The 144179-nt window shown below is 44.9% G+C and overlaps 2 protein-coding genes, 1 long non-coding RNA gene and 1 other non-coding gene across 5 annotated transcripts; 2 read left to right on the forward strand and 2 right to left on the reverse strand.

Moving 5' to 3' along the window:
* Positions 1 to 29136: 29136 nt before the first annotated feature.
* On the reverse strand, positions 29137 to 107806 carry LOC145714110 (rhox homeobox family member 2B-like). 2 transcript variants are annotated; one of them, XM_081793244.1, is made up of 7 exons: positions 107307 to 107806; positions 106693 to 107146; positions 104472 to 104517; positions 98928 to 100765; positions 51946 to 52004; positions 50664 to 50751; positions 29137 to 38811 (listed from the first exon to the last, which is right to left on the reverse strand). In XM_081793244.1, the coding sequence occupies exons 1-4, from the start codon at positions 107449 to 107451 to the stop codon at positions 100397 to 100399; spliced, it is 1014 nt and encodes a 337-aa protein (XP_081649370.1). In that variant the 5' UTR covers positions 107452 to 107806; the 3' UTR covers positions 29137 to 38811; positions 50664 to 50751; positions 51946 to 52004; positions 98928 to 100396. The 2 variants fall into 2 exon arrangements, with proteins under 2 accessions (XP_081649370.1, XP_081649369.1); XM_081793243.1 differs by having other exon boundaries at positions 51946 to 52007.
* Positions 49318 to 49421, reverse strand: LOC145714726 (U6 spliceosomal RNA). Its single transcript, XR_014136943.1, has one exon. It is a non-coding gene; the product is annotated as a U6 spliceosomal RNA (small nuclear RNA).
* LOC145714112 (uncharacterized) lies at positions 99735 to 106699 on the forward strand. The gene is made up of 3 exons (XR_014136788.1): positions 99735 to 99848; positions 104489 to 104560; positions 106295 to 106699. It is a non-coding gene; the product is annotated as an uncharacterized LOC145714112 (long non-coding RNA).
* A 23632-nt stretch (positions 107807 to 131438) lies between the features above and the next one.
* LOC145714111 (rhox homeobox family member 1-like) lies at positions 131439 to 141627 on the forward strand. Its single transcript, XM_081793245.1, has 3 exons — positions 131439 to 132759; positions 137506 to 137551; positions 141377 to 141627. Exons 1-3 carry the CDS (start codon positions 132308 to 132310, stop codon positions 141491 to 141493), a joined length of 615 nt encoding a protein of 204 aa, XP_081649371.1. The 5' UTR covers positions 131439 to 132307; the 3' UTR covers positions 141494 to 141627.
* Positions 141628 to 144179: the final 2552 nt, after the last annotated feature.

A 144179-nucleotide genomic window follows, 5' to 3' on the forward strand; every position in this document is an offset into this window, starting at 1 on the left:
TTATTATGTTGGGGTATGTTCCCTCTAAACCTATTTTGTTGAGGGCTTTTATCATGCTGTTCTTTGTCCAATGCTTTTTCTGAATCTATTAAAATGATCATATTGTTATATTCCTTTCTCTTGTTAATGCATTGTGTTCATTGGTTTGCAAATTTTGAAACACCTTTGCATCCCTGAAATAAATCCCACTTGATCATGGTGAATGACTTTTTTTAAATGTATTGTTGGATTTAGTTTGCTAGTATTTTGTTGAGGATTTTTGCATCTGTGTTCATGAGAGATATTGGCCTGTCATTTTTTTTCTTTTTTCTTTTCTTTTTTTTTTTTTTTTAAGACAGCGAGAGCACGTGAAGAGGGAGAGGGACAGAGGGAGAAAGAGAATCTCGAGGAGGTTCCATGCTGAGTGTGGAGCCTGATACAAGGCTTGATCCCAGGACCCTGGGATCATGACTTGAGCTGATGTCAGGAGTCAGATGCACAACCAACTGAGCCACCCCGGAGCCTCTGTAGTTTTCTTTTTTTGTAGTGTCTTTATCCGATTTTGTATCAGAGTAATGCTGGCCTCAGAATGAGTTTGGAAGCTTTCCTTCCTTTTCTTTTTTTTGGAATAGTTTGAGAAGAAGAGGGGTTAACTCTTCTTTAAATGTTTGGTAGAATTCACGTCTGAAGCCATCAGGTCCTGGACTTTATTGGGAGATTTGTTTGTTTGTTTGTTTGTTTACTGGGAGTTTTTGAGTATTGAGTATTCAGTTTCATTACTCGTGATCAGTGTGTTCAGATTTTCTTTTTTTAATGTTTATTTGAGAGAGAGAGAGAGAGAGAGAGAGCGAGCACGTGCGAGCAGGGGAGGGGCAGAGGGAGGGAGACAGAAAATCCCAAGCAGGCTAGTGTGGAGCCCAACAGGGGCCTCAATCCCACAAACCATGAGATCGTGACCTGAGCTGAAATCAAGAGTTGGATGCTTAACTGACTGCACCACTCAGGTGCCCCAATCTGTTCAGATTTTCTACTCCTGATTCAGTTTTGGAAGGTTATGTTTCTAAGAATTTATCCGTTTCTTCTAGGATGTTCAATTTGTTGGCATAAAATTTGTCATAATATTCTTATAATCCTTTGTATTTCTGTGATACTGGTTATTTCTCCTTCTTCATTTCTGAATTTGAGTTCCCCTCCCCCCTCTTTTAATGAGCCTGGCTAAAGGTTTATAAATTCTGTTGATTTTTCCAAAGAACTAGCTCCTGGTTTCATTGATCTGTTCTATTGTGTGTTTTTGTTTTTTTGTTTTTTTGTTTTTTTATAGTTTCTATAAGATTTATTTCTGCTATAATCTTTTTTTGGTTTTTTTTTTTGTTTTTTTAATATATGAAATTTATTGTCAAATTGGTTTCCATACAACACCCAGTGCTCATCCCAAAAGGTGCCCTCTTCAATACCCATCACCCACTCTCCCCTCCCTCCCACCCCCCATCAACCCTCAGTTTGTTCTCAGTTTTTAAGAGTCTCTTATGCTTTGGCTCTCTCCCACTCTAACCTCTTTTTTTTTCCTTCCCCTCCCCCATGGGTTTCTGTTAAGTTTCTCAGGATCCACCTAAGGGTGAAACCATATGGTATCTGTCTTTCTCTGTATGGCTTATTTCACTTAGCATCACACTCTCCAGTTCCATCCACATTGCTACAAAGGGCCATATTTCATTCTTTCTCATTGCCACGTAGTACTCCGTTGTGTATATAAACCACAATTTCTTTATCCATTCATCAGTTGATGGACATTTAGGCTCTTTCCATAATTTGGCTATTGTTGAGAGTGCTGCTGTAAACATTGGGGTACAAGTGCCCCTATGCATCGGTACTCCTGTATCCCTTGGGTAAATTCCTAGCAGTGCTACTGCTGGGTCATAGGGTAGGTCTATTTTTAATTTTTGAGGAACCTGCACATTGTTTTCCAGAGTGGCTGCACCAGTTTGCATTCCCACCAACAGTGTAAGAGGGTTCCCATTTCTCCACATCCTCTCCGGCATCTATAGTCTCCTGATTTGTTCATTTTGGCCACTCTGACTGGCGTGAGGTGATATCTGAGTGTGGTTTTGATTTGTATTTCCCTGATGAGGAGCGACGTTGAGCATATTCTCATGTGCCTGTTGGCCATCTGGATGTCTTCTTTAGAGAAGTGTCTATTCATGTTTTCTGCCCATTTCTTCACTGGGTTATTTGTTTCGGGTGTGGAGTTTGGTGAGCTCTTTATAGATTTTGGATACTAGCCCTTTGTCCAATATGTCATTTGCAAATATCTTTTCCCATTCCGTTGGTTGCCTTTTAGTTTTGTTGATTGTTTCCTTTGCAGTGCAGAAGCTTTTTATCTTCATGAGGTCCCAATAGTTCATTTTTGCTTTTAATTCCCTTGCCTTTGGGGATGTGTCAAGTAAGAAATTGCTGGGGCTGAGGTCAGAGAGGTCTTTTCCTGCTTTCTCCTCTAGGGTTTTGATGGTTTCCTGTCTCACATTCAGGTCCTTTATCCATTTTAACTTTATTTTTGTGAATGGTGTAAGAATGTGGTCTAGTTTCAACCTTCTACATGTTGCTGTCCAGTTCTCCTAGCACCATTTGTTAAAGAGACTGTCTTTTTTCCATTGGATATTCTTTCCTGCTTTGTCAAAGATTAGTGGCCATACGTTTGTGGGTCTAGTTCTGGGGTTTCTGTTCTATTCCATTGGTCTATATGTCTGTTTTTGTGCCAATACCATGCTGTCTTGATGATTACAGCTTTGTAGTAGAGGCTAAAGTGTGGGATTGTGATGCCTCCTGCTTTGGTCTTCTTCAAAATCACTTTGGCTATTCGGGGCCTTTTGTGGTTCCATATGAATTTTAGGATTGCTTGTTCTAGCTTCGAGAAGAATGCTGGTGCAATTAGATTGGGATTGAATTGAATGTGTAGATAGCTTTGGGTAGTATTGACATTTTAACAGTATTTATTCTTCCAACCCATGGGCACGGAATGTTTTTCCATTTCTTTATATCTTCTTCAATTTCCTTCATAAGCTTTCTATAGTTTTCAGCATACAGATCTTTTACATCTTTGGTTAGATTTATTCCTAGGTATTTTATGCTTCTTGGTGCAATTGTGAATGGGATCAATTTCTTTATTTGTCTTTCTGTTGCTTTATTATTAGTGTATAAGAATGCAACTGATTTCTGTACATTGATTTTGTATCCTGCAACTTTGCTAAATTCATGTATCAGTTCCAGCAGACTTTTGGTGGAGTCTGTCGGATTTTCCATGTATAATACCATGTCATCTGCAAAAAGTGAAAGCTTAACTTCATCTTGGCCAATTTTGATGCCTTTGATTTCCTTTTGTTGTCTGATTGCTGATGCTGGAACTTCCAACACTATTAAACAACAGCGGTGAGAGTGGACATCCCTGTCGTGTTCCTGATCTCAGGGAAAAAGCTCTCAGTTTTTCCCCATTGAGGATGTTGTTAGCTGTGGGCTTTTCATAAATGGCTTTTATGATGTTTAAGTATGTTCCTTCTATCCCGACTTTCTCAAGGGCTTTTATTAAGAAAGGTTGCTGAATTTTGTCAAATGCCTTTTCTGCATCGATTGACAGGATCATATGGTCCTTCTCTTTTCTTTTATTAATGTGATGTATCACGTTGATTGATTTGCGAATGTTGAACCAGCCCTGCATCCCAGGAATGAATCCCACTTGATCATGGTGAATAATTCTTTTTATATGCTGTTGAATTCAATTTGCTAGTATCTTATTGAGAATTTTTGCATCCATATTCATCAGGGATATTGGCCTGTAGTTCTCTTTTTTTACTGGGTCTCTGTCTGGTTTAGGAATCAAAGTAATGCTGGCTTCATAGAATGAGTCTGGAAGTTTTCCTTCCCTTTCTATTTTTTGGAATAGCTTGAGAAGGATAGGTTTTATCTCTGCTTTAAACATCTGGTAGAACTCCCCTGGGAAGCCATCTGGTCCTGGTCTCTTATTTGTTGGGAGATTTTTGATGACTGATTTAATTTCTTCACTGGTTATGGGTCTGTTCAAGCTTTCTATTTCCTCCTGATTGAGTTTTGGAAGTGTGTGGGTGTTTAGGAATTTGTCCATTTCTTCCAGGTTGTCCAGTTTGTTGGCATATAATTTTTCATAGTATTCCCTGATAATTGCTTGTATTTCTGAGGGATTGGTTGTAATAATTCCATTTTCGTTCATGGTTTTATCTATTTGGGTCATCTCCCTTTTCTTTTTGAGAAGCCTGGCTAGAGGTTTATCAATTTTGTTTATTTTTTGAAAAAAACAACTCTTGGTTTCATTGATCTGCTGTACAGTTTTTTTAGATTTTATATTGTTTATTTCTGCTCTGATCTTTATTATTTCTCTTCTTCTGCTGGGTTTAGGCTGCCTTTGCTGTTCTGCTTCTATTTCCTTTAGGTGTGCTGTTAGATTTTGTATTTGGGATTTTTCTTGTTTCTTGAGATAGGCCTGGATTGCAATGTATTTTCCTCTCAGGACTGCCTTCACTGCAACCCAAAGCATTTGGATTGTTGTACTTTCATTTTCATTTGTTTCCATATATTTTTAAATTTCTTCTCTAATTGCCTGGTTGACCCATTCATTCTTTAGTAGGGTGTTCTTTAACCTCCATGCTTTTGGAGGTTTTCCAGACTTTTTCCTGTGGTTGATTTCAAGCTTCATAGCACTGTGGTCTGAAAGTATGCATGGTATGATCTCAATTCTTGTATAATTACGAAGGGCTGTTTTGTGACCCAGTATGTGATCTATCTTGGAGAATGTTCCATGTGCACTCGAGAAGAAAGTATATTCTGTTGCTTTGGGATGCAGAGGTCTAAATGTGTCTGTCAAGTCCATCTGATCCAATGTATCATTCAGGGCCCTTATGCTGAATGTTTCTTTATTGACCATGTGTCTAGATGATCTATCCATTGTTGTAAGTGGAGTATTAAAGTCCCCTTTAATTACCACGTTATTATCAATAAGGTTGCTTATGTTTGTGATTAATTGTTTTATATATTTGGGGGCTCCCGTATTCGGCGCATAGACATTTATAATTGTTAGCTCTTCCTGATGTATAGATCCTGTAATTATTATATAATGCCCTTCTTCATCTCTTGTTACAGCCTTTAATTTAAAGTCTTGTTTGTCTGATATAAGTATGGCTACTCCAGCTTTCTTTTGACTTCCAGTAGCATGATAAATAGTTCTCCATCCCCTCTCTTTCAATCTGAAGGTGCCCTCAGGTCCAAAATGAGTCTCTTGTAGACAGCAAATAGATGGGTCTTGTTTTTTTATCCATTATGATACCCTATGTCTTTTGGTTGGTGCGTTTAGTCCATTTACATTCAGTGTTATTATAGAAAGATATGGGTTTAGAGTCATTGTGATGTCTGTAGGTTTCATGCTTGTAGTGATGTCTCTGGTACCTTGTCTCACAGGATCCCCCTTAGGATATCTTGTAGGGTTGGTTTAGTGGTGATGAATTCCTTCAGTTTTTGTTTGGGAAGACCTTTATCTCTCCTATTCTAAATGACAGATTTGCTGCATAAAGGATTCTCAGTTGCATATTTTTTCTGTTCATCACATTGAAGATTTCCTGCCATTCCTTTCTTGCCTGCCACGTTTCAGTAGAGAGATCCGTCACGAGTCTTATCGGTCTCCCTTTATATGTTAGAGCACGTTTATCCCTAGCTGCTTTCAGAATTTTCTCTTTATCCTTATATTTTGCCAGTTTCACTATGATATGTAATGCAGAAGATTGATTCAAGGTACGTCTGAAGGGAGTTCTCTGTGCCTCTTAGATTTCAGTGCATTTTTCCTTCCCCAGATCAGGGAAGTTCTCAGCTATGATTTCTTCAAGTACACCTTCAGCACCTTTCCCTCTCTCTTCCTCGTCTGGAATCCCAATTATGCGTATGTTATTACGTTTAATTGTGTCACTTAGTTCTCTAATTCTCCCCTCATACTCCTGGATTTTTTTTATCTCCTTCTCAGCTTCCTCTTTTTCCATAATTTTATCTTCTAGTTCACCTATTCTTTCGTCTGCCTCTTCAATCCAAGCTGTGGTCACCTCCATTTGATTTTATAGCTCATTTATAGCATTTTTTAGCTCCTCCTGGCTGTTTCTTAGTCCCTTGATCTCTGTAGCAATAGATTCTCTGCTGTCCTCTATACTGTTTTCAAGCCCAGCGATTAATTTTATGACTATTATTTTAAATTCACTTTGTTATATTGTTTAAATCGTTTTTGATCAGTTTGTTAGCTGTCGCTACTTCCTGGAGTTTCTTTTGAGGGGAATTCTTCCCTTTCGTCATTTTGGATAGTCCCTGGAGTGGTGCGGAACTGCGGGGCACTTCCCCTGTGCTGTGGTGTATAACTGGAGTTGGTGGGCGGGGCCGCAGTCAGACCTGATGTCTGCCCCCAGCCCACCGCTGGGGCCACAGTCAGACTGGTGTGTGCCTTCTCTTCCCCTCTCCTAGGGGCGGGATTCACTGTGGGGTGGTGTGGCCCATCTGGGCTACTTGCACACTGCCAGGTTTGTGGTGCTGGGCATCTGGCGTATTAGCTGGGGTAGATCGGCAAGGTGCACAGGGGCGGGAGGGGCAGGCTCGGCTCGCTTTTCTTTCGGTGATCCGCTTTGGGAGGAGCCCCTCTTCCCTGGGCTTCTTGTCTACACTTGGCTCTGGAGAATCCGTTCTGCTAGTCTTCTGGCGGTTTTCTGGGATATTTAGGCAGGTGTGGGTGGAATCTAAGTGATCAACAGGACACGGTGAGCCCAGCGTCCTCCTATGCCGCCGTCCGCTACTTGGCTTCTTCAGAGGGTGGTGTTTGCCTGGCCCCTGCAGGTCGCAAGTGTAGAGGAGCCACCGGGCTGGGAGGGAAGGAGAGACAGCGCCTGACCTCCCCAAGGTTTCGTCTTCAATCTGCTATAATATTTATTATATCCTTCCTTCTGCTGGCTTTAGGCTTCAGGCTTGATTGTTGTTCTTTTTCTAGCTCCTTTAGGTGTAAAGTTCAGTTGTTTATTTGAGATTTTTCTTGCATCTTAAGGTAGGCCTGTATCGCTAAAATAATCTTAGATACAGCCTTTGCTGTATCCCAAAGATGTGTTGTGTTTTCATTTTCACTGTGTTTTCATTTTCATTTGTGTCCATGTATTTTTTTTTATTTCCCTTTTGATTTCTTGGTTGACCCATTCATTGTTTAGTAGCTTGGTATTTAGTCTCCATGTATTTGTGTTCTTTCCAAATTTTTTCTTGTGATTGATGTTTAGTTTTATAATGTGGTTAGAAAAGGGGCATGATATGATTTCAGTCTTTTTGACTTTATTGAGACTTGTGTTGTGGCCTAACATATGATCTCTTCTAAAGAATGTTCTGTGTACACTTGAAAAGAATATGTATTCTGGGGCACCTGGGTGGCTCAGTTGGTTAAGCGTCCGACTTCGGCTCAGGTCATGATCTCGTAGTCTGTGAGTTTGAGCCCCATGTCGGGCTCCGTGCTGAAAGCTCAGAGCCTGGAGCCTGCTTCAGATTCTTGTTTCCCCCCCTCTCTCTCTGCCCCTCCCATGCTCATGCTCTGTCTCTCTCTGTCTCAAAAATAAATAAAAACATTAAAAAATTTTAAAAGAAAAGAATATGTATTCTGTTTGGGGATGGAATGTTCTGAATATATCTGTTAGGTCCACCTGATCCATCTGTCTGTCAAAGCCACTGTTTTTTCCTTGTTGATTTTCTGTCTGGATGATCTATCCATTGATGTTAGTGGGGTGTTAACGCCCCCTACTATTACTATATTATTGTCAATTTCTTCCTTTGTGTCTGTTAATAGTAATTCAGGTAGTATAGTATTCACTATTAGGTGCTTCCATGTTGAGTGCATAAATATTTACAGTTGTAATATCCCCTTGTTGGATTATTACCTTTATCATTATGTAGTGTCCTTCTTTGTGTCTTGCTAGTCTTTTTTTTTTAAGTAATCTCTTCCCAATGTGGGGCTCAAACTTATGACCCTAAGATCAAGAGTTGCACACTCTACCGACTAAGCCAGGCGCTCCAGACAAAATAGACTTTTTTTAAGTTTATTTATTTTGATAGAGAGTGAGCAAGCTGGGGAGGGGCACTTAAAAAAATTTTTTTTTTGATGTTTATTTTTTTGAGAGAGACAGAGACAGAATGCAAGTGGGTTAGGGGCAGAGAGAGAGGGAGACACAGAATCCAAAGCAGGCTCCAGGCTCCAAGCTGTCAGCACAGAGCCCGACGCAGGGCTTAAACTCATGAGCTGTGAGATCATGACCTGAGCTGGAGTCGGACACTCAACCGACTGAGCCACCCAGGTGGTGGAGGGGCACTTTTTAAAAAATAGACTTTAAAATGATAACTAACAGGGGCCCTGGCTGGCTCAGTCCATAGGCCATGTGACTCTTGATCTCGGGGTGATGAGTTCAAGCCCCATGTTGGGCATATAGATCACTAAAAATAAAAAATAAATAAAATAAAACAATAAAGTCTGTTTTGCCTGGTAGAATTATTGCTATCCCAGCTTTCTTTTCGCTTCCATTTTCATGATACAGGTTTTTCCATCCCTTCACTTTCAGTGTGGATGCCTTTAGTTCTGACGTGAGTATCTTGTAGGCAGCATTGAAAGTATAAATCTTACATGTTGCTTTCAGTTTGAATAGCAGTTTGTAAACTCCAAGGCTTTATGCAAACCTAAGTGATTATTATATTATTATGAAGATGGTAGACCCTTGAACAAAATTTTTTCAGTGTTTGCTTTTAAAAATTTTTTTAAGTTTATTTATTTTGAAAGAGAGCGGGAGCATGTGCATACAAGTGGGGGAGGGGCAGAGGGAAGGAGAGACAGAATCCCGAGCAGGCTCCGCACCATCAGCACAGAGCCTGACGAACTGTGAGATCATGACCTGAGCCGAGATCAAGAGTCGGACGCTTAACTAAATGCACCAGCCAGCCCCCCCTCCCCCCCGTTTGCTTTTAGTGGTTCTTGGACAATCAGTGTCATTACTGAAAATTTTTAATTCCATATTTTTAATATTGTATGGTTCATATTTTATCACTTTTCTGATTGTTACAACCATCTTCTTTCAGTTCAGCTTTGATGAACACACACCAGTAGAGATGAAGAGCCGAAGAAAAGCACCACTTCTGTTTCTACTTCAAAAGGTACATATTTTTGTAGTATGAGCCAAATGCAGGAGACATGGGGCTTTTATTTGGCTCTTTTTTTATGTTTATTTATTTTTGAGAGAGAGAGAGAGAGAGAGAGAGAGCATGCAAGCAGGGGAAGGGCAGAGAGAGGGGGGGCAGAGGATCTGAAGTAGGCTCTGCATGCTGACAGCAAAGAGCCTGATGTGGGGCTCGTACTCACAAATGTGAAATCATGACCTGAGCCGGTCAGACACTGACCCAGCTGAGCCACCCAGGTGCCACCAAAAGTTATTTTAAAAATACTGCAGAGCTTTTTTTATTAAGAAGTTGAAAAACAATGTTCATGAGTTGTTGAACAATAGACTTTACCTTTACTCAAATTGCTTGTCCTCTGTTCTTTTTCAGTATTTCAAATACAATAAAACTGACACTCAGAAATCTTGTTTAGAAGTTAATTTTGTGGGGCACTTGCATGGTTCAATCAGTTGAACATATCTGACACTTAGTTTTGGCTCAGGTCATGATCTTCGTGGGTTGAGCCCCACATCACGCTCCGCTCTGACATGTAGAGTCTGCTTGGTATTCTCTCTCTCCCTCTCTCTCTGCCCCTCCCCTGCTTGCTCTGTCTCCCTCAAAATAAATAAACTTTAAAAAAAGTTAATTTTGTATATTAAAATGTTTTTTTAAGTCTATTTACTTTGAGAGAGAGTGGGTGAGGGGCAGAGAGAGAGAGAGAGGGAGAGAGAGAATCCCAAGCAAGCTCTGTGCTCAGCACCGTCTGCAGAGCCCAACGTGGAGTTCTATCCCATGAACAAAATCTGAACCAAAATCAGGAGTCAGACGTTTAACTGACTGAGCCACCCAGGTGCCCCAGAAGATAATTTTATATTTAAAAAAAATTTTTAAGTAATCTCTACAGCCACAATTTGTGGGGCTCAAACTCACAACCTGAGGTCAAGAGTTGCATGCTCCACTGACTGACCCAGCCAGGTGCCCTGAAGTTAATTTTATTATTGTATTTTATGTCAAAGAAGAAGAAGAGGAAGTCTAGTCATTCAAAAGAAAGGTCCAAGAAAAAGAAAAAGAAAAAATAATCTAAAAGAAAACGCAAGAAGTATTCTGACAGCGACAGTGACTCTGACTCTGAAACGGACTCCAGTGGTAAGAAGGCCGGCATCGCTCTGCAAGCCTGACTTCACGACTCATTCTACTTAGAATTTATTTCCGAAGAAGGTTCTTAAACGCAATAACGGCAGCCAAGAGTTGTGGAACGCTCGCTGCCTCCGTGCCAGGCACCCTGCCAAGCGCTCGGTGTTCGTTGTCACTGCTTGCCCCGCGCGGTAACTGTAGAATGTGTCCTAGAGCCGGGGACGCGGGGCCCAGAGCAGCTGGTAAGTGCGGCACTCAGGGTCGCACAGCTGGGATTCAAGCCTGAGCAGCGTGGCTCCCGACTGGCTGTGTGTGGCTGCACAAGGCGTGTGGCAGCGAACCGGGGCGAGGTTGGGCTGGGAGACGTGTGGCAGCGAGCAAGCCATAGGGCCGCGTTGGCCCCGAGGAGCGGCCCTTGTGTGTCATCCTCACGCTCGGTGGGCACCTCGGTGCCGTTTTCAAAAAGGCACATCATAGGGGTACCTGGGGGGCTCCGTCGGTTAAGCATCTGAGTTCAGCTCAGGTCATGATCTTGTGGTTCATGAGTTCAAGCCCCGCGTCGGGCTCTATGCTAATAGCTCAGAGCCCGGAGCCTGCTTCAGATTCTGTATCTCCTTCTCTCTTTGCCCCTCTTCTGCTCACACTCCATCTCTCTCTCTCTCTCTCTCTCTCTCTCAAAAATAAATAAACATTAAAAAAATTAAAAATAAATAAATAAAAAGGCACATCATAAAGGACCCTTTCGGGCCAGCAGCTGGTTTATGGAAGACACCCCCTGTGGGGTGGTGCCTCTCAAAAAGCCACCTTTTTGTGCCCTCTCCTGGCTGATGATTGACCAGAGGGTGCCACCTCTGGGGACACATGACATGAAGGTGTCTTTTCCTCTGATGTCACCTGGGTTTCCTGGCCCCCGTTGTCACTTTTCTTCCTCACTGCTGGAAGAGCGAACTTCCTTAGAGCACAAGTGTGAGCGTGTCTGTCCCCTACTTACAATCCTTCAGTGGCTCTCTGTGGCCTTCAGGGTAAAGTTTGGACCCTGCTGGCTCCCTGTCTAATCACACGTGCCCTGTCACTCTTGCAGCGTCCTCTGTAGCCTGAGACGTGCTTTCCGTCTCCTCAGTAGTCCGTGTTCTTTCTCTCGCTTCTGTTACTTGGTACAGAAGTCCATCTGCCTGTGATGCCAGTCTCTCCCTGCGTGCGGCGTGCCTTCCTCACTTCAAGAGCGGGCATGCAGTGCTTTTGTAATAAAACTGACTTTACTTATTTAAAAAAATTTTTTAATGTTTATTTTTGAGAGAGAGACAGAGAGACAGGCAGAGACAGAGCACAGGAGGGGCAGAGAGAGATGGAGACACAGAGTCTGTAGCAGGCTCTGGGCTCTGAGCCGTCAGCACAGAGCCCAACGGGGGGTTCGAACTCACGATCCATGAGATCATGACTTGAGCTGAAGTTGGAGGCTTAACTGACTGAGCCATCCAGGCACCCCTCTGATGTTTTTTAAACATAAATGTTTACTTATGTAATAAAACTGATTTTAGAACCAGCTTAAGAGCCCCCCTTTCCTGGTCATCCATTCCTTAATCACCCTCCCCAAGTCTGCCTGCTTTTGACACTTCTCTGTATGCCCAGAGTACCCCATGCTTCCCTGTATCATTCCAGATTCTATTTTTCTCTTTACCTCCGTCACCTCCATTAGACTGAGCTCCTAGAAAGTGTGCCCCCTGCCCTAAACACATGGGGTTTACCTCCCTTTTCATTATGAATATATTTCATTATGAATATATCCTTTTCATTTTGAGGATGATTAATACCATATACTTGCCACTCAGGTTTAACATCTGTTAGCATTTTTACGTATTTGTTTTAAATATGGGTTTTTTGCTGAGTTATCCAAGGTAAATTACAAATATCATACTTTGATGTTAAATATCTCTGCAGCTTTTATTTTTTTTTACATTTATTTATTTTTGAGACAGAGAGAGACAGAGCATGAACGGGGGAGGGTCAGAGGGAGACACAGAATCTGAAACAGGCTCCAGGCTCTGAGCTGTCAGCACAGGGCCCGACGTGGGGCTGGAACTCACGGACCGCGAGATCATGACCTGAGCCGAAGTCGGATGCTTAACTGACTGAGCCACCCAGGCGCCCCTCTGCAGCTCTTTAAAAAACATTTTTGGGGCACCTGGGTGGCTCAGTCGGTTGAGTGTCCGACTTTGGCTCAGGTCATGATCTCATGGTTCATGAGCCCTGCGTCAGGCTCTGTGCTGACAGCTCAGAGCCTGGAGCCTGGAGCCTGCTTTAGATTCTGTTTCCTCCCTATGTGCTCCCCTCCCCACCGCTCACACTCTGTCTCTTTCAAAAATAAACATAAAAATTTTTTTTAAAAAGACAGTTTGGGGCGCCTGGGTGGCTCAGTCAGTTGAGCATCCCAACTCTTTTTTTTAATTTACTTATAATTTACATCCAAGTCAGTTAGCATATAGTGCAATAATGATTCCAGGAGTAGAATCCAGTGATTCATCCCCTACATATAACACCAAGTGTTCATCCCAGTGAGTGTTCTCCTTAATACCCCTTGCCCATTTACCCATTTAGTCCATTCCCCCACCCACGACCCCTCCAGCAACCCTCAGTTTTTTCTTTATGTTTAAGAGTCTCTTGAGTTTTGTCCCCCTCCCTGTTTTTATACTGTTTTTGCTTCCCTTCCCTTATGTTCATCTGTTTTGTATCTTAAATTCCACATATGAGTGAAGTCATATGGTATTTGTCTTTCTCTGACTAATTTCGCTTAGCATAATACCCTCTAGTTCCATCCATGTTGTTGCAAATGGCAAGATTTCATTCTTTTTGATTGCCAAGTAATACTCCAGTCTGTGTGTGTGTGTGTGTGTGTGTGTGTGTGTGTGTGTACACACAGACACACACATCTTCTTTATCCATTCATCTGTCGATGGACATTTGGGTTCTTTCCATATTTTGGCTATTGTTGATAGTGCTGCTATAAACATGGGGGTGCATGCACCCCTTTGAAACAGCTGCCTGGATCCCTTGGATAAATACCTAGTAGTGCAATTGCTGGGTCATTGGGTAGTTCTAGTTTTAATTTTTTTGAGAAACCTCCATACTGTTTTACAGAGTGGCTGCACCAGTTTGCATTCCCACCAGCAATGCAACAGCATCCCTCTTTCTCCGCATCCTTGCCAACATCTGTCGTTGCCTGAGTTGTTAATGTTAGCCATCCTGACAGGTGTGAGGTGGTATCTCATTGCGGTTTTGATTTGTATTTGGCTATTCAGGGTCTTTTCTGGTTCCATACAAATTTTAGGATTGTTTGTTCTAGCTCTATGCTGGTGTTATTTTGATAGGGATTGCATTGAATACGTGGATTGCTTTGGGTAGTATCGATATTTTAACGATATTTGTTCTTCCAATCCAGGAGCATGGAATCTTTTTCCTTTTTTGTGTATCTTCTTCAGTTTCTTTCATGAGCTTTTTATAGTTTTCAGTGTATAGATTTTTCACCTCTTTGGTTAGGTTTATTCCTACGTATTTTACGGTTTTTGATGCAATTGTAAATGGGATCAATTCCTTGATTTCTCTTTTTACTGCTTCATTATTGGTGTATAGAAATGCAACCGATTTCTGTGCATTGATATTATATCCTGCAACTTTGCTGAATTCATGGATCAGCTCTAGCAGTTTTTTGGTAGAATCTTTTGGGTTTCCCATATTGATTATCATGCCATCTGTGAAGAGTGAAAGTTTGACTTCCTCCTGGCTGATTAGGATGCCTTTTATTTCTTTGTGTTGTCTGATTGCTGAGGCTAAGACTTCCAATACTATGTTGAATAACAGTGGTGAGAATGGACACCCCTGTCGTGTTCCTGGCCTTAGGAGGAAAGCTCTCAGTCTTTCCCCATTGAGAATGAAATTAATGGTGGGTCTTTCATATATGGCTTTTATGGTCTTGAGGTATGATCCTTCTATCCCTACTTTCTTGAGGGTCTTTATCAAGAAAGGATTCTGTATTTTGTCAAATGCTTTCTCTGCATCTATTGAGAGGATCATGTGGTTCTTATTCTTTCTTTTATTGATGTGGTGAATCACATTGATTTTTTTGCAGATATTGAACCAGCCCTGCATCCCAGGTATAACAATCCCACTTGTCGTGGTGAATAATTTTTTAATGTACTGTTGGATCCGGTTGGCTAGTATCTTGGTGAGAATTTTTGCATCCATGTTCATCAGGGCAATTGGTCTATAGTTTCCTTTTTGTGAGGTCTTTGTCTGGTTTTGGAATCAAGGTAATGCTGGCCTTGTAGAATGAGTTTGGAAGTTTTTCTTTCATTTCTATTCTTTGGAACAGCTTCAAAAGAATATGTGTTAACTCTTCTTTAAATGTTTAGTAGAATTCCCCTGGAAAGCCATCTGACCTTGGACTCTTGTTTTTTGGGAGATTTTTGATTACTAATTCACTTTCTTTACCGATTATGGATCTGTTCAAATTTTCTATTTCTTCCTGTTTCAGTTTTGGTAGTTTATATGTTTCTAGGAATTTGTCCATTTCTTCCAGATTGCCCATTTTATTGGCGTATAATAGCTCATAATATTCTCTTATCATTGTTTGTATTTCTGCTGTGTTGGTTGTGATCTCTCCCATTTCGTTCTTGATTTTATTTATTTGAGTCCTTTCCTTTTTCTTTTTGATCAAACTGGCTAGGGGTTTTATCAATTTTGTTAATTCTTTCAAAGAACCAGTTCCTGGTTTCATTGATCTGTTTTTTTTTTTTTTCTCGATAGAATTGATTTCTGCTCTAATTTTTATTATTTCCTGTCTTCTGCTAGTTTTGGGTTGTATTTGCTGTTCTTTTTCCAGGTCTTTTAGGTGTAAAGTTAGGTTGTGTGTTCAAGACTTTTTTTCCTTCTTTAGGAAGGCCTGGATTGCTATATACTTCCCTCTTATGACTGCCTTTGCTGCATCCCAGAGGTTTGGGGCTGTTGTGGTTTCATTTTCATTGGCTTCCATGTACTTTTTAATGTCCTCTTTAACTTCTTGGTTAGCCCATTCATTCTTTAGTAGGATGTTCTTTAATCTCCTTATTCGTTGTCTTTCCAGATTTTTTCTTGTGGTTGATACCAAGTTTCATTTGATTGCAAGTTTCATAGCGTTGTGGTCTGAAAATATTCACAGTATGATTTCAATCTTTTTGTACTTGTTGCGGGCTGATTTGTGTCCTAGCGTGTGATCTATTTTGGAGAATGTTCCATATGCACTCGAGAAGTTTGTGTATTCCGCTGCTTTAGTATGAAATGTTCAGAATGTATCTGTGAAGTACATCCGGTCCAGTGTGTTATTCAAAGCCATTGTGTTCTTGTTGATTTTCTGCTTAGATGATCTGTCTGTTACTCTAAGTGGGGTGTTGAAGTCCCCTACCATTATGGTATTATTATCAATGAGTTTCTTTATATTTGTGATTAATTGATTTATATATTTGGGTTCTGCCACATGGGAGGCATAAATGTTTACAATTGTTAGATCCTCTTGGTGGATAGACCCTTTATTTATGATATAATGCCCTTCTTCATCTCTTGTTACAGTCTTTATTTTACAATCTGGATTGTCTGATATAACTATGGCTACTCTGGTTTTCTTTTGGTGACCATTAGCATGATAGATGTTTTTCTATCCCCTTACTTAAAGTCTGAAGGTGTGTTTAGGTCTGAAATGAGTCTGTTGGGGCACTTGGGTGGCTCAGTCGGTTAAGTGACTTTGGTTCAGGTCATGATCTCACGGTTTGTGGGTTCGAGCCCTGCATTGGGCTCTGAGCGGACAGCTCAGAGCCTAGAGCCTGCTTCAGATTCAGTGTCTCCCTCTCTCTCTGCTCCCTCCCCCACTCATGCTGTCACTCCGTCTCTCAAAAATAAATGTAAAAAAATTAAAAATAAATAAAATGAATCTCTTGTGGGGGCACCTAGGTGGCTCAGTCGGTAGGGCATCCAACTTCAGCTCAGGTCATGATCTTGCTTTCTGTGTATTCAAGCCCCATGTGGGGCTGTGTGCTGACAGCTCAGAGCCTGGAGCCTGCTTCAGATTCTGTGTCTCCCTCTGTCTCTGCCCCTCCCCCACTCACACTCTGTCTTTCAAAAATAACTAAACATTAAAAAAATCAGTCTCTTGTAAGCACCATATAGATGGATCTTGTTTTCTTATTCATTCTGTTACTGTTTGTGTTTTATTGGAGTTTAGTCAATTGACATTTAGATAGAATCCTGAAAGATATGAATTCATTGCCATTATGTTGCATGTAGGGTTGGAGTTTCTGGTGGTGTTCTCTGGTCCTTTCTAGTCTTTTTTTCCTTTTGGTCTTTTTTTCTCTGTCTTTTCTCCCCTCTGAGAGTCCCCCTTAAAATTTCTTGCAGGGCTAGTTTAGTGGTCATGAACTCCTTTACTTTTTGTTTGGGAAACTCTTTCTCCTTTCTTCTATTTGGAATGACAGCTTTGCTGGATAAACTACTCTTGGCTACATATTTTTTCTGATTCAGCATGTTGAATATATCCTGTCCCTCCTTTCTGGCCTGCCAAGCTTCTGTGGATAGGTCTACTGTTAACCTGATCTGTCTTCCCTTATAGGTTAAGGACTTTTTTTCCTTTGATGTTTTCATAACTCTATCCTTGTCTGTGTATTTTGTGCATTTGACTATGATATGTCTTGTTGATGGTCGGTTTTTGTTGAATCTAATAGGAGTTCTCTGTGCTTCTTGGATTTTTGATGTCTGTATGTTCCCCAGGTTAGGAAAGTTTTCCACTGTGATTTGCTCACGTAAACTTTCTACCCCTTTTTCTCTCTTCATCTTCTGGGACTCTCATGATTTGGATGTTATTCCTTTTCAATAAGTCACTGAGTTTTCTAATTCTTGTGTTGTGCTTTTTTGCCTTAGTTTCCATCTCTTTTACTGTTTCATTCTCTATCATTTTGTCTTCTATATCACTGAGTCACTGCTCTGCTTCGTCCATCCTTGCTGCCATGGCATCCATTTGAGATTTGCATCTCGGTTATAGCATTGTTCATTTTGTTCTGACTAGATTTTACTTCTTTTATCTCCACAGAAGGGGATTGTATGCTTTTTTCAATCCCAGCTAGTATTCTTATTATCATGATCCTAAATTCTAGTTTAGACATCTTGCTTATATCTGTGTCGCTTAAGTCCCTGGCTGTCATTTCTTCCTGTTCTTTCTTTTGGGGTGAATTCCTTTGTTTTGTCATTTTGGAGAAAGAAAAAGAATTAATAAAATAGAATATTAAAATTAAAAAATTAAAACAACACCAAAAAGTCAAATAAAGGAAGCTGGATCCTAGGTGTTTTGGTCTTGTTGGAAGAAACTTGATAGAATAGAGAAAAAAGGGAAAAAAAGGAAAAGAAAAAAAGAAAATGTTTAAACCTTAAAAAGATGTATACAATAAAATAGAATAAAATGAAGTAAAACAGAATAAAAAAATTTACAAGAAATAAACAACACAGTAAAAAAATTTAAAAAATGTTAATGGAAAATAAAAATATTTTTTTCTCTTTCTGTACCCAAGAATGCGAAAAGAATAAGAAATGAAAAAAATAGATGGACCAACAAATGGAATGAAATCCGAATGAAATTACATCCATTTCTCTAGAAGTCTAACTATGAAGCACTTTATAGTTCCTACACTAAGCAGGAGGAGAGATGTGTGGTGAGGTTGGTTGGCGCAGTTGCGCGGTGCTTGGTGTAATAGCTCCGTTCTCCACTAGGTGGCACCGCATAACTTGCTGGGGTGGATTGGTGTGGTGCAGTGTATATGCATGTGCAGGAGAGGTGAAAATGGCATCACCCAGCTCCCCCGTCTGGTATTAGAAATCTGTGCTCTCACTGACCAGAAGTCAAGCACCCTTCTTTTGTCTCCTGCTTCTGTCCACTCCCCGCTTCCACACTGTCCATGTTGTCCAAGCCATCAGCCCGCCAGGCAGCACTTCCCTCCTGAATTATATCTCAGATGGGGCTGTGTTTCCAGACCCCTCACCTCAGAGAGCCCTACAACTTGGACCCACTCCGTCCCTCTGGGGGAGGGTCTCACCATGCAGTGGCCGGGTGCCAGCTGCCCCCCGGGAACGTTCGTGCGATTGTGTCTGGGTGCCGGCTTGCCCCAAGGAATGTTTGTGGGATCCCGAAACAGCAGAGGTTTAGAGATTATGGCAAAACACAACACACAGCCAGTGCCAGGTTTCACGGCCCCCTGGCATTTTTGTTCCAGTACCGGCAAACGTGGCTGTTCTCTGGGGTCCGCTGGGACCTTTGCCTGTGGGGAGGCTATAGGGCCTCTACCAAATGTCCTCCCAGCAGGGGAATTGCCTCTCCCTGTGTAGCCTGCTGACCCCTCAGACCTCACTGCCTGCAAGGTGATTCGCCCTTCCCACCAGAGCACCACCAGGTATTGAGCTGCGGAATTTCCGACACTGCTTTCCCCTGTTTATAGAGTCCTGGTGGTGTTGACACTCTCTCCTTTCTCCATTCTCCCTTGAAAGTTCCATCACTTGTGGGTGTTCCCACTCTCTTTCTCTCCAGCTACTTGTGTGGGGAGTGCTTTTCCTGTACTCTCCCCCCTTTCTCTGTCTTCTCTCTGCAAATACAGCTCCTTACCCTCCAGGGCTTCTCTCCCCCACCAGCTCACCTCTGCGCCATGTACCTGCCGAGTTCTGTGGCTCAAGTTATACAGATTGTTGTGTTAATCCTCAGGTCAATTTTCTAGGTGTGCAAAGTGGTTTGGTGCTGATCTAGCTGCATTTCAGGGATGAGAGAAGCTGAGAACTTTCATGCTCCTCTACCATCTCGACCCTTTTCCCAGTGTCCAACTCTTGATTTCAGTTTGGGTCATGATTTCACGGTCATGAGATTGAGCTTCGCATCGGGCTCTGTGCTGAGTGTGGAGCCTGCTTGGGATTCTCTCTCTCTCCCTCTGCCCCTCTCCCCTGCTCGCATGCTCTGTCTCTAAAATAATTTTTTTTAAATCATTTTCTTACTTAAACACAATACCATTATCTCACCCAATAGATTAGCCGTGGGTGTTCTGGGCTGCAGGGGCACCAGAAGAACCCCTCTCGATTTGGGCTCCAGAAGAAAAGCAGCATTATAGGGTGCATGTAAGATTATGACGGAAAGGTGACCCATGGCAACGGGGACATATTTCTGAGAATTAAAACCCTCTGATGTCGCCAGCGCTTGGCCCTCGTATTCTTGAACCAAACCTTCAGTCAGAGAGAAAAAAGGGATTGGTTTAGTATATTGAAAAATTACTGTCTTAATAGAAAAACACAACGTACCAATCTATATGCTATTGAGATTTTAAACCACAATGGGAGAAATTTCATTATTGCTAAAATATCTTCGGAAAGTTAATACTGCACTCCCTCTGTTCAGCTCACTCTTCGTGAGCATGGACTTTGTGCCAAGCTCTGGTCTAGGCTCATTGCTTTGCTTTTCTTCTCCCACTTTAAATGTTCTTTAATGATTTTCCAGGCCTTGGATGCAAGACTAGTGAATTGCATGGTGTCCTTGCTGTTATGCTTTGCCTGCTAACAGCATAAAGCAGTGTTATCGTCTTGACAGCAGACCATCAGCCATCCAGATGCTCTGCCCCCTCCTCGTTAGAGCTACCTGCTGATGGGCAGAGCTGAGCATGGTAAAAAGCAGGTCCTTTTGAAAGTCAGTCTGAGGGAGGGGCGCCTGGGCGGCTCAGTCGCGTCTGACTCTTGATTTCAGCTCGGGTCATGACCTCATAGTCATGAGATTGAGCCCTGTGTCAGGTTCTGCATGGAGCGTGGAGCCTGCTTGGGATATGTGTTGTCTGTCTGTCTGTCTCTCTCTCAAATAAAATAAAAGTGCCTTATTTGTAAAGCCCATCTTCAGTCTGAGGTAGCTAATCAGTAGGTGCACATTAGATTTTTAGAAGGTTTCTTTAAGGATGACTAAAGAGTCATCCTCTGAAACCTCATGAGAGTTAAAAAGGTGGTCTGGGATGGGGGCACCTGGGTGGCTCAGTCACTTGAGCATCTGACTTCAGCTCAGGTCGTGATCTCACAGTTCGTGAGTTCAAGCCCCATGTCGGGCTCTGTGCTGACAGCTCAGAGCCTGGAGCCTGCTTCGGATTCTTTCTCTCTCTCTCTCTCTCTCTCTCTCTTTCTTTGTCTCTTCTCTCTCAAAAATAAACGTTAAAAAAAAGGTGGTCTGGTAAGGAGGCTAAGGAAGCTTGTGGCTCCTCTAGCTGGAATATGAGACTTGCTGAAGCTCTGGACACTGTCTCGGTATTTTAGCCTTTAATGCTAAGCTGAACTAAGTTCAAATTCATTACAGCTCTATTTCTACCCTGTCAGCAGTTTGGAGGGAAAGCGGCATGCCATCAGCAATTCTGCATGTGCCAGTCTGCCCCCACCCTTCACCGTTCCTGGGTTCAGGACCCTGTCAACTGACCTGATTCTAGCCCCCGCTTTAGGATTCTGGGTGGAAGGTGGTGTTGCCCAGAGTGGTGGAGCACCCTGGGTCCTGCTGGCTCTTCTCCGTCACGAGGAGACCCCAGTTCCCATCACCAGTTCCTATGGCAGGAGAGTGGCGTTAGGCATTTTAGAATCAGGTCGACGGGTGGCACCCCCACGTTCACTGCAGAATTATTTACAGTTGCCAAGATACAGAAACAACCTAAGTGTCCATCAGTGGATGAATGGACCAAGAAAATGTCCTGTGTGTACACGTACACACACAATGGAGTATTATCCAGCCGTAAAAGAGAGTTAAACCTTGCTATTTGCGACAACATGGATGGACCTCAAGGACATTGTGCTAAATTAGAGAAAGACAAACATGGTATGATCTTACACGTGGAAGCTAACACACACACACACACACACACACACACACACACACACACAAAAGAAACCAAACTCAGAGAACAGACTGGCATTTGCCAGAGGTGGGGAGGGGGTGGGAGAAATGGGTGAAGGGGGTTAAAAGGTACAAACTTTTGGTTATAAAATAAGTCATGGGGATGTAATGTACAGCATGGTGACTATAGTTATTAACGATGCATTGCGGGGCGCCTGGGTGGCTCAGTTGGTTGAGCATCAGACTCTTGGTTTCGGCTCAGGTCATCATCTCATGGTCGTGAGATTGAGCCTCATATCAGGCTTCATGCTGAGCATGGAGCCTGCTTAAGATTCGCTCTCTCCTCCTCTTCCCCACTCGCACGCTCTCTCTAAAATAATAATTAAAAAGATAATACTACTTTGCATATTTGAAAGTTGCTAAGAGGGTAGACCTTCAAGCTGTCAGCACAAGAAAAAAATTTTTGTAACTGATGACAGATGTTAACTAGACTTAACTGTGATCATTTTGCAATGTATACAGATCACTATGTTGTACACGTGAAACTGTTATATGTTGATTATGTCTCAATAAAATTAATTTTAAAAACTGTCAGTTGACCTCACTGTCCATTCAGCACCCTGGTTAATGGAATTTACATTGTATTTAATCCTTTTGGAAGTCTCCCGACTATAAATTGTGACACTGTGGGTCTCCTCTCCCTGACTCCTCACTTTTGCTCTCAGATTCAGGATCTAGGATCCTTCCTCCGCATGAGTATATAATCTTAAGGCCAGTGTAATAGAGCTCATTTGGGGGAGATTCAAATGTACCAGTGGTCAAACCCATAAACAGCCAGAGCCCACAGCGGGCTGTCATCTGGGCCAATTTATCGCGTCTCTATTCCCAGTACTGGTTCGTAAAACGAGTCTCTTACGTTTGCAAAAGAGAAAGGGAAAAGCATACATTAAGAGTTTGAAAGTAGATGAGAACATTTTCTTCCCTTTTTCTTTCTTGTGGCTCTTCTTTCAGGACTCCATTAAGAGACCAGTATGTAAACCCAGTGAAAGCAAGTCAGCAACTTTTTTCGTTTTCTCTGAGTTTGCTTTGCCTGTTTGAGAAAGCAGAGAGGCCTGGCCTCCCAAGCCCTGGCCAGACTGGGGAGGCCAGCTGTGGCCTCACGTGGCCTGCTTTGTTGAGCTGCTTTTCAGACACCCCATCACTAGCTCTACAGCCTGTTTCCAACAGCGCACTCACACACGCTCTGCAGAAAAGCCGGCGATAAGCTCCTCCTGGTGTTCCCCCTACCAATACTTCTGTGATGCAACTTCCGGTTTTCTATCATCTCAAGCAGTCGCTTTTTGATCCCGTGACCTACAAGTCATCACCGCTTGGGAAAATGAAAAAGTATTTCAAATTAACACAGGTACAGATCTGCCCCACCCCCCAGCAAATTCCACAAAACCCACTTGTTCATAATTGTACTGCCGAAAGGGGAAAAAAATCCTTAGATGTTAGAAATTCTTTAAGAGAATATTCACTTCTGCCTTTGGTAGTTTCATAACATCGAACTTGTGTGGTATCTGCAACGTGTAGGTCAGAACTGCCATTTTCACCCTTTTTAGGTCAGCGGACGCTCATTCGTAGTTCCTTGTTTTGTTTTAGACAAATTTAGGGATGCCACTTCCTACGTTGCTTTACTGAATGCTCAAAAGCAACAATAGGAGGACTTGGACTTGAAGCTCTCTTCCTCCTTCAGTTTCAACATAACTAAGCAGACATTAGGCACTCCTGGCCTGTATTCTGTGAACGAATTACTCCCTTGCACCAGTGCCAACATACTTACAAAGATTACTCCTTTTAGTTCAGAGGTTCTGCTTGGTTTTAAACATTTTAAAGAATTGAGTACAATTGAACTCTTCTAACCCAGCTCCTCAGTGCATTAATGTAAATACTTCCGGGGCAGATGGAGTCCCAACATGACTACACAGGAGACAGAAATATTCCTTTATGGAGGGTTACCACCCATCCCAAAGGATTGCTGTTAGGAATTGAGCTTTGTTGCAAAAAAAGAAAAATACGTGCATGTATATAGTACAGGTGTGGGAAAAATGTTTTTTTTTTTTTTTTCCTCCAGGAACTCATGTTTCCACTGGTAATGGGCAGTTTCCATAAACTGGAATTTATCCCATTTTCTATCCCTTAAAGTCCCCAAATTCAAAACTTATATTCCAGTAATGGAAAAAAGCAATAGAAACAAACCAACATGAGAATGTCCAGGACAAAAGCCCTGAAGCACGTTTTAGAATGGCTGTCTGGCCCAAGTGCTTTTTTCAGATGGACTCACCTGCACCCTGGCTTCATTCACACCCATGCTTATTGCAAGCTCCTTTCTGAGAGGAGAAAATCACCAGTGTTTTGGTCTTCAGAGATGTGGATTAAATATACGGATGTTATTTCATGCTTGTTTTAAAATTTCTCTCCCCTTCATACCCCTCCCCCTCCCCCAGGACACTTTTCTGTAATACCCAGTTTGAGGCTGGCTTTAGGGGACAGTTTTGGGTCCCATGCAAAATTTAATGTGGAGTCAAGTAAATCCGTAATCAACATACATGTTTTAATGCAGTATTTAACATGAACAAGTTATTGCAAAAATAACTCATGACTTAAACATTATCAAAATTTATTTATTTACTTTTGAGAGGCCGAGAGAGAGCGTGAGCCAGGGAAGGGCAGAGAGAGAGGGAGACACAAAATCCGAAGCAGTCTCCAGGCTAAGCTGTCAGCACAGAGACCCACGTGGGGCTCCGCTGGCACCCGCCCCATGAGACCATGACCTGAGCTGAAGTCCGAGGCTTAACCGACTGAGCCACCCAGGTGCCCCGAAATTATCAAAATTTAAATATAGGTAGGACCTGATCCTGTACCTGCTCCACCGTGCATCGTCCACAGCTCTACTAAAACATTATTTAAAACTGGCTTCCTGCCAATGTTTCCCTACTTGGATTTAAATACTGCATGAAAATATTTACCTTCATGCCCAGTAGTCAGCTCCCACCCCGGAGTCTTGGGATGGGGGCCGGGGTGGCCTTGGGCCCGCTAGATGGCTTTTGGCCCTGAAGAAGGTTGAGGGGGGGGGGTCTCCGGAAGCTATCCAGAGGCAACCGAGCCCCTGGAGAACCAGGCATCTCCAGAAGCACGCCGTACACGGAAGGGACGCGTGCGAGTATTCCGTGCGGTGTAAAAGCTGCCAGGGAGGGGGTGTGGCCAGGAACGTGGTGTGGCAGGGGCGCTGCTGCCTGTCCCCGGGCTGCTGCTCCTCAGGGACCTCAGGAGGACAGCCCAGCTGCTGCTTCCTGGGCTCCGGGCCGCCGCCGCCTCCTCGTCCTTCCCACCCCGCCTCCACCCTGGCCCACTTTGGACCACATTTCCTCCTCTTCTCCCTCTACCTTCACTGAGATACAAGACTTCCTATCTGGAAAGGGGGAAAGGCAGAGAAGGTAGAGGGCGGGGAAGGGCCGCGACCGGAGCGCAGCGGCGGCGTCCCGTAACTCGCCTCTCCCAGGGGAAGATGTTAACGTCTGATGTTAGCCAAAGCACCTGTCTCGGCCCAGGCTCTCACCCCGTGGCTCTTCCCGGTCTCGCCCGAGTCCAGCTCGTGAGACCCGGCATCCCAGCTGTGGTGGGCGGGACCTGCCGGGGAGCACACGAGGCTGGGGCGTGGCCACGAGGTAGGCGGAGCGCTTGCCGGAAGCGTGCTGCGGGAGGGGGCGTGCCCGAGGGCTTTAACTCGCCCCTTACCCGGGGCATTACCCTGGGGCAGAGGCCTTGCTGGGCGGTGCCAGCCAGCCGGGGGGGGGGGGGGGCGGGGCTGGGGGCGGAGCACGAAACGTCCCACCAGCCCCCCGAGCCCTGGGAGAAGTGTGGCGAGAACGTCTCACCGCCGGGCTGTCGCTGCACCGAGGTCGGTGCAGGGCTGTCGCCCTAAGCTCCTCCGGGAGGAGGGACTCAGAGGGAGGGCTGGAGAAAGCGCGGGGCCCCTGGCAGCCCCAGCACGGAAGCGACGGTGGTCGCCCTCGCCGCGTGGGCTCTGAGCGCGCCTCTCCCCGCCGAGAAGTCGGTAGTTAATGGACGGGACTCTCTGGTTTGGCTCCCTTCGCACGCAGAGTCCACGAGCCGGGCTGGCGATTCAGACGAAACGATTAGCTGGGGGGGCTGCTTGCTTGCTCTGGGGTTTTGCAATAACGCGCTGAAAGCGGAGCCCTCTGAGTGCTCCATGCACCCTGCGGGAAACGCCACACACCCCTTGAGAAAGCCCAAGCACTCCAGGGTTTTAATAATAAACCCACGTCAGAGTGCAAGTGTCACCCCCTGCCCAGTGCCTAGTGCATTCAAGAGCGCTTCCAGTACAAGGGGCCCTTCCTTTGACTTTGGACACAGCTGTAGAGCACGCATCCTCTGCTGGGCTCCGCTCCCGTGGCGGCAGGGCGCCCTCCAACAGCGCAAGTGTGCCCTTTACTGGGCCTGTGTTGTAGACCAGAGAGTTTCTATTTTCCACCCCCCCTCACCCCTACCCCCCAACTACCTTCCTGAATTCTTGTTCCCCACTGAAAGGCGTGAGATAAGAGCCAGGCCAGATTGATGGCTTTATGGTTCTTTATGAGGTGTTTACAGGTCCCCTGGGACGTGTTAATATCCTGAATATTGAGAATAGCTTCTAACCAGTGGGTCTGTGCTTGACAACTGTAAGTGATTTATCCTGTTTTTACCTGCACAGCCACCATTATCATCATCCCCTTTTATTTATTTATTTTTTTTAATGTTTATTTATTTTTGAGACAGAGAGAGACACAGCATGAGCAGGGAAGGGGCAGAGAGAGAGGGAGACACAGAATGTGAAGCAGGCTCCAGGTTCTGAGCTGTCAGCACAGAGCCCGACGCGGGGCTTGAACTCACGAACTGTGAGATCATGACCTGAGAGAAGTCGGACGCTTAACCGACTGAGCCACCCAGGCACCCCACATCATCCCCTTTTAAAAAGAAATTTAGGGCTGCCTCACTCAGACAAGCCGTGCCATGTCTTGATGAATGAAGTGGCTCTGCTCATTAGACTTGAGGCCCTTCTTCCACTAGCCACTTGGAAGAAAAATAAGGGCAGGTAGAGAGAGGCTGAGCCCGCCTTGTCAGCAAACCTGCCTTTGAGAGAACAAGGGAATTTGATTAAACAGCTTCTTAGGTGCCTTTATCCTGGAGGTATCCATTAATCATTTTTTGTCATTAATTCATCCCATTTATAAATTCCTCAAATTTCTCATTCTCATTTTGTTTTGAGAGAGAGCAAGAGTGGTGGAGGGGGCAGAGAGAGAGAGAGAGAGAGAGGGAGACACTCTCCAGCAGGTTCCAGACCGGCAGCCATAGAGCCTGACACGGGGCTTGATCTCACGAACCACAAGATCATGACCTGAGCTGAAATCAAGAGTCGTGCGTTTAACAGACTGAGCCCCCCCCCCCCCCCCCGGACGTGCCCTAAATTTCTCCTTCTTACTGACACTGTAGTGCAGCTGTGGGGGAGAGGAGGTACCTGTGCTCGCATCTTTAATGTGCTCTTTGGAAGTTTGTCTTTGAGAATAGCAGCCACCTACATCACCGGCAGGAACACTTTCGGATTATTTCCAGCGGAACTTCACGGATTACCGTACCACACTGCTTTCTGTTTACTGTTTCAGCCACTTCCTAATTATTTACTCACGCAGGCCCATGAGAGGAGAGAGAGATGGTTATCCTCTGGTGGTGTGCAAGAGGGACAGGATGTTTTCTGGTGAAAATAAGGTCCCTCCTGCACCTCGTTGTACCTGTGACCTTCAGCCGATGAGCCTGTCCTGGCTGCCGAGTAAAAAGGGCGTGGGCCAGGCAGGGTGGGGCACGTCAGGACGTCCCGCCCGGCCACCGCGCTGTGGGTTCGCATGGTCTGGAGATGGCTTTCCACACCAGGGAAAGAGCCGCAAATTATGGAGGCAGATCGCTCAGCCCCGCTGTGGACTCCCTGTGTGACCTTGGGCAAGCTGGCTGGCCTCCCCGTGTGCCTCACTCGCCACATCTGTAGAATGGAACCTGCCCCCACCCGCATGTCGTGAAGTTTATTTTTGTTTTTTTCAAAATGTTTTATTTTTGAGAGAGAGGGAGAGAGAGAGAGAACGGGGGAGGGGCAGAGAGAGAGAGGGGGGGGCAGAAGATCCGAAGCACAAAGGCCGATGCGGGGTGTGAAGCCATGAACCCTGAGATCATGACCTGAGCCGAAGTCGGACGCTCAACCGACTGGGCCACCCAGGCGCCCCTGTGAAGTTTAGAGTAATAAAGGTAAGGCCCACGGTGAGCACTCAGCCAACATCAGCTTGGTCCTGGAGTCAAGGAGTCAGGAGGGGGGTCAGTCCGTACCAGGGGCAAACTGGAACCCGCAAGGATTCCCTTGAACCCATGAGGACAAAGTCAAAGCTGTGAAGACACTGCGGAACCTACGTCTGCCCCTCCCTGCCTCCAGCCTCCAGCCGGCGAGGAGGGGCGGGAGCTGGCGCCCTTTGCCGCGGGGCTGCACGCACACCGGGCGAGGAAGCAGGGGCGTCGGAGGAGATCTTGCGGCAGCTCAGGTCGCCCGGGGCCACTGCTGTCCCACGGCAACAAGGTGTGCCGGAGGGTGGGTGCCGCTGTGCGCGAGTGGCAGCAGCACCTGGTCTTGTGCCAGACTTCAGAGCGTGATGACTGTCCTCACTTCGCTTTCACCTCCTGGAACCTGCCCCAATTTTTCAAAATAGTTTTTGTTCTTTTTTACGTTTATTTATTTTACGTTTGTTTATTATTTATTTGTTTATTTTGAGAGAGAGACAGAGTGAGCCAGCACGAGCGGGGGAGGGGCAGAGAGGGAGGGAGAGTGAGAATCCCAAGCAGGCTCCGCACTATCAGCGCGGAGCCCGCCGCGGGGCTGAAACTCCTGGACCGCGAGACCTGGCCCCGAGCCGAGATCAAGAGACGGAGGCTTAACTGAGCCGCCCAGGCGTCCCCTGCCCCAATTTTCTGAGGCACTGGGAAGCTTTGCAGGTGGTAGCTTAGAAATCCTGCTGCTTTTATGGCGTAAGCTGTGCTCTGAGCATTTTCCAGAGGACGAGGTATCAGCGGCGGCTTCAGTTATCACAAAACGGCCGATTTCTACTTAAGAACCTTCAATGAAAAGCTATGCTTTTCTGTTTTGACCGGCAGTAAGCTGTATAACCAGATAGGCAAATAGCTCCACAGCCCACAGTTCACTTAAATTTATCATTTATCGGGGCGCCTGGGTGGCTCAGTCGGTTAAGCGTCCGACTTCGGCTCAGGTCATGATCTCACGGTCCGTGAGTTCGAACCCCATGTTGGGCTCCGCACTGACAGCTCCTTCGGATTTTGTATCTCCCTCCCTTGCTCACGCTCTCTCTCTCTCAAAAATAAATTTAAAAAAGAATTTATCTATCCTCTGGACACATTAAGTTATAAGCAGGAAATATTTAGCTACCTTAGTTTTACACCTAAAAACTTCCTTATGAAACTGATTACTCTCTTTGAAAGAATCGAAAACTCTGGCGTTATGTTGAAGAACTAATCTTCTTGTGGTGCCAATAATATTAGCTAATACTGATTTAGGACTTGCTATGTGCTAGGCACGAATTATGTTACATGTATTATCTCATTTAATCCAGCACCTCCAGGCGATCAGCCGTATGACGGCTTCCACTTAAAGATGAAGCAGTTGGAGCCTAGAAAGGTGGTGATTTGTGTAAAGACACACGGTAGTAAGTTCCAGAGCCAGGGTTCACACCCAGCCTACATACACCACGGCACTACATTCGTACAAAAATTCATACCGATCAATAAGGAGACGCCACTTCAGCAAAAGATGTACAAACAGGAATCTTTAATGCAGCATCTTTTATAAGAGCTTAACATTTGAAAAAGCTTATATGTCTATCTTAGGGACTGATTAAGTTAATGAAGGTACATCCATTCAATACAATAGTTATGCATCTGTTACGAATTACATTGCAAAGAAGTGTGCACAGTGTGAACCAATTTTAATAAATACGGCGCTTTTTTTTTTTTTTTTTACCAGGATACACATACATTAGAAAGTCTGGAAAATTATACAGCAAAAATACTCACAAGGATCATTTTGAAGTGGTAGGAACTCCAGGCAAATTAAAACATTAAGTTCTCCCAACTTCTCTTACGATAACCATACAATAAAAAATAGAATAAAATCTTTAAAAATCACACGACTGTCTTTTCACTGAGAGATACTGCGCTTCCCACTTGAGCTCCAGGCTGGAAATCAGCCCCAACGGCATTCAAGTGCTCTGTGACTTTGGACAAGTCACTTACCCTCTCTGGGCCTCTTGTTCTACGTAAATAATAATGAGAAGCTGGTTTCGTTTCAAAAGTTTCTTCCAGCTCTAACATTCTTTGACTTAGTCAATTTCATTCCTAGCGAAGTTCTTAAAAACAAAACCAAAACGGCACGTGGAGATTTAAATGTTGATAAAACGTCTCTTCACACCTTATGTTTTCTTTGGCATATGAAGTCATTCCCATTATTCCCTCCCCATCAGTCTTTCGAAAGGGGAAAGTTAATGCATTTCACCAAAAATGGGTCAAATCACTCTAGAAAAATAAGGGTCTTTTCCCAGAAAAACGATTTGGAACCTATACATTGACAGACAGACGCACACAGAAAAACCACGACATGCCCAAACAGCAGCCCCCCGCCCCCAATCCAAGCCAAAGAACAACAAAAGCAAACCGTCCAGGCACAACCCCGGCTGCCGGCCCGACTGCACACAACGTTGGCTTCTCCCCGTGCGCATGGCTGTTAACCGCGAGCCTGTCCCTCACGGACACGCCAGCACGCTAGTGTCACAGACAAGCGCGGGCACCGCCGCCCGGCAGAGGAGGGCGACGAGACTAGTCTGGGCGGTGGGATGAGGCAAGACTGGGCCGATGCGAAGCCTATGGCGGTGATGGGGGGTGAATCGGAGCTGCGGTTGGGTGCGGATGGAGGGGTGGGGGCTGCGGTTGGAGGGGCGTGGGGAGTCGAAGCCACGTGCAGCCTGGAGGGTGGGAAGGGCGGTCTGTGAGATGGGGGTGGAGCGTGCAGCTTGTGGGGTGCTGTCACCCCGACCTGCTCTCCCTGTGCGAACAGGGTCCTGGCACGGCCCGCGCCCCGACATCGCCTGCGCCCTCCTGCCCTCCTGCCCTCCACTCTGCTTAGGTAAGTGCTAGAATGCCCTTGGGCAGCCGTTTCCCCATGGCCTTGTAAACCTGCTTCCTTCTGGGAAACTGAAAAATCTGCCCTTAGAGGAAAAGGCGCCCTATTTCCTATTTTCCTTCCCAGCCAGGGAAGGGACAGTCTTTCAGCGGTCTGTTTTATGAAAACAGAAGGTATTTTTCAACAAATGTAAAATACTGAATATGCATCTTGCACATTCTCACCCCATCCCCCCACCCCCCAACACGCCTGGGGCCATCTCCCTGAGAGTCACTGGTCTGGAATCTTCTCACCTGCCAGCTCCACGCCCCCCCACCCCCCCACCCCCCACCCCTACTTTCCATCCCCTTAGCAAATACTTTCCTAGATGGTATATTCACCTAGGAACTGTAATTCTGAGGTCTCCTCCATTTCTGTCCCCTTGCTAGCTGTGTGGCAGCAGGTAAATCGCTGAAGTACTCTGAGCTAATAACATCAACCTCACAGAGCCCACTCATTTACTCCCGCATTCGACAGGTCAACTGAGCACCTCCTCCCGTCGGGCCCCGGGCTACGTGCTGGGAATACATCAGCGAACACGGCAGGTGCCTTCCTTACACTCATGAAATCTGCCACCCAACTGGGGATGCGGACAGTAAACTAATAAATCCACAGAGGGTGGTAAGTGTGTCCACGTAAGGAACACGGCACAAGGAGAGAGAATATAATAGATTCAGATTTAGGCTTGTGAGGTCAAGAAAGGCCACTCCGAGGGAGGGACATGAAAGCCGATCCTGAAGAGTAAGTATGAAATACGCCAGGAGCGAGGTTTTGGGCAAAGATCCTGAGGTGGGGAGGGTTCATATTTTCTAGAAGAGGCCATGTGGCTGGATAGCAGGAGTGAGGAGGAGACTCCACACGAGTCTGGAGAATCAACCAGGCGGCTCTTAATGCGGTACATTCTATGGATTTGAACCAATGTACAGGGACACGCAGCCATCATCGAGGTGTCACACAGGGTCGCTGCACTGCCCGAAAAATCCAGTGCTCCGGCTACTCCTCCTCCCCTGACCCGCAACCCTCGGCCACCACTGATCTTTTTCCCGTCTCCACAGCCTGGCCTTTTCCAGAATGTCCTATAGCTGGAAATCCTACAGCACGGAGCCTTTTCAGACTGGCCTTTTCACTCAGTGATAATGCATTTAAGGTTCTTCCATGTCTTCTCATGGTTTGGTAGCTCGTTTCTTTTTAATGCTAAATAATATTTCACCGTCTGGCCGTACCACAGCTTATTCACCCGTTCACCTGCTGAAGGACATCTTGGTTCCTTCCAGGTTTTGGCAATTCTGAACAAAGCATCACCGCGTTGGTCTGTTTTGAGGAAAGTTCACTTGTTGCCTTTTGGGACCCTCATGAGCAGAAACAACGGACTACATCATACGTGAAGCACCATCAGGAAACCAGAGGACAAATTACTGGAGACTCCTGAGTGTGCCTCAGAGTCATTCACAGAAGCCTTCGAAGATATTGTTAAGAAAAGCGACCTCCCTGCTTTTCTCCTAATACCAGAATATATGGCCTACCGGGGGAAGCATTTTCGTTCTGTTCTCAGTCCCCAGTCCCTAGAAATAAACGGCAGGTAAACGGTAAATGCCCCACAGGCATTTTTAAAATATATGAACGGATTTATGCTCTCCATGGTATTATTCTGTCTTTTCAAAAATAACATTCTTATTGAGGTACGATGCACATACCATGATGTTCACCCTGTTACGATGTACGATGCAGGGGTTTCTAGTCGATTCGCAAATTTGTGCATCGATCCTCACTACTTCCAGAACACTTTCTTCACCCCCAGGGGGAAATTCACAGCCCGCGGAGAGACGAAGTGGATAGCACAAAGCAAATGCACACAGTGCAACCGGGCCAGAGGCGAACCGGGGAGCTCGCGTCAGGAAGCTGAGCATGTCAGCTTGGTCAACCAGCAAGATGCAAACAGCCTCTGGCTTTATCAAAAGCTTCGAGTACAGAAACCCTAGGAGATGATATCAACGGCTAGAATTAAGTGAACACTGCGCCCCATCTGACTTCCACAATCAGACTGTGACAGTCTTTGATGGTGAAAAGCACGATCCTGTTTTCCAGTGTCTGCGTTATCTCATAACTGTACATGTCCCGAGAAATCTCTGATGCTCTGTTAAACATAGTGGTCACGCTGGCACTCGCTGTGGGGCTTAGTGGCCTAAGGAGGGAGAGCCTGTTGCAAAAAAGGAACTTCCTGTATCATCTGAAAGGGACAGATGGGAATTTCTGACCCTGGAAAGCCCACTGGTCACTCTGAGCGCAAGATGAAAGTTAATTCCTGACAGTGGCCTGCAAGACCCAATGCAGTCTGAGCCCTTCCCCTTCGCCACAGTTATGGCTTCGACTCCACCTACCTTCTCCCTTTTTACCTTCTTCACTCCGGCCACACTCCTCCCCCTGCTGTTCCTCAACTGTCGCGCCCAGCTGCGCATCAGGGCCTTTGCACGTGCTGCTCCCTCTGCCTGGAAGGCTCTTCCCTGAGATAGTCTCATGGCTCGCCTTTTGACCACCCTTCAGATCTTTGCTAAAATGCCATCTGCTTATTCAGGTGGTCTACAATCTAATGACACCACTCTTCCTTCCCTGCTTTATTTGTCCCTTTGCACTGCCCGAGACCCTAGTTTTTAGCTATTTTTCTTACTGCTTTTCTTCTAATACCAGAATATACTGTCCAGGAGGGGAAGGACTTTTTTTAAGTTCATTTATTGATTTATTTTTAACTCATCTCTACACCCAGTGCAGGGCTCGAACTCACGACCTCGAGATCAAGAGTCACGCACTCTTCAGACTGCACCTGCCAGGCCATGAGGGGAAGGACTTTTGTTCAATTCCTGGTCCCTGGTCCCTAGACACGTCAGATAAGCAGTACATACTCCATAAATATTTTTTGAATACATGAACGCATTTATGCTCTCTATGGCGTTACATTTTCCTTTAAAACAACATTTTTTAATTGATATAATTCATATACCACGATGTTCACCCTGTTAAAATGTACAATCCAGTGGTTTTTAGTATACTGTATCTGCAAATTGGTGCCTCAATCCTCACTATCTGATTCCAGAACATTTTCCTCACCCCGAAAAGAAACTTCATACCCATTAGCAATCACTCACCATTTCCCCTTTCCCCAGCCACTGGCAACCACTCATCTGCTTTCTGTCTATGGATTTCAATATTCTGGACATTCCTAACAAATGGGATCATAAAATATAAGGCCTATTCTGTGTGGCTTCTTTCCCTTAGCGTCATATTTTCAAGGTTCACCCACGTATCAGAACTTCAATTCTTGTTTATATTGACATATTTCACACATCATCTTAAAGTGCATAATTCAGTGGTTTTTAGTATACTCACAAGGCTGTGCCACTCATCAACGCTAATTTCAGAATGTTTCTTCATGCTCAGAAGAAATCCGACTTGTTAGCAATTACTCCCCATTCTTCCTACCCCCCAGGTCCATTATAATCCATAGTGTACAGGATTATGTGTACTCCCTTTCAGTATAGGAAGGAGCAGAGTGGTCCTCTTTTAAAGCCTCATTTCCCCCAAATATTCATTATTTAACCTAATGGATCACTGGAAGACCTTCCTCCAAAGACTCGTCTTTATTTGAACTGACTAGGAGTTCCTCTAATGCTTAAAAAAAAAAAAAAGAAAAAAAAAATCTCTTCTTGAGGGCACTGGCCAAAAACATTCACTGGAAAGTGTTTGGGGTGGGGGATGCCTAAGGCGAAAGGTAACCTTTGAGGGAAGTTTACCAGACTAACCACAAAGCTTAACAGAATCGGTTGGGCCACCACAGTCCACGGGAGCTTCGAGAAGTTCTGACATATTCCTGGGAATCTAGAAGGCCAAGTCCACGTTTAGGGCATTGTGCATGCTCAAGAAAGTGTGAGGAAGCCCTAACTTCCCAACCCTGGCTGACCTTGAGGCTAGTGAAGGTTACTACAGACTTGTAAACTGCCTGACTGAATGATGAAAGCCACACACACACTGAGCCTCTCGGAAATGACCGGAAGATTGATGCGTTCCAGGCACTGAAGGAAATCTCTGTCCACCATTAGCCGACCACTAACTAAGCTAAGCCTTCAGTGGCCATATACAAAAAATAGTCTCTGCAGAATTAATTCAGAGAAGTCCTAAATAAACGATAGCTACAACAGGCAGCGACAACGGAGCCTGCCAGGAGGGGAATCTGATTTCCAGAGTTGCCACATTATGATATTCACAATGTCCAGTTTTCAGTAAAATTTTACGAGGCACGTGAAGAATCTAGAACGTATGGCCCATGTATGGCGGGGGGGGGGGGGGGCGGGGGGCAATCAAGAGAACTGTCCCTAAGGAAGCACAGGCATGGGATTACTAGATAAAGACTTTTACCAGATATGTCCGTAGAGCTAAGGAAATAACGTCTAAAACGCAAAGGAAAGACTCGACTCGAACACGTAAAGTGCTTGCAACTCACCCACCTTCACAACGAGGAAAACAGAACCAGTGACTCTTTCTGGCTATGTCACAGAACTGAGCTCATGGGACAAACCACACCCCAAACCTGAAGGAGCCGGGGATTCTAGAAACCACAGGTTACCATGAATGCAACTCAGCAAACCCGAGGCAGTAACTTACATGGAAGCTTCCCTGACCTGCGGGGAGGGGGGGGGGGTGCTGAGCATGGACTGGCCTGAGAGAACTCCTGGCAGGGGGGCCATCTAAGGTAGCCCTTCCCTCCACCATCATGGTGTCTGCCTCTAGAATCCTCACCAGGTTTTCTTGGTAACGATCAGAGCAAAATTGCCTCCTGTTGGGCCAGGGAGAGGCGAGAGGTAACCATTTTGAAAGAAGCCAAGAGCCTTCTCCACAAGAAAGGCCTACCCAGCAAGGGAGAAGCCTCCCTGGACTTGGGGTGAGGGAAATCCCCAAACTTCAGGCCCCCTATAGCCTTTCTTCTTCACATAAGGTGGGGAAAAAAGCTGAGAAACACCGGAGAAGATCCCAGCCCAGGGGGACAGGTACACTGAACGACTGAGACCTAATCCCAGGATTACAGGATGCTTCTCAGTCCAGACCTGAGCAAACATCAACAGGGCTCCTGCCTAATAGCAGTGGATTACTGCTCAGAGAGCGCCAAGGCTCAGATTCTACTTAAGAAGGGTTGTCGAGGGAAACGAAAGATGCTGGGGGACAAAAAACAAAGACACTCGTGGAAACTGAATCCTCTGACATACAGGTACAGAAAAGAGTAAATAAAGCATATCTCCTAGCCAGATAAAAATAACTCTCATACGAACGGCCAACTTACTCCCTAACACCTGATAATTCATGACTGGCTTTCAACCACAACAAAAGTTACATGGCATGACACAAGGGAAGAAGAAACGATCTGAAGGGACAAAGTGGGTGTCAGAACCAGGTTCAGTCAGATACGGCAGAGATTGTGAAGTCATCAGATGGGAAATTAAAAAAGAAGTAGGATTCATATGCTAAGGGCTTTAATGGAAAAAGTGGACAACATGCAAGAACAGATAGTGTACATATAATAACGGAGAGACAGAAACCTTAAGAAAGAATATAAAGGAAATACTAGAAACAGAAAACACTATAGCAGAAATAGTCTACATCATCTGATGGACGCGTCAGGTGATCGGAAAGGGCTGGGGATAGAATCCGAGCACTTGAACATAGGTCAATAGAAACTTCCCAAACTGAGTTGTAAAGAGAAAAAATAATAAAAATTGGGACAGACTACCTATTAACTGTGAGGCAATCACCAAAATACAGCACATGTATAAGGAGACTGTCAAAAGCAGAAGAAAGAGAAAAAGCAACTATTTGACATAATAATGGCTGGGATTTTTCTAAAATCCGTGACAGATACCACAGCACAAATTGAGGAATCTCATAGAATGCCAAACAGAATAAATGCCAATACACACACATACACAGACAGGCACGCGTGCACTCACACACCTAGGCAGATCATATTCAAATTGCATAAAGCCAAGGAAAAGTCTCTTAAAAAGTCAGAGAAGAAAAACATCTTACCTAGAGGGGAACAAAGGTAAGAATTCTATCGGACTTGCTTCAAAAATCATGCAAGCAAGGAGGGTAGCATGAAATATTTAAAGGGTTGGGGAAAAAAACCCCCACCAACCAAGGAGTCTATATCCAGAAAAACCATCCTTCCGAAGTAAGGGAAAATAAAGACTTTGTTGGTGTAGTAGTCTGCTAGGGCCGCCAAAACAAAATACCACAAACTGGGGGCTTAAACAACAAAATTATTTTCTCTCAGTTCTGGAGACTGAAAGTCAAAGATCAAGGTGCTTTGATCAAGGTGCAAAGATCAGTGCTGCCTTTTCGGAGGCCTCTCCACTTGGCTTGGAGATGGCTGTCTTCTCAGGTGGCCTTACCTCTGTGTTAAGTGCCCATCCCTGGCGTCTCTTCCTTTTCTTACGAGGACGCCAGTCATACTGCAGCCGGGCTCCACCCTTATCACCACGGTGGACATTCATCACCTCTCTAAAGGCCCTGTCTCCAAATACAGTCATGCTGGGAGTCACGGCTTCACCATATCAACTTCGGAGGGGAACACAATTCAGTCCATAACGTTCAGGCTAACAGAACTGAGAGAACTGTCGTTGCGGGTAAGCGTTAAAAGCTGCTCTTCAGAGGGAAGGAACATGGTGTTGGTCAGAAATTTGGATCTACGTAAACGAAAGGAAAGGGGTCACAGAAGGAACACGTGAAGATCAAAATCGCGTATTTTATTTTTCTTAGTCTTACTTAATCTAATGGACGACTGTTCAAAGGAATACCGGCCACAACATACTGCGCGGTAATAGCAGGTAGGTTAGTGCAATAAATGTAGCAGTGTTAGTAAGGGATGGGGTGAGAGGCCGCGGAGTCCGTTACGCCCACGCTGCAGCGTCATCTGAAGGCGGACCTGGACTGGTTGGAGACTTACGTTGCGCAGTCCAGGTCTAGGGAAACCACCAAGAAGTTAAAGAGAAATATAACTGATACGCTGAGAGAGAAGAGAAAATGGAACAATAAAAAGTGCTCAATTAAAAGAGAGGGCAGAAACAGGAAGATTAAAAAGAACACAAAGAATAAGTGCAGCAGGTACAAAATTTTCACGAACATGGTGGATGTAAATCCAACCGTGTCAGTGATCACTTCAAAAGGGAGTGGTCTCTGCAAGAAGAGACCGTAAGGGTAGATGCAAACCAAGACCCGGCTATATGCTGTCCACAAGAAACCCAATTTAAATATAAAAACACATATGCATTAAAAGTGAAAGAGTTGGGAAAGGTGAACCGAGCCGGCACGAGTCAAAAGAAAGCTGGAGTAGCTACGTGAATTTCAGACAAAAAAAGGCACTGGAACAAGAAACTTAGCAGGGGTAAAGAGGGTATTACATAACAAGGGAGTCAATTCTCCAAGAAGACACAATAATCTCTGAAATATATGCACTTTACAACAAAGCGTCAAAATACAAGAGGCAAAAACTGATAAAAATGCAGAAATAGATAATCCACTATTAATGTGAGGGATTTCAACACTCCCTCTGTTAGTAGCTGACAGATCCAGTAGGCAGACAAGCAGCAAAGAGATAGTTCAGCTCAACAGAACCATCGATTGATGGATCTGACACGATTTTTAATTTTTCCCAGCTTTAATTATAATGGACAAATAATATTGTATATACTTAAAGTGTGCAATACGATTTGATATACGTAGACACTGTGAAACGATGATCACAATTAATTTTAACGCATCCGTCACCTCCCACAGTTACCTTTTCCGTGTGTAGCAAGAAGGCTTCGGATCTATTCTCTGGGCACCTGCGCCTTGCAGATTCGTTCTTCCCTCCTTCCAGACCCTAGGCGTCTGCCACCACCACGTTCCGCCAGATCTTCCAAGATGTTCCGCGAAGCAGCCAAGCCTGATCCCTCTCTTCGTATTTAGTGGAGCTAGAGGTACTGGGGCAGCGCTGTAGGTCTTGCGCCTGATATTTATTCAATCCAGAAACCTGGAGCAAACTGGGTCGCAATAATCGATACAGGTTCTATTCTGCGAACGTAGATCACGGCAAGCCGAAGGAAGAAGGTGCAGACTTCGAAATGAAATGTTTCACCATAAAGCTGCTTACAATGAAGGTCTTCCAGAAGACATCTGCACAATTTGCCACTTATCCAGGAAATATGTCCCCTCTAAATGCACAGAATCACTAAATATCTGAAACCTGAAAAAAAGAAAATTATACTCTCTTAGCGAATGTCAAGTATACAATACAGTATTATTAACTGCAGTCACCACACCAAACCTTACATCCCCAGAACTTCTTTATCTTTTGACCAACATCCCCTGATTTCCCCCACCCCCCCCCCCCCCGCCCCCGGCAACCACCATTCAACTGTTTCTGTGAGTTTGACTTAATTTTTTTACATTCTACATATGAATGAGATCATATAGTATTTGTCTTTCTCTGTCTGGCTTATTTCACTTAGCATAATGTCCTCCAGTTTTACCCATATTGTCACAGATGACAGCAGATATATATATCTCACATTATACATCTCTCACATCACATATATATATGTGTGTATATATGTATATATATGTGTATATATATATATATATATATATATATATATATATATGTCGGACGTCTGTAGATGGATGAATTCTCTTTATCTATTCATCCATCTACAGACGCTTAGGTTATTTCCATGTTATGACTACTGTGAATAATGCTGAAATGAACACAGAGTGCAGAGATCTCTTCCAAATACTGATTCCATTCCCTTCAGATTTATACCCAGAAGTGGGATTGTTAGATCATATAGTAGTTCAATTTCTGATTTTGGGGGGAACCTCCATACTGTTTTCCACAGGGGCTGCGCCAATTGACATCCCCACCCACAGTGCACGAGGGTGCCCTTTTCTCCACATCCTCACCGCCTGTTATCTCTCGTCTATTTGATAGTAGCCATCCCCATAGGTGTGAGGTTGTTGGAGAAAGGGAAATTTCCCCCTTCACCTCTGAGTTCTTTTGGCTGGTTGGCCGAATAATCAAAATGACACAAGATAGAGCAATCGGAGAAAACCGAATTTAATTATACACCTACGGAGAATCCACATAAACCTAAGAGATTCCAAAGATGGGCAAAATGACGTACGTACGTCATCCTGAACTAAGGAGAAAGGGGTAGGGGTCTGAGACTTCTAAGGGAAGGAAAGCCATTCACGGGAAAATGAAAAAAAATAAATGGGAAACAAATGTTTCCTGAGCCATAAAGACACGACAGGAAGCACAGAGGAATTTTAACAAACACTTTGCTAGGTCTCTCCCTATCTGCCACACCGACTTGGCATTACACCGTAATTACAGGGATGGCAGCTCTTTTCTTGGACGAAGTCCTCTATCTAAATTCTTTTAGGCAGTTCAAAAAGAGGTAAAAAGAAAAAGCTCCTGGGTCTTCTGTTCCTTAAAACTAATCAGCCTAAATTAACTCTCATGCCAGAGAGACACATTTTGGGGTGGCAAATTTTGCTCCCCTAGAAGGTGGGATCTCATTGTGATTTCGATTTGCATTTCCCTGATGATGAGTGATGCTGAGAACCTGTTCATGCACCTGTTCTCCAGGCAACTGTCTATCCAGGTCTTCTTCTTCTTCTTCTTCTTCTTCTTCTTCTTCTTTTTTTTTTTTGAGAGAGAGAGAGCACAAGTGGGGAAGGGGCAGAGAGAGAGAGAGGGAGACAGAGAATCCAAAGTGGGCTCTGTCCTGTCAGCACAGAGCCCAATATGGGGCTTGAACTCACAAACCGTGAGATCACGACCTGAGCCGAAATCAAGAGTCGGACGCCGACTGAGCCACTCTGGCGCCCTGGCCCAATTTTTAACCAGTTACTGGTTTGTTCACTATTGAATTATGGAAGTTCCTTACATATTTTAGACATTAACCTCTTATCAGATATATGGTTTGCAAATATTTTCTCCTTTTCATTCTGTTGATGGTTCCTTTCACTGTGCAGAAGCTTTTTAGTTTGATGTAGTCCCCCTTGTTTATACCTGCTTTGTTGAATGTGCTTTTTGTGTTGTGGTAGGGTCCCTTCCCTAAGGAAAGAAAAAAAACCTCACGGCAACCTGGCTATGTGCACACGTGACACTATCGCTCATGACCTTATAACATGAGATCACTTAATCAGACTGCATGTTTGTGTGTTACCATATATGGAAGACAAAGAAGTAAAACATATATATATATATATATATATATATATATATATATATATATATAAACTATGCCATGTAGTGTTCAGGGCTCAGTTCTTCGGGTACCAACCTAACTGAGTGGTGCCGGCACGAATAAAGTTGCTTCCTGGAAAGAAAAGCCTCGGGGTCATGATTCTCTGTGAGAGAATCCTGCTCTATTACTTGGGGGCTCACCCGGGATTCGGAGCCGGTGCATTTCCACCTCCTTCGCCACCGGGATACGAACCTCGGAGTGCCGGGAGAGGTGCCTCACTGGGGCGAGGACCCCATGTGCGCCAACGGAACCCGTGAGGCCCAGGAACCAGCTTAAGGAGCGCCACCCGTCAGACTGGTAAGAACCCGGGCTGGTTTTGGCAGACCTGCCCCTAAGAGGCAGAAGGGGAGCCTGATCACCTCCGAGTTGCCCTGGTAGTTCTACAAGGGACGAGGAACGATGCTGCAACTCTAAGGCGCTGGGCACTGGGTGGCAGGTTGGAGGCGGTGGGATGTTGCCATGTGACTGTGTGTGGGGACTTGTCTCTCGTTCGTTTCCTGGGTCAATGACTACGATAATTAGAGCCAACTGTCTCTGGTTGGTCTACCTCAGAACGGGGACTTTAAGGAACATTCCCAAGCAGCTGCGAAACTCCCCTTGTTTCGGGGAAATTCCCTGACTTTTCCGAACCGACATGGACTGCCTAATTCCACTAGCGGAGAACAAAACAAAACAAAAGAAACCTGGAGTCTGCTGCTCTGTCTGAGCGGACAAGATTTAAAGCTGGGAATTCTCTTTCTCTGCCTTCAGCTGGCACCTCGCGTCTTCTGCCTTCTCTTCCCCCCTCCTGTTTCTGCACCACCTGGGGGGCGGCCTGCACAACTGGCTCCTCAATGCGTCAGACACCATCAGCTCCCCCTGCCCCCCTAAATGTCCTGGAGCCAAGATCTCCAACTTCAGATTACCCTACCAACTGGTCCAGGTAAAAATTAACCATGGGGAACAAACGGTCTTAAGTGGACCCAAGTAAAATGTATTGTGTTTAAGCTAATTTAAGTTTGTTGGTTTGAGACAATGTTTGTCAACATTTAAAAAAACAACTTTTATTCTACCTAGATTTGCTGAAGGTCAAATAAGCTCATGTTATCTCTGTTCCAATTTGCTAGCAAAAAGATGACTTAAAGTAATGGTTAACTTTATCTGTCTCATAGTTTTCATGGGTAATTGTTAAGACAGCTTTCAAAGTCTTTGGTAATCTAAAAAACATTAAAGTTTTTGCTTGCATAACAAACTGGGATTAAATTCATTGGATATCTAACAAGAGGCTAGAGCACTAATTACTAGATGCAGGTCTGTGCTTTTGACTTGTTGCAGAAATACCAAGGCTATTTGGATCTGTTGAAAAACTGCTTTGTGCTTAATTGATTCATAAGTTTGCCATCTAAGAAATTCTAATGTAACAGTTCACAGTTGGTTACTACTTAGTTTTCACTGGAGACTAAGGTTTCTAAGAGTTAAAATTCTGCTAAATGTAGTTAAGAATAAAGTTTTTTAAAAAAAGAATAAAATTTAAAAACAACTCTACGTGTAAAGGAGTAGATATATAAAAAATATAAGAAATGGAAATATTTTTTTTTGTTAAAGGTTAAAAAAAAAGGAGGAATTTTGTCCTAAATGAGACTGGTTGTTTAAAAAAAAAAGGCTTAGGTCAAAATCTAAAAGCAAAGGAAAGTTGTTAAAAGTTTGCAAAAAAAAAAAAAATCTTAAAAAAAACTTTATATATGGTCAGGAGGTCTAAGGTAAACCTTTAAATTACACTGATTTCACCACTATCTTCAGATACAAAATAAAACCCCGGTGGCCTTCCTGGAAAGGTTAAGGGAGGCTCTCATTAAATATATGGTTATCTCCCCTAACACCCTGAGGCTGAGAGGATTCTAAAAGACAAATCTGTCACTTGATGGGCCCCAGATATTCAGAGAAAACTGTAAAAACTGGCTGTTGGTCCGGAAGGGACCCTGGAGGAGCTCTTATGAGCTGCCAAGATCAAGAGCAGAATAAGAATAAAAAAAAAAACACAAACAGAAAAGCAGGCTTAAAAAAATCTGAGGCCTTAGTTGTGTCAGACTGGACTTCCGGAGGTCCTGGCACCAAGTGCCATTTATATGGCTGTTCAGAGCACTAAAATGAGAATGCCCTCAGAGGGGACAACCAAAACGAAAACCTCATAAGCCGTGCCCCTTGTGTGGAGACAGTGACTGGAGATCTGAATGCCCTCGAAGACCTCTATCTGTGAGGGCTCAGATAACCAGTGTCCCTGGAAGGGACTGACGGGGCCTCGGGCTCTTCACGGTGGCTCCCCTAAAGCAACTGTCTATCAGAAACCCAGAGCCTCGGGTAACTCTAAGTATAGAAGGAAAACTGGTTGATTTCTTCTTAACACCAGAGCTACCTTTTCTGTCCTCCTTTCCTCTCCAGGCCAACCGTCCAAACGCAGCATGACGATTAGAGGCATCTCCGGAAAACTTCTAAGTTTTTCTCTCAGCCCCTGGGATACATATGGGAAATTTTTTCTCATTCTTTCTTGATAATACCAGAGAGCCTTACTCCCTTGCTAGGAAGGGACATTATAACTAAATCAGAGACTACAGGACTACTAATCCCAGAACAAATAAACAATTGTATTATGAGTTTTGGAAAATCACTGGATATCGCCTTAAGGTTAGACTGCCCATCTCATTTAGGCTGTAGATACCAGGGTTCAGGAAAATAGTTTCCCTGCTACATCAATTATTAACGGAGACTCAATCCCACCTACTCTCCCCCCAAAAATAAACTGGGGTCTGACTCCTAGACACTGTCTCCCTCCCTTGAAATGGTTACAAACAGAGCAGGGCAATTACTATTACCAAGCTCACAGAGCTTGAAAAAAGATCATTAAAACACAACATTAGGCCTTTCGTTTAAGGAGGGACAAAACTTATCAAATGGCCCAAAGGATGTTTGCTGGAAAAAAAATCTGTCAAGGACAGTTATGCCAAGTAGTATCAGCCTGTGAAGTATGTCTTAAAAACCATCCTTTCAACCACAAACTTGCTCTCCCAGGCAACCCAGGAACTGGAGACTGTCCAGGAAAGACTAACAATTAGGTTTCACTCGTGCCAAGGTCAGATGAATCCCAACATCTGTGGGTACGGATTGATACTTTTACGAATGGAGTAAAGGCCTTCTCCTCCAAGACAGAAAAGGCACAAAAAGTAATACAAGTTCTGCTTTATAAAATAATACCCAGGTTTGGCTTACCTAGAAATTTGCAAATGAATAATGGTAAATGGCTGCCTTGACGCTTTCTCTAGAACTCCTGGCTCTTGGAAAAGTTTTACACCCCAAAATAAAGCAGACTGTCTGCTTATACTCAGCAAAACTCTAAATAACACCTCACAAGCATTAGATGCTTGAAAAAACATTTTTTTTTAATTAAGTTAGGGCCGAACTCTTGGAAGCAGAGCCACCACGGACTACTTACTGCTCCCGCTCCTCCATCACCCGGGTTATGAGAGATGCCCTGACGTACGTTATTTACAAAGCAGGGTCTCTCCTAGATTGTCTGACAGGTTTGGAAACTGGGGACATCATCCTAAGATGCCACCTCGTTGGCGAGTATAACCTTGACGTTTTTCTCTTGGTGCCTGCTAATGTTTATGCCGCCTCATGCCTGCCAGCCTCCCTGTAGAACCGTACCGTGGGCCACTTGACCGACCCTCGGGCAGACTCTAACTGCTGTGCCCCCACACCGTCCCTTCTCAGCTTGAAGAAGTCAGAGCGGTCATCGTCCCTGTTCCCTAACAGCAGTTACAGGCCCTGTTCCAGGGGAGGAATGACTAGGGAAAGGGGTAACATTAGGCAGGGGGAGGTAAGGGACCTTCAGGGGGGCAGACTGCAGCTGCAGGTGGGAGGCTAAAGAAGCAGACGGGGTTCTCCCTTTATAAAATCCTTTATGGGTGCCGTCCCCCCATTATCAAGGGCATGTGGGGGGCGTCTAAATGAGATGGGCAGTCTAACCTTAAGGCAACAGATGGCGGGGCCCTTGGCTCTACCCTAACCACCTTTCACCGCTGGGTTAGGGAGCGATTACCTGCGAGTCTGACCACAGACGCTCATCCTTTTAAATCAGGAGATGCAGTATGGATAAAGGAGTGGAACGTCCAACCCCTAAAACCCCTCCGGAGGGGCCCGATCACTGTCATTTTGTCCACCCCTACTGCAGTAAAGGTAACAGAGGTGGGTCCCTGGATTCATCACGGCAGAGTGAAGCCGGCACCTCGAAACTGGGAGTGCGTTCCTGATCCATGGGTGCCGTGCAAGCTGAATGTACGAAAGAAGCAATCTGCATTTCCAGAGGCCTGGGAGCAGCTGGGACACTGCAGCCCTGCTTCAGTCACTCCGGAAGCTGACTAATCTATGCACGGCAGAAGCTTGGGGAATCGACGGTCCGGTGGAACAAATAGACTGTCCTTGTTTTCTATATCTGTTTCCTTACTGTGATGCACTGCCACCCCTTGTCTGTCACTGCTAGTGTGATTCTTGCTCTACTCTTTGCCATAGGATAGGCAGACGCCGCCCCAGCTGGCTGGAAGTGTGGTGAGGGGTTTCTGTTAGCACTCACCTTCCTTTTGGGGACAGGATACTTCGTGGTACCAACATGGGGAAACAATGGCCATAAGAGACTAGAAAATTAGATCCCCACAAACCTTATAGTAAAACAGAATACCCCAGTTCTACTACCAGGGTTTGGGTCCTCAAAAAACCCAAACCCTTGCCTGGTGGGGAAAAAGTTCATCGCCATCTCTGTTAAAAACTTACCACGCCTAGGCCAAAGATATGATAACTCAACCACCTGGAAAACCCAGTGGTGGGGGACCCCAGAGCACCTTGAGCCAGATCCCCACCCCTTGTCCGACTTCTCTCCTCTCTGAGAGGCCTGGGACAGTGTCCACGCAGCCATCAAATGGCAGGCCCCAGGGGGACTAGACTGGATATGTGGAAGGACAGCCTATACAGCACTTCCCTCAGGCTGGTCACGGTCATGGGTGCTGGGAACTCTTCGTCCATCTTTCTTCCTGCTCCCACTTGCCAGAGGGAAACAATTGGGAGTCCACATGCATGGCGACAGGGAGACAAAAAAAGTGGTGTGCCTTACAAATTGGCAATTAAAAAGATGATAAATGCCCCCCCCCACCGCAACGTATAATCCAGTATTATGGCCCTGCCAGCTGGGCAGAGGTTGGGTCCTGGGGCTACCGCACTCCCATTTACATGCTAAACCGCATCATCAGACTGCAAGCGGTTATAATAATTATAACCAATAAAACTGCCTGAGCTCTTAACTTACTAGCCAAGCAGAAAACAAAAGTACACAATGCTATCTATCAAAATCACTTGGCCTTAGATTACCTGCTTACTTCGGAGGGAGAAGTTTATAAAAAGTTTAACCTAGGCAACTGCTGCCTACAGGTAAACAATAATAAAAAAAGTCATAGAAGAGATCACAAATCAAATGAAAAGAATTGCTCATGTCCCCGTCCAGACCTGGAATGGTTAAAACCCCAGGGAGTTATTTGGAAGATGGTTTTCAACTTTTTGGGGGAGTCAAAACTCTCATAAAAATTATTCTCCTCCTAATTCTGGAAGGTTGCTTAATCCTACCCTGCTTAGCTCCCCTGGTTGTACAGTCTGTCTCCAGTCTCACTGAGGCCATAATTTAAAAAAATACGGCCACTCATGTAATGATGTTATAAAAATATAAACCTCTAAACCAAGATGATGCTCTTTGACCCAAAATAGAGGGGTCTGAGCACCAAAGCCGGGAGTGTGGTAGGGTCCCCTCCCTAAGGAAAGAAAAAAACCCTCAAGGCAACCTGGCTATACGCGTACTTGACAACGTCCCTCAACACCTTGTAACATGAGACCACTTAATCAGACTGCACGTTTGTGTGTAACCATATATGGGAGACAAAGAAGTAAAAAATATACAAAAAACTATGCCTCGTGGCATTTGGGGCTCAGTTCTTCGGGTACAAACCCAACTGAGTGGTGCCAGCACGAATAAAGTTGCTTCCTGGAAAGAAAAGCCTCGGGGTCCCGACTCTCTGTGCAAGAACCCTGCTACAGCGTCACATGCAATAAATCACTGTCAGAACCAACATCAAGGAGTTTCTTCCCTATGTTTTCTTCTGACAGCTGTGGCAGTCCACGCACGTAGGCCCGGTCTAGGATGGTTTCTGACGTGGGGCCAAGGACAGGCCACCCCGAAATGTGCCACTTTGGCATACTGATAATTTAAGATAAAAGTTAAGAAACTGCTGACGCGAGGACACTCAAACCGTCCTGTCCCCAGGAAAGCAGGAAACCAATCTCCCCTATGAAAAATACCCTCCTTGTCCTAAGAGGTAAAAAAAAAAAAAAAAACATCGTTAGGACCAGAGATAGAGACTTTAAAGCTGAGAAAGCTGTAGAAACAAACCCTGGGGTTTTTTCCTAATCTACTACCTCAGCCTAAATTCTGCTTAGAATTCCCTACTAATTAAAATTTTTTTAAAATGTTTATTTTTGAGACAGAGAGAGAGAGAGAGAGAGACTGAGAGTGAGTGCGGGAGGAGGAGAGAGGGAGGCACAGAATCCGAAGCAGGCTCCAGGCTCCGAGCTGTCAGCACAGAGCCTGATGCAGGGCTCGAACTCACGAACCGCAAGATCATGACCTGAGCTGAAGTCAGCACTCAACTGATTGAGCCACCCAGGCGCCCCAGAAGTCCCTACTAATTAAAGTTCCTAACACCTGCTTTCTTTATCCTGTCAATTCCTCACAAGTTTCTTGTCTCTTTGTCTAAATAGTATAAATACTGCCTGCCTTGGTCATTTCTTGATGTCTCAATTTCATTACTGGGCCTCTGTGCCCACATAACGACACTGGCTTTTTCTCCCATTAATCTGTCTTACGAAATTTAATTTAGTCTTGCTGAAAGAACTTGAAGGGCAGCAGAGAAAGAATTTTTCCTTCCCTACACTGAATTCCCACTCGGCCATCCTCCTGTGGGCCCCAGAGGCACATCTGCCTGCTCTGGAGTAAATGAGACACTTCAGTGTCCATGTTTAGTTGACCAGCACAGTCTGCTCGTTTGTGATGTTCCCCCTTGTCAGTGTAGGGGTCTTTCTGGCGAGCATCCACATGAGTCCCAAGAAGCAGAACTGATTTTTACCCAAATGCCTTGCCCCCACGGGGAGGCTCGCTCCACACGCCAATCTGAGTCTTGCCAGAGGCCTGAAAAAATGTCGAGGCCATTAGCCACAGTACATCAGTCGGTGGAAACACAGCAAGCCTCCTTTGTTGAGGTGGCCTGGATAGCCAGCCATTCACCCTGCACGAAGCTCTGCCCGTTATACTGAGCAACCTTTACCGCACCCGGCCAGGGGAGAGGTCTCCCTCAGCTTGGATGGCAGCTGCACCCCGTTCCTGCCGGTTAGGAGTTAACCAGGAGGAGCGGACAGTGAGCCAGGCCCATTGTGGTCCAGGAAGCCTTCACACGTGGGTCCTCACTGGGCCAGTGGGGGCAGTGGCTCCTTGGGCAATACATCAGGGAACCAGACGGACGCTCTTGTGATATTACCTTGGAGTTAGGAGACCTCATCTGGGCTGAGTTTTGTTCATTCCAGTATGTACCATTTGTATTTTAGTTCGGAAGACTCTGGAACCACCTCCACCAGGTGATTTGAGATATCTGCTAGATCTGTGATACGAGTGGGATTTCTGGTCTTAAGATTACTTCACAGCCATCGATCATGTGCTCAGTGTCCACCAAAACCCAACAGCAGGCCAATAATTCTGTCCTGAACTAAGATACTAAGACGCAGAGCTCTCTGATTCATCTCCTGATTCACCAGGAGCGGCAGAGGGCCATCACCATACAGACCATAGTGGGACCATCTATCAAGTCCCCGGGACCCGGTACCGGCCCAGAGTTCCTTAGCGGGCAGCAGACCAATCTCCTCCTTTGAGGACTGAGTGACCGGGCCCAGAGCGGTCTTTGGTAAAAGCCTTTCCTATTTTTGCAGCAGCCACTTTTTCAGTGCCCAGACATTTCTCAGTAAAGATCCAGGCTGTGTTTGTTGTTGACCAACTGACCTAACCACATTTGAGGTTTCAGTGGGTGGAGGTTTTTTCTTAATTAATTAATTTACATCCAAGCTAGTTAGCATATCAGGCAACAATGATTTCAGGAGTAGATTCCTTAGTGCCCCTGACCCATTTAGCCCATCCCCCCTCCCATGACCCCTCCAGTAACCCTCAGTTTGTTCCCCGTATTTATGAGTCTCTTCTGCTTTGTCCCCCTCCCTGTTTTTATATTATTTCTGTTTCCCTTCTTTTATGTTCATCTGTTTTGTCTCTTAAAGTCCTCATATGAGTGAAGTCATATGATGTTTGTCTTTCTCTGACTGACTAAAACAATATGGAATGCTTCACGAATTTGTGTGTCATCTTTGTGCAGGGGCCATACTAATCTCCGTAACATTCCAATTTTAGTCTATGTGCTGCCGAAGCGAGCACTGGGTGGAGGTTTAATTGGGTTTGATAATTCGTACGTGCGGGAGCAGCATGCACAAACCTAAGAATCTTTGGTCAACAGTCTCATCACATATGGCTCCCATTCCCTCACTGTAGACCCAGGGACAACCGGGGTGAGTTACGGGGCCTCCACACCTTCTGCGAGGCTGCTGCAGATGAGTTTTTTATTAAGCGTACTCCTCACATGTGGGCCAAGTCTGTCAGAGCCCAAAGAGTACCCGGCTGAGGAAGAAGAGGGTCTCTGGTATTCCTACCCTCTCATCTCTCCCTTCTTCCTCCTCTTGAGGCAAGTGGCTACCGTCAAGGCGCTCTGGAGGAGGGGGTCGTGGCGATGCACCTCGGTAGGAGCCGCCTTCCCTCATCAAGTTTACCAAGATTACCTCTTTCATCACGGAGGCAAACTGGTCAAGTTACTAAGGTCTCCTCAGATCGCTGGACACAGCAATCTCAAAGAGCTCGACATTCTTTCTTAGAGGAAGCAGGAGTCTCAACAGCACAACGCACAGCGGGCTGTCCGCTGGCACCAGGGCTCTGCTTAGATCTGAGAACAGTCACTGGGTGCAACTGAGTCTGCAGTCTCCGACAACTTCAGCTCCACGCAGCAGAGAACAGTAAACGCTGGTGAGGGAATCGCTTCCCTGGCTTTCTCATAGTCCCTCTGTCCGCTTAATGTGAGCCACCCACCAATTTCGGCCGGGGTGTCAGGAGCTAAAGAGAAGGACCAATGGTCCACGTTGGAACCCAAATGCTTGTATAACGTGGTAGCGAGTCCATCGGCAAGAGTCAGAGGATCGCGCGGGGCACCTGGGCCGTGGGTGTCAGGAGACGGCAGCAGAAGCCACGGAGCATTTTGGGAGGACAGCAAATTGTTTATATAAGCTTTCTGGTTCCATCATGGGCCCCTTCCAGTGTCCCTACTTCTTTATTCTGTCTGTTGTGGGCAGTCTCTTAATCGTCATGACTAGGCTAACTAACGTTTACTGAAGACCTACGGCACGCCAGGCCCCGTTCTGGGTGCTCCACGTGCATGAATCTTCATTTCGCCTGGTTTTCGGCCTTGTGTACTCCCATTAAGAGCCATGGTACAGATGACGCCTCAGCTGCAGTCACAAAGCCAGTAGGTGGCAGATCTGGGGTCTGAAACCCTCGGAGTCCAAAGTGCGTCTTCTCCCCCCGGGGAGCCACACTGCCTTCCACACCTCCTCCCCGCTCCCATGTTCTTACCTCTCTAGGCCGCCTCCGCAGCGCAGTCCCTGCGAGGCAGTCCCGGGGGGGTGTGGTGTCCTCCGGGCAGCGAGCTCAGCATTTCTCCCTGAACAGAGAGGACGTTTAGTGAAGTACTCTCCTTTCTTTGTTGGGACTGAGACCAGATGTTTCAACACGAGAATTCCACCATTCCACATACAAAGCACGGTGGTTAAGGGCAGGGGCTCCCAGCCGTGGAGATTTCACAGACTAAATGGTAAGATTGGGTTCTGACATAGATCGTCATCTTTTTATTTCACCAACAAAGACCATTTAAAAGAATATCAGTTATACTCCTTCTACTACTAACAAACAACAGGAATAACATCTAAACCTCAAAGAGAAAGGCTACAATGTGCCAGGTACTGTTCTCAATCTTAAAATGAACTATTTCATTTAATCCTCAGAAAAATCCTATTCAATAGGCATTATTGCTATCTCCATTTTATAGGCAAGGAAATTTGAGGGGAAAAAAAAGGCACTACGTATGGGGCGCCTGGGTGGCTCGGTCCGTTAAGCGTCTGACTCTTGATCTCAGCTCCGGTCTTGATCTCAGGGTTGTGAGTTCAAGCCCCACATTGGGCTCCACGCTACGCATGGAGCGTACTTAAAAAAAAAAAAAAAAAAAAAAAAAAAAGCGCTTTGTAAATTGCTCCTGATTCTGCACTGATAATCGTTACAGTATACTCTCATCAGCTGTGTTTCATAAAAGGTATCTTTAAGTTTTTTTAATAGACTTTACTTTTGGGGGGGCGCCTGGGTGGCTAGTCGGTTAAGCATTTAACTCTTGACTTCGGCTCAAGTCACGATCTCACAGTTTGTGAGATTGAGCCCCACGCTGGGCTCTGCGCTAACAGCACGGAGCCTGCTTGGGATTCTCTCCCCCCCCCCCAAAATAAATAAGTCTTTTTTAAAAACAGACTTTTTTGTTTTAAAGTAGGCTCCCTGCCCAACGCAGGGCTTGAACTCATGACCCCGAGAGCAAGCATCGCATGCTCTATCGACTGAGCCAGCCAGGTACCTCTGGCTTTAAAGGAAACCGCCAAGCACCCAACAGGGGCCCTGATCTCAGAATCTAGGAACAACCAAGCAAAAGCACAGAAGCTCTGGGTTTGTGTCTTGGCCAAGTTAATGCTCTTCATCCCTGTTTTCTGAAATTTAATATGAAACTATTGATGTCTGTTGTGAAAAGTAAATGGCCTATCACATGCTGAGCCCTTAACCCAGTGGCCGGCAAACAGCTAGGACCCCCAATACATACCAGCTGCGAGGCTTATCCCTTCTCCTCTTCATCTCGGCACAGCCCTGAAGGCTCACCTCCTGCTGGAAAGAAACAGAGCATGAACACTATAGACTGGTCCTGTTACTGAAGTCAGATACCGGGACTGACCGTACTCTCCTTCCTGCAACAGTCTCCCATTCCCCGCCCCCCCTCCCACCCCCGGCAGAGCGGAAGCAGGCAGAAATATTTCGGCTCTACTTTCCATTGGTTGAAGATGGTTACTAAGCAGCACGCACAAACTCTCCTTCTGGGAGCTCTGGGGAACACAGGCTGAAAGATTTCTTCCAGGGCTTCTGTAGCAGCTCCCAGCAAACATGTGGTCACTCAGGTATCAGGGACGGTTAGGAGAGCGGTGCTGCACAGCAAGGCCCTGCGGTGCATCCCCTCCCGCCACCCCGCTGACCACCCGGACCCGAGACTTTCCCACAGTCCTGACAGTTCCCGCCTGCTCTGCCCAGCTAGCCTGTTGTTAGGAAGGCAAAGGGACAAAGGAACTAGGAAAGGTCACGAAAAGGGAAACTCCAGGTGACGATAAAATCCCAGAATTCTCATGATAAAGCACTACTTTCCGTGAAGTTCTACAGCAGCACTTTCAACAATGGCCAAATTATGGAAAGAGCCTAAATGTCCATCAACTGATGAATGGATAAAGAAATTGTGGTTTAGGAAACCAATTTCACAATAAATTTCATATATTAAAAAAAAATTGTGGTTTATATATACAATGGAATACTACTTGGCAATGAGAAAGAATGAAATATGGCCTTAGGTAGCAACGTGGATGGAACTGGAGAGTCTTATGCTAAGTGAAATAAGTCATACAGAGAAAGACAGATACCATATGTTTTCACTCTTATGTGGATCCTGAGAAACTTAACAGAAGACCATGGGGGAGGGGAAGGAAAAAAAAAAGGTTACAGAGGGAGGGAGCCAAAACATAAAAGACTCTTAAAAACTGAGAACAAGGGGCCCCTGGGTGGCTCAGTCAGTTGAGCGACCCGACTTCGGCTCAGGTCATGATCTCACGGTTTGTGAGTTCGAACCCCGCATCGGGCTCTGTGCTGACAGCTCAGAGCCTGGAGCCTGCTTCGGATTCTGTGTCTCCCTCTCTCTCTGCCCCTCCCCCACTCATGCTCTGTCTCTCTCTGTCTCAGAAATAAATAAACATTAAAAAAATTAAAAAAAAAAACTGAGAACAAACTGAGGGTTGATGGGGGGTGGGAGGGAGGGGAGGGTGGGTGCTGGGCATGGAGGAGGGCACCTGTTGGGATGAGTACTGGGTGTTGTGTGGAAACCAATTTGACAATAAATCTCCTATTAAAAAAATAAAAATAAAAATAAAAAAATAAAGAGGATCTTTCAGTGGGTAACGGTCCCACCTCATTTGCTTGGTGCTAGAAGTCACAGACTTGACTCCAAGCCAACTCACGGAGAGCCACTGTACCAACAGCCAAGTCACAGAGCGACCAAGCAAACAAGTGGGTCATTCTTTGAAGGATCGACTTACCGTATGACTAATTCACCAAAGTTGGCCAAATTTGCCAATGAGCCAAAAATTTTGTTTTCTTTCAGTTTCGCTGAAGTATGGTCAATCATAAAAATCGCACATATTTGACGCATACGTTTTGACGAGTTTGGACATACGCACACACCGCAATGTTGCTCTTATTTTTATATTTTAAAAATATTCATTTTTGAGACAGAGAGGGCCCACGAGTAAGAGAGGGGCGGAGGGAGGGGGAGAGAGAGAATCCCAGGCAGACCCATGCCCAGCGCAGAGCCCAACTTGGAGCTCAATCTCACGACCTGGGGATCCCGACCTGAGCTGAAATCGAGCATCAGACACTCAGCCAACTGCGCCACCCAGGCGCCCCTGCCATGTGGTTTTTAAATAGAGTCTATTGCCATTTTGTTTGGGCAAATGGGCATGACAAAGGGCTGTGGAGAACCAGTTCTAGAAGGTTTTGTGCCTCCAGACATGTCCCCTCTCCCCGTTCTTTAGTCTCTCCTCAGTCTGGGATGAGCAGCCTGGCAAGACTGTTCTACCCTCAGCAGATGACCGTCTCCTCCACCCTCAACCAACAGCTGCAGCAACAGGAACTTAGCTGAGGGGTGAGGGCTTTCCCACCGTGTCCTTTCTTCCGTGTGTGTGTGCGTGTGTGTGTGTGTGTAGAGATCAAACTTTCCCATGTCTCTCCTTTTCCTTTGTTTTAATCTTTTTCTTTTTAAAGTTTCTTCATTTTTGAGAGAAACAGAGACAGCATGAGCGGGGGAGGGACAGAAGATCCGAAGCAGGTTCTGTGCTGCTGACACAGAGCCTGACATGGGGCTCGAACTCACAAAACCGTGAGATCATGACCTCAGCTGAAACTGAGTCGGACACTTAATAGACTGAGCCACCCAGGCGCCCCTTTATATATATAAAGATATAAATTATCTTTATGTCTTCTTATAAAGATAATAATCCTATTGGATCAGGACTCCATCCTTTGACCTCTTTTAACCTAAATTAACTCCTTGTAGGCCTTATATCCAAATACAGACCAATTGAGGGTTAGGGCTTGCTGTGTCCCCTTTATCCTCTTTATTTATTAAAAAAATTTTTTTTACATGTTTCTTTACTTTTGAGAGAGAAACAGAGTGTGAGCGGGGAGGAACAGAGTGAGAGGGAGACACAGAATCAGAAGCAGGCTCCAGGCTCTGAGCTGCCAGCACAGAGCCCGACGCGGGGCTCGAACTCACAGACCATGAGATCATGACCTGAGCCGTAGTCGGACGCTTAATCAACTGAGCCACCCACACGCCCCAGCTGTGTCCCCTTTAAATTCGTATTTTGAAGCCCTTATCCCCAATGTGATGATATTTGAAGATGGAGCCTTTGGGAATTAGGTTTAATGAAGACATAAGGGTGGGGTGCCCACCCTCATGATGTGATTAGTGCCCTTAAGAAAGAGATACCAGAAAGCTCAAGCTCTCTCTCCCTCCGCCCCTCCCCCCACCCCTGTACCCTGTGTGGCCACGCAAGCAGATGGCCACTTACAAGCCATGAGAGAGCATTCACCAGAAACTGATCACGCTCGCACCTTGATCACACACTTGCAGACTCCAGCAATGTGAGAAATACATTTCTGCTGTTTAAAGCCACCCAGTCTGTGGTATGTTGTGGCGGCTCTAGATGACAAGACAAGGCCTCAACATCTGAATTTGGGGAAAACACGATCCAGTCCACAGCGCACACGTGAACTAACAGCAAGTGATTCAAGGTGGTTGAAAGTCTGGTTGAAAAGTCTTTGGATGCTCTGAAAATCTAACGAGTCTGATCCCGAGAGTGGGAAAATGTGAGTGCAACTTCAAGCTTCCCCAACGCCCCGGGTTTTTTTTTCCCTTTTTTTTTTTTAACTTTTTCTGAGCATCTCCTGAAACCCAAGAGCTTTAGGGATGCTAGTGGAAGGACAAAATTGGTGAGCAGGCGTGGATGGAGTGATACCAGCTCTACCAAACGGAAGCAACGTATTTTCAGAAAGCTGTCTTCTAAGTTCCAGACGTCAGAAAGAAAGGGACCAAGACCAGGCCTCCTAACCTTTACTGGCCTCACAGAAAGAAGGTTAAAGGCAGAGCGAAACGAGGCCAGTGTAAAGAGAAGCTTCTGGACAACTTTCACTTAGCTATTGAGCGGTACAAAGAGAGTTGAACCCCACTGCTAAGGAGACAGGAGGGGCCACTGAGAGATTTTAGGAGTACTGGCAGAACACGTAAGATTGAGGTGTTATTTGCAAAAGGATCCATCGCAGATATGCTCTTGGACGGGTAGATTAGATCAGCAGATATGTAACATATGACAATTTGCTCCAAGTAATTTTCTGATTTTAACACAGTTTCAATTGAAATGGAAAAATAAGTAAGAAAGCAAAAGAACAGTCGAATAAGTGTGTAAGTAGGAGATTCAACATGACCCCATATTTATCAGAACAAGCTACAAGAACACTAATCGTTTAGACTATTGCTGGCTCAAAGGGGAAATACTTATCAGTAAACAGAGGGGATATATTAGAGTAGCTACTGGCCTACATGACATTAACGAATGCCAATATGTATCATAAGATGTTGCGGAAATTTTTTTTTTTACTTTTGATTTTTTTAATCATTTATTATTTAAAAAAAATTTTATTCCAGTATAGTTAACAGTGTTACATTAGTTTCACGTGTACAATACAGTGATTGAACGATTCTACACATTACTCAGTGCTCATCATAAGCATACTCTCAATCCCCTTCACCCGTTTGACCCATCCCCCATCCCCTTCCCTCTTATAACCATCTCTTTGTTCTCTCTATAGTTAAGAATCTGTGTTTTCGTTTGTCTCTTTTTTTTTTCTTTGTTCATTTGGTTTCTTGTATTACACATATGAGTGAAATCCTATGGTATCTGTCTTTGTCTGATTGACTTATTTCACTTAGCATAATACCTTCTGGTTCTATCCATGTTGTCACATGTGGCAAGATTTCATTATATTTTACGGCTGAATAATACTCCATTGTGTGTGTGTGTGTCACACACTCACACACAAAACATCTCCTTTTTTACATTAAAATATTTTTTAAGCTTATTTATCTTGAGAAAGAGCACGAGTGGGGAAGGGGCAGAGAGAGGGAGGGAGAGAATCCCAAGCAGGGGATTCGATGAGGGGCTCAATCTCAGGAACCACAAGATCGTGACTTGAGCTACAATCAAGAGTTGGTCGCTCAAACGACTGAGCCACCCAGGAGCCCCTTGTCTTGCTTTTTAGTGTATAAGACTTCTAAACTGCAATGATATCGTGTGTCCACAGACCGACTACCATTCACTCAGGAAAGGGAGATGGCCTTCTCTTTTTAAAAAAAAAAATTAATTTCCATCTTCCTTACTGTATGATGTTTATCTTATATGTTCCCTTACATTCTAAGACAGACAATAAATAGATGGGTCGAAGATTTGGAAAGAAAAAAGAGCAGCTTGAAGCATAGAAAAAGGAATGGATTTTTTTTAATTTTTAAAATTTTTTTTAAAATTTATTTTTGGGGGAGACACAGAGAGAGAGCACAAGCGGGAGAGGAGCAGAGAGAGAGAGGGAGACGCAGAATCCAAAGTGGGCTCCGGGCTCTGAGCAGTCAGCACAGAGCTCCACATGGGGCTTGAACTCACGAACAGCAAGATCATGGCCTGAGTCAAAGTTGGATGCTTAACCGACTGAGCCACTCAGGGGCCCCAAAGGGACTCTATTTAAACGATGCAAATAGAAGAACAAAAGAAAAATCTCTAGCACATGCCCAATGGTTTATTCCACTAAATTTTTATCCACAAATATTGCATGGTTATACAGGCATACCTCATTTTATTGCACTTTGCAGTTGTGTGTGTGTGTGTGTGTGTGTTTTAACAAATTAAAGGTTTATGGCAACCTTATGTTGAGCAAGTCTACTGGCACCGTTTTTCCAACAGCATTTGTTCACTTTGTGTCTCTGTGTCCCATTTTGGTAATTCTCACAATCCTTCAAACCTTTTTATTATTATTATATCTGTTATGGTGATCTATGATTAGTGATTATGACTTGCTGAAAGCTCAGATCATGGTCAGCAGTTTTTAGCCATAAAGTATTTTTTAATCAAGATATGTACATTTTTTAGACATGACGTTACTGCACAGTTAATAGACTACAGTATAGACTACATATAACTTTTATATGCACTGGGAAGCCACAAAATTAATTTGACTTGCTTCATTGTGATATTTGCTTCATTGCAGTGGTCTGGAACTGAACCCACGATATCTCCAAGGTATGCTTGTATATTTAAAGTATATCCTTAATTCATCAGAATGCCCCAGAAACGGGTTTACTCTGGCTAATGAAATGTTCTAAAGAACAGGAAATAAACAAGAAAACCATGTTGTCACTTTTCTTCTCATTTTCTATTGAAGAGATACGTGAAAATATGCATGCGGCCATTTTCTTCCCAAACGGAGTCCAGTGGACTGAGCGGAACGTACGATGAGTATATTCCACCGTACCCCTTGTCAGCTGTGTGATCTGGACAAATGATTAACCTCTCCCTGTCTTTGTTTTCTCATCTGCAAAACAGCAAATACTCCTAACTCACGCATATTGCTCAGCGCAGTACGTGGCCCGCAGCAGGCCTGCCAAACATCCGAGCTGCCGCTCTCATCGCCGCTTGTTTTTTACTCCGTGTAAAGCACCACCCTAGCTTCGGTGAGGAAACAAGTAGGACACCCGATCCGAAAATTCAAGTGTTCGCGGTGCAGGCAGGGAACCTCAGAACGCCACCCACAAAACCGTTCTCGGTGGGAAGCCGGAAGTCACAGCTGCTGCCTCTCCACGAGTGATCCACGCTTCGGGCCCACAGGCTGGGGCAGGGGGAGACAACTGGCCAGGTGAGGTTGAGAAAGAAGAAAGAAGAAGGAGGTGAGTGAAAGGAGACAGAAAATGCGGGAGGAAACGAGGCAAGACCCAAATGCTGAAGCCCGATGAGGAAGGGGTTGGGATGGGAACAGCGCAAGCAAAGGCAGAGGGTCAGAAATGAGTCCAGCGTGTTGAGATCAAACTTCACTGCCATGATTGTAGCTGGAAAAGATAAAGGCCATGAGGCTGAATGTGTGCTGACCCCCGGGACTGCCTCTAAGCAGATGCATAAAACACAACACAACGCAAACAGCGGCTTAAAAAAGAAAAAGACTCAGCAAAGTAAAAGTGACTTTTGTGGCTCTTTGCCTTTTCCTGCAATAAGTACATGATCCTGATGAAGCGAAGTTCCCCTCTAATGTGATTCTAGGGAACTGAGGTATCGCTGTACAATATCACAAGGCTACCAGTTATGAGAGGGAATAAGCCAGTTCGTGTATGGTGCCTGAAAGTATCGGGAGGGTATGAACAGAGTTATTCAAAGCATCGTTTTTATTTTGCCCACGGAGTGAGTCTTTCCCATGTTTCACAAGGTGAAGAAAAGCACGGTGAGGTGAATGGACCATGACTTACGGACTTGGCTGTGGTTGCTGTTCTGGGATAGCAACTCAGGGACTATGGAGATGACCTCCTCATCCCTTCCCATCCCACACGTCGACCAGGATTCACCGCTGGTAGCTAGCCTCCTTGCTTCCAGTTCAGAACGAATGAACACCGAACACTCCCTTGAGCGGAGACTTCAGCAAAGTTTTGAGACTATAGAATCTACTCACCTAACAATTTGGCCATGGTGAGAGTCCAATGTCTAAGTTTTTATATCAAAAATTTTTTTTAATGTTTTGAGAGAGAGGGGGGGGGGGAGAGAGAGAGAAGCAGAGAGAGAGGGAGATACAGAACTCGAAGCAGGCTCCAGGTTCCAAGCTGTCAGCAGAGAGCCTAACACGGGGCTCGAACCCACGAACCAAAAGATCATGACCTGAGCTGAAGCCTGAAGCTCAACCGACTGAGCCACCCAGGCGCCCGAAGTTTTATATTATTAAATACCAAAAGAACCGATTTAGCCTCTATTTACAATATTTCTGTCTGACTCCCTATTGGAGATGAGATTTTGACGTGGCTTCATGGAACTCGTGACACATCCTTGGGAATTTCTTCTGATTAGGTGAAGAAATAGAACCATCTTTTGTGTTTCTTGGGGTGTTAGGGTTGAGGACCTAGGCCAGGGAAAATCACACTGTAAAACCTCCTCTGAGGGGAGTCTGGGGGGCTCAGTCGGTTGAGCGTCCGACTTTGGCTCAGGTCATGATCTCCTGGTTTGTGAGTTCAAGCCCCACCTTGGGCTCTCAGCCCTGTTCTCCTCTCTCTGCCCCTCCCCTGCTCGCATTCTCTGTCTCTCTCAAAAATAAACATTTAAAAAAAACCCAACTTCCTCTCAGTCCTGACTTTCCTTCATTCTTCATAAATATTTTAATCCAACCGAAACCTCTTAGGATGACCAGTTGAGTACCCTATTGCCTGGCTTTGTGATGGGAACTGTGGAAGGAGATGTTAGGGGCCAATTTACATATTAATCTGAATTTACACACGGATCGACAGATTTACATATGAATCTGTTTCCTATCGCAGGTTTTCTTTCGTAAAGCCCAGCAGACTAGAGCTACCCACTTGTGCCCCACTGGCTTCCTCCCGGGGGTGGTACCCACCTGTCAGCCCCCACTTTACCACCTTTGTTCCCACACCCCAAGGGAAGGTCTGGGCTCGGCCATTGCCATGGGTTTCTTTCTGCCCTAGGTCTCACAACCTTCTTTTCAACTCCGGAGTTCAAAACATCCCTTGTTTCATTTTCTTTGGCCCCCCTTATTCAAGGGGTACCAGACAGAGACTCCTCCTTGTTCTCTGCCTTATCTCTATTATTTTCCCCAGACAAAGATTCTTGGCCTTGAAAGAGAAAATTATGATCCAACTCTGCCGTTCTCATAAGGGCCCTAATTCTGTCTGGGGGCTGTGCTCTGGAGGGAGACAAGGACACCAATTATGCCATCTATGCCGGAATCTGAAATCTCTTGTTATCTCTTTGTGTAACCTGACCAAACGTGCTTTCAGAAGGAGTGCTTTGTTTTTCTGGAGTCTAAAATATTGGTAGAACAGTTTCCAAGCCATGGGCCTGTTGTTCTCAGAATGTTAATTCACTCTAAGTGCATAGCTGGTTGTTGCTCAAGTGCTGTACTGCCCGTTGATAGGCACATATTTGTAAGAAGATTGGGAGGAATGAGAGTTGTAATGGAATCACACTTGGCCTTTTGGAAGAAGAGTCTAAATTGCAACACTCTGTCAAGGCCTGCAAAAACACCCTTGAGAAGGTTGTTTACGTTTCTGAGAGGCAAACCGGTCTAGTGCCAGGGTTTGGGGAGGGGCCTTGTGTCTTCAACCCTTTAAGTAAAAGAGTTCTGGGCAGGATGGTGTGGGAAGTGCTTAGGGTATGAACCTGGCTGGTGTGTGTTGCCCATAAGTGAATGATCTCGGACACAGAAAGGGGGACAAGGCCCTCCCCCCCCCCCCCCCAGAGGCCGGCCTTCTCTGGGTGGAGCTCTCGGGGCTCCCTCCAACAGGCTGCTTGCTCCACTGCTCTGGGCCTGCAGTCCTCATCTGACCAATGAAGGGACCGGCCCGGCCCCCTGAAGTGCGGGGTAAAGGACAGGGTCCAGAGCACATCACCGCAACAACTCATTTCAAGGGAATTCAAATGTACTGCTGGCCAAATACCCACTACGAGTTGTGTCACAGGTCATCATCAGGGCCAGACCCCCAGAAGACAGGCCTATTATATCTGCAAAAGCTCTGTGTGTGGGGGGGGGGGGGGTGGGGGGGTAGATAGCATCTGTTAAGTTTCTTCGAGAAATTCATGCTGTAGAGTTTAGAAATCGAAGATAAATTCTTTTCACCTTTTTTTTTTTTTTTTTCCTTATGGCTCATCTCCCCTCCAGGACTCAACTGAGGACGAGGTAAACCCAGACAAGGAGAAGAGGCAACTCACCAAACTTTAAGATGCCCTCTCACAACCCCCAGCCCCTGGTGCACGTACACCTTCCCCCACACCAGTACACTAAATGCCTTCAGAAGAGGTTGCTCACTTCTTTTTCTTAAGGAAAAATGGCCCAGGGCTGAGGCTTAGAGCAGAGCCTGGTCTCCCTCTGAAGGAAAGAGCTCTGGGTAGGGCGGAGGGCGTAGGCACCGAGCAGCTGCATCTGGGATAGCTTCACTGTCTGCATCTGGGACTGGGGCCCAGGGGAGGGCATGGCCACTCGGGAGGCTGGCTTCCAGAATGCCTTCTGCATGCCCTCTTTTACCGGCCATTTCTCTGCTGCAGTCCTGGGTTCCCTCGCCTGTAAAGTGAAAGGAATAAGCCTGATACCCCCAAAAGTCCTCTCCAGTGCTAAGGCAACACCTCCTCCAGGAAGGACTCCCTAGTCAACACAGACAAGATGGGGCAGTAAAGTGTGGGTTCATCCCCTTAGACGACTATCGCCCAGCAGACATATTTACCTTGAGGGCAGGAAACATGCCTGGTTCATCTTTGTGACCAGCAAGCCCGGCCAGAGGATGGGCACAGAGCAGGGGTCTCTAACAACGTGTGGGATATGTAAATGAGAAGCAGTCTAGGTAAGTAATTTTGACCAACCCTCTAGCAGGCCTCTGCTATTCTTTTCCAGCCTCTCCATTCACGGAACCAACCAGCGGCTAAGAACGTGGAATTTGTCATCAGATGACCCTGAGCTCAAATCACGGCCCCGCTGTCGTGTCACCTTGGCAGGTCGTCTAGAGCAGCTGATGTGCGTGTCCTACCACACCTCCTCGGCCATATGCGCTTGGCCCAAAGTCCAACCGCCTCATGTTTCTTCCGCGGTCCGAAGCCCCTCTGCCTGTGTGGGGGAGGCTGGCAACACTGGGGAACAGATGCTCCCGGGAACAGCCCCCAGCCGATGACCATGGGGAGTTGGTGTATACATGCTCCGCCTGATGCAGTCAGACAGCACTCCAAGTGCTCAAAAAACCCACAAAACTGCCAACAGGAATCCTACATCCAGCAAAGCAATCTTTCAGAAATTAAGGCAAAGATCTTCCCACTTAAACAAAAATGGAGAGAATTAGTTGCTTTCAGACTGAGTGTCCTTGGGGCATAATGGCCTCTCGGGTTCTCGGTGCACTGCTCTCTGCAATGAGAAGAAATGTCTGAAGAACTGGCTGTGATGTCCCCAAGACTGGGGGAGCACGAGAGTGAGGCAAGAGATTGCTAGAACTTTATGAATTCAGGCAGTTACTGCCTCTTTCTGCAACTCAATATACTACTTGCGAAATGAGAGTGTTTGTCCTCTGTAAGGATTTCAGACCCAAGGTGCTCAGGGGCCTTATGGGAAGAAAAGGAATCCCGAGCCTTTCCTAAGACTACTGGAAGATAGTAACGGAGTACTTACGACGTGCCAGGCACTGTTTAAGTACTGAGCGCTGTCAGCTAGGAGGGAGACAGAGATTCAACAAGACTGCAAACAACCAAACACGGTGGGGGTGAGGGCTTTTGGCTCAGGGGCTCAGAGAGGGCTTTACAGGAGGTGGCATCTAAGCAGAGTTATTAGGCTGTGAAGAAGGCATCCATACAGAGACCTGTAGAAAGAGCATTCCAGGCAGAGAGAACAGCCAGTGAAAAGGACCCAAGGTGGCAATGAACTTGGTGTGTATTTGTTTGTTTGTTTACTTATTTACTTGAGAGAGAGAGAGAGAGCATGAGCGAGGAAGAGAGGCAGAAGGAGGGAGGGAGGAAGGGGGACAGAGGGAGAAGGAGAGAGTAGGGGAGAGAGGGGAGGGGGGAGGGAAAGGGAGAGGGAGAGGGAGAGGGAGAGGGAGAGGGAGGGAGAGAGAGAGAGAGAGAGAGAGAGAGAGAGAGAGAGAGAATCTTAAGCAGGTTCCACACTAAGCACAGAGCTCAACACAGGGCTCAATCCCACAACCCTGGGATCATGACCTGAGTCAAAATCAAGAGTCAGATATTTAACCAACTGAGTCACCCAGGCACCCCGAGCTTGGTGTGTTTTGAAGGCCCACGTGACCAGAACCCAAGGGAGCAGGGAGCAGGAGCAAAAGAGGCTGGAAGTAAAGGCAGAACTGGTCTATAGGGAGTTGTTTGATCCTTGACCCCCCAATCCCAGAAATCTAAATGGTAATCAGCTCATTTACTTGTCTGTACTGGGGACTAGGCAATCCAGGAGGGTAGGGCCTGGCTGGTCTCACCATTGCTGTACCCCCAGGGTCTAGCACAGTACCTGGCACACGATAGATATGCAAACAATGCCTGATGAATAAATAAATGGATGAATGAGTTAATGCATGCATCTAGCTATGTCCTTAACTCACAGTTTGACCTTGGCCAAGTGTATTTTCCTATCTGGACTTCAATTTTACTACCTCTACGATGCCTTGCAATGCCTGTTGAGTATTAATTCTCTAAAATCCGAACCTTCCCATGAATGGGATGGCTGGCATGGAGAAGGCCCTCTTTGAAACTGGCTCATTCCTCTGCCCCACGGACCGCCAGGAAGGCATCCAGATCACTTCCTCCGGGCATGATGCAAACACGTGTGCGCTTAAGTGGGGCAGTCAGCAGCTACCTGGTATCCCACAGGCTTTGACCACTATGCAGGGCCTCCCGGGAAGTGTTCCATATACTCACCTCTCCCCATTTCCTCCCTTTTCTTTTCCCTCTACGCTCAACCCTGTGAAACCTATTTGCTCAGATGAGCATCACGCTCCAACCACAGCCCCTGAGACTCTGGCAGCTCAAGGTGCAAGGTACAAGGAACCCACTATCTGCTGTGCTGGGCAGGTGGCAGCCCCTGGAAGGGGAGCACAAGAGTCCCAACCCAGGCTCCTGACTCCTGCAGTGACTGGCCACCGTCAGACCGTGTCCTGCCCCATCTGGTTCTCCAGGCCCTACAGGTCCCCGGCCCAACCCACTGGCTTCCAATTCAGGGAATGGCCACCTCTGCCTCCAGGGTAGGGGTGCTGGCTTGGAGGAGGAGGGCACTGAGTGGAGGCAGAGGTAGAGGAGGAAGAACAGCGAAGACGAGTCAGCACTGTTCGGTGTGCACCTTGGCTTCCCAGCCTCTATGGATGGAGAAGTAGAAGGATGCCCAGGTACTGGGCTGCTGGGATACGAGACGAGGACCAACTAGGGGGCGCTGTGTGGGATGGAAAGGAATCCAGACCCAGGGAGCGCCCAGCCTGGCAGCCGGTATGAGAAATTAAGTCATGGAGAATTCAGAAGTTTAGTTTCCTCCCCAGCAGCCATCCTTGCGGAGGGCCGACTAACCACCAGGATGGAAGCACCCAGTAGGAGCTTTATAAGGCAGGTCTATTTCCAGCCCGAGGGATCTCCGCAAACAGATCCTGGAGAGGCGAGCCATAGGAGTATGAGGCATATGGATGGAGTCTGCGCACAAAACCAGCTCCATTACTTGGTAACGTGCAGCCTGAAGCACCTTACTGAACCTTTTCTTTTTAAAATTGAAGTACGGTTGACACATGATATTTTATTAGCTTTAGATGTACAACGTGGTGATTTGGCATTTATACACATTACAAAATGTTCACGGTAAGTACAGTTACCATCTGTCACCATACAAAGTTATTACAGTATGATTAACTATAGTCCCCATGCCGTGCTGGTCATCCCCACGACATTTCTTTTATAACTGGAAGTTTGTACCTCTTTTTTTTTTTAAGTTTATTTATTTTGAGAGAGAGAGAGAGCATGAACAGGGGAGGGGGAGAGAGAGAGAGAGAAAGAATCTCAAGCAGGCTCTGTGCTTTCAGCCCTGATGTGGGGCTCCAAATCACAAACCGTGAGATCAAGAGTCGGAGGCTTAACCGACTGAGCCCCGAAATTTTGTACCTCTTAATCCCTTTTACCCCATTCATCCATCCCCCTGCAACCTCCTCTCTGGCAACCACTGGTTTGTTCTCAGTATTTATGGGTCTGTTTCTGTTTTTGTTTTAAATTGTGTTTGAAATCACTTCCATCTTCTTAAATTTAATGAACCTTGTTTTGTGGCCTAAAATATGAACTATCCTGGAAAATGTTCCAAGTGTACTTGAAAAGAATGTGTATTCTGCTTCTTTGGGATGGAATGTTCTGTATGTATCTATTAAGCCTACCTGGTCTTATTTGTCATTTGAAGCCACTGTTTACTTACTGATTTTCTGTCTGGATGCTCTATTCATTGATGTAAGTGGGGCATTAAAGTTCCCTACTATTATTGTCAATTATCCCTTTATATCTGTTCATATTTGTTTTATATATTTAGGTACTCCTATGTTGGGTGCATAGAGGGGTACAACCGCTACTCCAGCTTTTTTGTTTGTTTCCATTTTCATGAAATATCTTTTTCCACCCCTTCACTTTCCTTATGTGTCTTTAGGTCTGAAGTGAGTTACTTGTACGCAGCATATAGATGGGTCTTGTTTTTTTCTATCCATTCAGTCACCCTATGCCTTTTGATTGGAACATGTAGTTTGTTTACATTTAAAGTGATTATTATTTTTTTAAATGTTGATTTGTTTTTGAGGGAGAGACAGAGAGCGCGTGAGCAATGGAAGCGCAGAGAGAGAGGGAGACAGAGGATCCAAAGCTCCACGCTGACAGCAAGGAGCCCGCAAAGAGCCCGAGGCGGGGCTCAAACTCACCAACCACGAGATCATGACCTGAGCCGAGGTCGGACACTTAACTGACTGGGCCACCCAGGTGCCTCACATTTAAAGTCATTATTGCTAAGTATGTACTTATAGTGACTTTGTTGTTTTCTGGTTATCTTGTGGTACTTCCATTGTCCTTTCTTGCTCTCTTCCCTTGTGGTGGGGTGACTTTCTTTAGTGTTATGCTTGGATTCCTTTATTTTTCTGTGTATCTATGATAGGTTCTTGGTTTCCGGTTACATGAGGTTCATCTATAACATTCCATGCATACAGCAGTCTGTGTGAAGTTGATTGTCACTTAAGTCAACACGTTCTAAAAGCCCTGCATTTTTACACCCCCCTCCGTTTTCTGTAAATGATGTCATACTTCCCACCATTTTATTTCATGTATCCCTTAACTAATATTTTTTGTAAATCTTATTTGCAGTAAATAAGGAGATCATGGGGAAGAACTTCCAAAGCCATGACTCCTATTTTTTTATTTATTTTCGTAGATAGAATTGATTCTCCTACTTTTGTGCTTTAACCTTCATACTAGCTTTGTAAGTGACCAATCTACTTTACTACCTTACCACATGTTTGTTTTTGCCACTGCAATCTTTTCCTTTCATAATTTTCTTACTTCTAGTTATAACCTTTTCTTTTCTACTTAAACAAGTCCTCTTAACATTTCTTGTAAGACCGGCTGAGTGGTGATGAACTCTGTTAACTTTTGTTTGTCTGGGACTCTCCTTCAATTCTGAATGATGACCTTGCTGGGTAGTGTATTCTGGGTGGTAAGCTTTTCCTTTCAGCACTTTGCAGTCAAATGCTCTTCCCCTGACCTATACCCCCCTCCTTTCAGCACTCTGACTATATCATGCCGCTCCCTTCTGGCCTGCAAAGTTTCTGCTAAACATCAGCTTATGGTCTTATGGATATTGTCTTGTATGCAACTAATTCTTTTTCTTTTGCTGCCTTTAAGATTCTCTCACCAGCTTTAATTTCTGATTTTTTAAAAGTTTATTTATTTATTTTGAGATAGAGAGAGCTCGAGTGGAGGAGGGGTAGAGACAGAGAAAGAGGGGGAGAATCCCAAGCAGGTTCTGTGTGGTCAGTGCTCAGAGCCCAACACAGGGCTTGAACCCATGAAACCATGAGATGATGATCCAAGCTAAAATCAAGAGTTGGATGCTTAATCGACAGAGCCACCCAAGTGCCCCTAATTTTTGACATTTAACTATTATGTGGCTTGGTGTGGACTCAATATATTTTAAAGAATTAAAACCATACAAAGTATGTCTCAGATCACAATGGCATGGAAATGGAAATTAAAAACAAAGAAATTTGGGCAAAGCAAAAATATGAGAAAATTAAAGTACACTGTAAATAACCAATGGATCAAAGAAAAAAATCACAATGGAAATGAGATTAATTCTGAGATGAAATTTTAATAGAGTAATTTGAGATGAATGAAAATGACAACAAAACATACCAAAACATTAAATGCAGCTAAAGCAGTATTTAGAGAGAAATTTACAGCTCTAAATGTCCACATCAGAAAAGAAGAAAGATGGCAAATCAACAATCTATTTTTTAATTTTTTTAAGTTTACTTATTTTGAGAGAAAGAGAGAGCAAGTAGGGGAGGGGCAGAGAGAGAGGGAGAGGGAGAATCCCAAGCAGGCCGTGTGCTGCCCGTGCAGAGCCCAACACAGAACTCAAACTCACAAACTGAATCACCCAGGCACCCCGAATTAACAATCTTCTTAAGAAACTAGAATAAAAAGAGCAAACTCAACCCAAAGAAAGCAGAAAAGGAAATATGGGTTAGAGCGGAAATTAATGAAATAAAAATTTAAAAATAGAGAAAACCAATAAAACCCAAAGTTGGTTCTTTGAAAATATCAACAAAATTGACATTTAGCTAGACCAAGGGGGAGAAAAAAAAGAGTGCACGCGAGAGAAAACAGAAGTTACTAAAATCAGAAGCGAACGATGGAAGATTACTAATAATTTTATAAAAATAAGAAATAATTATAACGGAATAGTATGAACAACTGTATTAGATAACCAAGCCAACATATTAGATAACTGAGATGAAATGAACAAATTCCTAGAATGACACAAACTAGTGAAACTGACTCAAGAAGAAGTAGAGTATCTGAAAGACCTATAAGAAGTAAAGTGAGTGGGGTGCCTGGGTGGCTTAGTAGGTTGAGCATCCAACTCTTTATTTAGACTCAGGTCGTGATCCCAGGGTCGTGGGATCAAGCCCTGCATCAGGCTCCACGTGCAGCCTGCTTGAGATTCTCCTTCTCTCTCCCTCTCCCCCATTCATGTGCTCGCTCTTTCTCTCTCTCTAAAACACACACACACACACACACACACACACACACACACACACACACACAAAGTAAAGAGAGTGATGGGGGGCCTAGCTGGCTCAGTCCAGAGAGCATTTGACTCTTGATCTCAGGGTTGTGAGTTCAAGCCTCAAGCCCCATGTTGGGTGTAGAGATTACTTAAAAAAAATTTTTTTTAAAGAAAGAAAGGAAAAAGAAGACAGTCAATTAAGTGAATTAATAGCAAAGAAAACGTCAATAATGAAAAGGCCAGAACCAGGTTGATCAATACCAAATCTTCATAAATTCTACCATAAGATAGAAAGGAGGGTACACATTCCAACTCATTCTATGAGGACAGTATTACCTCAATACCAAACCCAGACCAAGATATCTAAAGTAAAGAACTCTACAAACCAATATCTCTTATTAATATAGATACAAAAATCCTCATCAAAATGCTGACATGTTGAATCCACCAATATATAAAAAGGCTTGTACACCATGACCAAGTAGGAATTTATCCCAGTAGTAATATAAGGTTAATAATGCAAGGTTACTAATGTATTATGTAATGCAAGGTTAGTTTAGCATCTGAAAATTAATGTAATACAGCAAATCAATAGAAAAATGCATAAAAACCACATAATTTTCTTCAGTAGATGCAGAAAAAGCATTTGGCAGAATTCAGCAGCCCTTCATAGTAAGAACATACAACAAACTAGGAACAAAAAAAAGGATTTCCTTGGGGTGCCTGGCTGGCTCAGTTGGAGGAGCATGAGACTCTTGATCTCAGGTTTGTGAGTTTGAGCCCCATTGTTGGCTTGGGTGTAGATGTTACTTAAAAAAAAAAAAAAAGAAGAATCTCTTCAACATGTTAAAGGGCATCTACCAAAATCCCACAACGAACATCAAACTTACTGGTGAAAGACTGAATGCTTATCCAATAAGACCAAAACGAAGACAAGGATGCTCACTCTTGTCACTTCTTTTCAACAGTGTGATGGAGATTGACAAGAAAGAAGTAAATGGGGTAAGAAAAGAAGTAAAAAGCATCCAGGTGGGAAAGGAAGAAGTAAAACTACCTCTACTTGCAGATGACATTATTTTCTAATTTCCTTTGTATTTTCTAATTTGACCCATTGTTTGTTTAAGTATGTGTTTTTTATTTTCCACACAGTAGTGGCCAAGGGTAGGCCACACCAAGATGTGCCTCTTCGGCAGGAAGATTATTTTGTGCTGAAAATAATCAAGACCCAAAAGACTCAGGAAGAAAATTTGACCTTCCCCCTAACTGCCTAAAAAAAATTAGAGGACTCCTTCAGAAAGAGAGAATAACCAATACAGACAACTACATTCTATGACAGACAGGGACGAACCTAGCAAGACCTGTTTGATCAAAGTTCTCTCTGTGACCCATTATTTCTAGATGGTCCAACAAACATTTGTTCACCGAATATTTACTCTTTTTCATCTTCCTGTGAATTGCTTTCCTTCACTTTCAAGTTCCAGACCCCATCCCCTTCTCCTTAGTTCTGGATGACACATTTACCTCATTTTGCCTGACTATCTGGAATTTCATGTCTGTGTGGATTCCCTGTATGTTTGTAATTAAATTTGATTTTGTCCTTTTTTTTATTAAAAATTTTTTTAACATTTATTTATTTTCGAGACAGAGAGAGAGAGACACACACACACAGAGCACGAGTGGGGGAGGGGCAGAGAGAGAGAGAGGGAGACACAGAATCCAAAGCAGGCTCCAGGCTCTGAGCTGTTAGCACAGGGTCCGACTTGGGGCCCGAACCCATGGACAGTGAGATCATAAACTGAAGTCAGATGCTTAACCAACTGAGCCACCCAGATGCCCCCATTTTTTCCTGTTAATATGTCTCATGTCAATTTAATTGTTAGACCAACTAGAAGACCCATGAAGGGTAGAGTAAATTTTACCCTTGGCAGGATAAGCTTCCACTGGATATTTGCTCCCAAAATTCCGCAGCTTAGAGATCTTGGGCAACTGATATACAGCCAGCAGAAGGTAAGATTTCTTACCATGTCAGCCTCCTGGAATCTCCATCTGTGGAGTCCAGTGAAGCAAGAGTGATGAAAGTCATATATATATATATATATATATATATATATATATATATATATGTGTGTGTGTGTGTGTGTGTGTGTGTGTGTGTGTGTGTGTGTGTGTATACACACATACATACATATATTTAGGTTAGCAGGAAAACATTTGTGGCTTAGGGACTCTACATTTGGTAGAGTACTGATCCATTTCTTCCCAGATGATGGTCTTGGTTTTTCTTTGCCTTTGTCTGTTGTGTCATTTGTCTTAAGGAGGAAAAACCATACGGTAAGAATGCAGGCATAGACCCTAATAAGCCTGCCATTTGAGGCAGGCTCACAGACCAGTGAGTGCACATTCCTCTTTAGACAAACTCTGCTGTGGGTTAACGTGCACATGAAGCAAAGGCTGTTGCTAACGGACATCTTGAGAGCCAAAGCCGCAAAATTAGTGGGCGTGGGTAAAGCACGTAAAAGATGTTAGAGTGCTTCCCACCCAACTCAAAGACTCCGATATTGGGAAGGGGGAGCTGGAGTCTGGCGCCTTAGAACATTCTGCCATCCTGACACTGTGAAAGACTCCTATATTAGGATAAATTAACCATGGAATGGGTTAGATTGACACTAGGTCACCCACCAACCTCAAGGAAATTTCCATGCAATGAGGTACACCATAAAACACAATCCCCAAGGCTTCAGCACATCCCTCTGAGGTTATTAGCTTGGCTCAAAGACCCAAGGCTTAGCTAAAACTATTATGTGTGTATGAGAAAAAACAGGAGGTTTTCCTTTCATTTTTTTCTATCTTCTGAGAGCTTGGCTTTATGACCAGTGAGAATATTCTCTCTCTGGTCTCTACCAACTGGAAAATGCATGTACCAGTATGTATCCGGAACAGACAGCTGAAACGGCTGTAGATCTGAATTTAGGGAAATCTTTAAAAAAAAAAAGCGGGTGAACTTCTGCTTGGCAAGTCACCCTTTTCTACTCAAAAGGGGGTCAAATATGTAATTCCTTGTGTTTTGGAATAGCTGATTAAAAACATGGTACCTTATGCAGCCACCATGGAAAACAGTATGGAGGTTCCTCAAAAAATTAAAAATAGGGGCACCTGGGTGGCTCAGTCGGTTAAGCCTCTGACTTCGGCTCAGATCATGATCTTGCGGTTCACGAGTTCGAGCCCCGTGTCAGACTCTGTGCTGACAGCTCAGAGCCTGGAGCCTGCTTTGGATTCTGTGTCTCCCTCTCTCTCTGCCCCTCCCCCACTCACACTCTGTCTCTGTCTCTCTCTCAGAAACAAACATTAAAAAAATTAAAAATAGGGGCGCCTGGGTGGCTCAGTCAGTTAAGCATCTGACTTCGGCTCAGGTCATGATCTCACGGTCCATGAGTTCGAGCACTGCGTTAGGCTCTGTGCTGTTAGTTCAGAGCCTGAAGCCTGCTTCGGATTCTGTCTCCCTCTCTCTCTGTCCCTCCCCTCACTCACGCTCTGTCTCTCAAAAAATGAATAAACATAAAAAAAACATTTTTTTAATTAAAAATAGAAATACCTTATGATCCAGTAATCGTACCATTGAGTATTTACCCAAAGTATACGAGAACACTAATTCAGCAGGATATATGTATCCTTATGTTTATTGCAGCATTATTTACAAGAGCCAAATTATGGAAGAGCCCCAGAAATGTGGTATGTATGCACAATGGAATGTTATTCATTCATAAAGAAAAATGAAAAAAGCTTGCCATTTGCAACAACATGGATGGAGCTAGAGAGTATAATGCTAAGCAAAATAAGCCCGTCAGTGAAAGACAAATACAACAGGATCTTACTCATACGTGGAATTTAAGAAATAAAACAAATTAACAAAGGGAAAAATTGAGACAAACCAAAAAAACAGACTCTTAACTATAGAGAACAAACTGATGGTTGCCAGAGGGGAGGGGAAGGGGGTGATGGGTGAAACAGGTGAAGCAGATTAAGAGTATACTCATCTTGATGAGCAATGAATAATATATAAAATTGTTGAATCGCTAGGTTGTACACCTGAAACTAATATAACACTGTATGTTAACTATACTGGAATTAAAAATAAAAATAAATAAATAATAAATTTTAACTACAAATTAATCAAAAAACAGGCTTCCTTATAGTTCTTGCCCAACTGTGCCAGATCTCAGGGGAGTTTGTCGTAAGCGGTCCCAGCCCATAAGGAACCTCTGTTATTTCAACCTTCCTTGCTTGTTAGTACTGGAAAAGCCCCATTCCATTAGCACCTGCCCAGTGTCATCGATTAGTAGCTCTGTGACTGTAAGCATCTCACATTCCAGTGGGACACCAGAGATACTGTTTTCAATACAAGATCCTTACCACCTGTACAACGAGGGTTTTTGCTTTCTTACCCTAACGTGGGGAAATGAACTTTCTGCACCTTGTTTGGGCTGTATTTTTTTTTTACACTGCCTTTGGGTATTCCTCTTGTATCCCTTGTTGAGCCATAAAAAGGCTTTTTTGTTTAAGTCACTATTAAGATTAATAGATCCTACTTGTCAATGGCCAGACAATGGATCCTTGACATTGATTATATCTGAAAGAAAAAAAATAAGGGCGTTTGGGTGGCTCAGTCGGTCAAGCCTCCGACTTTGGCTCAGGTCCTGATTTCTCTGTCTGTGAGTTCGAGCCTCGCGTCGGGTTCTGTGCTGACAGCTCAGAGCCTGGAGCCTGCTTCAGATTCTGTGTCTCCCTCTCTCTCTGCCCCTCTCCTGCTTGTGCTCTGTCTCCCTCTCTCAAAAATAAATAAACATTAAAAATAATAATTTAAAAAAATTGTAAAAGAAAAATTACAGAGAACTCTCAATTGTCTTATTAGTAGATCAGCTGGCCTTCGGGGCTCCCTTGACAAGATGAAAGAATAGAGATTAGACCTAGAATAAAAATTAATGTCTACATCCAACGTAAATTCCCATTGTTAAAATCCAGCCCCATCTTCCTATTTTAACTTCACTTCCCCTGCAAAATTTAGACAGCCACCAGCCTAAAGTCAAGACCCAAAGTACACAGGTTGCTCCTGTAAATGCTAAAAGCCAGGAAATGAATTCAACAAAAGCACTGGAGACTAGCAGCAAGGCTCACTTAGCTCCTATTTCCAGGGCTCTGTAATCTTGGCTCGGCCAGCTTCAGGCATTCCTACACAAACAATATCCTTTACAGATGCACCCTAGACCCCCACCGAAAAAAATTTCAGGTCCCCTGGAAGGCAGCAGACCTTTTAAATTATAAAGCCCTTTAACCTCCACTTTGAGAAGATTCTACCAAATTTCGAGAGGAATTAGCTTAGTGGCCATTCGCAACCCCCCCACCCCACCCCATCATAGCGGAACAGAATTTCTCTTAGGCCAGCCTACAAATGATCAGCTAAAGGTCAATATTCAGGGGCTAATAGAGGCCGAAGCTGAATTGCATACTCAAAAGAAGGTTTTTGTTAACATGCTTTATACAGATATCACGAAGGCATAAATCTCTTAATTCCCATTTTAGTTAAAAATCTCCCAGATGGGAGCAACTTTAGTTAAAGAAGTAGGTCAATGCCCTAGAGAGTCAGTCTGTAATCCAGTTCTTTGGGGGAATGAGAAACAACGGTCTTTCTCTTGCAGATCTGTACAAAACGGGAAATGCAACTCTTGAAACAAAACCCAAAACCTAGCCTATTCCTTTCAAAATACTTCTAGATAATATAAAGATACTATATTAGAATATTAGAACAAAAACTGTTCAGTACTTATGAAAAAAGAACGAAAATATTAAATAGCAATTACCTTGAAACTCTCCGAAGAGAATTTGCATTTTTTTCTCTGTCCCTTGAAATTATAGATCTTATTACGATTTTGAAATGTAAACACAACCCAGAATCACCTGAGACTGAAGAATACGGGGAAGAGAGAGGCCTTTTAAAAATAAAACTGTTAAAAAGGGCTCTTGGGCCCACATTCTAGCACCTCTGATAACAGGCAAATATGCTCCCCCCCAAAAACTCCACCTTGGAGAAAACATGGATACTTTCTGTGCCTCTGTGATATAAATTTCCTACCCCCATCTTCTCTAGGACCCAAGAGCCATTCTTTCAAATGCAAACTTAAGGCAGAAGTTTTTCAGCAGAAATAGAGAGATATTTGGAAATTGGGCCTAGAATGTCCTCTCCAAAGATAACGATGTGGTTTGAAGTGTTGGGGTTGGGAATCAACAGCCAAAAAGAACTCTTGACATGTCTTTGGTGCAAAAAGGTGGTTTTATTAAAGCACGGGGACAGGACCCATGGGCAGAAAAAGCTGTGCCGAGGTTGTGAAGAGTGACTGATTATATACCTTCGGTTTGGGAGGGGGTCAGGGACAGCATAAGTCTCTAATGTATTTTGGAGACAGTTTCCAGGACCTTGAGAGGCTAGGTGCTGTTAGGAAAAGGTCATGTATCTGTCACCGTTTACTAAAAACTCAGTCATGAGACCCTTCAGATGTGTATCAGGGGCCATAAACTTGGAGTATGATTGCTAACATATATCTTGGGGGTGGGTAGAGATAAAGGAAGTTTCCAAGGGAATTTTTATATGTTAAAGTCGATATACAGGATCCTGGAGGTGAGGATAATGTTAAACTACGATTCCCTTTTGCCCCTAGCAAAAGGGAGCAATTGAGGCAGCTGAGCTCCCAGGGGAAGGTCACTCTGCCCGTCTCAAGGACTTGTCAGTGGGCTAGAAGTTGTAAGGGAAATTAATTTTTTTCTTCTGCCTTTGTTTCCCACATCAATACTAGTACAAACAAAAGCTATATAATATCCTTGTATGTCTATTTATGTTGTCTGTCTATACACACACACACACACAAATGATGTGAATGTGAAATATCTTTCTACCTCCCCATGGCATTGCTAAAATTAATTTGTAAAAGAACTCCATTTGGGGCGTTGGGTGGCTCAGTCAGTTACATCTGACTTCAGCTCAGGTCATGATCTCACAGTTCTCGAGTTCGAGCCCCACATCAGGCTCTGGAGCCTGCTTCAGATTCTCTGTGCCCCCCTCTCTCTGCCCCACCCCCCTCACACTCACAGGTGCACACAAGCTCTCTCTCTTTCTCTCTCTCAAAAATGAACATTATAGAAAAACTATTTAATTGGCTTATAGAAAATTAAATGTTTATATAAGTTTAGTATTCATAAAAATTCCCAACAATAAAATAAAAACATAATCCAAATGAATTTCAGGTTCATGTGATCTTGGAAAATATTCAGTACTAAAGCTAATTTAATGTTGTTGGTTTAATTAAAAGAGACATATCTTTAGAGTTATTAGCAATTAAATATAAAACTTTTATTCTGCCTGAGTTTACTTAAAGGCAAAAAAATTCAAGTTATCTCTGTTGCAAAATTTGTCAGCAAAAAATAATGGTCAACTTTGGCTCATGTCTAATGAAGTTTTTGCAGGTAATCTAAACGTGAGTGTTAAGAACAAATAGACTTAGCATAACACTCTCCAGTTCCATCCACGTTGCTACAAAAGGCCATATTTCATTCTTTCTCATTGCCATGTAGTATTCCATTGTGTATATAAACCACAATTTCTTTATCCATTCATCAGTTGATGGACATTTAGGAGCGCTATGCTAAGTGAAATAAGTCATACAGAGAAAGACAGATACCATATGTTTTCACTCTTATGTGGATCCTGAGAAACTTAACAGAAAACCATGGGGGAGGGGAATGAAAGAAAAAGTTAGGGAGGGAGGGAGCCAAACCATAAGAGACTCTTAAAAACTGAGAACAATCTGAGGGTTGATGGGGGGTGGGAGGGAGGGGAGGGTGGGTGCTGGGCATGGAGGAGGGCACCTGTTGGGATGAGCACTGGGTGTTGTATGGAAACCAATTCGACAATAAATTTCATATTAAAAAAAAAAGAACAAATAAACTGAGAAAGGTGTAAATAAAAAACAGGTTTGTAAATAAACTTTTTAAATAGTTTGCACAAATCATTTTGGTGACCTGAAATCCTAAACTTTTGATAAGTTAGGTTAAGTAAGGTGTTCAGTTAAATTCATTAAATATCTATATCATTTCCAGGGTGCCTGGGTGGCTCAGTCAGTTGGGCGTCCCACTCGATTTCAGCCCAGGTCATGATCTCATGGTTTGCGAGTTCAAGCCCTGCATCAGGCTCCATGCTGATGGTGCAGGGTCGGCTTGTGATTCTCTCTCTCCCCCTCTCTCTGCCCCTTCAGTGCCCTTTCTACCTCTGTCAAAATAAATAATCAAACTTAAAAACAATCTACATCATTTCCAAATAAGATAAAATAATAAAACATTCATTACTGAGCAGAGGTTTACCTGCCTTTGTCTTCTAATTACAGAGAAACTGAAGATAAATTTGGGCCTGTTAATGAATATTTTCATGCTTTATTGAAAGACTGTACTATAAAGAAGCACATGCTTATAGAAATTATGAAACGTATTGATGAATTTGCCAATCTAAAGAATGCTGCTGTAACAAACAGTTCACATTTGCTTACTACTTTGTTTTCACTAGGAATAAAGGTTTCTAAGGGTTAAGAATTCCAATTAATATATGTGGTTAGGGGTGCATTGGTGCCTCAGTTGGTTAAGACTCTGACTCTTGATTCCTGCTCAGGTCATGACCTCACAGTCCTGAGATCCAGCACTGTGTTGGGCTCCATGCTGAACGTAGAGCCTGCTTAAGGTTCCCTCCCCCCTCTCCCTCGGTCTCTCTTCCTCTTGCACGCGCAAGTGCACTCTCTCACAAAAAATAAAAATAAACAGGGGCACCTGGGTGGCTTAGTCAGTTCAGCGTCCAACTCTTGATTTCAGCTCAGGTCATGATCTCACAGTTCATGAGTTCGAGCCCCACATCAGCCTCTGAGTGGACAGTGCGGGGCCTGCTTGGGATTCTCTCTCTCTTTCTCTGCCCCTCCCCTGCTCTCTCTCTCTCTCTCTCAAAAAAAAAAAAAAAAAGCATATATGAATAAAAAAGAAGGGGCTCAGTCAGTTAAGTGTCCAACTCTTGACATTGGTTCAGGTCATGAGCTAGTAGTGGTTTGTGAGTTCGAGCCCTGCGTTGGGCTCTGCACTGACAGCGTGGAGCCTGCTTGAGATTCTCTCTCTCCCTCTCTCTCTCTCTGCCTCTCTCCTGCTCGTGCATCCGCGTGCTTGCTCTCTCTCTCTCTCTCTCAAAATAAACTTTAAAAAATAAACAAATAAAAAGATTTTATTCTTCCAGGTTTAAGGAAATTTTTCTCTTAAGAAAACTATGACTTAACAACAATTTGATAAATTATATTTTTGTAGGGAGAATTGAAACATTTATCCTTTTCTCCTTAATCTCTCCAGAACTCGGCAACTCTTGGTGAGTATTCTCATTTTTTTTGTGGCAATATATTTATTTGCATAAACTAAATAAGAAATCTGTTCTCCTTGTAACATTACACAATTGGAAACATCAGTTCTGTTACCAATGTTTTGACTGGAATGTCCTATTTCAGAGGGGTGTACAAGGACTCACATATAACTAGTAACTTTAGGGAACTAAGATAGACTTTATGGACCAATAATAAAGCCCCTCGGAAAAACAGTCTGATATCCTCCTTACAGGGTTTCCCTGTAGCCTTACCAGGTGAATAAAGAAGGCCACTTCCTGGCAGGTGCAGGAATCTCAGGAGTTTTGGAGGACCTTAAGAAGAAAGGAATTACCAAATCTATAGGTACTGCAGGCATAGTCTGAAGATAAGTATTTGGCTTGGCTTCTTGGCCTCAAGAGGCTTTTAAAAGTCCAATCTGCAGATTTCTTATGCAAAGTTCCAGCAAAGTGGATTTAAAAGAGCCTATATCATCCACTGCTATTCTTGCTGTCTTTCTATAAATAATCAGGCCAGGTTTTGCAAACAAATTAATCTTACTTTGGCTGTCTTTGGAAAACGAGGGTGATTTTAGAGAGAAAAATTATGTTTTAGTAACACCCCTTTGTGAATATTAGTATCTAGTTCTGTTCATTGTCTTTGAGGTTTTGTTTTCTACTTGTAAACTAGGCTAGATCCTGCATTCTTCTAGTTTCCGTCAATGTCTGGCTACAACTCTTCAAGCTAACATTTCCAATTTTCCCCATCCTGTTGTCATGGAATCATCTGAGAACTAAAATTGTCCTTTTTCCTGAAGCCCTGAAAATTGAGTATTAACAACTTGCTATAAACTTCAGAAAATCACCACGATGGCTCATATACAGACCATCTCCATGCCTGTTGCTCTGTGGGTCACTCAAAGGATCACCAGAGACATTGGAAGTACACACCAGGAAAGTCTATCAGAATGCTACTGCCTGCTTTCACTCTATCTAAAGATGCTTCGTCCCTAACATCTAGAAATGTTCTCAACTCAGAACCCAGAAACTGGCTTATGACTTGCTCCAATCATTAACCACACTTTTCTGTTGTTTCCATAGAAATGCCTCTCGTTTCATACATTATTACTTGAACCATAAGGCCTAACTGAGAGTACATGCATCACTACCTCCCTGAAATGACTAACCGAAATGATCCACTGCCAGGACTAAGAAAATGATTTACGGAAATGGAACCACCTACCAGTGGAACCTTTTAATGTGTGAAACATCCAGCGAAGTTTCAGAGAAGGGGACTGCAGGGACCAAGGGCAGGCCATCCTAAGATGTACCACTTTGGTACAAAGATTATTACAAACTGAAAACAATCAAGGCCCAAAAGACTGCGGAAGAAATTTTGACCTACCCCCTAACTGTCTAAAAGAATTCAGAAAGAGGCCCTCCTCCAGAAAAAGAATTATCATCATCGAAAACTACACTGTAGTATGAACTAGGTACGGTAGACAGGGAGGAACCTAGCAATGACTGTTTGATCCAAGTCCTCTCTATGCCCCATTTTCAAGGTTTCCTGATATTTATAGCTGAAGGTCATCTTGCAATCATAATAGGAACTAATCAGGATAGTGCAAGTACGACACTGGTTATTGATAGACTGACACCAGCCCAAAACAGTTGGTCGGAAGCGCAGGTGACAACCTAGACTTGTGTCGGAAGATGGGAGGGCTGTCTTGAGAGGTGGAACCCTTAACCTGTGAGATATGATGCTATCTCTGCGTAGATAGTGTCTGAATTGATCTGAATTACAGAGCACTCAACTGGTGTCTGAGAATCGGTGGTGTGGGCACCCCCCGCCCCGTATCAGAATTAATTCAAGAATCTTTTATCTTTTCACCTGAATATGTCTCATCTTTCCAACTAGATGGCAAGTGTATGATGATAGAAATATTGTTCTATTCAGCTTTGCTTGGTGTTAGAAGTCATGGATTTGGCTCCTGATCAATCAAAAATCAATTTGCCAGGGGTGTCCGGGTGGCTCAGTTGGTCGAGCGTCCGACTTCCGCTCAGGTCATGATCTCGTGGTTCACGGGTTCAAGCCTCACATCAGGCTGGCCGCTGTCAGCACAGTGCCTGCTTTGGATGCTCTGTCCCCCTCTCTCTCTCTGCCCCTCCCCCACTCACACTCTGTCTCAAAAGTAAATAAACACTAAAAAAAAAATCAATTTGCCAAAAGCAAGCCACTTAATTGACCAAGTCAACAGGTGGTTAAAGGGTACAAATTTCCAGTTATAAGATCAGTAAATTCTGGGAACTCAGTACGCACCATGGTGACTACAGTTAACAATATGTTATTATACACCTAAAAGCTCATAATAAAATAGATCTTAAGATGTCCTCACCACAAAAAAAGAGGGAGGAGGTGAAATCAAGACGGAGAAGTAGGAGGATCCCAAGCTCAACCTCCTTCCACCAACACCCAAAGACTACAATTACATACAGAGTAACTCTCTCTGGGAACAAGCTCAAGGCTAGCAGAGAAAATTCTTCAAGGCTAGCAGAGAAAATTTTTCACAGCTAAAGATATAAAGAAAAAGCCACAGCAAAAAGGATAGGAGGAACAGAGAGTGCGGTCAGGTTAGGACGCATACCCTAGTGCAGAAAACCGCAAAGAGGGATGTCACAGATGCACAGGTCCTCCACAGGGACTGAGGTAGTCAAGCTCCTTATCAGGCACCTGCCCCCTGCCCAGAGACCCTGCGCCAGGAGGACAAGCCCCCATAATGTCTGCCTTTGAAAGACAGGGAAGCCTAAGAGGCTTAAATGCGGGAGCTTTGAAAATCACCAGGGTTTACCTCTGGGAGAGCCAGAGGGCTATAGAAAAGGGAACCTCTGCTCTTAAAAGTCTAGCACACTATCGATCACTCAGCCCAAAATAAAGCACACGGGCTATAGTTTGAAAAGCTCATGTGACACACATGCAGGAGATGTGACTAATTTGGGGGGAGGTGCTGAAAGGGAAGGGATCGGTGGGAACTGTCTAAAGAAATGCAAGCCCTAGAGGATACCATTTTCCTTGCCCTCCTTCTGCCTAGCCCTCCCGTGCCAGTGGGCGCCAGATCTGACAGTCTCCATCCACCTTGCTAGCCCCGCTCCCCCCACCGCAACGTCCCCCTGACATGAAGAATACACTCGGCAGAATCAACAGCAGACTAGAGGGGGCAGAGAAATGGATCAGTGATCTGGAACACAGGGTGGTGGTGTTCATCCAAGTTGAACAGCAAAAAGAAAACATAATTTTAAAAACTGAGGACAGGCTAAAGGGCCATCGGAACACCACCAAGTGTAATAACCTTCACGTTATCTGGGTCCCCGAAGGTGAAAAGAGAAAGAAAAGGGCAGAAAGTTTATTTGAAGAAATAATAAGCGAACACTTCTTTAACCTAGGGAAGGGAAAAGAGCCCACACTGGGCTCGCTGCTGTCGGCCTGTCAGCACAGAGCCCACTTCGGATCCCCTGTCCCCCTCTCTCTGCCCCTCCTCCGCTTGTGTTCTCCCCAAAGTAAATACACATTTAAAAAATTGTTTTTAAAGAATTACTTTCAATGTAAATGAACCAAACTGTCCAATCAAAAGACAGAGCGTGACTAAACAGACAGAAAAATAAGATCTATCTATATGCTGCTTACAGATAGATACAGGTAGGCCAGAAAACCCTAAACAAGATGAAGCAAAAGGGGTCCACCCCAAGACACAAGTAATTAAAAGGTCAAAACTTTAACATAAGGAGAGAATGTTAAAAGCAGCAAGAGAAAGCAAATAGTTATATACTAGGGAGCCTGTGTAAAACTATCAGCTGTTTTTCAACAGAAAATTTACAGGCCAGAAAAGAGTGGCAGGATATATTCAGAGTGCTGAAAGGAAAAAATCTGGACCAACAATACCCTCCCCAGCAAGGTTATCACTCACAAGTGAAGGAAAGAAAAAACAGTCTTCCAGACAAACAAAAATTAAAGGAGTTCACCACCAATAAGCTACCCTTACAAAAAAATGTTAAAGGGACTTCTTTAAGTGGAAAAGAAAGAAAAAGCCATAACTGGAAGTAAGAAAAGTAGGAAAGTAAAGATCTCACTGATAGGACTTCTTTAAGTGGAAAAGAAAGAAAAAGCCATAACTGGAAGTAAGAAAAGTAGGAAAGTAAAGATCTCACTGATAGGACTTCTTTAAGTGGAAAAGAAAGAAAAAGCCATAACTGGAAGTAAGAAAAGTAGGAAAGTAAAGATCTCACTGATAAAAGAAAACATAGTAAAGATAGTGGATCTACCTGAATTAAAATGCAATGCTTTTAGAATGTGTTCAGTTAAGCAACCATCAACTTAAAAGACTGCTGTATGTATACATGGTAGGTTATATATGAAACTCATGGCAACCACGAACCAAAAACCTGTAACAGAGACCAAAAAATTAAAAAAAAAAAAGGAATCAAAACATAACACTAAATGAAGTCCAGAAACTACCAGCAAAGAGAACAAGATAATAAGAAAGGAACAGAAAACTACAAAAACAAAACCACACACAAAAAGAAGAAAACGATAAGAAAATGGCAATAAGTACATACCTATCAATAATTACTTATTTTTTTATTTTTATAAATTATTTATTTATCTTAGATGGGGGGGAGAGGGGCAGAGGGGGGGAGAGAGAGAGAGAGAGAGAGCGCGCATCTTAAGCGGGCTCCATAGTCAGCGTGGAGCCCGATGTAGGGCTCAATGCCACGACCCTGGGATCATGACCTGAACAGAAATCAAGAGTCAGACACTTAACTGGGCCCCCCAGGCACCCCAATAATTACTTTCAATGTAAGGGCACCTGGGTGACTCAGTCGGTTGAGCATCTGCCATCAGCTCCCATCATGATCTCACAGTTCGTGAGTTCAAGCCCCACATCGGACTCGCTGCTGTCGGCCTGTCAGCGCAGAGCCCACTTCGGATCCTCCGTCCCCCTCTGTCTGCCCCTTCTCCGCTTGTGCTCTCCCAAAAGTAAATACATATTAAAAACATTTTTTTTGAAGAATTACTTTCAATGTAAGTGAACTAAATTGTCCAATCAAAAGACAGAGTGTGACTAAATAGACAGAAAAACAAGATCTATCTATACGCTGCTTACAAGACAGTCACTTCAGACCCAAAGACACATACAGACTGAAAGAAAAGTAACAGAAAAAGATATTCCATACAAATGAAAACAAAAGGAAAGCTGGGGTGGCAATACTTATATAACACAAAAATAGACTCGAAAACAAAGACTGTCATAAGCAACAACAGAAAGGCATTATGTAAAGATAAAGGGATAAATCTAACACGAGGATACAACATTTGTAAATACCTACATGCCCAACATAAGAGCACTAAATATGTACGGCACATTACCATACGTAAAGGGAGAAATTCATAACAATGCAGTAATAGTAGAGAGCTTTAATTCCACCTGCATGAATAGACAGATCATCCAGACAGAAAATCAATATGGAATCAGCGGTCTTACACAACACATTCACTTAGATAAACTTAACATATATGTACAGAACATACCATCCCCAAAGAGCAAAATCTCACATTCTTTTCAAGTATACACGGAACATTCTCCAGGATAGATCACATGTTAGGACACAAAACAAGTCTCAATGAATTTAAGAAGACCGAAATTGTATCAAGCATGATTTCTGACCAAAACGGTATGAAACTAGAAATCAATTACAAGAAAACGAAAAAACACACTCAGAGGCTAAACTTCAGGCTTCTAAACAAACAATGGGTCACTGAATAACTCAAAAAAAAAATAAAAAAAATACCTGGAGACAAACGAAAAAAGAAATACAATATTCCAAAAATCTACAGAAAGCAACAAAAAAAGTTCTCAGAGGAAAGCTTATAGCTATACAAGCCCATCTCAAGAGACAAACAAAAAATCTCAAACAATCTAAGCTTACACCTAAAGAAACTAGAAAGAGAAGAGCAAAAAAACCTAAAAGTTAGTAAAAGGAAGGAAATAATAAAAATCAGAGCAGAAATAAATGAAATAGTGAATAAAAAAATAATTAAAAAGATTCAAGAAACGAAGACCTGGTGCTTTAAAAAGACAAATAAAACTGATAAACCTTTAGCCAGACTCATCAAGCAAGGAAAAAAAGAGGACTCAAATAAATTCATAAATGAAAGAGAAAGTTATAACTGACATTACAGCAATACAAAGGGTGTAAGAGACAATTATGAAAAATTATATGTGATAAATTTCTAGAAACACAACGTTCCAAGATGGAATGAGAAGTAGAGAATCTAAACAGAACAATTACAAGTAATAAAATCAGTAATTTGAATCAGTAATCAAAAACTCCCCACAAAGTTCAGGACCAGATGGTTTCCCAGGCAAATTCTACAAAACATTTAAAGAAGAGTTAATACCCATCCTTCCCAAACCATTCCCAAAAACTAAAGAGAAAGAACACCTCCAAATTCATTCTACAGAGGAGTTATTACCTGATACCAAAACCAAAGACATTACCAAAAACACAATTAGAGGCAAACACCCCTTGTTAATAACACGGATGCAAAATTATTCCACAAAATATTAGGAAGTTGAATTAAAAGGACCTTATACCACAATCACATGGGATTTATTCCAGGGATGCAAAGATAACTCATATTCATATAAATCAATGTGATTCACATTCATAAAATGAAAGATAAAAATCATACTATCATTTCAGCAGATGCAGAAAAAACATTTGTCAAAATTCAACATCCATTTATGATAATAATGCTTTTGTTTGCTTTTGTTTTTCCGTGGGAAATTTATTACTAATATAAGCTCTTTACGTTTGTAAAATGTTTCATTTATTTATTTTGAGAGAGAGAGAGAGAAAGAGAGAGAGAGTGAGCAAACAAGCAGGGGAGGAGCAGAGAGAGAATCCCAAGCCAGCACAACACAGGGCTTGAACCCACAAACTGTGAGATCATGACCTGAGCCGAAACCAGCAGTCGGCCGGCCGCTTAACAGACTGAGCCACCCATCTGATCTCTTTACTTTTAATGTTTATTTATTTTTGAGAGAGAGAGATAGAGAGCGAGAGGGGGAGGGGCAGAGACAGAGGGAGACACACAGAATCTGAAGCAGGCTTCAGGCTCCACGCTGGCAGCACAGAGCCCGATGCAGGGCTCGAACTCAGGAACCACGAGGTCATAACCTGAGCTGAAGTTGGACACTTAACCGACTGAGCCACCTAGGCACCCCTGATCTCTTTACTTTTAAAACATTCATTCAAATTTTCTGATTCTCCTTTAAACAGGATCAGTAGTTTGTGTCTTTTTATGAATTTGTTCATTTTATCTATGTTACCTAATTTGTTGGCATACAATTATTCATAGTATTCCCTCACTCTATTTCTGTAACATCTGTGGTGATGTCCCTCTTTTATTTTCAATTTTAGTGATTTGCATCTTTTCTTTTTTTGTCTTTACTGCTTATATGACAAAAAGCCTGAATAAAATGGTTATAAAGGTAACATAAATCAATGTAATAAAGGCCATAGGTAACAAACTCACAGGTAACATAATACTCAATGGCAAACTCAAAGCTTTTCTTCTAAGACCAGGAACAAAACAAGGATGCTAACTCTCACCACTTTTCTTCAACATATTACCACAAGTTCAAACCACACCATAGGACAAAAAAAAAAAAAAAAAACAAAACCTGTCACTATTTGCAAATGACATGATGATATATATAGAAAATACTAAAGACCCCACAAAAAAACTATTAAAACTAACTTTTAAAATTCAGTAAGGTTGCAGGATACAAAATCAATATAAAGAAATCTGTTCCAAGGGGCACCTGGGTAGCTCAGTCAGTTGAGTGTCCGACTCTTTTTTTTTTTTTTTTAATTTTTTTAATGTTTATTTCTTTTTGAGAGAGAGAGTGAGACAGTGTGAGCGGGGGAGGGCCAGAGAGAGGGAGACACAGAATGTGAAGCAGGCCCCAGGCTCTGAGGTGTCAGCACAGAGCCCGACGCAGGGCTCGAACCACGAACCGTGAGAACATGACCTGAGCTGAAGTCGGACGCCTAACTGACTGAGCCACCCAGTCGCCCGAGTGTCCGACTCTTGATTTCATCTCAGGTCACAATCCCAGGGTCATGGGATCGGGCCTCGTATAGGGCTCCACCTGCTTAAGAGTCTCTCTCTCCCTCTGCCCCTCTTCCATGCTCATGCGTTTTCTCTCTAAGCTAAAAACAAAGAAAACAAATTTTAAAAAATAAAAAGAGAAATCTGTTCCAGGGGTGCCTGGCTGGCTCAGTTGGTAGAGCGTGTGACTCTTGATATCAGGGTTATGAATTCAAGCACCACATTGGGCGTAGAGCTTACTTTAAAAATTAATTAAAGAAAAAAGAAATCAGTTCCATTTCTATACGGTAATAATGAAATAGCAGAAAGAGAAATTAAGAAAATAATCTCATTTACAATTGTATCAAAAAGAATAAAATACCTAAGAATGAATGCAACCAAGGAGGCTAAAGATATGTAATCTGAAAACTATTAAGATACTGATGAAAGAAATTGAATACAAATGAAGAGAAAGATAAATCATACTCATGGATGGAAGAATGAATATTGTTAAAATGTTTATACTTCCCAAAGCAGTCTACCGATTCAATTCAATCCCTACCAAAATACAAATGTCATTTTTCACAGGATTAGAAGAAAATTTTCCTAAAATTTGTATAGAACCACAGAAGACCCCGAATAGCCACAGCACTCTCGAGGAAGAAGAACAAAGCTAGAAGTGACATACTCCCAGATTTCAAGCTATACCACGGAACTACAGTAATCAAAACAGTGCGGTACGGGCACACACAAAAAAAGCAGACACAGAGCTCAATGGAACAGAATAGGTAGCTCAGAAATAAACCCACATTTATAACACCAATTAATCTATGCAAAGGAAGTGATAATATAAAATAGGGAAAAGGCAGTGTCCTCAATAAATGATGCTGGGAAAACGAGGCAGCTACATGCAAAAATGAAACTGGACCACTTTCTAACATCAGGTCATGATCTCATGGTTTGTTCTCTGACAGGACGGAGCCTGCTTGGGATTCTCTCTCTCCCTCTCTCTCTCTCTGCCTCTCCCCCGCTCACACACACACTCTCTCTCTCCAAATAAATAAATAAACATTAAAAAAAACATTTGCCAAAAAAACTACCAAAACTGAAAGAGGAAGAAAGAGAAAATATGAATAGCCGATAACCAGCAAAGAAATTGAATCACATCAAAAAAACTCCCAACAAAAAAAATTCCAGTACCAGACAGCTTCATGTACGAATTCTACCAAACATTTAAAGAGTTAATACCTATTCTTCTCAAGCTATTCCAAAAATTAGAAAAGGAAAGAAAACTTCCAAATTAATTCTATGAGGTCAACATTACCCTGATACCAAAACCAGGTAAAAACACCACAAAAAAGAGAACTACAAGCCAGTATCTCTGATAAACATAGATGCAAAAATCCTCAACAAGATACCACTAAACAGAATCCCAGAGTACCTTAAAAAAATCATTCACTATGATCAATTAGGATTCATTCCTGCATTGCAAGGTTGGTTAAATACATGTAAATCAGTCGTGATACGTCACATCAGTAACAGAAAGGATAGGAACCATACGGTCATTTCAACATACACAGAAAAAGCCCTGGACAAAGTACAACATCCATGGATGATAAAAACCCTCAACAAAGTAGGTTGAGAGGCAACACACCTCGACATAATAAAGGCCATAGACGAAAAAGCCATAGCCAACATCCTCCTTAATAAGAAAAACTGAGAGCTTTCCCCCTAAGGTCAGGAACTAGACCAGCATATCCACTCCCACCACTTTTATTCAACATAGTACTGGAAGTCCTAGTGACAACAAACAGACAAAACAAGGAGATCAAAGGCATTCAAATCAGTAAGAAGAAGTAAAACTTTCACTATCTACAGATTATACGGAGAAGACCTGAAAGACTCCACCAAACAAACTGCTCGAGGGGCGCCTGGGTGGCTCAGTCGGTTAAGAGTCCGACTTCGGGGGCGCCTGGGTGGCGCAGTCGGTTGAGCGTCCGACTTCAGCCAGGTCACGATCTCGCAGTCCGTGAGTTCGAGCCCCGCGTCGGGCTCTGGGCTGATGGCTCGGAGCCTGGAGCCTGTTTCCGATTCTGTGTCTCCCTCTCTCTCTGACCCTCCCCCGTTCATGCTCTGTCTCTCTCTGTCCCAAAAATAAATAAAAAATGTTAAAAAAAAAAAAAAAAGAGTCCGACTTCGGCTCAGGTCATGATCTTGCAGTTCACGAGTTGGAGCCCAGTGTCGGGCTCTGTGCTGACAGCTGAGAGCATGCAGCCTGTTTCAGATTCTGCGTCTCCCTCTCTCTCTGCCCCTGCCCCGCTCATTCTCTGTCTCTGTCTCTCAAAAATAAATAAAACATTTGTAAAAATTTAAAAAACTGCTAGAAATGTACAGAAATCTGTTACATTTCTATACACCAATAATAAATCAGAAGAAAGAGAAGTTAAGAAAACAATCCCATTTACAACTGCACCAAAAATAGTAAGACACCCAGGAATAAACCTAACCAAAGAGGTGAAAGAATTGTACTCCAAAAAGTATAAAACACTGACAAAAGAAATTGAAGATGACACAAAAAATGAAAAGATATTCCGTGCTCATGCATCAGAAGAACAAATATTGTTAAAGTGTCTATATTAGGGGGCACCTGGCTGGTACAGTCAGTAGAGCATGTGACTCTTAATCTTGGGGTTGTGAGATCAAGCCCTACATTAGGCATAGAGCCTACTTAATAACAAAAGTCTTTAATACCCAAAGCAATCCACATACTTAATGCAATGTCTATCAAAATACCAACAGCATTATTCACAGAACTAGAACAAATAATCCTAAAATCTGTATAGAACCACAAAAGACCCAGAATAGCCAAAGCAATCTTGAGAAAGAAAAGCAAAGGGATGCCTGATGGGCTTAGTCAGTAGAGCATGCAACTCTTGATCTCAGGGTTGTAAGTTCAAGCCCCATGGTAGGTATAGAGATTACTTAAAAATAAATAAAATCTTTAGGACAAAAAAAAGAAAGAAAAGAAAAGAAAAATAAAAAGCAAAGGCAGATGCATCACAATTCCAGACTTTGAATTATATTACAAAGCTGCAGAAATCAAAACAGTATGGTAGTGGCACAAAAACAGGTACATGTATCAGTGGAATAAAATAGAAAACCCAGAAATAAACCCACACTCTTACGGTCAATTAATCTAAGACAAAGTAGGCAAGAATATACAATGAGAAAAAGACAGTCTCTTCACCTAATGGCATTGGGAAAACTGAAAACCAACATCCAAAAGAATGAAACTGGACTGCTTTATTACACCATACACAAAAATAAATTTGAAATGGATTAAAGACCAGGGCTCCTGGGTGGCTCAGTCGGTTGGGCGTCCGACTTCAGCTCAGGTCATGATCTCACAGTCTGTGAGTTAGAGCCCCACGTCGGGCTCTGTGCTGACAGCTCAGAGCCTGGAGCCTGCTTCCGATTCTGTGCCTCCCTCTCTCTCTGCCCCTCCCCTGCTCATGCTCTGTCTCTGTCTCAAAAATAAATAAAAACATTTTAAAAAATTTGAAATGGATTAAAGACCTAAAACCATAAAAATCCTGTAAGAGCAGGCAGTAACTTATCTGACATTGGCCATAGCACCTTTTTTCTAGGTAGGTCTACTGAGGCAAGGGAAACAAAAGTAAAACTAAACTATTGTGACTGCGTCAAAATAAAATGTTCTCCACAGCAAAGAAGATAATCAACAAAACTCTTGATTTTGGCTCTGGTCATGATCTCACGGTTTGTCAGTTTGGGCCCCACATCAGGCTCTCTGCTGGCAGTGCAGAGCCTGTTTGGGATTCTCTCGCCCTCCCTGTCTGTCTGCCTGTCCCCCACTTGCACTGTCTCTCTCGTGCAAAATAAACAGATAAAATTAAAAAAAAAAAAGAACCAATCAGGCCTGAAGAATGCAATAACTGAACTGAAAAATATACCAGAGAGGAAATAAGCAGCAAGTTAGAGGATGCAGAAGAATGCATCAGCAAGCTGGAAGACTGGGTAACAGAAAGCAACCACACTGAGCAGCAAAAAGAAAACAGAATTTTTAAAGCTGAGGATAGGTTAAGGAACCTTTGTGACAACATCAAGCATAGTAACATTTGCATAATGGGCCTCCTGGAAGGAGAAGAGAGGGAAGGGAGGCAGAAAACTAACTGGAAGAAATAATAGCTGAAAAACTTCTTAATCTGGGGAAGAAAACAGACATCAAGGTTCAGGAAGCACAGACAGCCCCAAACACGATGAACACAAGGCAGTCCACACCAAGACATGCAATTAGTAAAATGTCAAAATTAAAGAGAGAATCTTAAAGCAGCAAGAGAAAAGCAGTTACATGCAAGGGAAACCCATTAAGGCTATCAGCTGACTTTTCAGCAGTAACTGTGCAGGCCAAAAGACAGTGACAAGATATATTCCATGTGCTTAAAGGAAGAAAAAAATCTACAACCGAAAAATACTCTACTGGCAAGGTAGAGTATTCAGAATCGAAGGAGAGACAAAGAGTTTCATAGACAAACGAAGCTTAAAACAGCTCATCACTACTAAAACAACTATTCAAGAGATGTTAAATGGACACATTTAAGCATAAAACACAAAAGACCATAACTAGAAGAAAATTATGAAAGGAAAAATTTCACTGGTGAAAGCAAACATATAGTAGAGACAGGAGGTCCATCATTTATTTAGAAAGCATGAAGGATAAAAAATAAAAGTCATAAAATCAATTATATCTGAACAATTAGTCAAGGAATACACAAAATAAAACCACAGAAAATATGACATCCTTCATATAAAACTTGGAAGGGGGGTACAAATGTTGTGCTTTCAGAATGTGTTCAAATTTAAGTGACCACCAACTTAATACAGATTGCTACGCGCATAGAAAGTTATGAATGGACATCACGATAACCACAAACCAAAAGCCTAGAATAGGCACACAATACATAAAGACAAAGGAATTCAAGCATTAACACTAAAGAAATTCATCAAACATCAAGGGAGCAGAGCAAGAACAGAAAGAAAAGGCAACTACAGAAACAACCAGAAAACAATGAACAGAAGAGCAATAAGTACATACATGTCAACAAGCATATTCTGAATGTAAATGAAGTACATGCGCCAATGGAAAGACATACGGGGGTGGGGGGGGGAACCAGAGTGACTGAACTGATAAAAAAAAAAAAATCCATCTATATGGTGCCTACAAGAGACTCACTTCAGACCCAAAAAGACACTGAAAGAGAAGGGATGGAAAAAGATATTCTATGCAAATGGAAGCAAAAAACAAACAAAACAAAACAAAACAAAAACCTGGGTAGCAATGGTAGCAATGATTATATCAGAAGAATTAGATGTTAAAGACTGTAGCTCAACATCACTAAGTATCAGGGAAATGCAAATCAAAACCACAATGAGATCTACCACCTCAAACCTGTCAGAATCGCTAAAATCAAAAACGCAAGAAACAACAGATGTTGGCGAGGAAGTGGAGAAAAAGGAACCCTCGTGCACTGTTTGTGGGAATGCAAACTGGTGCAGCCACCATGGAAAACAGTATGTGGGTGCCTCAAAAAATTAAAAATAAAATTACTGTATGATTCAGAAACTCCACTACTGGGTATTTACCCAAAGAATACAAAAACACTTATCTGAAAAGATATATGTACCCCTTTGTTTATTGCAGCATTATTTACAATAGTCGAGCTATGGAAGCAGCCCAAGTGAACACCAATGGATGAATGGATTAGAAAGAAGTGGTGTCCGTCCGGATGCCTGGCTGGCTCAGTCAGTACAGCATGTGACTCTTGATCGCCAGCTCATGAGTTCAAGCCCCACACTGGGTGCAGAGATTACTTTAAAAACATATACATTATAGGGATGCCTGGGTGGCTCATCAGTTGCGCGTCCGACTTCAGCTCAGGCCACGATCTCACGGTTCCTGAGTTCGAGCCCTGCGTCAGGCTCACTGCTATCAGCACAGAGCTGGCTTCTGATTCTCTGTCCCCTTTCTCTCTGCCCCTCCCCCGCTCATGCTCTCTCTGTTTCAAAAAATAAACATTTAAGAAAAAAATGTATATATAAACATATATAAAGTAGTGTATATACACAATGGAATATTACTCAGGCACGAAAAACCACGAAATCTTGCCATTTGCAACAATATTAATGGATCTACAGAGTATAATGCTAAATGAAGTAAGTCGGTAAGAGAAAGACAAATACTACATGATTTAAGTCACGTATGGAATTGGAGAAATAAAACAAAAAAAGACAAACCAAAAAACAGACTTTTACCTATGGAGAACAAACCGATGGTTACCAGAGGGGAGGTGGGTGGGGGAGATAGGTGAAACAGGCGAAGGGGATTAAGAGTACACTTACCGTGATGAGCAATGAGTAATGCATAGAACTGCTGGATCACTATACTGTACACCTGAAACTACACTGGAATTTCAGTCAATCAATCAATCAATCAAAGACTGTAGTAAGTGAGAAGGAAGGGCATTACATAACGATAAAGGCATAAATCCAACAGAAAGATATAACATTTGTAAATATCTGTATATCCAATATAGAAGCACCTAATTAAATAAGCAAATATTAACAGACATAAAGGGAGACATAGGCAGCAAACAATAATAAAAGACTTTAACATCCCACTTACATTGATGGATAGATCATCCAGACAGAAAACTGATAATGAAACAGTGGCGCTTTTTTTTTTTGACATTTTTTTTTTTTTTGAGACAGAGAGAGACAGAGTGCGACTGGGGGAGGGGCAGAGAGAGAGAGGGAGACACAGAATCCGAAGCAAGCTCCAGGCTCTGAGCTGTCAGCACAGAGCCCGACATGGGGCTTCAACTCATGAACACGAGATCACGACCTGAGCCAAAGTTGGGATGCTCAACCGACTGAGCCACCCAGGGGCCCCTGAAACTGTGGCTTTCAATGACACATTAAACGAGATGGACTTAACAGAGATATACAGAACATTCCATTCAAAACAGCTTGGGGCACCTGAGTGGCTCAGTGGGTTAAGCAGCTGACTCTCGATTTCGGCTCAGGTCATGATCTCACGGCTTATGGGTTCGAGCCCCACATTGGGCTCTGTGCTCACAATGCCAAGCCTGTTTCGGATCCTCTGTCTCCCTCTCTCTGCCCCTCCCTCCCTGTGTCTGCACGCACGCACACTCTCGCTCTCTCAAAAATAAATAAATAAATGTTTAAAAAGAAAAAGGCAGAATTCACCTTCAAGTGCACATGGAACATTCTCCAGGATAGATCTTGTGGTAGGCCACAAAATAAGTCTCAATAAATTTTAGAAGACTGAAATCATAGCAGAAGCATCTTTAAAGATGGATCGCAAAGTTATGAAACAAAACCTGTTACAAAAAAAGACGCAGAAAAACAAAACATGTGGAAACTAAACAACATGCTACTAAACAACCAATGGGTCAATGAAGAAATCAAAAAGGAAAGATAAAAAATACTTAGAGATAAATGAAACTGAAAACACAACAATTCAAAACCTATGGGACACAGCAGAGTAGTTCTAAGAAGGAAGATTATGGCAATATAGGTCTACCTCAAGAAACAAGAAAAATCTCAAAAAAGTCTAACCATATATCTAACAGAGCTAGTAAAAGAGAAAATGAAGCTCAAATTTAGCAGAATAAATGAAATAATAAAGAGTGGAAATAAATGATCTAGAGGCCAAAAAGACAATATTAAAGATTAAGGAAATTAGGAAATGACGCTTTGAAAAGATACAATTGATAAACCTTTCTCCAGTCTCATCAAGAAGAAAAAGACTCTTGATTTTGGCTCAGCTCATGATCTCACGGTTCTTGGGTTCGAGCCCCGCATTGGGCTCTGTGCTGACAGTGCAGAGCCTGTTTGAGATTCTCTCTCTCTCTCTCTCTCTCTCTCTGCCCCTCCCCCCCACATGTTCTTTCTCTCTTTCTCTAAATAAACTTAAAAAAACGAAATGAAAGATGAAAATATAGGATCATCTCAATAGATGCAGAAAAAACATTTAATAAAATTCAGCATCCATTCATGAGGACCACTCCCAACAAAGCAGGTATAAAAGGAGCGTACCACCACACAATAAAGGCCATGTATGACAAACAACAGACGTTGTACTCAATATTAAAAAGCTGAAAGGTTTTCCTCTAAGATCAGGAAGGCAAGGATCCTTTTTATTTAATACAGTATTGTAAGTACTAGCACAGAAATCAGACAAAAAAAATACATAAATGGCATCCAAATTGGTAAGGAAGAAGTAAAACAGTCGCTATTTGCAGATGATGTGACCCTATACACTATAGAGTATACTATGTATTAAAAAAACCCCAAAAACTACTAGAATTAATAAATAAATCCGATAAACATGCAGGACACAAAATCAATATACAGATATCTATTGTGTTTAGACACAATAATGACAAAATGTCAGAAAGAAAATTAAGAAAACAATCCCATTTACAATTGCATCAGAAAAAATTGCCTAGGAATAAATTTAACCAAGGAGTTGAAAGACCTATAATCTGAAAACCATAAAACACTGATTTTAAAAAAATTGAACACGACAGAAATAAACGGTAAGATATATTCCCTGCTCACTGATTAGAAAAATTAATATTGTTAAAATGTCCATTACTACCCAAACCAATCTACAGATTCTGTGCAATGCCTATCAAAATACCAATAGTATTTGTCACAAAATTAGAACAAATGATCCTAAAATTTGTATGGAACTACAAAAGACCCCGAACAGCCAAGGCAATCCTGAGAAAGAACAAAGCTGGACATATCACAATCCCAGATTTCAAGTTATACTGCAAAGCTATCGTAATTAAAACAGTACATTTTCCAAAAACCACATACAGATGGTACATACTTAGCATCACTAGTTCTCAAGAAATGCAAATCAAAACAACATGAGATATCACTTCACACCAGTCAAAATAGCTAATATCAAAAAGTCAAGAAATAACCGGTGGTGAGGATGTAGAGAAAAGGAAACCCTTGCGCACTGTTTGCGGAAATGTAAATTGGTGCATCCAGTGTGGAAAACACTATGAAAGTTCCTCAAAGAACTAAAAATAGAAAATAGGTATGATCCAGGGGCGCCCGGGCAGCTCAGTCAGTTAAGGGTCTGACTCTTGATTTCGGCTCAGGTCACAATCTCACAGTCTGTGAGATCGAGCCCCGCATCAGGCTCTGTGTTGACAGCATGGGGCCTGCTTGGGATTCTCTCTCTCCTGTCTCTGCCTCTCCCCCCTACTGGCGCGCTCTCTCTCTCAAAATAAATAAAGATTAAAAGAAAAAGAAAATACTGCATAATCCAATAATTCCATTGCTGGTATATACAAAAGAATGTAAAGCCACTCATTCAAGAAGATATATGGATTCCTATCTTTACTGCAGGATTATTTACAGAGGCAAGATATTGAAGCAACTTGTGTCCACTGATAGATGAATAAAGAAGATGTGAAATACACATTTTAATGGAATATCACTCAGCCATAAAAAAGAATGAAATTGGGGTCCCTGGGTGGCTCAGTGGGTTAAACATCTGAGTCTTGATTTGGGATCAGGTAATGATCTCATGGTTCAGGAGATCAAGCCCTGAGTCAGGCTATGCATGACAGCACAGAGTTTGCTTGGGATTCTCTCTCTGCCCCTCCCCTGCTCATGCCCCCCAACTCTCTCTCTCTCTCTCTCTGAAAATAAATAAAAACTTAAAAAGAATGAATTCTTGCCACTCACAAAAATATGGGTGGACCTTATGGGTATTATGCTGCATAAGATAAGTCAGAGAAAGACAAATACCATATGATTTCGCCTATATGTGGATTCTAAAAAACAAATTCATAAACAAACCCAAAGATAAACCAGAAACAGACTTATAAACCCAGAGAAAAAACTGGTGGTTTCCAGAGGAAAGGGGGTGAGGGATGGAATAGGCAAAATAGGTGAAGGGAATTAAGAGGAAGAAACTACTGGGCGCCTGGTTAAGCGCGTAACTTTGGCCCAGGTCATGATCTGGCGGTTCGTGAGTCTGAGCCCCACATTGAGCACTCTGCTGACAGCTGGGAGCCTGGAGCCTGCTTCAGATTCTGTGTCTCCCTCTCCCTCTGTCCCTCCCCAGCTCACATTCCGTCTCTCTCTCTCTCTCTCTCAAAAATAAATAAACATTTAAAAAATTTAAAAAAAGAGGAACTACCAGTTATAAAATAAATGTCACAGAGATGAAAGGTACAGCATAGAAAATATAGTCAATGATATTGTAATAATGTGTGGTGCCAGATGATAACTACACTTATGTGATGAGCATTACATAATGCATTATGTACAGAATTCTCCAATCACCAAGTTGTATACCTGAAACTAATAACATTGTGTGTCAACTACTTCAATAAGCAAAAGGAAAAAAAAATTTTAATGAAAAAAGAAATTGAAGATGAAACAAATAGAAAGATATACTGTGATCAGAGATTGGAAGAATTAATATGACTAAAATGTCTATAATACACAAAGCAACCCACAGCTTTAATGCCATCACTATGAAAATACCATAGTGTGTTTGGTTAAGTTTTATTTTAATTCCAGTATAGTTAACATACAGTGTTACGTTAGTTTCAGGTGTACAATATAATGATTCAACAATTACATACGCCACCCAGTGCTCAACGAGACAAGCGCAGTCTTTAATCCCCGTCACCTCTTTCGCCCATCCCTCCACCCACCTCCCCTCTGGTAACCAACAGTTTGTTCTTTACAGTTAACGGTCCATTTTTTGGCTTGTTTCCCTCTCTCTCTTTTTTTCCTTTGCTCATTTGGTTTGCTTCTTAAATTCTGCATATGAGTATATACATATAGCATTATGCTCCCCAGCTCCATCCATGTCATTGGGAATGAATTCACAGATTCAGAACAAATGAACCTAAAATTTCTTGGAACCACAAAAGAATCAGACTAGCCAAAGCAATCTTAAGAACGAATCTGGAGGTATCCCAATCCCAGATTTCAAACTATACTACAAAGGGATAGTAATTAAAGCAAAGTGGCAAAAACACAGGCACATAGGTCAATAGAACATAACAGCCCAGAAATAAACCCAAGCTTATATGGTCAATTAATCGATCACAAAGGAGACAAGAATATACAACGGGGAAAAAATAGTCTCTTCAATAAATGGTGCTGGGAAAATGAAAAGCTACATGCAAAAGAATAAAACTGGACCACTCTCTTGCACAATACACAAACATAAACTCAAAGCCCTAAATCTAAGATCTGAAACCATAAAACTCCTTTAAAAAAACACAGTAAATTTACAGACGTCAGCCATAGCAGTATTTTTCTGGATATGTCTGTCTCCCCAGGCACCGGAAAAAAAAGCAAAAATAAATAAATGGGACTACATCAAACTAAAAAGCTTTTGCACAGCAGTGGAAATCATCAACAACAAAAAAGGCAACCTCCAGAATACAGAAAATATTTGCAAATTGTATATCTCATAAGGGGTTAATATTCAAAATTTATAATCAACGCATATAACCCAACACCAAAACAAAAATCCAACCAAAAAAGGGAAGAGTACCTAAATAAACATTTTTCTTAAAAAAAAAACATGACCAATGGATACATTAAAGGATGCTCAACATCACTAAATATCAGAGAAATGCAGTCAAAACCACAATATCGCCTACCACCAGTCAGAATGCCCAGTGTCGCAAGCAGAAAAAACAAGTGATACATGGGTATGTGTAGGGAAGGGAAGCCTTGTGCACTGTTGGTGAGAATGTACATTGATGCAGCCTCTATGGGAAACAGTGTGGAGGTTCCTCAAACACTAAAAATGCAATACAGTAATTCTACTTCTGGGCATTTACCCAAAAGAAAACAGAAACACTAATATGAAAAAATATATTCACTATTATGTTTATTGCACTATTATTTACAATAGCGAAGACAAGGAATCAATTTAAGTATCCCTCTATGGATGAATGGATAAAGAAAAGGTTGAATGTATACACAATGGAATATTTACTGAGCCATACTGAAGAATGAAACCTTACCAATTAGTGGCGACATGGATGGACGCAGAAGGTATTATGCTAAGTGAAATGTCACACAGAGAAACACAAATACCAAATGATTTCACTTTTAAGTGAAATCTTTAAAAAAAATCCATGTACAAAACAAAGAGAATCAAAAATGTAGAGAACGAACGAAGTTGCTAGAAGGGAGGGGATGGGGGGATGGGCAAAATAGGTGAAGGGGAATAAGAGGTACAAACTTCCAGTTAAAAAATTAAATACGACTCCAAGATGAAAAGTATAGATTACGAAATATTCTTAATACTATGGCACTAATTTCGTATAGTGACAGATGGTTAACTACACCCCCATCGCTAGCATTTCCAAATGCGTATTATTGTCGAATCACTACGCTGTGAATGTGAAATTAATATTTTTTAGATCCAGTACACTTCAATTAAAAATTTTTGAAATAAAAAACAAAAAATATACACTCAAAATTAAAATAAAATAATAAATTAAATTAAAATAACGATAAAATAGAATATAAAATGCACTGCGAAATACAATACACAATGCACAAAATGACTACAATATATAACAAAGGCAAAGACGTTAAAATAGAAAGCTGTAAAATAGAATACTAATTAATAAAATTTTAAAAATACCCAGTTTCCCTCCAGCGTCTGCCACTATTAAAATGCACAAATAAAAGAAATAGCGCGATTATCAACCAAGATACGTACCAGAAGTGGTTTCAAAAATTGCTATTTACACGCAAGGATCCTGGGGTCAGAAACGACGACGGTGCCCAGACTGCTCCTGCAAACACACCTGCCCGGGGAGATGTAGGATGGGCTTGCGGAGCCTGGGTGGAGGGCCCACGGCTACAGACCCAGGCCGCCCGGGTCCCGGCAGGGAAGAAGAAGGTGAGTCACGGCGGCGGCTACGCAGACAGCCTGCGGCTTCGCGGCGCTGGGGGAGGGGCGGGGGGCGGGGGACCGGCCTCGATGGGAGCCTACGCTTCCGCCAACCAGAGGCCACGGCCTGGAACCATCGCCACCGCGGAGGGGGGCGGGGGGGAGGTGGTGGCCCCCGATATCAGATCGGGGAGATCTGCGACGCCCCGGCTCACAGACCCCGCTGCGGCGCCACAACCCAAACCTGGGGGACGGGGGGAGACATTTTGGGTGCACCGGCGAAACTCGTCCCCGGGGCCGGGGTCGTCCTGGCAACGAGAAGGGCTGTGTGTGCCAGTGTAAATAACCCGATCGGGCACCAGGTACACGGTCTCGGTTCCGCAGGAGCCCCTCCGCCACCCCAAGTCCGAGGGGACAAAGACCCAGGTCCTTTCTCAGCTGCGGACTTGAAATGACCGCACGCGAGGGCGGCGGGCCATAGGAAGGATTTCGCGGAAAGGTGCCGGGCAGCTGCGAGCTGGGGGCCGAGCGATGCCGGGCCCTGCACGCCTGGGGAGTGGGGGACAGGGGAGAGACAGCGAGCCCAGCGCCGGCCTGGAAGGGGGTCTCGCCTCGCGGTGCCTCCGCAGGCGCCGGACCCTCCCGCTGGAAGGCCGCGCGGCCCGGTCTGGTCCGCCCGCGGGGCAGGCGCCGGACGCAACTTGGAGAGCACCAGATGCACACCCGGCTGCCGCTTCTCCGGGAGCTGTGAGTAGCCCCTTCCGAGTTTCCCTGCCAGTGCTCGGCTGTGCCCCAGCTCCTCGGGGCGACTGGGGCCCAGCCCCGCCCGGAAGCCCGCCGGTCCCTCCTTAGGGGCTGACGCCACCCGCTCCTGCACCTCTGCGGGGTCGGGCTTGCGCGCGGGGCGGGAGGACGGGGTGGCCGAGGAGAGGGTGGGTCTCTGTAACCCTGCCCCGGGCACGTGGGCACCTTCGGGGATGCGCCTGGCCTGCCGATGGTGGCTCAGGGACAGTGCTGCGTGAGAGCAGGTGTCCTCGCCTTTCCCTATGAATGGCATTGCCCATGCAACTGACTGACCCCGCACCACACGCAAAAACAATTGTAGAGAATTCACAACTTTATTGAAAACGTAAAAAGTGCCCTAAAATAGAGGGTCAGTGAATTTGACTTCTCTTTAATACATTCAGCACACATTTAATGAACTATTCGTTATGGCGACAGATACAGAAACTTGAATCTGGCTCAAAAACACCTCGGAAAAAAACTGTCACAGATCCCATTCTTTGGGAAAAGGATTAAGGAAGAGCCACGGGTGGTACAGCACCCGGATGGGCCATAGGAGGACAGCCATAGCGAGGGAAAGGTGGAGGGCAGCCACAGTGAGGAAACAGTGGAGGGCAGCCACAGGGAGGGAAAGGTGGATGCAACCAGGGAGGAGGAGGCAGGAACATAGGAGGAAAGGGTTGCATGGGCGGGCGAGGTGGCCCCGGCATCATTGGCTCCTGAGGCATCCACACACAATCTGGCCCCCCATTGAAGATGCCACGGTAGGGTCCACCCACGTTAAAGTTGAAAGGGGGGACCATGGCCATGGGAGGCATGTTTCTGTACCTCAGTGCCCTCTGCTGTCTTCTCAACTTGGCCCTCCTATTCTTAAACCAAACCTTCAATCAGAGAGAAAAAAGGATCGTTTTAGTATGTGGAGCATTGAATGTCATACATGAAAAAAAAAAAAACAACAACAACAACAACAAAACCCAGCAGGCTACTCTCTACACCCTCAGGGTTTTAAACTGCACCAGGGAAGCTACTTCCTTGTTGCTAAATTATCCTAGGAAAGTTACCACCGAGGGGTCTCCCTTCAGCTCACCCTCAGACGGCACGCACTACGTGCCAGGCTGTGGCTTGGCTTATTGCTTTCACTCTGTCCTCCCACCTTGCGTATTATTTTTCCCCACCCTGGCAAACAGGTGTAGCTGAGGAATGGCACTCCGTCCTTGCTGTTACTCTTACACGTGCTGGGCTGTGTCCTGACAGCTGGCCCTCAGCTGTCCAGCTGCCACTGACTCCTAATCACTAGGCTAGTGTCACCCTGCTTGTGGGGAAGCTCAGCATAAAGTCCTGCTGCGGCGACAACCCCCAGTTTGCAAAGCCCGTCTTCAATGTGCAGTAAATAATCCATAGGCACGTGTGGGATTTTGAAACCAAAGGTTTCTTTGAAGGATGACTAAAGGGTCATTCGTTTTCTGAAACCTCTTCATAGTTGAAAGGATGGTACTGTGAGCGAGGCTTGGGCTTGGAGGGCCCAGGAGCCTGTGGCTTGTCTTGCTGGGACACAAGTTAAGCTGAAGCACCGGACAGCACCTGGACGTTTTACACTTCGGGGGCAACGAAGGTTTAGCCTGACTAGGACCACATTTACTCAAGTTCTCAAAATCTCTGCCCAGCCGACAGTTCGGGGGCAAAGAGGCACAGCACCGTTGTCCACTCTGCACCCTCCACCCTGCCCCACCCTCCAGACTTCCCTGGGCTCAGCACCCGGTCAGCGCCCTCTGCTCTGGCTACAGTTCCAGGACCCTGGACAGGAGCCGCTGCTGCCCAGCAGGGCAGGGCCCCCTAAGCCCCTCTCCTCAACCAGGAGAGCCCCATCCCATCCCTCCTTCTCCTTTCTTTTTTGAGTCGAAGCATAGCTGACAATACAGTATTATAGTAGTTTCAGGTGGACGGCACAGTGATTCGTCATTCCTCTACCTTACAAAATGCTCACCACGATCAGTGTAATCACCATCATCACCATACAAAGTCATTGCTGTATTTTGACTATATTCCTTCTGCTGTACTTTTCATCCCCGGGACCGATTTACTACATGACTGGAACTTGGCGCCTCCTAATCCACTTCACTTGTTTTGCCCGTCCCTCTCCCCCTACCCCGCAACCTCCAGTTTCTCCTCTGTATTACAGTCTGTTTCTGTTTTATCTGTTCGGTTAAGATTCCACACATAAGTGAAATCATATGGTTTTCCTAAGGCAACAAGGCGAAACTGACACTTTAGGGAGACAGCTAAGCATGTGGGAGAGGAGTCACAAAATGGCTCCTCCCGCCTATCTGCCAGCTATGAACAGTACACAAAACAAAACAAAACAAAACACCTGTCCTTTGGACTCCACTGTCCTTTCCACATCGTATTAATGGAATTCCTTTGTATTTACTATTTGTAGACATTCCCAGTTGGCAAAGGTTACTTGAGACTAAGGGCCTCTACTCTCTCTGTTGCCTCATTTTCCCTCTCCCAGCTTCGTAGTTACTTGGTCTTTCTGCTGCTTGAATATGAAAAGTCTAAAGAAACCAGTGCTGGGAGCTCCTTTTGGGGGATCCAAGTTTACCAGAGGCCAAGTCTACACAAGTGCAAAGCAGCCTAACTGAGGTGGGTTATCAAAACAACTCTTAACTGTATTCGCAAAATAGTCGAGGGGACACCCATTAAAATGTTCTTCACACAAACGCTTTATGTTCTCAGTTATATGTGGAATCTAAAAAAAAGCTCAACAAATTCATGGAGCAACATCGGGTCTGTGAGTGCTAGAAGGGTGGGTGGAGGAAGGGCCTAGAGTCGGTCACAAGGTAAAAATTGCCACTTTTGAGATAGATACGTACCAGGAAGATAATGTGACATAACGACTAGACTTAACACTGACACTGCCACGTGGCATGTATGGCAGTCAAGAGATTCAATTTTCTTAATGTTTTTTTATTTTTGAGAGAGAGCGCGAGCAGGCGAGGCCGGAGAGGCAGAGAGGGAGACAGAGGATCCCAAGAGGGCTCCACGCTGACAGCGGCAAGCTGGGAGCCCCTTCCTGCTCTTGTGCCCCCTGTCTCTCCCTCTCTCAAAATAAATAAGTACACTTAAAAACAGAAAAAGAAGACCAAAATCTCAGGTGTTAGACATTCCTCGAAGGACCATTCGCTAATGCGTTTGGTACTCTCACAAATTTGAACGTGAGTGATATCCCCAAATAATTCTCCCCTTACCCTCCACCTCGTTAGACTGGCTTTCCCCTTTGTTGAGCTGATGCAACCTTGTTTGAAATTGTTGTTTGGGTTTATTTTGTCTTGGACAGATTTCAAAGGTTGCGACTCCCCCCTCCCACGTCTACCATAATGCACAATCTACTCTTTAACTATGTTTTCAGGCTGACAGATCAAAGAATTCTGGGAAATTAAAGTGGAGGCCTGCCACTCTCCACACCCCTTTACCAAACACTTAAAAGCAATAGCTCCAAATTGGAATTGATTGAATTTAAAAATGTTGAAATAAAATAATTTTTTAATTAAAAAATAAAACTGCCTTACTCCAAATCCTAGAGTAACAAATCATAGATGTTAAAAAAACAAACAAAACACAAAACAAAACAAAACGAAAAGCAATTAAGCAGTGAAAATCAAAAACATTTTTGAAATTTTTAAATAAAATTTAAAAAATAAATCAAACGAATTTTATAATTAAAAAATAAAATTGCTTTAGTCCGGATCCTAGAGCAAAAGATCATATTCAAAAGGAAAACCACCACATAGGGCGCCTGGGTGGCTCAGTTGGTTAAGCGTCCAGCTCTTGATTTCTGCTCAGGTCATTATCTCAGGGTTCGGGAAATTAAGTCCCCATGTCAGGCTCTGTGCTAACAGCTCAGCACCTGCTTGGGATTCTCTCTCTGCCCCTCTCCTGCTCGCACAGACTCTCTCTCTCTCTCTCTCAAAATAAATAAACTTAAAAAAGGAATATACGTGCAATATACTACATATTTTTTATATGTACATTTATATATTAAGTGTATTTCTACTTTAGATAAATATAAGCATTATTCTATGAATTAAATATATATCTTATATAATTTATATTTACTCCATTACACACATGTTTTTGTATTTATAATATATATAAAATACATATATAGTTATATTAGCACGTAAATATATATTGCACATAAAAATAAGTATACTATACATGTGACATATAATTATAAAAATATGTGTATTATAAGTCTAATTTAGTGACCTAAGAAAGTACATATGGTAAGGTGTAGCTTAGACAAAGGTGTATATATATGTGTATGCAAGGGATACTATACTCTACCAATTTTTTCATTCCTTTAGGAAATCATGTTCCCTCTAGTAATGGGCAATTTCCAAAACCTGGGCTTTATGTATCCCACCTTCCCCTCCGCAAGACCCAAAAGTTCAACACTTATTTCCCAAATGTAAAAAAGGCAACAAAAACACAGAAACGTGAGAAAGTCTATGACCAAGGTGCCCCAAATCCTGAAACAGGTTTAAAATGGCTCCCAGCGAAATTGTTTTTTTCGGGTTTACTGACCTGCAGTCTGGCTACAGGCACATTCATGAATCTCGAAAGTTCCTGGCTGAGGGGAGAAAAATCGCAAAGATCAGTATATGGAGTTGGCGGTGAGTTAAAATACAGCATTTTTCATTCACCTTTTGAAAAATTGTTTTCGGGGAGATGTCAGTGACATTTTATGAACCAGTTTCTGCACTAGGAAAAGTCACGCCATTTCAGGATTTACAGTGAGGTTCAGTTGACAAAGAATTTAAGGGAAGCCAAGTCTTGGTGGGTAAAGGAGGCACAGTCCCCAAGAACACGTGACATTCTAATTCAGTTTCTTTTAGTGTTATCAACACCAAAATGAAAAAGAATCTGACTGAGGAACTATCTGTATGGACTTTCAGTCATTGCTCTTACCCAATTTATGGGTAAAATTAGAGCCCTAAGGGGCGCCTGGGTGGCTCAGTTGGTTGAGTGTCCGACTTTGGCTCAGGTCATGATCTCGCGGTCCCTGAGTTCCAGCCCTGTGTCCGGCTCTATGCTGACAGCTCAGAGCCCGGAGCCTGTTTCAGATTCTGTGTCTCCCTCTCTCTCTGACCCTCCCCCGTTCATGCTCTGTCTCAAAAATAAATAAACGTTAAAAAAAAATTTTAATAAAAATAAAAAATGATAAATTAGAGCCCTAAAACAACATGCGTTCTCTCTCTCTCTCTCTCTCTCTCTCTCTCTCTCTCTCTGTCTCTCCCTTCCCCTCCCATCCCGTCCCCTCCCCCATCTCTCTTTATCTATCAGTAATGAACCCAGTTAAGAGTACATTCCCACTAGAGGCTAAAGGATGGCACAAACTGCTGTTTATTCCTTGGTCGTGCTTTGTTACGTTTTTCTATCACTAACTTCCCCCCTGCCATCCACCATCCACCCCCCAACACACACACACACACACACACACACACACACACAACACACACACACACACTCTCCCCCCCACCCCCGCCCCCACTATTCTGTAAGGGGTAGCTTGAGGCTTCCTTTGAGGGCAGTTTTTCCTTCGGCACGATTTAATTTTAATTTTTTTTTTCAATTTTATTATTTTTTCTTTTCTTTTTTTTTTTAAATGTTGATTTATATTTGAGGCAGCGCCACACGCAAGCGTGGAAGGGGTGAACAGGGAGGGAGACAGAATCCAAAGCATTTCAGGCAAAGTCAGAGGTGGGGCTGGAATCCCAGAACGCTGAGAGATCTCTCGACCTGATGAAGTGGGACGCTCAACCACTGAGCCACCCGGGCGCCCGATTTACGGTTTTCTTAAGTAGGCTACGGGTCCAAAAGGGGCTTGAACTCACGACTCGAGATCAAAATTCATATGCTCTACGGACTGAGCCAGCCGCGCCCCTTTTCTTCTTTTTTAAATTTTAATTGATTTTTAAAGACCTCTAGCAAAGTTAAAGGGAATGCAGAACATTCACTACTCGAGACCGTTTTCCAGCGCACTATTTAAAAATATCAAAATCAGGGCAGGGCCGACTGGCGGGTTGGGTTGGAGGAGCCTGGGACTCTCGACGTCAAGGGTCATGAATTCCAGCCCCACGTTGGGTGTATTTAAAATACATAAATTGGGATTACTTTAGTGAGTTGGGATTACCTCAAATACGTAAATAATTTAAAAATAACACTAAAATTTTAAAATAACACTAAAAACCGGGGCAGAAATAATCCACAACGAGCAGATTTATCACCATTTTAAGCAAAGGCGGGATCCTACTAGCCCGTTTGCTCCCGCGTCTCAGACTTCTCGCCCTCCCCCTTTCCCCCCCTTCCCCTTCCCCCCCCCCCCCCCCCCCCCCCCCCGCTTCTAGTAGGATTTTCTAGGACTTTCTTCTATTAGCCGCAGCGGACAGTTTCCGGGCTCCAGATGTTCCCCTCCACCCGAACGTCCCCCTTGGTCCCCACCCGCAGAGCCCTCAGCTCCCGCCTAAACCAAGGGAGGCGCGGGACCCGCAGCCTCGAGGGCCCGGTAGGTTTTACTTCAGCCACGAGGAGAGAGACACGTGACAAGCCTCCGCGCCGCCACCCCCCCCCCCCACTCGCCGCCGTCCCGTTCCCGCCGTCGCTCCCCCCGCCAGTCTCCGCCGCGGTCTCCCCCCGCCACAGAACCACCTCGTTCTTCCCGCCGCCCCCCCCCCCCCCCGTCCCCGCCAACCCCAGCCACTCCCCCCGAACCCCGCACAGGCGCCCAGCGCAGAAGCCCACTTACCGCATGGTAGTGCTGGGATACTGGGTGTAGTGGAACAAGCTCTCCAGGTGGCGCACCTGCAGCGGGGTGAACACGATGCGGGGGCCCGCCGGCTGCCTCCCTCCCGGAGCGGGAGCGGGAGCCGGAGCCGGAGCCGGAGCCGGAGCCGGAGCCGGAGCCGGAGCCGCGGCGGGGGGCAAGCGCTCCTCCTGCTTCGGCTCCACTGGCTCCAACTGCCGTGGACTGCGGCCGCAGCCCACATCGCGGGTTTCGCAGCCCGGGGGCCACGGATATCCAGCGCCCACGTTGCCGGCCCCTTCTCTGCCATTGCTGTGGCCATAACCAGCACCGTCGTCGCCGGTGTCTTCTTCCTCCTTGATTCGTATGCCTGCCGCCTGCTGCTCAGGTGCGAACTCTGCCCTGGCTTTCTCCGCCTCTCCGTTTCTGGTAAGCGACATCCCCACTTGCTTGCTTTCTGCAAAGGAAGAAATCCAGAGACAGATATCAGCATCAGAGCCCGGGCTGTGGGGAGGAGACCAGGGGAGGCATCTGAGGGGTGGCCAGACCGCTCCCCTCGCCCAGGGACCCTTCATTTCTGGGACGTGGCGAAGACGCTTGTCCCGACGGGCACAGACCACGCAGCTCTTCCCGGTCCTCGTCGACTCCCAGGCTGGGGAAGCCCGTGACTTCGCGCTTGAATTGGTTGAAAGGATCCATAGTATCCCTCTGCCGTCCTGTGTGGATCTGCGTCTGGATCTGCTGGATCGCTGGGTCACACATGAAGCGGTGGCCTGCTGAGCTCCGGCTACGCTGCCGTGCCGTCGAGTTCAGCTACCCAGCGTCCGGCTAGGCGCTTTATATATACCACCCTTTAGTGGGGGTTGGGCTCGCCGAGGTGCGCATGCGGCTGGGCTTGGGCACCAAGTGGGCGGGTGCTCCTGCCAAGAGGGCTGGGGTGGGGAGCACTTGCTCTAAGGCATCGGAGGGGACTATGGGTAACCAGAGCTGGCGGCTTCGGTTGTAACTTAGCTCGTGTCCCCCAAACTGGCGGCATGTCTCCCCCACTCCCGAGCAAGGGGCTGTGCTGCATTGTGTTTGCCCATTTCCGTAGGGCGAGAGACAGACCTCACCCTAGGTCCGGAGACCTGGCAGAAATGTTGGGACAATCTCTCTTGGGCCAGCCCCACCCCCACCCCCCAACCTCTGGACCTAGCAGCCGGTACAAAGCAGGGAATAGTCATCAAACGAATGCGATCAGCTCTGAGGTGGCACACTCTGAGTTTTTTCAGCGAGATGCTGAAGTTAGAGCCCGCCAAACTCCCGGGTACCCGGGAACAGGAGCTGGGGCTTGGGGTTGCTGATCGTGCCTGGTGCTCAGATGCACTATGCAAATAAAACCACACGTGCCCCTTGGGAAAGTCCGGTGCCTCCAGAATTTTAGTGATGAGGCTACATCTCGGTGCAGGGCTACAAACCTGCACAGTGCATTCGAGGCTGCTTAAAGTGCACAAAGCTCCTGCTTTTTTTTTCTTGCAATTTTTCTTTTTCAAATATTTGTTTCTTTGTCTCATTGTAACCGCCAGTCCTGAAGCATTCCTGCACAGCAGCTATGCCTCTAGCTATAGATTTCTCTATACAAGCATGCATGTCCCTCAAGGGTTGGGACCTTTTGGACGCGGGTAATTTCCCGCCGCCATTTCTCCCTTCCCTCAGCCTCTCGGTTTTTCTAGAAAGATCTTCCTGAGCCCTTGCTGAGGGAATAAATGAAGTTTACTTCTTTTGTTTTTAAGTTTATTTATTTTGAGAGAGAGCACAAGCGGGGCGGGAGGGACAGAGGATCTCAAGGGGGCTCTGTGCTGAAGGCAGAGAGACTGATGGGGGGCTGGACCTCATGAACCCAGAGATCATGAAGTGAGCCAAAGCCAGATGCTTAACCGACTGAGCCACCCAGGCACCCCTAAATAAATTTCGTTTCTTGTTGGTTGTTTTTCTTTTCCTTTGCCTTTTTTATTTATTTATTTATTTTTCTTACGGCAGGGATACATTTTTATTGGTCGGAGAGTTGAATTTATGTAGGGTTTTGGTTTCTCCAGGTGAGTACAGAAAAGAGACAAGGGACAAGAGATTTGGGGTATAGCAAGGAATCCGTGATAAAGAGTGACGCTACATAGTTTTATATAGTTTGTCAAAACTCAACAAATGTAAGTTTGAGATTTGTGCATTCTTTGTATGTCACTTTTACATCAACAGAGGAAACCTGTAAGCAAATATTGTACTCCACTTAATGGTATGCATGCTTATTTCTTGTCAAATAAAAGGGAGCAGAGCAGATTGAGGGCTCTGTGGTTTTCCCCGCCAGAACTGTTTTATTGATGTTCCAAGACTCGTTAATATCCTAAAGATTGAAAACAGCTTCCCACAGTGGGCCTTATGCTCGACAACGTGCTCGATTTATCCCTCGTTTACCCCACGGCCATTCTCCTCACCCCCACTTGAATTCAGACACTCCATCATTTCTGTGGGTTCCTAAATGCATCACGGGCCCTAGTCACCTCACCCACTGGGTCTCAGGGATAAGTGCCCCTGCCTCATGCCCCTGGAGGATGGGTAAGAAACTAACTAAAAGAGGTTTGCGGACCAATTCGTTTTCAAAGAGGTGGTAAGGGATGCAAGGTGACTGCGTCTTCCTGACGACTTTAACCAGATGTTTCCTCCTCAGGGAGGCCCTTGTTGAATGCCGCAGGCACCTCCCCCGCCTCGGCTGGACACCCTATGCCCAGTTTTGACTTGAGATTAGTTATTGCGTGAGCGACCTACGAGGGCTTTCATTCTGTTTGTGCTGGACTAGCTGCGATTCTCCGTGACCGCTGAGGGGACGCGTTCTTTCGTGTCTCCCGTCCCCATGGAGCCTTCCCGCTGGCTCCATCCCAGTCCCTCCCGTGTCCCGAGACAACTATTGCCCTACCTTGGCATCAGTTGTGGTAGTATCTTCTTCAGTAACTTCACACTCTGCAAACCTTAACAACCGAATGGAGCCTCGTCCTAAGCAAAAACAGCCACGACTGGGGTTCGATGTGCCGGGTTTATGGCCGTGGGCGCTCTGGAGGCAGCCTGCCGGGATGTGCGTCGCGGCTTGCTCGCCCTGGCTAGCTGGCTAACCTGTTGAGTTGCTGAGTCTCACTGTCCTCAGGTGTCCTCATCCGTATAACGAGGACAGCAATAGCCACCACCTCACCAGGGTGCTGCGGGAGTAATTGAGGTGACAAAAATAAAATATTTCCAGTGGCCACACCACACTGTCTCACATTTCTGATTTCAGCCAATTTTGTGTTTCTTTATTCGCAAGGGTCCGTGAGAGAAGTCAGGTGCTGGTTGTTCTCCGGCAGTTGACAACGAGGACAGAAAGTTTTCTTGTGACCGTCAGGTCTCCAGGGCTACCTGTCATTTGGGGTCTTTGTTTTTTTAACTCTTTTTTTCAGTCATCTCTCCACCCAACGTGGGGCTCGAGCCCATGGCCCTGAGAGCAAGAGTCACACTCCCCCAACTGAGCCAGCCAGGCGCCCCGCTGCATGTCTGTGTGTACCTACCTGGGCTCCAGTCACCAAACCTCGTGGCCTGCCGTGCTTACAGGGCCCCGTGGCAGGTAGTGTGGGCAGCGCCTCCAGCGCAGACTCAGCCTTTGTGCCCTGGCTTCTCCCAGTCTGAGCGGAGGGATCGGCCCACATGAGAGGAAGAAGCTGAAAATGATGGAGCCCCACCCCCACTAAGTTGCTCCGTGGCCCGGGTGAATCAGCTGACACCCCCGTGCCCCCCGTGCCGCATCTGTACGATGGGGATCACGATGGTACCCCCTCTCCTGAGCTGAGAAGTGTACAAGGTAATAGAAGTCAGGCCCACAGGACGGGCGCAGACGACCGGAGCTGATGCTGGAGGTAAGGGGTCAGGGCTGAGGGGGCTCAGGCTGTGCTTGGGCCCTGGCTGTGATCGAAGGTGCCGGACACGGAGCATAACCCCTGCCCCTGGGTGCATGTGCGAGCCTGTGGAGTGAACGTGGCCGTGCTTGCTCGTGCTGGTGACCTGACGTGAGTGCTGGCTGCGCACCGGGGCCTGGCTGACGAACCTTGCAGCTGTCCGCGGGGAGGGGAGGAGAGTGGGTCGAGGCATCACTGTTTCTTACTGAAGCAAGGCGACGGAGGCTTGGAGAGGTTGGGTGACCTTCCCAAGGCTATGCAGCTTGGTGGAAGTGGGCAAGGGTCCAAACCTCTGAAGACTGTTCCTGGCAGCCCCTGGTAGAAGCGGAGTTGGCTTTCGGGGAGTAGTGGGGCTTCCCTCACGTCTCAGCGTGAGCCAAAGTTTGGTAAATGCTAAGCAGACTGGGCGCAGAACTGCAGTTAAAGGGGGGAGGAGAGGGGCGCGTGGGTGGCTCAGTCGGTTAAGCGACGGACTCTTGGTACTGGCTCAGGTCATGATGTCGTGGATGTGAGATCAAGCCCCATATGGGGCTCCGGCCCAGCGTGGCTCCTGCTCGGGATTCTCTGTCTCCGGCTCTCTGCCCCTACCCGACTCGTGCGTGCGTGCTCTCTAAATAAACAAACGTCCGTACAAACAAAGACAATAGGAGAGGGTATTAGGAGCAACCCCAGGAAGGAAGAAGTAGAAAGCTGATCTCAGGAAACCCGGACACAGCCAGGGTGGCTGTGGAGCGTGACCTCGAGAGGGAGCTAGAGAAGAGTCTGCAGAGAACTCCATATCCAGCAGGGAAATCAAGTTTAAATATTACGTTGGGGTCGAATTCAAGGGAGGTGTTGGGATATGTGCATCTGGGAGCATGGAACCCTGTAAGTTTGGGGCAAGCGAGACTCATGAAAACAGTGTTTTAGGACGAGGTTCTTGGAGGGGAGTCCCAGATGGCCCTGGGTTCGGCTCACTGCAGTTACTGGGCTAGGGGATCAAGGTGGAGAGCCAGAGTCCCTGCCTGGAGGCCACATCGGTCCACAAGGTGCATGAGGCGTCCCCTGGAATTGGAATGTAAACGTCTGCGTGTGTAGTGGCATTACGGTGATGTGTGCACCTTTCATCAGCTAGAGTGGCGACCGCGCCCCTAACCCCCCCTTCCGCCTTCATAAATGTTATAGGAGAGAACAGGGGGCTGAGGAAAGCGAGCAGGCTCTGGAGTTGGGTGGAGCACACGTGTCTGGTTTCCGGGCACAGCCGTGTTCTTCTGCTTTCATGGTATAGTCTCACCTCATGACACTGGCAAGCCTTCCTGTCTCTGTGCCTCCGTTTCCCCAACTGGAAATAGGGCAACTCTTCCTATTACTACCACTGTTTACTAAACTAGTGATGGTCAACTCACAGAATTCTTAGGAAGTCGGAATGAAGTATGGAAAAACAGTTTCCTTCTCTCTCTCCTTCTTCCTCTCCCTTCCTGTCTCCTTCCCTCCCTCCCTTCCCCTCCCCTACATCCCTTCCATTTTCCTTCTCTCCCTACCTTTCCTCCTCTCTCCTTCCTTCCTCCATCTTCTCCTCCCTCCTTCTGTCCATCCTTTCCTTTTATCAAAACTCCTCTCCTCCATTCATTCTTCTCTTCTTGCTGTGACAATTTCAAAGAAACTCAAGGGGTGCCTGGCTGGCTCAGTTGGTGGAGCATGCGACTCTTGATCTCGGGGTTGTGAGTTCGAGCTCCACATTGGGTGTAGAGATTACTTTAAAATTTTTTTATAAATCTTTTTTAAAAACATAGGGGCACCTGGATAGCTCAGTCGGTTAAGTGTCAGACTTCAACTTCAGCTCAGGTCATGATCTCCCGGTTCGTGGGTTTGAGACCCGCATCGGGCTCTGTGCTGACAGCTCAGAGCCTGGAGCCTGTTTCGGATTCTGTGTCTCCTTCTCTCTCTGCCCCTCCCCTGTGCGTGCTCGGTCTCAAATAAAATAAACATTTTTTAAAAATTAAAAAAAATCTTTAGGGACACCTGGGTGGCTCAGTCGGTTAAGCGTCCAACTTCAGCTCAGGTCATGATCTTGTGGTCCGTGAGTTCGAGCCCCGCATGGGCTCTGTGCTGACAGCTCAGAGCCTGGAGCCTGTTTTGGATTTTGTGTCTCCCTCTCTCTCTGCCCCTCCCCCGCTCATGCTCTGTTTCTCTCTGTCTCAAAAATAAATAAACATTAAAAAATTTTTTAAATAAAAATTTAAAATATCTTCTAAAAAAATAAAAGAACCTCAAGACAATATGTGTTTTCATCTCTACATCTTTATTTGTATGGACTTTCCAAAAAAAACCAGAAATTTCGGCTACATAAGCACAGTGACAACAATAATCTCTTGGAATCATCGCCCAGTCACCTACATTTAGATTTCCCTGATTACCTCAATAATTTTAGAACTTACACTTTGTTGCATCTGCAATGATGAAATAGAGATCTCAATGGAGTTATTTGCATATAGAATTCCAGCCTTAGAGAGAGGAGGAGGTGGGGTGCCTGGCTGACCCAGTGGGAAGAGCGTGTGACTCTTGATCTCCGGGTCATGAGTTTGAGCCCCACATTGGGTACAGAGAGTACTAAAAAAAATAATAATAAACTTAAAAAAAAAAGAATTAAGAGGAGGAAGTTATAGACAGACCCGGGGTACCTGGGTGACTGAGTCGGTTCAGCCTTTGGCTCTTGATTTCAGCTCAGGTCAGGATCTCATGGTTTGTGAGTTGGAGTCCCGCATTCGCATTTGAGTCTCTGCTGTCAGCACAGAGCCGGCTTGGGATCCTCTGTCTCCCTCTCTCTCTGCCCCTCCCCCACTTATTCTCTCTCAAAAATAAAGATTTTTTTTTTTTAAAAGCTAAGCAGATTTTGTGTTCACTGCCCTATCTTGGGACACCACGGACTCTTCAGGTTTGTTCCAGGAAGCTGTATCATTTGCACATTAAATGCCAGTCTAGAGCCTGGTACACCGTGTCCCTCTGCTGTAATCTGGTGTGAAGGGTAAAATTCCATGAGTTTTCTTTCAATTGTGTCTGATATATTAGACCATTATGACCCAGAAACTTGTAGAATCACCACTGTTCATGGCTCCATGTGGTGAAATAAACAAATGCATGTGTGTATGTGTGTGTGTGTGTGTATAATGGTATATCATTTGGCCTTTAAAAATCAGGGAATGTCATTTACAAGACATTGGATGAACCTGGAGGACGTTATGCTAAATGAAATAAGTCAGGAGGCACCTGGGTGGCTCTGTCAGTTAAGCATCTGACTTCGGCTCAGGTCACGATCTCATGGTTCTCAAGTACCAGCCCCACATGAGACAAAGGTGCTGTCATCACGGAGCCCACATAGGATCCTCTGTTTCCATTGCTCTCTGCCCCTTCCCTGCTGGTTCTCTTTCTCTATCCCAAAATAAATAAATAAATTTTAAAAAGAAAGAAAGAAAGAAAGAAGCCAGACACAGAAAGATAAATACTGCATGATCTTGGGGCGCCTGGGTGGCTCGTCGGTTGGGCGTCTGACTTCGGCTCAGGTCATGATCTCACGGTCCGTGAGTTCGAGCCCTGCGTCGGGCTCTGTGCTGACAGCTCAGAGCCTGGAGCCTGTTTCAGATTCTGTGTCTCCCTCTCTCTGCTCCTCCCCTGTTCATGCTCTGTCTCTCTCTGTCTCAAAAATAAATAAACGTTAAAAAAAAAAAATACTGCATGATCTCACTTATATGTGGAATCTAAAAGAATTCACCTCATACAGAGATTAGAATGGTGGTTTTCAGAAGCCGAGGTTTGGGAAAATGGGGAGATGTTGGACAAAGGGTGCAAAATTTTAATTATGCAAGATTAATAAGTTCTAGAGAACGTATGTACAGCATGGTGAGTACATTAACAATACCATATTGATACTTGAAATTTGGTAAGAGGATAGACTGTTTTTTTAAGATATAAATGTCAGGAGCACCTGGGTGGCTCAGTCAGCTAAGCGTCTGACTCTGGATTTCAGCTCAGGCCATCATCTCCCGGCTCCTGAGTTTGAGCCCCAAGTCGGGCTCTGTGCTGACGGTACAGAGTCTGATTGGGATTCTCTCTCTATCTCCTTCTCTCTCTGCCCCTTCCCTGCTCATGTTCTCTCTCTGTCTCTCAAAATAAATAAATAAAAATTTTTTTTACAAAAAGATGTAGGGGGGCCTGGGTGGTTCAGTCAGTTAAGACTCCGGCTTTGGCTCAGGTTGTGATCTTGAAGTTCATGGGTTTGAGCCCTGCTTTGGGCTCTGTGCTGACAGTTCAGAACCTGGAGCCGGCTTTTGATTCCGTGTCTCCTTCCCTCTCTGCCCCTCCCCTGCTCACGCTCCATGTGTGTGTCTCTCTCTGTCTCTCTCAAAAATAAATAAACATTAGGGGCGCCTGGGTGGCTCAGTCGGTTAAGCGTCCGACTTCAGCTCAGGTCATGATCTCGCAGTCTGTGAGTTCAAGCCCCGCGTCGGGCTCTGTGCTGACAGCTCAGAGCCTGGAGCCTGCTTCAGATTCTGTGTCTCCCTCTCTTTCTGCCCCTCTCCTGCTCCTGCTCTGTCTCTCTCTGTCTCAAAAATAAATAAAAACATTTAAAAAAATAAACATTAAATTTTTTTAAATACATAAATATAAATGTCAAATCCCTTTTTTTTATTTTTTTATTTATTTTTTTATTTTTTTTAACATTTATTTATTTTGAGACAGAGGGAGACAGAGCATGAGCAGGGGAGGGGCAGAAAGAGAGGGAGACACAGAATCCGAAACAGGCTCCAGGCTCTGAGCTGTCAGCCCAGAGCCCGACACGGGGCTCGAACTCACGGACCGCGAGATCATGACCTGAGCCGAAGTCGGATGCCCAACCGACTGAGCCACCCAGGCGCCCCAAATCCCTTTTTTTTTAATGTTTATTTATTTTTGAGAGAGAGAGAGTTGGGGAGGGGCAGACAGAGAGTGGGACAAAGGATCCCAAGCAGGCTCTGCATGGACAGCAGAAAGCCTGACGCAGGGTTCAAACCCACGAACTGAGCCAAAATCAAGAGTCTGACGCTTAAGTGCCTGAGCCACCCAGGCACCCCAAGAAGGCAGATCTTAAGTGTTCTTTCCAGAAATAGAAGGCAACTACGTGAGGTAACGGATATGTTAATTATCTTGATTTTGGCAATCATTTCACAATGTATACATACATATATCAGAATATCAAATTGTGAAAGAAAAAAAAGAATATCAAGCTGTACTTCTTAAATATATGGAATTTTTATTTGTCCATTATACCTCAATAAAGCTGAAAAAAATTCAGGTAGAATAAAACAGACACAGAAATAGAGGAGCGGGAAGAAGAAACTGGTAAAGAACACCAGGTAAGGACATTTAAAATAACGGCATCTGCAACGACAATCATGGGAATAATAACTAACCGTTATATAGGAATAATAGCTAAGTATTATAGAGCACTTGGAACGGTCTTCTTGCTTTCCTCTCCCACTTGTAACCCTTTTTCTCCACCCTCCCCAACTCCCAACAAAGAATTTGCACTTACAGATCTGTTATTATCTCAAACTAAAGCCGTTTGTTCATCATCCCCCAGGCAGCTCTGAGTGCCTACTGAGTGTCAGGCCCTTGGAATTCTGTGATGAATTCCAGAGTACTCCTGGATGTACTGATGTACGCCTAGACTACACTCCCCATGATGAGCACTGGGTAATGTATAGAACTGTTGACTCGCTATATTGTATACCCGAAACTAATATAGCACTGTATGTTAACTATACTGGAATTAGAATTTAACACTTAAAAAAATGGGGCTCCTTCCTTCCATGCAGGAATCTAGCGGGGGAATAAAACATGGTGTCAAAAGGAAACGTAAAACAAGTAAGTTCCTGCCCTGAAGGCGATCTGCACGGGGCCTCTCATCACCTCGCTGATCGTCAGGGCTGCTTCGCCTGACCTGGCTGGAAAAGCATTAACTAAAGTAAAATAAAATTAAAGTAAACGAGTAAATTCCAGTAGGTAGGAGCCGCTGGCTTTGTCGGCCCCAAGTCGGGAGGTGGAAAGGTGAGCGGGAGGCCAGGGCACCATATGAAGGGACTCGAGTAAGTGTGAGAATGTAAGGGAGTAGGATTTATAAGGGCTCGACTGGAAGGATTGAAGACAAGGATGAAAATGGGTGCAAGGAAGACAGAAAACGCTTCAATGGGATCGCTCCAGAGCGGGATGAACGATGAAGGGGACGCTAAAGTCAGGTGGGCTCCTCAAGGCAAAGGTGCGTCCGTCTCACTCACCTCCTCCCTCTCCTTGTCCCTAGGGGCCAGGCCATGGCTTGTTGCTCCCGCTCCGGTTGGGGGGCAGGGCGGGTGCGGGGAGCAGACGCGACAGAAGAGAAGGGGATGCCCCGTGGCACAGAGGGCATGTGCGGATCAGGAGAGGGATGGGTATGACTGGTTTCAGGAGCCTTGGTCAAGGCCGCCACGCTAATGGCTCAGACCATTCCAGTGACTGGATGGAGAGCAAGGGTGAGAGTGAGAGCGGCTGCCCCGAGGGGAGCGGGCAGATTTGGGGGGCTCCAGACTCTTTGACCAACTGTGACACTGCCCCCCTACCCCCAGAGCCCCAGGCCTCCCGCTCTTGGGGATGCAAACCCGCCACTGGAGCCACTGGAGTCACTGTCGCCACGAGTGGTGCCTTGGCTTCTAGAACGCGATGCCACACACCTGCCCAAATCCGAGACTTGGAACCAGTTCCAGGGAAGTCGACAAAGCCCCTCCCACGCCTAGAGTGGGGTCCTGCCCACGACGGAACGGGCTGTGGGCATCCAAGGAAATGAACTTCGGAAGTACCCAGTTCCCTGCATCCTTCCGGTTCCTCGGAGATTGGAGTCTAAGCTGAATAAGAGACCGTGTCCTTTCTCAGCCCGGTGCCTGAAACGACTGAAGGGAGAGGCGATGGGCCAGAAGACATTTCACAGAGAGCCGGGTTTGACAGTACAGTCCATTCAGCTTGCATTAGGGGGTGTGTGTGTGTGTGTGTGTGTATCACATATTACATGATACAGGCTGTGTACTGTGTCCTATATCTCTAGGTATATATGTGTATATATAATACATGTGCAATAATATAGAAATGGCTCAAGTCAAAGCACATATACATTTAAAAAAATTTTTTTCTTTTAACATTTATTCATTTTTGAGAGACAGAGAGTGACAGAGCATGAGTAGGGGAGGATGCAGAGAGAGAGGGAGACACAGAATCCAAAGAAGGCTCCAGGCTCTGAGCTGTCAGCACAGAGCCTGACACGGGGCTCGAACACACGGACCTTGATATCATGACCTGAGCTGAAGTCAGATGCTTAACTGACTGAGCCACCCAGGTGCCCCCACATATATATATTTAAAATGTTATTTATTTATTTTGAGAGAGAGAGAGGGGGGGGGGGAGAGAGAGAGAGAGAGAGAGAGAACAAGCGGGGAGGGGCAGCGAAAGAGGGAGAGAATCCCAAGCAGGCTCCACTCTCAGCACGAGCCTAACACAGTACCCAATCTCACCAACCGTGACATCATGACCTGAGCCGAAATCAACAGTCCTATGCTTAACCAACTGAGCCACCCAGGCGCCCCTCAAAGCACATATTTTTTTTTTTTTAATTTTTTTTTTTCAACGTTTTTTATTTATTTTGGGGATAGAGAGAGACAGAGCATGAACGGGGGAGGGGCAGAGAGAGAGGGAGACACAGAATCGGAAACAGGCTCCAGGCTCTGAGCCATCAGCCCAGAGCCTGACGCGGGGCTCAAACTCACGGACCGCGAGATCGTGACCTGGCTGAAGTCGGACGCTTAACCGACTGCGCCACCCAGGCGCCCCAAAGCACATATTTTTTAATCTCTCCTGAATTAAAAGAAAAATGTGAATGGAATGGGAAAAAAAGTACAAAGTATTGAAAGTATTTTCTATAGAAATGGCAATATGTTTATATTGCTGCTGCATTATTCAGTATAAAAAATACAGGAGGCTGAATCACGTTTTAATTACAGACAAATAACACTGTTTTTTCAATGAGAATGTCCCATGCAATATTCGGGACATATTTATACTAAAACATTATTTGTTGTTTATTCGAAATTCAAATATAAATGAAAGTTCTGCACTTTATCTGCCAGGGCAAATTTATTTTCCAGTCTTGAAAATGAACAAGATTAAAATATTGATGCATTTAAAATGTTTTGAATTTCTGTTCTTTTGCTCTTTTATATAATATTTTATTTTAGTCATAGGCATGATTGGCATTATGAAAATTCAAGGAATTCGTAGAAGTCCAAAGCCGAAAGAACAAATCTACTCACATTTCATGAAGAAGAAATAATCAGAGTTGGTATTGGGATATTCAATATTGCTTGATATTCTTACAGACATCCCTACACACACAAGGATGAAGAAGAAAGGGTGAATGGATGTGTGTATGCAGAGTGAATCTAATAAGACTGGAATCATACTACATATGTGGTAAACAAGATGAAAAATCTTAAATTTAAATTTTACTTCATTTAATAGAAGAAAAAGAAACACAGGAGATTGAAGGAACTGCTGAACCTCAGGAGATTGTTTTTGACCACAAGACATATAAGTTTCATGAAATCCCATTTTTCTTCTCCAGGGTACTCTGAACTTCCCAGCCTGTTGCCTTGTCTCTGAGGCACAGTATTTCCTGAGACTCTCCCAAAGACGCCCACTTATCATTAGGAACAGCTACAAAATGTTCCTGCGAGTATGATCAGGTCAAGTGGGGTCTGATTTATTACCGTAGGGCCTCCTGCCCTGGACACTCAGATGTCTTGGTCCTCGGTGGTCATAAATTTGAGATCAGAACTAGGTAAGCAGAGTGAAGGACCAAGCGAGAGAAACTCACAGTCACGGACAGAGAAGGAGAGAACAAAGCACGTGTGGGAGCAGGACTTGTAAACAGAAGAGGGTAGAACAATGGCATCCTGGGATTGTTAGCTTTAGGGGTGCTTTCGATTACATTCTTCTGCCCCAGAGAATGAAAATTGTTGAATGTCAGCTTCTCAGGCAAAGGTTGCACATTGGCAGCTGCAGCCTGAATCTAATCTATTCTGCAGGCCTGTTTTAGATGGCCAGCACACTTCTTGATACATATTTCAGTTAGTTGCCAACATTGAAAAAAAAAATTTTTAACATTTATTCATTTTTGAGAGACAGAGTGTGAGTGGGGAGGGGCAGAAAGAGAGGGAGACGCAGACTCCGAAGCAGGCTCTGGGCTCTGAGCTGTCAGCATAGAGCCCGACGCGGGGCTCGAACTCACGAACTGCAAGATCATGACCCCAGCTAAAGTCAGACGCCCAACTGACTGAGCCACCCAGACGCCCCAGTTAGTTGCCAACATTTAAAGAATGGAAGGTTTCATATAAACATTTGGATTTGGGGCCAGTCTTGAAAAAAAAAAAAAAAACTGGAAAATCTAGTAGTCTTGGCCCAACATTCCCCCCAGTACACTCAGCTGGAGCTGAGAACTGGCCATCCCCTTTGAAAAAGATCTATTCTTTCTCAGTTCACCAGTCTCCACTCTCCTTGCTGGTCTCCTGTCACCTGTGTCTGTCAGCATTTGAGTTTATAACTCTGATCATTTAAAAGCATGTTTTTTAGGGGCGCCTGGCTGGTTCAGTTGGAAGAACATGTGACTTTAAAAAAAAAATTTCTTAATGTTTATTTATTTTTGAAGGAGTGGGGGAGGGGCAGAGAGAGAGGGAGGCACAGAATCCGAAACAGGCTCCAGGCTCCGAGCTGTCAGCACAGAGCCCGAGGCGGGGCTCGAACTCACAAGCTGTGAGATCATGACCTGAGCTGAAGTCGGGCACTCAACTGACTGAGCCACCGAGGCGCCCCTAGAGCATGTGACTTTTTGATCTTGGGGTCACGAGTTCAAGCCCCACGTTGAGCGCAGAGATTACTTAAGTAAATAAAACTTAAAAAAAAACCCATAAAAACATGTTTTTTATTATGTGAAATGTCAAGCGTACACAAAAGCAGAGAGAATCACAAGACATACCTTATGGACTAATCTCAGTCTCAACTTATTCACAGCCTGCCTTGTTTCATCAATACCCTAACCAGTTCAACATAATTATTTTGCTGCAAATAGAGACACCACATCGTCGCATTCGTAGATATTTCAGTGTCTCTGAAAGAATGAGAATGTGTAATTTCTTTTCTATAATTTTTAATTTTTTAATGTTTACTTATTTTGAGAGAGAGAGTACGCGAGTGTGCGTGTGCATACGCACGTGCAGGGGAGAAGCGGAGGGAGAGGGAGAGGGAGAGGGAATCCCCAGTGGGGTCTTACAGCACGGAACCCTATCTCCTGACAGTGAGATCATGACCTGAGCCGAAAATCAGGAGTCAGATGCTCAACGAACTGAGCCCCCCAGGCGCCCAGAGATTGTGTCATTTCTAATCATGCCTTTTTCCATCATGCCACCTACACCGCGGGTTATGCTGTGGTAATAGGACGTGTTATGAAATAAAAGCAGTGGGCATTTCTGAGGGCTTCTTCTGTGGCCAGACATTGTGCCAGGTACTTACATATGTTATGTCCTCTCACCAATTCTATGGCAGGGACGTTGCTATCCCCCATCTTATAGAGGGTCTCCGCACAGAAGTCCACCCTAATTTATATATACATGCATATGCACATGCAAATACATGGTTTGGAGGCACCTGGGTGGCTCAGTCGGTTAAGCGTCTGACTCTTGATCTCAGCTCAGGTCTTGATCTCAGGGTCGTGAGTTCAAGTCCCGCGTTGGGCTGCACGCTGGGTGTGAAGCCTACTAAAAAAAAAAAAAAAAAAAGGAGAAAATATGTATTTATATATAATATTTATATACCATTGATATATTATCCTTATTCATTAATATATTATCCTTATCAATAATAAACATAAGTAAATTAAATTAAATTTACACATTAAATATTACATATAAATATAAATACTAAAGTAAATAAACATTAAAGTAGATATAAATATAATAAATGTAGGTTGCATGCCCTTCTAACTGAGCCAGCCAGGTGACCCTCATTATTATTTTTTTTACTTTAAAGAAATCATATTCCTTCTGGTAATGGGAAAGTCCCATAAACCGGGGATTATATATCCCATTTTCCACTCACAAAGACCCAAGGTTCGAAACTTACTTTCCAGGCGCGCCTGGCTGGGTCAGCCCATGAAGCATGCGACTCTTGATCTCGGGTTTGTGGGTTTGAGCCCCACACTGGGTGTAGAGATTACTGAAAAATAAACTTCTTTTCAAAAGCAAACAAAAACCCTACTTTCCAAACATGGCTAATTATTTCTGACCACATACTTTTTTTCAGATATATTAGCCTGAGTGCTGGCTTTAGTCACGTGCATATGCATCTTGCAAGCTCCCTTCTGAGGTGAGCGAATCACAAACATTCAGTATCAGGAGTTGTAGAGGAAATGAAATACATCACATTCAGTTCATGCATGCTTTTAAATACCTACTGCTGGGGCGCCTGGGTGGCTCAGTCGGTTAAGCCTCCGACTCTTGGTTTTGGCTCAGGTCGTGATTTCACGGTTCGTGGGTTCGAGCCCCGAATCCGGCTCCTCACTGACAGTGCGGAACCTGCTTGGGATTCTCTCTCTGCCCCTCCCCCCATGCTTGCTCACTCTCTCTCTCAAAATAAATAAATAAACTTAAAACGAAATTTAAAAAAAAGAAAGAATTAAAATCCTTGTTAAAACTACATACCTACCTACCCACATACATACACACACGCCTATCCAGGGGTGCCTGGTTGGCTCAGTCAGTAAAGCATGCGACTCTTTTTTTTTTTAATTTTTTGTTAATGTTTTTATTTATTTTTGAAGGAGCAAGAGAGACAGAGCATGAGTGGGGGAGGAACAGAGAGAGAGGGAGACACAGAATTCGAAGCAGGCTCCAGGCTCTGAGCTGTCAGCACAGAGACCTATGCGGGGCTCGAACCCATGAACCGTGAGATCATGACCCGAGCTGAAGTCGGACGCCTAACCGACTGAGCCACCCAGGCGCCCCAAGCATGTGACTCTTGATCCAGGATTCATGAGCTTAAGCCCCAAGTTGGGAGTAGAGTTTACTTACATACATACGTACATACCTATTCCACAACACCTCTCCCCCAGTACATTGTTCTGTAATATTCAGATTGAGGCCTTGCTTTAGGGATGTTTTTTTCCTCCACACTAAATTTAAAGGGCATCAAAAACTCCAGATTCCTGATAAATGATACCTGTTGCACAATTAAAAAAAATAATTAATTATTACTATGAACAAAGTGTCACAATTTTAAAGAAAGGCAGAATCTGACCCTTCGCTTACACAGCTGGCCACCCCTTACTCTCCTCACCCTGATTTCGCTCAAAGACTGTTTACAAAAACCTAGCTAGCATCGTGCTAACATTTCCCTGCTTGATTCATTTTATTTTTTTAAAGAGAGAAAGAGAGCATGAGTGGGAGAGAGGGGCAGAGGGAGAGGGAGAGAGAGAGAGAGAGAGAGAGAGAGAGAGAGAGAGAGAGAGAGAATCTTGAGCAGGCTCCATGGTCACTGCAGAGCCCCACGTGGGGCTTGATCGCACGACCCTGGGATCATAACCTGAGGCAAAAGCGAGAATTGGATGCTCAACTGACTGAGCCACCCAGGAACCACCCACACTGCTTGATTCATTTTAATGCTGCATGAAAATATTTACCTTGGTGCCCAGGAAGCATTGCCTCCACCCTGGTGCCTGAGGTCAGGAGAGCCCTAGTGGCCTTGGCCCCCCCAACCTTTGGCTCAGGAAGGGAGAAAATGAGGCTCCCTGAGAGAGAATGAGGGTGGATCCAGCCAGTGCTCCCGGGAAAGCAGATGCTGCCTGTGCGTGCCGGTTACCGTGGCAACATGTGCAAGCGGGGAATTCATTGTAAAACGCCCTCCTGCCCCTGCAGCCGCAACGGGCTCAAAGTGGCGTGGGAGTGGGGCTGCTGCCCGTCCCCAGGCTGCCTGAGCTTCAGCCCAGCACCCTCCGGGTCCTTTTTGTCCATGGGGCCGGGAGCTCCTGCACGGCCGTGGCCTTTTGCCGGCGCTGCTGCTCTTTCCTTAGGTTCACAGTGTATTTCCTCCTCATCTTCTGATGCAATTGCCAGGATCACAGGAGGGTTCGCATCTGGAGAGGAGGAAAGGCAAAGAGAGAGATCGTGACATTGAATGCCCGGCCTCAAGGGCAGGAGGAGGCCCAGGGCCCCAAACTAGGAGCAGCAGATACAGCTCAGTCCATCCTGCTGTCCCAGAGAAAGTTCGTTTCGTAGAGTTTGCTGAAGCACCTGTCACCGTCCAGGCACTGACCGTGCCGCCCTTCCTGGTCCTCCCTGACTCCTAAACGACCAGTTTCATCACTGCTGTGCCTGAGTGAAGGCTCCTTGTCCTCAGTGCTGTCGATGTAGCTGTGCTTCTCTGCAGACTGTGCTGGGGTCCCCGGGGATCTATGATCTGGTGGAGGTATAACTAGCAGCCGAGTAGGGTCCTCTTGGAGTATCTGGCCTCAGTGACGGTGTGTCGGCTTCAGGTTCAAAGCCTTCGGACTAACACGTAAGACGTTGACTATTGGCTTTCTCACCACCAGTTGTGGCAGATGGGACCCTGCTGGTGCACAAATGTCCAGGTGTGGCCACAAAATTATGTAAAATATTTACAAATATAAATTTTGCACAGTATTTGAGTGGCGAAGAATATATTTGCCATTGGAAGTGTGTGTACTGAGGCGCCTGGGGGGCTCGGTTGGTTACGCATCAAGCTCTTGATATCGGCTCAGGTCATGATCCCGTGGTTCGTGGGTTCGAGCCCCAAGTCGGGCTCTGGGCTGACAGCGAGCAGCCTGCTTTAGATTCTCTCCCTCCCTCTCTCTCTGCCGCTCCCCCACTCATGAGCACTTTCTCTCTCTCTTTCCCAAAACGAATAAATAAATGTTAAAAAAAAAAAAAGAATTGTGTGCACTAATACGATATATCGTAAAAGGAATGGCTTTTGGGGCGCCCGGATGGCTCAAATTTGTATTTGTAATGATGCTGAAGTCAAAGCCCTCCATGCTACCTAGAGCTCTGGGAGTAGGTAGAATCACGGGGCTAGGTTGGTCTGGCTCTCCGGGTGGTCATATGCACTCTGCAAGACACGCACTGTGCCACTTGAGAAGGCTTAAGTGCCCCAGAGTCTTAGTAATGAATTCACGTCAGAGTACAACTGCAGATTCCTGCCCGGTGCCTAGTGCCTCCAAAAACACTTACACTGCATGGGGTCCTTCCCAGTGAGTGTTATAGTGAAGAAAAATGCGTTACTATTTGGAAAGTATTTGCAGTAATGTCTTGTACATAGTATGCACAAATGTTAAAGAAATGTATGTGAAATGAACATTTGGGCCCAGAGCATGTTCAAAGATTTATCACTCTGGAAGAAAGGCATTTTAAACTTTTTTTTTTATATTTCTTTTTTTATTACTATTTAAAAGGTTGGTTTATTTTGAGAGAGAGAGCAAGCACGACCTGGGGAGGGACAGAGAGAGAGAGGGAGACAGAAAATGCCAAGTAGGCTCCACGCTGTCAGTGCAGAGCCTGATGCGGGGCTGGAACTCATCACGAACCATAGAGTCTGATGCTTAATGGACTGAGCCACCCAGGGCTTTTTTAAAAAAATAATTAATTTATTTATTTTAATGTTTTTCAAAATTTATTTATGAGAGAGACAGCATGCGTGAGCAGGGTAGGGGCAGAAAGAGAGAGGGGGACAGAGGATTCAAAGCGGGCTCTGCACTGACAGCAGTGAGCCTGATGTGGGGCTTGAACTCACAGACCATGAGATCATGGCCTGAGCCAAAGTCGGACGCAAAACCGACTGAGCCACCCAGGTACCCCTCTTTTTTTTTTTTATTTGAGAGAGAGAGAGAGCACAAGCAGGGGAGAGGGGCAGAGGGGGAGAGAGAGAGAGAGAGAGAGAGAGAGAGAGAGAGAGACTTAAGCAGGCTCCACAGTCAGCATGGAGCTCCATGCAGGGCTCTATGTCGCAACCTCGGGGTCATGACCTGAGCCAAAATCAAGTCAGACACTCAACCGACTGAGCCACCCGGCCACCTCTGGACAAAAGACATTTTAATGATCTATGGGGAACAGCGTTAATAAGATTATGGAAAAGGCTATTGTTTTTTTTCTTTTAAGGGAGCAAACTCATAGAAGCCTGATAAGCTTCTTTTGAGCATAGATTGATAGAATTGTGGAATTGCAAGCCTGCCTGGCAGATTCCTAAGAACGAGTCTTAATATCTGAATGTCCAAAATCTAAATATCTCCTCTTGCAGACGTGGGTCAACGTCCAGAAACATAAGGAAAAATAAGGGACTTCTCCAATACTCACTCACTGCTAGCTGCTGCCTGGCCCAGGTCTGCTGATTTTCAGAAAGCCTATCTTTGATTTTACACAATGTTGGAGGCTTTTGAATAAGTCAGAAGAATCTTCGGGTGAAAATAAACATGGGGCAGAATCTGCTAGTCCGAGATTGAGTATCTTTGCCTAGGCAGGAGAGACCCAAACTCATGGTACAGCCGAGCACTCTTAGGACAGGCAAACAGGGCTTCAAACACAAGACTGGCGCTAGTGAAAAAAAGAGTGGAGGGGGCAGCACCAGGGGAGTTCGGGTAAGGGCACACCTACTGCGAACACTCAAGATTCAGGATATCTACGAATATGCCGCTTACTCGACTTGGGTCCCCCTTTGGCACGATACAGACGCCGAATGATGTAGCCTCCCCCGCTCCTGCCCCCAATAGGCCAAATCACAAAGAAAAACCCTAGAGTCTGTCATGAGGAAGGATATGGAAACGCTTTCTGAGGGTTAACAGCTCACTAATCCTTTCTTTTTCTTTAAGTTTTTATTTCTTTAAATAATCTCTACACCCAACGTGGGGCTCAAACTCATGACCCCAAGATCAAGAGCTGCACGCTCCTCGAACTGAGCCAGTCAGGCGCCCCACAAATCCTTTCTTTTTCTGAAAATCGTGTGAGTGTGCTCTGAAGTGATGCTATATTTTCTTTTACACTTTCTGTATGTGGGGCGCCTGGATGGCCCAGTGGGTTGAGCATCTGACTCTTGATTTTGGCTCAGGTCATGATCCCAGGTCGTGGGATCGAGTCCCATGTTGGGCTCCACATGGAGCCTGCTTGGGATTCTCTCTCTCTCTCTCTCTCTCTCCCTCTGCCCCTCTCCCCCACGTGCACTCTCTCTCTAAAAGGAAAAATAATAATAATACTTAAAAACTTAAGCTTTCCGAAATTAGTCAGTCAGAGAAAGACAAATATCATATGACTTCACTCATATGAGGATTTTAAGAGACAAAACAGATGAACACAAGGGAAGGGAAACAAAAATAATATAAAAACAGGGAGGGGGACAAAACAGAAGAGACTCGTAAATATGGAGAACAAACTGAGGGTTGCTGGAGGGGGTGTGGGGAGGGGATGGGATAAATGGGTAAGGGGCACTAAGAAATCTACTCCTGAATTCATTGTTGCACTATATGCTAATCTGGATGTAAATTTAAAAAAAATTAAGTAAAATGGAAAAAACCCTTAAGCTTTCTGTCTGCATTTACAAATATCAGTTGTTTTGTTTCGTTTTGTGTTTTTGGCACATTAACCAGAGAGATAGACCCACTGAGTCTGTGGCCCACCAACGTGGTCTTCGTGGTGATTCAGAACATGGAAAGGCCCTCAAGCCCTTTGCTGCATCTAGGGAATCCACAGGACGGGACTCGCTCACTTGTGTCTTTAACTATTTGACACTCACTGGTCTCAGTGAGATCCTTAGGTTTTATCCTCAGTCAAGGGAGAAAGGAGGGAAAAAGTACTGAAAGAGCACAAGAAGAAAAGGAAATAGGAAAAGAGGTGCATCGTGGGGAGCAGGAAAAGGCCACTAACGGGGTGCCTGGGTGGCTCAGTCAGTTGAGCATCCGACTTCGGCTCAGGTCATGATCTCACGGTCTGTGAGTTCCAGCCCCGCGTCGGGCTCTGTGCCGACAGTTCAGAGCCTGGAGCCTGCTTCGGATTCTGTGTCCCCCTCTCTCTCTGCCCCTCCCCCGCTCATGCTCTGTCTCTCTCTCTCTGCCAAAAATAAATAAACATTAAAAAAATTAAAAAAAAATAAAAAAGGCCACTAATAACCAGGAAGAGACAGTTAAGAGGGCAGGTCCAAAGCCTGGCTCGCTGTGAATCCCGGGCCAATGCATGAGCCCGTCTCTCAGCTTCCTCACTTGAAAAATGGGGAGAATGACTGCCTACCTCACTGGGTTTTCGTGAGGGTCCAATGAGTGAATGCATGTAACATCTTTCTTCCGCTCCAAGCCTCCAATCCATCAGCAAATCCTCTTAACTCCACCTGAAACACACATCCCCAAACCTTTCACTTTTCCCGCATGCCTTAACCCTAACCACTGTTATCTTAAAGCAGAATGTTGCATTAGCCTCCTGGCTCCCTGCTTTCACCTTTTCTCTCCTACGACCATTCTACACGAGGAAGCCAGGACGATCTGATGCTGAAAATATGAATTCGACCCTGTTGTGCCGGTGACTATAACTTCTATAGTGCTTGTCCTTCTGTTTGGCCTAGAATAGGCATTTAATGCATGGTCACTGTTATTACATTCTTCTTCTTCTTCTTTTAATACTTATTCATTTTTGAGAGAGAGAGCACATGCAGGTAGGGGACAGGCAGAGAGAGGGAGACAGAAGATCCGAAGCAGGCTCCACGCTGACAGCAGAGAGCCCGATGTGGGGTCGAACTCAGGAACCGCGAGATCATGACCTGAGCCGAGGTCGGACACTTAACCGACTGAGCCACCCAGGTACCCCTGTCATTCCCATTTTAAAGATGATGAAACCAAGGCAAAGTAAGAATACGCAGCTCGCCAGATTAGCCAGAGAGCGTGTGGCGAGCGAAGCCAGGATTTAGACCTCTGTAGTCTGGCTCCAGATTTGCTCTCATAGACCTGTCACACCAGATCATGATTCCTGGCTACTTTAGCTTACAATAGGGCTCCCCTTGGGGCGCCTGAGTGGCTCAGTCGGCTGAGTGCCTGGCTTCGGCTCAGGTCATGATCTCGCGATTCACGGGTTCGAGCCCCACATTGGGCTCTGTGCTGACAGCTCGGAGCCTGCTTTGGATTTTCTGTCTCCCTCTCTTTCTGCCTCTCCCCTACTTGCGCTCTGTCCCTTTCTCTCTCTCAAAAATAAAGAAACATTAAAAATTAAAAAAAGAAAAAGAATAGGGCCCCGCCTGAAGTTTAAAATAAAAAGTAGATTAAATTTAGCTTAAAAATTGTAAATAAATACTAGCGTGGGTGGTATGGAGTTCGGGCAACGCTCCCCTGGGGTACACGAGGGACTGTGGGTTAGATGACGGGGGAATACACTGCGGACAGAGATGTGCGAGAACACGTCTGAGACGTCACAGCTGCTCTAGCTAGTCTAATGCAAGCCGTGAGGAAAACTCTTGTATTTCTCCCACATAACAACCGATCCAAGACTGAAAATTCATCATCGGGATCCTAGCCAAGGGAGGGAGAGGCCTGCATAATCCGGAAGAGTCAGCCTGAGGATGAAACACCTTGGTTAAAGTCAGAGAGAGGCCGTGGGATCGCCATCCCTTGACATCTTTTCTTTCTTTTTAAAAAAAAAAAAATTTTTTTAATGCTCATTTTATTTTGGGGGGAGAGAAGGAATTCCAGCATGGAGCCTGACTCGAGGCTCAAACTCACAAACTGAGCCGAAATCAGGAGTCAGATGCTCAACTGACGGAACCACTCAGGCGACCCCCCCCCCCACCTCCTTGACATCTTTTCTAAATGTGAATTGGTCAATCACCATGTTTCAGCTGATTTCTGAGCCATCCTGCGGCGACGCTTATCCATTAGGCACGGTAGGCAAGGTGCATACGTCTTACAAAGGCCCCCACCAATTGTTTAATTTCTTTCACAGGATGATGCTGAAAACACTGATGGTTGCCATAGCAAAAAGAAGATGAATCATGTGTAATACGAAGCATAGGACTCATTATTAGAAATTGCTTGTAATGTTCAGGATATTAACACCTCCCAAAGCATCTACAAAACACATGGTTTTGTTTTGTTTTTTTTTTTAAGTTTATTTATTTTGAGAGAGACCGAAACAGCGTGAGTCAGGGAGGAACCCAGAGAGGGAGAGAATCCCAAGCAGGCTCCACCCTGAAAGCACAGAGCCCGATGCAGGGTTCCAGCCCACAAAGCGTGAGATCATGACCTGAGCTGAAATCAAGAGTCAGATGCTTAACCAACTGAGCCACGGAGGCACCCCATTACGAAACACATCTTGAAGAGAGAACCATAGAGCCCTCAATCTGGTATAGGGGCCAAGGGCAGACGACTCCAAAATGTGCCCCTTTGGAATATTGGTGATTTCATTTCATTTTTATTTATTTTTCAATGTTTATTTATTTTGAGAGAGCGAGAGAGCACTAGCGGGGGAGGGCAGAGAGAGAGCAAGAGAAAGAGAGGGGCGCCTGGGTGACTCAGTCGGTTAAGCATCCGACTTCGGCTCAGGTCATGATCTCTAGGTTTGTGGGTTTGAGCCCATGCCGGGCTCTGTGCTGACAGCTCGGAGCCTGAAGCCTGCTTCGGATTCTGTCTCCTTCTCTCTCTGCTCCTCCCCCACTTGCACTCTGTCTCTCTCAAAAATAAATAAACATTAAAAAATTAAAAAGAGAGAGAGAGAGAGAGAGAGAGAGAGAGAGAATCCCAAGCAGGCTCTGAGCTCTCAGTGCAGAGCCTGATGCCAGGCTTGATCTCACAAACCATGAGATCGTGACCAGAACTGAATTCAAGGGTCAGATGTTTAACCGACTGAGCCACCCAGGCACCCTGGTATATTGATTATTTTAAATAAAAATTACTTAAGAAACAGCCAATACAGGGGCACCTGGGTGGCTCAGTCGGTTAAGCGTCCCGACTTTGGCTCAGGTCATGATCTCGAAGTCCGTGAGTTCGAGCCCCACGTTGGGCTCTGTGCTGACAGCTCAGAGCCTGGAGCCTGTTTTGGATTCTGTGTCTCCCTCTCTCTCTGACCCTCCCCCGTTCATGCTCTCTCTCTCTCTCTGTCTCAAAAATAAACAAATGTTAAAAAATAATAATAAAAAAAAGAAACAGCCAATACAAAAAGAACACCCCGAGCCCCCTTTGTCTCCAAAAAAGTAAGAAATAAATCGTGAAAGTTACCCTCCCTGTACCAGGAAGTAAAGAGACATCCTCCATAGAGCAGAGAAGGCTGTGTAAACACCCCTTGTCACCCTTTCCTAATTTACTACCCCAGCCCAAATTCTGTTTAGAATTCCTTCTGAATCGAAGCTCCCAAACACAAGTTTTCTTTGCCCTGCCAATTCCTCAGAGATGCCTTGGTTATTTCTTGAGGTGTCACTGTCATTATTTGGCCTCTGTGTTCACGCAATAAAACTTTGTTTTTTCTCCTGTCAAACTGTCTCATGTCAATTTAATTCCTAAACCAGCTAGAAGACCTTGAAGGACGGAAGGAAAAAATCTTCCTCCCTTACACTGGCCTGGATCTCTTTTGACAATAAATACAATTTTATTTTTTCCAGAGCAAGAGATCAGGATGATATTTTTAGGGAAAAAAAGGGAGCACGGGGGGAGAGGGAGCAGCAGGGGGAAAGGTGGAAACTGACCTGAGTTCATGCCAGGAGCCCAGCACAGGGGACGGCTGAGCTTGTATAGGGGACATGCTACCGCAGATGTGCGAGTGGAGGACCACGGAAGATGCATTCTTCACTGTGGCCTCCTAAGCCAGCAAAATGCAAGAGTTCTCGGGTGCACTAAGCCCTGGGCTGGGGGTCTACACTTGCACTCCGATGGGGCGTCATTACTAAAAATCCGGAGTACTTGAACTTTCTCATCGGGCACATTGGATTTCCTGTAGAGTGCATCTTACCCAGAATGTTCTACAAATCCGGCCCCAAGATCCGACTCTGGGCACCCGGGAAACGTGGTGGGCTCTGCTTTCTGTGTCCTTGCAGAAACTCGGTTCATCATTTCGCTTTACTTATTAGCCCGGCGTGTGTGCAGGTTGCCAAATATAGAGGGCTGGACCATGAGACTTTCTCAGAACTTTTCCCAAAGGGCTCCTGTAGGTAGTGAGAAGTCTCGAACCCCCATCTCTCCCCGTCCCTGATTTGCCCCCCAAATCAGTTCGCATAATCCGGTACCATCCCGTCCTCAGACCACTCTGCTCAAGAGGGGTGTGGTAAACCGAACTTTCAATTAGAGACCCGATTGTGCGCAAACCCAAGCTCCCGCCTTGCCCCGCACAGCCCTAATTTTTTGGCCACGCCCCAGACACTTGCGTGTCGAAGCGAGTCCCACCCACCTCAGTTGGCGGAAAGGGAAAGCCAATAGCAATCGTCTAAAGGGGATCACGTGCGCGTCGAACTTGCGCCACAGCGTTTGAACTGGTACGAGGCGCCAAAAGAGGCCAGCTCTGGTCTCGATCACCACAGGGTGGGCGGAGGCGGTGGCCGTCCACCACACCACAGCCATGGAGCCTCTGCCCAGCGGCGACTACTGTGACCTGGGTGCATACTGTGACCCCGACTACTACTGGCTGGGGATGCAAGAAGTGGAAATCAGATCTGAATCTGTGCAGGACGCGGCCCCAGAAGCCAAAGAAGACGGCCACGTTGATGACGGCAGTCTAGTCCCCGTGGGCAACAATAACCCCCAGGGCGGTGCCAGCTATGCCAACTGTGGAGGCGACATCAACCGTGAAGGCGTGGCGAACCGTGACGGCGAGGGGAACCACGAGGCCAGCGGTGTCGTCCAGGCGCTGGGGCAGCAGCACGCTGAAGGGCCACCCCAAGTGGCAGCCGCTGGGGCTCGTCAGCCCCACGGCAGGCAGCAGGGGGCCCCGCGCTCTAAGTTCACGGCGTTTCAGGTGCGGGAGCTGGAAAGCGTTTTCCAGCGCACTCAATACCCTGACGTGGCCACAAGGTAAGTGGCTTGCTCCGGCAAGTGCCCTTCGCCTCATCTCCAGGCATCTTCGTTCCCCCACCCCCTCCCGGCCCCCCTGCCCCTCCACCCTCGCCCGTCACCCCCTCCCCCCCCGACCTCCTTCTCCCCCTCCTAAACCAAAAAGGACTAGGGGTGGGGAGAATGCCTTCTGTGCATCAAGGGAAATATTTGTATACAGTAATTATATGAAACAAGTCTGTGGAAATCTGTGGTGGGTGGTCTTTTTGTTTTTTTAAATTGTGGTGGGGACGCCGGGCTGGCTCAGTTGGGAGAGCGTGGGATTCTTGATCTCTGGGGGTCGTGAGTTCGAGGTTCGAGCCCCACCTAGGCATAGAGATTACATAAACAAGCACAAACTTCAAGAAAAAAAGACTTAAGGGGAGGCTGGGTGGCTCAGTCGTTTAAGCGGTTAAGCGTCCAACTCTTGATTTGGGCTCAGGTCCTGATCTCCCGGTTCGTCAGTTCGAGCCCAGTCGAGCCCGCATCGGGCTCTGCGCTGAAGTGCTCTCGTGCGCGCGCTCTTTCTGTCATCTCTCTCTCTCTCTCTCTCTCTCTCTCTCTCTCTCTCAAAAAAAAAAAAAACATTAAAAAAAGAAAAAAGACTTATTAAAAAGCTGGTAAAATAGGGAGTCGTGGCTGGCTCAGAGGAGCATGCAGCTTTTGACCTCAGGGTCCTAAGTTCGAGCCATTTATCGGTGTAGAGATTACTAAAAAAAAATAAATTTAAAAAAATTGTGGTAAAATATGTGTGAAGATAAAATATACGATCTTAACCATTTTTTTCAGTGTATAGTTCACTAAAGTGCATTCATATTTTTTTTTACAACGAATCTCCAGAACTCTTTCCACCTTGCAAAACTAAAAGGATACACGCTGAACCACTCTCTGTTCCCCCATCTCCCCCAGCCCCTGGCGATCACCTTTCTACTTTGTGTTCTGATGAATTTGACTACTGTAGGTGCCTCATATAAGTGGGATTACACGGTATTTTTCTTTTTATGCCTGAAGTATTTCACTTACTATAATGTTATCGGGGTTCACCCATGATGTAGCGTGTCTCAGAATTCCCTTCCTTTTTTAGGGTTGAGTAATATTCCATTGCTTGTAAATACAGAATTTCATTGATCTATTCATTTATTTGTGGGCACTTGAGTGGCTTCTACCTTTTGGCTATTGTGAATAACGCTGTTGTGAACATGGGCGTGCAAATAGCAGTTGGAGTCACTGTTTTCAATCATTTGGGGTAGATATCCAGAATTGTTGGATCGTTTGGTAAGCCTGTTTTTAATTTTTCAAGCAGCTACTGTGCTGTGTCCCGTAGTGGCCGCAAGTGCACAAGGATTCCAATTTCTTCACATTCTTGTTAACACTTATTTGTTTATTTATTTAAAACATTTTATTTTTAGGTAATCTCTACACCCCAGGTGGGGCTTGAACTCACAAGCCCGAGATCAAGAGTCACACGCTCCACTGGCTGAGCCAGCCAGGCGCCCCTGTTTTTAATATTAGCCGTCTCAATGGCTGTGAAGTGGTATTTCATTGTGGTTTTGATTTGTGTTTCCGTATTGATTAGTGATGTTGAGGATCTTTTCATGGGCATATTCAAGCCCTGTGCCCATTTTTATTCTCCGTAAGACTAATTTATTCATTTTTTTCCTGATTTCTTTATTTTGGTCAAATACTCGTAAAATGTACTGTCTTTGCCATTTTTCATTGTGCAGTTCAGTGGCATTACGTACATTATTCTTATGTTACCATCACCACCGTTCATTTTCAGAAATCTCATATTGCAAACCTGAAACTATTACCATTACACAATAATACACCCCCCGATCCCCTGGTAACCACCATTATACTTCCTGTCTGTGATTTTGTCTTTTTGTGACCGGTTTATTTTCCATAGCATACAGTCTTTTAATTTTTTGTAAGCTTTTTGGCTTTTTTATTGAAGTATAATTGACATACAGTGTTATATGAGTTTCAGGTGTACAACATAATGATTCAACGACTTTATACATTACTCAGTGCGCACCACGATAAGTGTGGTCACCATCCGTCACCATAGAACATTATTACAAATTATTGACTATATTCCCTATATTGTATGCTCATTTTCATGACTTATTTATTTTATAACTAGAAGTTTGTACTTCTTAATCCCCTCAATTTCACCTGTCCCCCGACCCAATTCCCCTCTAGGAACCGTCAGTTTCTTCTCTGTATTACAGTCTGTCTTTTTGGTTGTCTATCTCTGTTTTGTTTTTTTTTTTTTTTTTCCAACTTTTTTTTTTTTTTTTAATTTATTTTTGGGACAGAGAGAGACAGAGCATGAACGGGGGAGGGGCAGAGAGAGAGGGAGACACAGAATCGGAAACAGGCTCCAGGCTCCGAGCCATCAGCCCAGAGCCTGACGCGGGGCTCGAACTCACGGACCGCGAGATCGTGACCTGGCTGAAGTCGGACGCTTAACCGACTGCGCCACCCAGGCGCCCCTGTTTTGTTTTTTAGATTCTACCTATAGGGGCGGCTGGATGGCTCAGTGGGTTAAGAATCTGACTCTTGATCGAGAGAGGGAGACTCGGAAGCCGAAGCAGGCTCCAGGCTCCAGGCTCCAAGCTGTCAGCACAGAGCCCGATGCGGAGCTTGAACTCACAAACCGGGAGAACATGACCTGAGCCGAAGTCGGACGCTTAACTGACTGAGCCACCCAGGCGCCCCTATCCATTTAGTATTAATGAGCACTTGGGTTGCTTCCACTTTTTGGCTCTTGGGAATTACACTGCTAGGCACATAGGTGTCAAAATATCTTTCCGAGACCCTGTGTTCAGTTCTTTCAGGTATATACTCAGAAATGGAATTGTCGGGTCATTTGGTAATTTCTATGTTTAAATTTTTGAGCAGCGCTCAAACCCACAAACTCGAACCCACAAACCATGAGATTATGACCTGAACCGAACTGTTTTTCTTAGCGGCTGCACAAGGGTTCCAATTTCTCCACATCCTCACCAGCACTTGTTATTTTCTGGTTTTTGGTGTTCCATTCTAACGGTATGAGGTAGCAGTGTGGTTTTGGTTTGCATTTCCTTAATGACTAATTAGTGATGTTGAGCATCTTTTCATGGCCATTTTAATATCATCTTTGGAGAAATGTCTATCCAAGGCCTTTGCCCAGTTCTTAACCGGTTGCTTGTTTATTTATTCAGTTGTAGTCCTTAATATATTGTGGATGTTAACTCCTTATCAGATATATGATTTGCACATATTTTCTCCCATTTGAAGGGTTGCCTTGTCACTCTATTGATCTTTTTGAAGTTTGAAAATTTATTTTGGGGGAGAGAGAGAGAACCCACACGCACCTGAGTGCATATGTGCTAGTTGGAGAGGGGGAAGAGGGAGGGAGAGAATCCTAAGCACAATCCACACTCAGCACAGAGCCTGACGTGGGACTCAACCCCACAAACCATGAGATCATAACCTGAGCCTAAATCAAGAGTCAGGCACTTAACTGACTGAGCCAGCCAGGTACCCCTCACTTTATTGATTTTGTACTTTGGTCTACAGAAGTTTTTAATTTTGATGTAGTATAATTTATACATTTTTTTTTATCGTCTGTGTTGGTAGCTTTTTGTAAATAAAATTTTATTGGAATCAGGCTAAGGAGAATAAGGTACTCTCCTGCAGCTAGCTGTAGGCCTGGATCCTTTCATTTACAATTTTGAGGCGGGCGCCTGGGTGGCTGGGTGGTTAAGCGTCCGATTTCGGCTCAGGTCGTGATCTCGTGGTTTGTGAGTTCGAGCCCAGCGTCGGGCCCTGTGCTGACAGCTCACAGCCTGGAGCCTGCTTCAGATTCGGTGTTTCCCTCTCTCTCTCTGCCCGTCCCCTGCTTACTCTCTGTCTGTCTCTCTCTCAAAAAACAAATCATAATAAACATTAAAAACTTTTTATAAATAAATAAAATTTTGAGGGAGGGGGTCACCTGGCTGGCTCAGTCAGAAGAGCGTGTGACTCTTGATCTCAGGGTCAAGACTTTGAACCCCACTTAGGACATAGAGCCTACTTAAAAATTTTTTAAATAAATTTTAAAAAGTTGGAGGGGCACCTGGCTGTCTCAGTCAGCAGAGCATGTGACTCTTGATCTCGGGGTTGTGAGTTCAAACCCCACGTTGGGTATAGAGCTTACTTAAAAAATAATAAATAAATAAATAAATAAATAAATAAGTAAATAAAACTGTGATAATTTGTTTGCATTAATTTTTTATTTTTTATTTAAAAGATTTTTTAGTGTTTGTTTATTTTTGAGAGAGAGACAGAGTGCAAGTGGAGGAGGGAACAGAAAGAGAGGGAGACACAGAATCCAAAGCAGGTTCCAGGCTCTGAGCTGTCAGCACAGAGTCCAATGCGGGGCTCGAACCCACAAACCATGAGATCATGACCTGAACCGAAGTCGGATGCTTAACCAACTGAGCCACCCCGGAGCCCCGAATTTTTCTTTTTTTAAATAGTGCAATACAATTATTTATCTTGACTACCAAGATGTTAATGCTACCTTAAATTTTGAGGGGAAACCGTAGCAAGCCTGGAACTGGGAATTACAGAAAAATTTACTTGGGGGGTGGGCTCTTGAGGGGAGGGTACACGTTTTAAAACAAGCATAAAATGTATATCTGTACATTTCACTTTATCCACAGCTCCAAATACTAAACATTTGTGGTTTTCTCCCCGCAGAAGAGAACTTGCAAGCTGCATGAATGTGACCGAAACCAGAGTGCAGGTCAGTAAACCTGAATGGCCGGGCAGCCATTCTGAAACCGGCTTTAGGGCTTGTGACACTTCTGTTCCAGGGGTTCTCAAGTTGGTATGTTTCGGTTTTCTTTTTCAACTTTGGCAAATAAATCGACTTTAGGAGTCTTTGTGGGTGAAAAATGGGGTATGTGAACTCCAGCTTACGGATGTTTCCCATTACCCGAGGGAACATGATTCCTTTCTCTTAAATTTTTTTAATGTTCATTTATTACTTAAAAAAAATTTTTTAAGGGTGAGCGGGGGAGGGGCAGAGAGAGAGGGAGACGCAGAATCCGAAGCAGGCTCCAGGCTCCGAGCTGTCAGCACAGAGCCGGCTGCAGGGCCGAACCCACCACCCAAAACACAGATATCCTTTGAAGAGTCATGTGTGGAGACATATTGGGGCTCAGGCTGACTGTGGAAGTATTCAAATTAATGCACAGAGGAGCAGGTTATGAGAGGGATTGGTTATACTAAGTTAAAGCCATGCATAAGCTCTTAGCGAAGTGGGTGAATTTATAAACTTTGGGGTGGGGGCGCTGGGAGGCTCAGTTGGTTGAGCGTCCGACTTCAGCTCAGGTCATGATCTCACAGTCCGTGGGTTCCAGCCCCGCGTCGGGCTCTGTGCTGACAGCTCAGAGCCTGGAGCCTGTTTCAGATTCTGTGTCTCCCTCTCTCTCTGCCCCTCCCCCGCTCATGCTCTGTCTCTCTCTCTCTCTCTCTCTCTCTCTCTCTCAAAAATAAACATTAAAAAAAAAACATTGGGGTGAGGGAGAAATGTATGCTCAGAACACGCTATATGAGTAACCAGTGTCTGTTTAGTGAAGCTGAGACTGATGGTGGAGGGACAGCTTCAAAGTTCGAGAACCCAGTCCTCTTGCTGTTGTTTTTAAGTGTTTGGTAAGGCAATGTGGGGAGTGAGAGCTCTACGTTCTAATTTTCTGGAACATTTTGATGCATCAACCTGAAAACATTGCTGGGGACAGTCACGTTACGGCGAGAATGGGGGAACGGTTTGCAGGCTTTGAAAATTTGCCTAAAGTATGAAACAAGCAAAAAAAACAAAAAACAAAAAAAAAACCACCCAGTACTGAATGAATATCAATTGACCTAAGAAGGGCAAAAAGGTTAGAGAAGAACTACATGTCAGTCAAAATAGGCCTTCTGGATACTACACAAATTCTACAAATCCACTAAACACGTAAGCACATATTCTCTTGAGGATTTCTAACATTTTAAGAATTTTTTTCATGTTGGTGATGCTATTTTGAAGAGTTGAGTTTTGTGGAATTTGGTCGGCTGGGGGTTGGGTGGCCCTTATTTGGGGATAGAGTCATTGTGTTAATTTTAAATACTTTCATTCCCTCAGGCACTTTTGACTAATTTGTAGGTCATGCCGTAAAAAGGTGACCCCCCCCCCAAAAAAAAAAAACCCCACTTAAGTTACAGCAAAGTGATATTTGCCCAAAAAAGAAAGGAAAGGAAGTCAGGCTGGGTGTATCGGCTTTGCTGCAGAGTACATGTGTGAGTGCATTGATGGAAAGGAGTTGCAGGGGCGCCTGGCTGGCTCGGTCGGAGGAACATGTAACTCTTGATATCGGGCCGTGGGTTCGAGACCCATGCTGGGTGTAGAGATTACTAAAAAATGTAAATAAACTTTAAAAGATTTCTCAAAAAAGAACAGTTGCAGATCTGGTGGTGGGAGTACCTGAAAAGCAGCCCAACAGAGCTGACCGTTGAGTAGTGGCATCCCAACACCGCAGACTGGGGCCCCGGGCCTGGCTCAGACTGGAAAGGTTGGGAGCAGACTGGGATCGCTTTTTCAGGCTGACAAGGCGTATTGCAGAGGAAAAGAAAAACGTTAAGGTTTGGTGACTAGCTCTTTCTCCTTCCTGGGTTTCCTAATGCACTCGCAGTGGCATTCTGAAGGGGAAAGAGGCCACAAGACACAAATCAGGGAGAAAACAGTGTTCTCACAGATTTCCCAACCAGACAGCTGAATTTCTCCAAGAAACTTAATACATGGTTTCCTCCTTTCTTTTGCAAACAGAACTGTTTTGTAAAGCCAATGTTGAGAATACAGCCCATATCAGGGCGCCCGGGTGGCTCAGTCGATTAAGCCTCTGACTCTTGGTTTCAGCTCAGGTCATGATCTTACTGTTTGTGAGTTTGAGCCCCCCATCAGGCTCTATGCTGACAGCACGGAGCCTGCTTGAGATTCTCTCTCCCTCTTTCTCTGCCCCTCCCCCACTTCCTCCCTCTCTCTCTCTCTCTCTCTCTCTCTCTCAAAATAAGTAAATAAACATTTTTTAAAAAATTTTAAGAAGAGAGAATACAGCCCATACAACAGCCAGCTTTTGTTATCTTATGTTTATGGGTATTTGACCACTGGTGTGTTCAGATCCCCCCCCCCCCCCCCGCCGGAATGAGCTCGATCACACCGGCCTTGTTGAAGCTATGTATTTATGCAGCAGAAATACCACAAATCTTAAAATAGGAGTGCAAGCATGAGGCCTCAGGCAGGGAGAGAAGGCCTTTTGTGCCACTCAAGATGCGTAGTTTGGAAACTTCTGAAGGGATTTCAATCTAATGTTAACCCCATTAACTAGGACACCGAGAAGATAGTCAAGTCTAACTGCCCATTTTGTTTGCTTGTTTGCAAAACTATCGGGCAGGTATTTAGGAAGAAGAAGCCATTTTATGACCCCTTTACCCTCATTGTTGTCATCCACCTTCCTAAAGTGCTGTTTCACCTTGCCTTAAGAAAAAGGGATGGGATTGGGACCTCCTGGTTGTGTAGCAGCTCCGAGGGGCCCTGTCCTGCCCTGCCCTGCCCTGTCCTGCCCTGCTGGACAACAGCGGCTCGGGTCCGGGATCCTGGAACTGTGGCCAGAGTACAGTGAGCTGACCTGGCCCTGAGCCCGGAAAGGTTTGTAGGGTGGGGCAAGTTGGAGCATGCAGAATTGACGACGGTGACGATGGTGTGCCTCTTTCCCCTAGACTCCCGGGTGGCCAAAGAGTCTTGAGCATTTTAGTTCATTCGGGTCACGTTGGTCTCCACTTTCCTTAACACTACGGGTTGAAGTATCAAGGCAGTGTGCCTGGCCCCCGCAACTCTCACGCCCCAGTGAGACGAGCCACAAACTCCATGGGACCCCATGACGAGGCCTCCCTCGCCAGACTGCTTTTTACTCTCAAGAGGTTTCGGAGGAGTAATGACCCCTTAGACATCCTTGAAGGAAATCTGTCTGAAAACCCAACGCGTTTCTTCCTATTAATTATTTACTTTGCACCGAAGATAGGCTTGTCGAATAGGAAGCTGTTCCCCTCAATATGACCTTAAATAGGGCCCCCTATTGACAATGCCCACATTATCCCCCAAACAAGGTGACACTGTCCCTGGTGAGGAGACGGCAGGAGGTAACTGGCGGTAACAGGTGGTCGTCAGCCGCCAGGATACAGACCCTTCTTTATCCTGTTTCCAGGTAGTAAGAATCCAGGATCCGCAAGAAGCGGGTGCAACTCCTAAGTAGACCTGCATCCGATACCTGAAAAGACCATTTGAATCTTAAAATTGGGAAGAGAGGGACAAAGTGATAAGCCTACTCCGGAATTTGGCACATAGCTGGTGCTCGCTAAGGGGGAGCTAAAGGGAGGGGGTGTGGTGGTAACTTCCCTGAGCAAACAGCTTCCCTTGGCGCAGCATGAAATCTCAGTGGCGCACAGCACACACTTGCACGTAGGTAGTGGCTTTTGTCTTCGGACGTTAACTGTTCGATGTACTAAACCGATCCCTTTTTCCCTCTGACTGCAGGTTTGGTTTAAGAACAGGAGAGCCAAGCTCAGGAGAGATGAGAGGGCATCAATGCCCACAACTACCCCACCTACTAACCTGGAACACCTGGTCATCCTAATGCTGGACGGGCCCTAGAATGTCGCTCTCGTTCAGAAGCCAGATTGGAGATGGGTTCTTCCGGTGCCACTGACACCCGGGCCGCCTTGTTGCCCCTGCCACCCTTTTCTCCTCCGCGGTTGTGTTATCAATAAAGAGAAAAATTCTCTGTGCCTTTGCCTTTGTGTATCAAACGGGAACAAGTAGGGTGCGTATGCAAATTGCAAAGGAAATGCCACTTACACAGAATGACAAGGAGGCCTCCTTTCATGAGGAGACCTCCCTGAGTCACCATCTGGAGGCCCTGCATGTCACAGAAGTTCCCCGAGTGCCCATGATGACTCGGCACTGACCTGTATCTCTCTACCATCCCGCCCTCCCTCACCCCATCGTCATCCCCACCTTGCTCCTTCGGGACCACAAGTATGTGCAAAATGGGGTGGGAGGAGTCCCTAGTGAGAGAGCAGTGTTTCTTCCAGAGATGAGCTCCATCCATGCTGACAAGTTCAGGCCGAACCCTGGACTCTGGGGGAAACCTCCTAAGAGGTTACTCACGGGGATTTATGGGAAGGCGGCCACCGAACATGCATACATTGTGTTTCCAATTCTGGTCACTACCCGCCCTTTTGCGGAGGAGACTGGGGACTAGAAGCCATTCTGGCACACAGGTTCTGTGGCTTTAAAAGAAAAATGAGAAGGGATTCCATCAAGGCCAGAAAGAGGCTCTTCTCCCTTTTTTTCCCCCCTCCCCCCACCGGCCGAGGAAAGCACATTATTGATCCTTCCCCAGCTCGGAAGCATTTTGTCACCTTTCACATCCTTGAGAGCACCCCAATTCCAAACACTAAAAGGGGGCCTGTTGGTTTACTGCTGCTCAGAGCAAGAGTAAGGAAACGGTCGGAGCAGTGTTCTAGAATAATCCCTCCTTGTAAAGAAGAAGTCGTACCTCCGCTGTCTTTGTGTGAGAAGACCAGCGTAGGAAAAAACCCAAACAAGTAAGGGTCAGTGAAGTGCAGAGGCCATGCCCCTCTTCTCCGCGTCGTTCCAATTTTGGCGTATGCGCTGCCGAAGCGAACGCGGGCCCCCTTTTTAAAAAGCATTAAATTCTCAGTTCAACCTTTGTCTCCGAGGACTCTTTAGCAACGTGAGGCTCCTTTAATGGAGTTCTGCGTGAAAAGTCACCAGTTGTGGACACCACGGTCCCGTAAGGTGATGGCAGTAATGATGGATAAAGTGCCATGGTCATGCCAGAGTTTCCTCTGGTGGGAGTTAATCAGACACCAGTTTCACAGCACCCGTGTGTCCCCAGAGTGAAGGGGGGCTCTGTGGCCTTGGGAAAGCGTGCCCTCTGTGCCGTGGCATCCACTGATGCCTTATTCCTTCGTCCTGCCTTTCTCGCTTGTGAGCGACGGATGTCAGTAAAGCGGTTGCAATGCCGGGCCCCACAGAGAGGGTGTCGCGCTGCTCACCGGGGCCTCCAGGCCTTGCCGGGAGTGAGGGAAATTCAAGAATGTTCCTGCGCACACATGCCCATCGCCATTCTCGCCAGAGGATTTTGAAAGCGAAACTTATTTCCTAGTGTTGGCCACTGTCCTTCTTTTTTATTTTAGTTTATTTATTTATAAATGTTTATTTTTAAGAGTGAGAGAGAGAGAGAGTGCGCTGTGGGAGGGGGGTGAGGGGCAGAGACAGAGAGAGGGAGACGGAGACCCAGGATCCGAAGCAGACTCTGTGCTGACAGCAGAGAGAGCCGGGGGGGGGGGGGGGGGAGTGGGAGCCGAACCCACCAACCCTGAGATCATGATCTGAGCCGAAATCAAGAGTCAGATGCTCAACCGACTGACCTTTCGGGCTCCCCATCCTTCTTTTTTACATACTAAGTTTCTCACTGCTTTAGGTACCTTCAGAACTACGAGGTCTGTACCAATATGCTCCAGGCACTGTCACACCTAAGGAATGTGGTGAAAACCTCAAGACAAGGGAGGCTATGTGCGCACAGGTGACATTCCTCACAACTCTAACATAGACCACCCAGACTGCATGTCTGCATGTCACCATGTATGGGAGACAAAGAAGTAGAAATTGTTTAAAAGGCCACAACCCGCTGCGCTCGGGGCTCAGCTTTTCAGGTACGAACCCACTGAGCCCGTGAGGGCATGAATCAAGTTCCTTCCTAGAAAGGAAAGCCTTGGTGTCACGACTCTGTCTGTACAAACCTCAGTCCCATTACATTACACGAGGGCTCACCTAGGATTCGGAGACGGTGCATTTCCACCCGCCCCCCACCCCCGTCGCCGGGGTACCAACCTCGGGGTACCGGGAGAGGCGACCTCGCCTACCACCAGCAGACCACTTGATCCATAGGAGACTAGCCCATCCCAGCTCGCCAGGGCAAGGATCCGGATGCACAAAGGACACACACACACACACACACACACACACACACACACACGGTGAGGCCCAGGAACCAGCTCAGGGAGCGCCGCCCAACAGACTGGTAAGAACCTGGGGTTCCTTTTGGTAGACCTGACTCTAAGAGGAAGAAGGAGAGCCTGATCACCCCCCAGAGTCCCAGAGTTGCCTGAGTAGTTCCCTAAGGAAAAAGGGACGAAACCACAACTCTAAGGCGCTGGGCACTGGGCAGCAGGCTGGAGTCGCTGTGTGACTGTGTGTGAAAGTGATAGACAATGGAAAGGTTCCAACCTGACCAAGGGCCAAAGCCAGT

The sequence above is a fragment of the Panthera onca genome, chromosome X (genome assembly GCF_046562875.1).
Source record: "Panthera onca isolate mPanOnc1 chromosome X, mPanOnc1 haplotype 2, whole genome shotgun sequence".
NCBI lineage: Eukaryota > Metazoa > Chordata > Mammalia > Carnivora > Felidae > Panthera > Panthera onca.

Excerpts from the sequence above, each read along its gene's own strand:
- LOC145714110 (XM_081793244.1), bottom strand. The coding sequence starts at position 107,451 with ATGTGTGACCCAGCGATCCAGCAGATCCAGACGCAGATCCACACAGGA. Across the intron at positions 107,147-107,306 it reads GGACCGGGAAGAGCTGCGTG|AAAGCAAGCAAGTGGGGATG; the intron begins GTCTGTGCCCGT and ends CTTCCTTTGCAG. Across the intron at positions 104,518-106,692 it reads TATCCCAGCACTACCATGCG|CCAGGAACTTTCGAGATTCA; the intron begins GTAAGTGGGCTT and ends TTCTCCCCTCAG.
- LOC145714111 (XM_081793245.1), top strand. The coding sequence starts at position 132,308 with ATGGAGCCTCTGCCCAGCGGCGACTACTGTGACCTGGGTGCATACTGT. Across the intron at positions 132,760-137,505 it reads TACCCTGACGTGGCCACAAG|AAGAGAACTTGCAAGCTGCA; the intron begins GTAAGTGGCTTG and ends TTCTCCCCGCAG. Across the intron at positions 137,552-141,376 it reads TGACCGAAACCAGAGTGCAG|GTTTGGTTTAAGAACAGGAG; the intron begins GTCAGTAAACCT and ends CTCTGACTGCAG.